The sequence below is a fragment of the Polypterus senegalus genome, chromosome 8 (genome assembly GCF_016835505.1).
Source record: "Polypterus senegalus isolate Bchr_013 chromosome 8, ASM1683550v1, whole genome shotgun sequence".
Lineage (NCBI taxonomy): Eukaryota > Metazoa > Chordata > Cladistia > Polypteriformes > Polypteridae > Polypterus > Polypterus senegalus.
The window spans coordinates 179,326,072-179,455,899 of record NC_053161.1 but is presented as its reverse complement, the minus strand read 5'-3'; the positions used below and the strand labels follow the sequence as shown (position 1 = coordinate 179,455,899).

General features: G+C 40.7%; 2 protein-coding genes across 5 annotated transcripts; one reads left to right on the top strand and one right to left on the bottom strand.

The window, feature by feature from the left end:
• The first annotated feature begins 19,468 nt into the window (after positions 1 to 19,468).
• Positions 19,469 to 71,922, top strand: LOC120534735 (zinc finger protein 287-like). Its single transcript, XM_039762319.1, has 4 exons — positions 19,469 to 19,612; positions 29,748 to 30,209; positions 62,843 to 63,244; positions 71,762 to 71,922. Exons 2-4 carry the CDS (start codon positions 29,783 to 29,785, stop codon positions 71,920 to 71,922), a joined length of 990 nt encoding a protein of 329 aa, XP_039618253.1. The 5' UTR covers positions 19,469 to 19,612; positions 29,748 to 29,782.
• A 15,371-nt stretch (positions 71,923 to 87,293) lies between these two features.
• LOC120533518 (zinc finger protein OZF-like) lies at positions 87,294 to 128,302 on the bottom strand. Of its 4 annotated transcripts, none has more exons than XM_039760439.1 (3): positions 128,238 to 128,302; positions 113,390 to 113,830; positions 87,294 to 89,309 (listed from the first exon to the last, which is right to left on the bottom strand). In XM_039760439.1, exons 2-3 carry the CDS (start codon positions 113,790 to 113,792, stop codon positions 88,372 to 88,374), a joined length of 1,341 nt encoding a protein of 446 aa, XP_039616373.1. In that variant the 5' UTR covers positions 113,793 to 113,830; positions 128,238 to 128,302; the 3' UTR covers positions 87,294 to 88,371. The 4 variants fall into 4 exon arrangements, with proteins under 4 accessions (XP_039616373.1, XP_039616376.1, XP_039616374.1 ...); XM_039760442.1 differs by lacking the exon at positions 128,238 to 128,302 and adding an exon at positions 121,880 to 122,519; XM_039760440.1 differs by lacking the exon at positions 128,238 to 128,302 and adding an exon at positions 120,157 to 120,305.
• Positions 128,303 to 129,828: the final 1,526 nt, after the last annotated feature.

Genomic DNA, 129,828 nt, shown 5'->3' with positions numbered 1-129,828 from the left:
ACTGAACCTTACTGCAGGATTTAAAATACTCCTGTCCAAAAACTCTTCGTGGAAAGACAAATCAAAGTAGCCCAACTGCTTTATTGGAAACTGAGCCAAAAGTATGACATCCCAGTTCCAGAAAGAATTACTGAAAATGAAGACTTTATACCAGTTGTAACTTTCAGAAAATTCACAGTCAGAAAACCTGATGCTGTAGTTGAGAAGAAACATTCAGACCGGGGTGGGCAAAGTAATTCCTGGAGGGCCGCAGTGGCTGCAGGTTTTTGTTCCAACCCAATTGCTTAATAAGAAGCACTTATTGCTCTAGAAACACTTGTGCTTCATTTTAGTTCTCTCCCTCATTAAGACTTTGAACCCTTATTGCTTATTTAAGTCTTAAACAGCTGCATTCTCGGTTTTTAATTGCTTCTTATTAACAATAAGACGCAAATGACAAAAGAAACCAGCAGTTATCCATTTTGCTTGTTACCCTTTACACCTGTGTGTATTTATCCTGCACTGTTTTGTGTAATTAAATACTTGGAAGTAAAGAGAAGAGAAAAAAGTGAAGAATTGAGAATTATCCGTTCGTTTTGTACTTCAAAGAATTTGGACAAAGAATGGAAAAAAAAAATTAGGATATGAGAATGACTTGACATAGCAGAGTTAAAGCACTAACAAGCCATGAAATGTAATTGTTGGCAAGGATTGTTTTTTAAATAAGCAACTGGGTTGGAACAAAAACCCACGGCCACTGCGGCCCTCCAGGAATGACTTTGCCCACCCCTGATTTAGACAATACCTGGATAATCGCTTTATCGGTCCCACATGACATCACTGTGCCTCAAACAGAGAGAGAGAAAAGATAACAAAATATCAGGAGATACAATGGAGATGTGGACCTCGATGTGAAAACAGCTGAAATGATCCCAGTGTTCATTAGATCCACAGGTCTTGTTAAAAAGAGCATTTAAGCAGATTTACTCATCCTACTCTTCAAAGTTACACCCTATCAGCTCCAAAAGGTGGTGCTGTTAGGGACAATGCAGGTTTGGCAGAGAGCCCTAGCAGTGAACCTAAAAGAATAAATAAAGACAGGACACAGAGGATACCATGACGTAAGAGTGAGGTTCATGATAATAATGGAGAAATCAACCCGAGAGAAAAGTCATATTGTGAATGTGGGAAACAATTCTATCACGAGTCGTCTTCAAGGCCACAAACACATTCACACAGGAGAGAATAAATGCAATGTCTCACATGTCTCAGTGTAATCACATGACGAGGACAAGTTCTCTCAAATGTACCCACACGTACGTCACACACTGCTGTGCACCTTCTAAACTACGCACTTCAAACCAAAACTGAAGATTTAATATCCAACTTCAAACACTGGTTATCTGTTCAAACCTCGTCTGACAGTAATGATAACATTATTGAAACAGTTAGGTCAGAAATACAAGCTTTAGAAAACCTCATCTATTGGATGTTTAAATAAAAACGTATCTCTTAAGAACTTCATCAGCTTACAGAACATTTTCGTTCAGATTTCTTACTGCTGTTAGACAGAAAACGAGGCCCCCACTGTCACAAAAGTCAAACCTCCGTGTCACGTAATGATAAGTTGTGCATTGATGGAGAGTTCAGTCAGACTGCTCTGGTGCTGAATTACTGACGTCTGCCATGACGATGATGATGATGAGTGTGATGTTTGCGTCATTCCTATAAACTTCTCCTTTTGCACACCCTGAGCAGGTTCTGCAGATTCCAACCCTGTGTAGTCCACTGGCGTTGTGATCACAGATCAGGTTATCAGATGGACTGACGTGGCTGGCCGTGAAGGAACAGTGAACGTCTGCTCATCACTTGCTCTTCTTGTCGTGAGACTTTGAACATCTCCGTGGGAGACACAAGGCTGATTGATATCCTCTCACTTCACGGTTATGCTGATGCCATCCGTGTGTCTCACACTCAGTTGCGTGTCATCAGTGAAATTACCTCTGTGAGTTACGGAGGACTTTTATTCCCCACAAGCCACTTTTTCTATCTGGAAGTAACAAATAATTTCACTGAGGGGCAATTGAGCGTTCTGGGATGAGTACCAGTGGATGTGGACGTTGGTCATGGTGGAGCACACAGTCTATGGATATACTGGGCCTTATGAAAGAACTCATCCCACTCGGTGTTTGTCCTGTCCTGTCGCATTATAATATGGAATTAAAATGGATTTTCATTTGGAGTTTTTGCAATAGACTTAACAATATAGTCCACATTGTTTAGGTGGAATGAAAATACAATATCTTGTATAAGGATGTAAAAAACTGAAACACTGTGAGTGCATATGTATTATTCCCGTTTGCTTTGAAACTCCTACATAAGATCTGTTAACTTCAGAAGTCACCTAATTAGTGGTTAGGCGTTTAATTTTGACACCCGGCCAGGCACAGTCCGAAGGTGGAGGAGGCCTGATTGTCTGGTGCTTTGTGGCCTGGGTGTCTGTCCACTGCAACATACCCTGACAGCAAGCTGTTGACCACCTTCTTAAAGAAATCAGCAGCAGTCCTTTATCTGCCATTGTTTGTCAGTTTGAACAGTATGAAGACGATGATATCGCGACCTCACACCGGTGATGATACACAATGAGGATCCATTCTGTGGACTTGTGGCTGTAGACGTTCGACCCCACATCTGATCCAGTCGATTGTCTCCTGACATTTTACAATTGTAACTGGCTTGTCCAGCTTCCTGCCTTCTGGCTTTCCCCTGTCATGACTAACTCTCTCACAGGTGTTATTTGTGTGCACTGTCGTCAGACAAGTATCACGCTTTATGTCAGGCCATGTCAATGCCAACAGGTCTCCTGCCGCCATTAAAACTCGATTATCGACTCGTTTGATTTTCAGCCTGTCTGTCTTCACATATAAGGCGGGGTGGTGGCTCTGAGGCTGAAGATCGAAAGGTGGCCGGAGGTGAATGTACTCTGCTGGACCCCTGAGCAAGGCTATTAACCTGCAATTGCTGCGTCCTGGGTATGGCGTTAATCTGCACCCAGCCATGCAAGCAGGTCCTCCAACTTGCAGGGAAACACTGGGGGTTGGTGGCAGCATTGGCACTCGAGCCACCGTAAAAAAACTCACAGTGTCCAGTGTAGTGCTGAGGTGTCACACGTTACACGACTGCACTTGGATGTCAATCCGGGAAGTCAGCTGTGTGGTGGGTGAGGTGACACGGTGCAATCAGCATATGTCGCCAATCTCTGGTTTCAGTTGTGAAGGCACATGTCTCCTGTTTACCCAGACTGTGCCACACACTGCAATCCCCTTGTTCTGTAACTCAATAAATAATTCTGGAGATGAGTTAAAGTTATCAACATACACGATGTCACCCATGAGCTCAAACCCATCTAGCAGATCCAGAACAACTTGACTTGTCAAGAGACATTCGAGGAAAGGAATATTTTACTGTGTGGGTCAGAATTTTCAGGCAGAATCCAAAGTTTGCTTCTGCCAACACAAAATCCTTCATGCAATACTTTGTCTGTTTGTTCTTGGTTTCCAATGTACTTTTGTGAGAGAGATGTGAAAATGATCGCTCTTCTTTAAAAGGCCTTTAGAGTTTTCCAGATTATTCCAGCAGAGATCTCAGATGATTCATTTGACACTAAGAAAGAATCAAGTTAAGATGCCAGCTACAAAATGAGTGTGTAAGGCAGAGTGATTTAAACTCCATGATCAGAGGGCACAGTCACAGATAACAATAGCTTCATACTTGTGAGATTTGATAGTGGGCAATAAATTATTACTTATGAATAAACCAATTGTTGAGTAACTGATGTACTGATGAGAAGAAGGAATAAGCTCTAATGTTTGGAGCTGGAAATCTCCATGGGTCTCATAAATTATGATCCATTGCAAACTGGAAAAATTAAATGTACCATAAAAAATAAGTTATGAACCACACAGGAGAACAAGTGAGCACTAGTGATGGACATTCCAATTCACTGTACTGATTAATGTTATCGATTGTTTGATTCATTAACTGCATTAAGGCCGACACCAATGGGGATTGAAGATGGGGGTCCTCATTTGGATGAATTACAAAAATCAAATGAATTAATTCACACACCTGCCTTGGCGAATGTTACATTATTAGTTCAGTTGTTGTGGTGACCCATTTAAAGTGATAAGAACTCCTGTTGGCTTTGACGGCACTCTACACACATCTGTAACACTTTTTAAGAGCAGAAATTTTACAATAAGAGAAGACTTATTAAATATCATTTGTGTCGCATCTAAGACATCGACATGAAACATACTGCAGATAATAACACAGAGGACCTCATTATGATTCACACTTTGTATCTGAGGGGAAAACTATCCTGAGATATTTTCAGAGAAACAATTCCTGTGAGATATGTCCACCGGTGAGTGTGAATTCAGGAGATCACACTTTGACCATCCTGCCTCTCTAGTAGCTATCAGTTATACTTGGAAGGCTGCATGACAAGCTTCAGATGTCACCCAGCTAAAATGTATTTTATTATTCATATTGGCACATCTGTGTGATAATTCCTCCATATTCTGATCTGCAGTACTTACAAAGAATCAAGTCATTCAGCCTGAAGTTACTCTCCACTCAAAGATGCCAGCTGTAAACTATGCTCTGTAAACACACAGAATTGTCACCAGGAAGAGAGCCGTAGAAATGTGCAGACATCAAGTGGACAATCATGGAGTAGAAATGAGAAGCAGCAGCGCGGAGTGTGCGGACATTAAAAAAGTTAAAACGTGGAGACGTGAAGAGCAGAGTGGGCACTCCGATGAGGGTCTCTGATGACTGGCTGACCAGCCATCTCTTATTCTTCTCGTATATGGTGCAAGAACGTACCTGTGCTGTGTGGCTCAATCCATGTCTCCCACTCGACTGACCAGCATGTCCATGTGGCCCCGTTGGTGGTCTCTGTGCATGAGATCGCCAATGGTCATAAATCAATCAATGTTGGTTTGTTGGGCATCTGGAGCCAATTCCATCAGTAATCAAGAACAGTGCAGGAACAACACCTGGACACACACACACACACAAGCCACTTAAACAATGCCAGTTCACCAGTTCTGAATATCTTTATAGAGTTTATAAAAATCTGATCCATCCATCCATATGTGATCCATAACATGTTCAGAGAGACAGAAAGAGAGATAGTGTGACCACAAGGGGCGCCGCTAAGCCCCAAATCCCGAGCACAATCAGACCTGACAAGTTCCAAGTTCAGATATCAATTCATTTATTAATAACACACTACCTTTTCTGCACAGCCAGAAAACACAAATACACGTAATGCTCAGTTCTGTTTCCTCTCCTTCTGCTCCTCCATGTGAGTGTCGTCTGACTCGGACTCCCTGACTGAGGTGAGGAGGCTTCTTTTATGTTGGGCTCAGGAGTACTTCCAGTGTCACAGCATTATAAAGTGGAAGCACTTCTGGGTCAGGGGGCAGCTCTCCAAAAAAGGGAGGTCATCAGCCAGCAATACCCTCCGGTGGTTTCTCCCGGGACCTCAACAGGACTGATTTTCAGGACTACAGCTCTCATGCAACCCTGCTGGAGTTCAATCTGGGACCTTGACTGAGAAGCACTGCCACCTATTGTTCTGGTAGATAAATTGTCTTTGGAAGATGAACTCCCCCAGTGCATCCCTTAGTCTTGGCCCCAGACTGGGATTAAAATTCCGCTGTCCCTCTGTTATGGTCTCCTAGTCAGGTAAGATTTCGTTCTTCATTCCAGTCGAGATGCCTGTTCCTCCATTTTCGTTTCTACAAAATATAGATAGATAGATAGATAGATAGATGCATTATTGATAGATAGATAGATAGATAGATAGATAGATAGATAGATAGATAGATAGATAGATGCATTATTGAAAAATATTCCTGCTTGACAGACACCTTATAGCCTTGGTATAAAATGTGCCATCATTAGTGCCAGCTCCTGTGCAATCTGTGCCATCTCCACAGTAGCCACAGTCCCAGCCACAGTTTATGCCACCACCACAGACTTCATTGCCCAGTATAATTCCACATCATCATTACCAAAGGCAGCCTCCTCCACCCATCTCTATCCTCATTTATTTTTGTGGGTCTGGATTAATGGAAATGGCCATGGCATCTTCATATGGAATATGATAACCAAAGAAAGCTTAAGAAGGTTTGGACAATGACTGAGGACTATGTCAAGTGTCAAGTCCTGCTGGATCATCTAGAGTTGCCCGGTGATTACCAAGTAGCTAAGGGTACCTGAATACCCCAATCCCATACACCAGTGCTAGGCAGCCTTTGGAGCAGATGTATGGCCAACCAAGACAGTTAGTTTAAAGTCATTTGAATTTAATTTTGAATATGCCAGCTATACAGCCAGATGATGCTCTAGGATTTGAGAACTTTGCTGCTTCTGTTAACATATGGCGGGCCTTCTTAACGCTATGGATGGTCCCTCTAGATCTGAACTGCACTGTGAGTCTCATGTAGATACATTGCTGGATAAACTGCCAGTTACCAATGGAGACACATTTGGAGAACATGGCCTCAGCAAGCTCATTATTAGGAGTGGCAGTGCCAGAACTTCCACACTACCAGATCTAGAAGAGTGGCTTGACCAGTAAACACAATACAGATATCCAGGTGTGCACCAGAGGCCATCAACCATGAGAACAGACGCCTTCCAAGTTTACAAAGACTAAGACATGTACAGGTCTCACAGGACATGAGCAGCACATGCCTTCTACTTCAATATCTGGTGCTTCATCCACAGACACCAAAGCTTCAATTACAGCTAAGAAGCAGGACTTCTCTAAGTCATACTGTCCACATTGCAATAATCATGAACACCACCTCAGTGCCACCTCAGACACACATGTTAGATGATGGAGCTGAAAGGACACAAATATTGTCAATAGCTGCTAATTATCTTGGGCTGGAAGGAGCTGAGGAGATCCTGTCACTGAGAACAGTAAGACATGATATTGTCCATCTGTCTCATCTATATATATAATTCACTAAGGCAAGACAACCATGGAAAGCACGCCGGAAGGGGCATGGATTGACTAAGCCGCCGAAAAGTGAGACACCTATGGCACACGCAGGAAGGAGCCACGCCCACCAACTCCAAGATCATTGGATACGACGACAACTCGCAGGGCCACGCCCACCAACTCGGACGCGACCACACAGAAAAAATGGCATCATTTATATTCGTCTGTCATAGAGGCCACATGCAGTGCAGGTCAGGTTAATGTCATGTGCATGTCATGCACCTCCGAGCTACGTTGACTGTTCATAGAGGCATGTTTCTCGCGGAGGTGAATCGCCATATGCAGCGTGTGAAACGGTTTGCGAGGGGTATCTCATGGGATCCTTTAAACAATCCTTTAAAACTGAGGTTAAAGCACAATGAAGTAAGCAGTCTTTAAAAAATGACTTTTCGGTTACGACGCACGACCGCGTGCACCATAGCAAACTGTTTAACACACTACATACAGCAATTCGCATCCGCGACAAGCATGCGTCTTCTTAGATGCTCCTGCAGGAACACGGAAGATGTTTTTCTGTCCACCAACACTCCTTTTTTACCGGCCGGTGTCTACCCTCGCTCTCTAGGCATTCACACTGCCTGCCCATTTGCCCGGATGCAAAAACTCACCGACCACCCAGTTAGTCCCTTTCGTCTGTGCTAAGAGTCCACATGCACGTCTGAGCCACGGGGCGTTTGTTATGCCGCGGCTTCACTATTATGTTGTATTTTACTCTCTCCAGAGTTCCATCTTTTCATTCACTTACTGTTGCATTCTCACACCAACCCATTTTAGACATCCGTGTCTTTCCAGAAGTGTTTAGCATTCAATAAATAATTATGCATGAGATTGACCGTGTGTCTACCCAGCGCAGAGAGGCGTGGGTAAGCTGTTGAACCCCATTCGGGCTGCAAGCCGTGGAATTCCCACTAAGTGTGACTCATACGCTCCCACTCATTACGTCCCTACCCTTTGGCAACACGCCTCTCCTACCGTGGTCGGGTGTCTTGGTGAATTATATATAGAAAAGCAGCCAAAACCGAAGGGTATCCCATGGGGTCCTTAAAACATTCCTTTACAACTGAGGTTAAAACACAATGAAGTGAGCAGTCTTTAAAAACTGAGTTTTCGGTTATGACGCATGACCGTGTGTACCATAGCAAACTGTTTTACACGCTACATACAGCAATTCGCATCCGCGACAAACATGCATCTTCTTAGATGCTCCTGCACTTTGTTCACACCCCCCTCCCACCTCGCTACTACCGTGGTCAGGTGTCTTGGTGGATTATATATAGAAAGGCAGCCAAAATCGCACAGAGCAATGAAACGTCTAGAGTTCCATCTTTTCATTCACTTTCTGTTGTATCCTCAAACCCTCCCTTTTTAGACAACTGTGTCTTTCCAGAAGTGTTCAACCATCAATAAATAATTATGCGGCGTTTGTTATGCCGCAGATTCACTATTGTGTTGTATTTTGCTCTCTGCAGAGTTCCATCTTTTCATTCGCTTTGTTTGTTGTATTCTCACACCAACCCATTTTAGACAACCGTGTCTTTCCAGAAGTGTTTAGCATTCAAGAAATAATTATGCATGACATTGAGCGTGTGTCTACCCGGCGTGGGTAAGCCGTTCAACCCCATTCGGGCTGCAAACCGTGGAATTCCCACTAAGTGCGACTCATACGCTCCCACTGGTTGCGTCCCAACCCTTTGTACACACCCCCCTCCCACCTCGCTACCACCGTGGTCGGGTGTCTTGGTGGATTATATATAGAAAAGCAACCAAAACCGCACAGAGCAATGAAAAGTCTACGTGAGTCACAGGTGCATCTGGACTGTGCAAAGACGACAACTCAAGTGAAGAGTTGGAGGTGGGCACATGAGCGGGCAGTGCATACTGAACGAGAAATCAGCAGACTAGCATGACGGACGGAGCTGAATGGACGTCCTTCTCCTCTCCTCCCGTTCCACACTCTGCGCCGTGCACCCCCATCCCTCCGTCTGGCAGGAGAAGGCGCGAGGACGGTCCGCCAGTTTTCAGTCACGGACGATTGTGTGTTGGTTCGTTCCATGCATTGTTACAATGTTGCTTTTCTTTTTGATTTATTACATTACCAATTTTTCAAATGTTAATTTTCTCACTGTGCTTAAAAATCATTAAAAAACCGGCCTGATTATGTGGCATATGGTACGCCGCGGGTTGGCTAGTTCACTATAATAGCAGTTAGAGCAACTACATTCATATTTAGTATGGTGTTTCCTTAATCTAAAAATATGTTATGCCCTCTTTCTTTTAACTATATCGAATGCTGACTCATAAATATTAAAACTGTTTTTTTGTTTCTAAAAGTAAATACGAGAGTAATACCATTAAGAGAAGCTCGGATTCTTGCCTCATGATTGGAGGAAGCCATATTAATATCATACTTTAGGGTTACATGGTAAATCAACTTTACTAGTTTTTCAACAAAAGCAATGTGACAGAGGACTGATGCAAATGCTGGGGGTGTGACGTGGAAGGCAGGAGGTGTAGAAGGCTGCGTGCATGGAAGGCCGAGTCTGCGACCTGCAGCAGGATACAATTGAGAAGGGTCTAGCTGTAGCCCACAATACCTATGATGTTAGACACGGAACACCCTTCATATCACGGGACACCCTTTGATGTCAGTTTCGATACGCCAATCATTGTTTTTGTCGGCATTTGAAGGAATGGTGGACTTTGAATAAATCTTTATGAAAGCTTATTGAGGATAAAAGAATAAGATTGGGTTTGAAATCAAGATGACATTGAGTTTGTTGCAAATTTTATTAATATTAGATAATATCATACTTTACTGGTAGGGTACGAATTATACCAGAGTGTATTAAAGATGTTGTTTGAATCGACTTTCAGGTGCCGTGCAATACTAAGCGCTCTTAGAAAGTATTAAATGACAAGCAGGTCCGTTTGTGTAGCGTATTGCAACAGGGCTCTTCAGAATACTCAATTTGGAAAAGTAAATCCACAGATTCAGCTCTCGATTATTATTATTTATAAGTATTATTATATGTAATTGTCCATTGTTGAGTATAATTGACCATAGCTAAGTGTAATGGATCGTAATCAAATATACTGTATCTGTGACTGCGATTAAGTACTTATAATTGCTCTGCCCTATAATCGTCATGTATATCATGTATGCTAGTTAATCAGAAGCAAAATTTATCAGTAACCTGGTATTTCAGAAAGAGCACAAGTTTCTAAGACAAACACAGATAATAGTGGATATACTATTTTTTCCTCGTATAATAATGTTACTAGTCAAAAGTTTGAATACATTTTGGTAATTTAGATCTTTTTTCATAGTTCTATATATATTTACAGTACATAATGGAAAATTTTAACAAGTAGCTACAAACAAAGGTCAAGTGCTACAGCAATATTCAATTACCTCCTGTTCAAGAAAATTAGAATCTAGACAATGGGGAAAAGAACAGCCAGTTATTTTTTATTATTATTATTATTACTATTATTATTATTATTATTATTATTATTATTATTATTATTATTATTATTATTTTGTAAAATTCTTTCAATGATAGTATAGTTTGTTTAAACTCTTAAAACAATATTCAACATCTCATATTTACCTCTCCTGCATTCTTTCAAAATACTGCTTTAGAAGGGTTTTTTTTTATTTAAATAAAGTGAATGTTTGTTCTTGTGCATCTTTGTCAGTTTTAAGAACTTTATATCTATTTTTATTTTATATTCACCAGAGACACATAAGTACAGTGCATCCGGAAAGTATTCACAGCGTATCACTTTTTCCACATTTTGTTATGTTACAGCCTTATTCCAAAATGGATTCAATTTATTTTTCTTCCTCAGAATTCTACACACAACACCCCATAAAGACAACGTGAAAAAAGTTTACTTGAGGTTTTTGCAAATTTATTAAAAATAAAAAAACTGAGAAATCCCATGTACATAAGTATTCACAGCCTTTGCTCAATACTTTGTCGATGCACCTTTGGCAGCAATTCCAACCCTTAAGTCTTTTTGAATATGATGCCACAAGCTTGGCACACCTATCCTTGGTCAGTTTCGCCCATTCCTCTTTGCAGCACCTCTCAAGCTCCATCAGGTTGGATGAGAAGCGTCGGTGCACAGCCATTTTAAGATCTCTCCAGAGATGTTCAATCGGATTCAAGTCTGGGCTCTGGCTGGGCCACTCAAGGACATTCACAGAGTTGTCCTGAAGCCACTCCTTTGATATCTTGGCTGTGTGCTTAGGGTCGTTGTCCTGCTGAAAGATGAACCGTCATCCCAGTCTGAGGTCAAGAGCGCTCTGGAGCAGGTTTTCATCCAGGATGTCTCTGTACATTGCTACAGTCATCTTTCCCTTTATCCTGACTAGTCTCCCAGTTCCTGCTGCTGAAAAACATCCCCACTGGAGACTACTGAATTGGAATAGAGTAGAAAGTCAAGTGTTTTCACCTATAATTGCCCAAACTTTTATATAAAATGCATGTATTTTTGAAAATGTTGACTGAATTATTTATGCCAGTACATTGAATAGTATCAAATTTAGTGTACCATTCTTCAAATTTATTCAATGAATGGCTTCATAGTCTTGCTTTTGTGGAGTGTATTTTTTGGACTGTTTTCCTTGTTCTTCAAAGATCAGTTTCATCTGTGGCATTAGGTAGCATTAACTGAATTTGCAGGTCAGCATATTTATGGTTATGTGTAGTTGTTAGAAAATTGGAATGTATTAAAATTATAGAAATACTACATGATTGATTTGCAGAAATGCATAATATTTAATAATCTGTATTGCTGTGTCTTGTAGCATGGAAAATGTGGTTGGCACAAAGGCACAACCCTGCCAGGTACTGTGTGTAGTGAAATGATTCTTAGCGGCTCAAACACAGCAAATCTTTTAAAGGTAAGGATTCTGTTTTTCCTTTTCAGTATCATTCAGTCATCAATCAGTCTAGAGAGGAGTGATTGTTTCATTAAGGTAAACACTTTAAATTATGTATAACCTTTTACATGTAGCATTACTATTGCAATATGTTTAGGTGAATGTTTTAGTAGCTTTTAAAGCATGCTTACTAAATTGGGAACAATTAAATTACCTATTATTTGAAATGATGAATTTGGCCTTCACAAGTGACTGTATTGTGGTAATTGGACTATCTTTGTCTTTCAGGTACTCACTTAAGTACAATTTCCTGTAGACGTACAGATTGAATTGAAATGGGTCTTACAGCAAATATATTAGTAAATAAAAATGTTTGCTTTTTTCACTTAAGAGCACTTAGTCATTTTGAATTATTCATGCACTTTCTGAATGGTTTTTAACTAGACACGACGTTCCCTTGAAGACGAACTGCTGTGGTTGCACACTGGAATTTATTTTTTCTTTTTTACTCCACCTCATGAATACACGGAGTACAGTAAAGGAAAAAAGCCAGAGAAATTAATGGAGCTAAGCATTCCTATGACAAGCTTTGGTCATATTGGTGGGTTTATTTCATAAGCCAATGTGACTGTAGTTTGAGTGAAAGTGGAGTTAATGTGTTGATATTCCAAATAAAATACTTCACACTCTGTATTGTTTTATTTTTCACAAAAAAAAGTCTTCATTGATCAAAAACATCCTGACTACTTGTGACCGACTTGTTGGGACAGAACACAGGCCAAGAATTCTTGATATGGATGAGGATGAAGGAACACACACAAGTGGAAAATTAGACCAAAGGGGAGTCATGCCTTCCTAGTTATTTACTTTTGACTGCATGAAGGATATGCTCTCATATCTTGATGAGATACGGCATAAAAAAAAAAAAGTTCCCATCACTTGCTGCTGTTAGGTTGTTATGTTTTGTTTTAATTTTGTTAACCTTCAAAATTTCCACTGTAAAGAAAGGAGGGGATGGACTGGCTCTCTGACCTGGTTCAGTAATTCCTTGTCTTCTCAAAAGACCTATACAGTATAGTGGATGGAGGACACAGGTGGATGTCCTGACTGGGATTGTGTGCTTTATTAATTTAAAATATATTCATATTTAACCTGAAACTTCTATGTGTGGTTGTGTCTAGGGTTTGGGTGCTAAAATGCCCCCCACAGGTTACACTCCCCTATGTGGTAGTTATAACAATGAGCTTTGTGTTTTGATACATCACTTTAACTTTCAAGACCGAGACTGTTGGCTTGCAAGTTCAAGATGGGAGTCGAATTAAAAGCAAACATTAGCTGGGACAAAAATGCAGCTCCTGGGAGTGAATATGAGAACCACTGTATGAAACAATACCATGTTATAAATGAGGATAATTAATATATACTATGTGTGTGTGTGTATTGTTTTATCTTGGTAGAGTAATATATATATTGCTTTACTTTCCCCTATTGTATTATTAATATGTAGCCTTAGAATGCCTAATCTCACAAATTTACCACTGTATATAACTTATCCCCACCTTCCCTTCTATATCTATAACCTCAGGCAATTAGATGTAGTAAAAAGACAAGCAGGAGTTAAGTTACACATAAAATAATGTATTACTGATAATATTCATAAATAATAACAAAATGCAAAGTACATTTGAATATTGGCAACCATACAACCTGATCAAATGGTGATGTGTAATTCAGGTGGCACGCAGACTTGTAGTTACTTAATGTCTCTAGTTAAGGCATCATTGGTGCTCAGCTTTCAGCCACATGTCTGTTCAATATGGCTGCTGAGCTGTGCTCTTCATTGTGTTGTCTTCATCATCACAGGTTAGCAAGAGAGATGCTTCTTCATCATATGTTGGTTAGAGAGAGAGAATGTGGTTGAGCAAGCAAATTTATAGGTTTTCTGTCCAACCCCTCCACCCAATCCAGACAGCCATATCTCAGACCAATGGGTGGACTAGATCATCTGATCTCCTGCCCCAAAACCATATGTTAAACATCCTGGGTTCCTTGCAGGGCGTTGAAAGACTTTAGCAGAGAAATATTCATCAAACTGGTTTAAGACACATCCCCCCAAATCCTGTCATAAAATTACAAAGAGACAGTCGTAAAAAGGGGGCAAACACAACTACCTCTCACCAACGTAACACTAAATTACATTGGTTTGTCTAAATTATAAATAAAGACATACAAAACATTTATCAAGTTATATGCAAAATCTCACGTCACAACGTGTGTGTGTGTGTGTGTGTGTGTATATATATATATATATACTGTATACAGTATGAGAGAGAGGGAATATATGTTTGTTTCATGATTTACATCTCTTATAATGTTGAAAATGTGCTTATCTGTTTGTTCCTCTTTTTCACGTCCATAACAGTCTGTGCTGATGACACACAACTGCACTTATCAATAGCACCTGATGACACCGACTCTCTTGATTCAATAACACAATGTCTTACTGGTGTTTCTGAATGGATGAATAGTAATTTTCTCAAACTAAATAAAGAGAAAACTGAAATTTTAGTAATTGGCAATAATGGATTCAGCGAGGTTATCAGAAATAAACTTGATGCACTAGAGTTAAAAGTTAAGACGGAAGTAAAAAATTTAGGGGTAACCGTTGACTGTAATCTGAATTTTAAATCGCATATTCATCAGACCACTAGGATTACTGTAACGCACTCCTCTCAGGACTACCCAAAAAAGACATTAATCATTTGCAACGAGTGCAGAATGCAGCTGCTAGAATCCTAACTGGGAAAAGAAAATCCGAGCACATTTCTCCAGTTTTGATGTCACTACGCTGGTTACCTGTGTCATTCAGAATTGACTTTAAAATACTGCTTATGGTTTATAAAGCCTTAAATAATCTCGCTCCATCTTATATATCGGAATGCCTGACGCGTTATATTCCAAATCGTAACCTTAGATCTTCAAAGGAGTGTCTCCTTATAATTCCAAAAGCTAAACTTAAAAGAAGTGGTGAGGCGGCCTTCTGCTGTTATGCACCCAAAATCTGGAATAGCCTGCCAATAGGAATTCACCAGGCTGATACAGTAGAGCACTTTAAAACACTGCTGAAAACACATGACTTTAACATGGCCTTTTTATAACTTCACTTTAACTTAATCCTGATGATCTGTATGTTCAATTCTTCATAATAACTGTTCACAGTTGCTCCAAAATCCATACTGACCCCTACTCTCTCTTCTGTTTCTTTTTCCGGTTTCTTTGTGGTGGCGGCCTGCGCCACCATCACCTACTCAAAGCATCATGATGCACCAACATTGATGGACTGAAAGCCAGAAGTCTACGTGACCATCATCATCAGGTCCTTCCATGAGAACCCTAAATACAAAGAGGACTGTTTGACTTATGTTAGGTAGATTGCCCAGAGGGGACTGGACGGTCTCTTGGTCTGGAACCCCTACAGATTTTATTTTTTTCTCCAGCTTTTGGAGTTTTTTTTTTGTTTTTTCTGTCCACCCTGGCCATTGGACCTTACTTATTCTATGTTAATTAATGTTGACTTATGTTTATCTTTTATTGTGTCTTATATTTCTCTATTCATTTTGTAAAGCACTTTGAGCTACATTTTTTTGTATGAATATGTGCTATATAAATAAATGTTGATTGATTGATTGATTGTGCTGCATGTGATAACTCATTTTAGAACTAACTACACTCACTCAGACTTTTTACTAACTTTGAACTTAGTACAAACATTGCTCCACTTCACCATGTCCATGATGCATACTGGTATAGCAGTTAAGTCTTATACTCCATATCATCTTGGCACATCTGAATAATGTAAAAGCTGCTCTTACAGAGGTATGTTTATAGACAATAGCTTAGAATTCAACACTGTTGTGCCAAAAGAACTGGATTTTGGACTTTATAGTGAGCAGACCTCGGCCTTGCAGATTGTCAGCATAGTATCCTCTATGCTCACCTCAAACCAGGCAAACTATGGGGTAGTGTGCTAATCCCCCGGTGTGACTGTGTGTTCGGACACCACACCAGCTCCATCATTAAAAATGCTACCGACATCACCATCATAGGCCTGATCACCTGATCTGTCTGCTTGACTCAGCGGTCCAAGGACAATCTAACCTTTCATGCCCAAAAATTAAGGAGCAGGTCATAGACTTCAGAGGACGGATCATGCTGTGGTTTGTTTTTATGGGGTGCTGTGGAAATGGTGAGCTTGTTTAAATTTTGTGCAGTAACAATCATTGATTAATTGAGGAGGGAACAGCATGGTTTGCCTATTGCCAAGTTCACCAATGCCTTCCTGAGATGTCTCACAGGTGCTGTCTGGAGTCCATCTTCACTGGCGACATCACATCCTGGTAGGGCACACATGCTTGGGTCACTGCAGAGGGTGATGAAAGCCACAAAATATTACTGGCACCCAGCTGCCTTCTGTCCAGGCAGGTTATCTAAAAGACAATCTGCTACGACTATTACACACTCAGCCATTCTGTACAGCTGTTTTTCTTGCTCCTGCCTTCTGGCAAATAGTAAAGAACCAGTGGCGCTCAGTATGGCTTCAGAGAAAGTGTTTTAGTTGTGGAATTACTGAACAGCCAATGGTAATTACAAACATTGTAAGAAAAAAACTATGTATAAATATGTGAAATACAACACAATATATAGCTATACTGTACATTGTATTCTATTTATATTGTTTGTGTTTTATTATATTATCACTGTTCTGGAGAGACATGTAAGTAACAATACAATTATACTGTATGCACAAGACAATAAATACTATATATTTAATGATGAGATCACCTCGGGATGATTCCCTGCTGAATGGACACTGGAACTAACCAACTATTTATTATTATTATTAGTAGTAGTGGTAATAGTATTTGATATTTATCTATATATACAAAATTCTTTTCGCGTTTGAAACGGAAATTACGTATGACCACAGAACATATTATAATACAGGAACTAATCACTTTGTTTGTGGACACCTTTTTTATATCATCTTTATGAATCGTTATTATTTGTGTGAGAGTTACTTTACTGATATTGAAAAGAAGTAAACACAAACATGGCGATCTATCCCATAGAAGTCCGCCCCACGTCGCCCTCTCCCAGCCCTCCTCTCTGGACTCCAGTGCTGAGACGTTCACCGCCAGGCGCGTTCTGACAGAGAAGTTTTATTTATTCATCCACGTGACTGTCGCGGAAACTGCCACATTATAACTTTTTTTTAATTGGCAGTACTTGATAGTAGAAGAAATGAGGAAAACAGCTTTGCGTCTTTCTACTTTTTAACTGTGCCGAGCTGTAAACAATGTGAAGATGACACCGCCTTCAGCGGCAAAGGGTCGTGAGAAGAAAGTGGACGCTGGGACACACGGAATGTCGGGCTGCTCTACCGGGTCGAGAGCTTGTCACTACCCGATCTGCGGTGCCTACCTGATTTGTGCGTGCATACGCACACATGCGCAAGCATGTGCAGAACTTTACTATTATGACCCTACCTGATCTGCGTTTTTTTACTTTGCGACACGAGTCCCCATCCGATTTGTCTTGCGCACGCGCTCTCTGCTTAATTAAAATTCATTTCACGACACTGCCCAATTTGTTCTGCACATGTCTAATGTTTTACAATACACGTCACTCATCAGGTCTGACTTGTACTTGCGAGTCATTTTTGTGTTGTCGTTTCTCCGTCTGTAAGTGGACTTGTTAATGGAAAAGATGGCAACTTTTGAATTTTATAACGTCTTGGAAGATGTGTCGCAAGAAAAATTTAACTCCAATCGAATGAAGAGGGAGCGAAATTAAATGTGATGTGTGTCTGTGAAGTTTATGATGGACACGTACAGCTTTTTGTAAGTACATCACTTTTAGTTAAACCACTTCGTAATCTCGTGGTTTAATCGTAAAAATCGGAATTTTCCGTGTTTGGGTTAATGGATTAATAGATGTATGTCATTTATTTCGTAACACCCTATTAGCATTTGATGGTGTGTTTCTTTTAACATTTGTCCACATTTTTTATCTTAAAGAGCGAACGGCGTGCTAATTGTTAAGCAAAACTATGTAATCGAGGTGTCGCATTAGGAATAGAATTAGGAGTGCTGGACTGACACTCGACCGGTGTAAAGTGTGCCCTCCAAAGCCATCGGTATTTTTTTTTATTATGTTGATATCAGATTACATCAATCCAATAGTTTTTCCATAATAAAGTTAACAAATTATAATGATGAAGGCTATATTACATACAAGAGTAGCAATAACTAAGTTATTACAAGAAAGCAGGATGCAGATAATAGAATTACAAATTGTTAATGGATTTCTTTAACCTTATTTAGTAGAAAAAAAGGTTGAAAACAGGCAATTTTAAAATTTATATCCAAAGCCATCAGAGAAATGTGGTGTGCGTCTGATGTGGCACAGTGACAGGCTGGGCACCTGCTGTTGTCATGTGTTATAAGCTTATAGAAGTACACATAAATACATTTAAATGAATATAATGGAGAAGGCTTACTCCTTAGAAATAACTAATTTCTTATTGCTGCAGTTAGAGAAACAATGCCCCTTTATTGAATTTTTTTTCTTAAGCCCTACAGGATGCCCGGTGGTAACCAGCCTTCCATGTGGCAGAACAGATGCCAGTGTACCCGTATTCTGAGACACAACTGGTTGTTCTTTTCTTCTGTTTTTAAGATTTCCTGTTCAAGATGATGTGCAGTTCATGTTAAATTTGCTATTTCTACAGGTAAGACTACTGAGGCTTTCAGTTTCAAAAATAATTTTGAAACAAAGACTGCTTCGTTTATTTTGCAGGATGAATATTTTCATTATGGTCAACTAATGTGGAACTAAAATGAATACTGTATACCGTAATGTTAAGTTGTACTGCATGCACGGTTCCGATCGGGCCGTGCCATAAAGTGGATTTTTTTGTTTTTAATTTTTTTTCATTAAGCGCCGGCGGTGTGCATCACTACCTGGTTCCCGTTGCCAGCCCGATCTGCGTGCGCATGCGTATTGAAAGGCTACGTCATCACACAACAGCAACATTTATTTATATAGCACATTTTCATACAAACAGTAGCTCAAAGTGTTTTACATAATAAAGAATAGAAAAATAAAAGACACAATAAGAAAACAAAATAAGTCAACATTAATGAACATAGAATAAGAGTAAGGTCCAATGGCCAGGGGGGACAGAAAAAAACAAAAATAAACCTCCAGACGACACACTTTACGGTGCTGCCCAATCTATTTAACTCATGCGTGAACCCTTTACGACATGTTAGGCTTTCAATACGCCTGCGCAAGCAAATCGAGTGGCACGCAGATCGGGAAGCGACAGTCCACAGCAATGCCACTCGCAATATGGCGGCGAGTTGACGTTCTATGCTGCTGGTCATGCGGCATCTAGTAATTCTATGTCTGGAGGAACTCGCTTTACTGTCACGTGAGCCTATGTCGGCTTCGGACTGACGTCATCTAACGCGACAGCTATTGTAGCCACGCTGCGTCTGTCTCGCTTTGTGAAGCACTAAGGACGGAATACTGTTACTGAGTGAGACAGAAGTGTGAACAAGTTCAGAAAGAATCCCATCGCCAAGAGGCAGACAGTAAGTGCTCTGAGTTTTGGGGATGCATTTTATGGATTTGTGAGTTTTCATTCGCTCCATTACAATCGCCGCGCGCGACTTGAGTGAGTGGCGAGTTCGTGTTCGTTAGACCTCTGTCGAACTTTGCTGGAGTGAATCCTCATGCGGTCACTCGCGCGATGTTTCTGTTGATTTGTATCTGCGGTTCACTTCACGTGGCTGAGTCTCAAATTTTTTAATCGTACCGCCCAGTCACATCGCTGGCGCCTATTCATTCCTCTCCATGTGTTCCTTTTGTCGATTTCTTCTCGAATCGCAGACATCGAGGAGACGGCCATTCCACACGTACGGCGCTTTGATTTCTGCCTTTTGTTTCTCTTTTATTTCTCCGTGGTGTCCAGTTCAAACAAAGTCGTGGAGGTGGTGACCGGCCGGCCATTAAAAGAACAGTAAGGAGTCAAAATCGTAAAAGTGAAAAACGAACTGGAGTCCATGACCGTGGAGAAGAGTCTTAGAGAATACGTGCAGATAACAAATACTAAGATATAGTGAGCGAAAACGGCAGTGCTGCCATGAAGTAACTCGCCTTTAAGAGTATAAATTATATGCTCTTAACTGGTAAAGGTTAGCAATCAGTATCTGTATTTACACGCCTGGCATCAAACCTGCCTAATCCAACGCAGACATTTACATGCATTGCTTGAATGGACACTTAAATGTGTGTCTTTTTCCCATTTAAACTATATCAAATATGATAAACTTCCATTGTTCTGTAATGCCTGTTAGTGAGCATTGGAGAAATTAATAGAGATTTATGGTTTGTGTTACTACCTTACAGTTCTGTCAGAATGAATTTGAATCTCAGCCTGTTTTTTTAGTCTCTATGCAGTTTCCATGTCTGCTCTTTTATTCGTATTTTCTCCACTTCTCTAAAGATGCTCCGCTTTAGCGGCCTGGCAAATCTAACTTGTCTTGGTGTGGTTGTGGACTTGAATGTGAGTGTACCCTATGTTGGTCTATAGCTGGCTCCTGCCCTGTACTGGTACTCTGGTTTTCTTCAATACCCCAATAACTTCTATTAGTGTTTGTTTTGCACTGGACCACAGTGGTGAGGTGGAAGTTAAGGTCCATTTGTATACTTATACATGTGACTTTCATACAGACCCAACCAGGCTGTGTGGGTCACCCCATGTGCCACTCTTATATGAACACCACTGTCAGGACTGGCATCCCTCTTCTGGCTAAGGCCCACTTTCATTTAATTAGAATATTCATGAAGGTCAATAATGAGCCGCATTTACTCTTTGCCAACACCCCCGCCCCTACCCCCAAGTTTAGGGTTACCCATAGCAAACTGGTCCGTCAGAAGCACACATGGAGCGTTAAGAAAGACTGATGCAGTCAAGGCCTCCACCATGCCAGTCTTACAATTCTGGGAGGTGCTGCTGTTTAATAGGAGTTTATTAATGTGTTAAGTACTAAAATGTTTGTGATGTGTGCAGGGTGTACTTAAACAAGATGAAGCTGATAAACTTGAAACTTGATTCAAAGTTGTTGATAACAAAGTTGTTTTGAAGAAAGTTTTTGTCCTGGAGCATGTCAGATATTCCCAATACTATCCAATTGCAGAGCCACAGCACCATACGTCACCGCAGTTATATGTCTATGGTTACAGACCCGGAAGTGACGTGTCTGTCGTTTCAGGACTGACTTCGTAAAATTACTTTTGGATGGTTTCGGCAGGTCTCGGCAAAGACCGGAAAGTAACATCGGGTGAGGGACCCGTTCAGAAATGAAGCAATAAAAATGAGAAGGAAAAAAAATTACATCAAACCAAATAATACGCATCATTGTGAAGTTCAGAGGGTTTCTGCCATCACGTTGTGTCATACATCAAACTAAACAATACGGGTTGTTTCTGTGAAGTATTAATATTAACATTTACGTTTTGTTCGGGTCTGTGGGAACCATTTAACATGTCGACAAAATTAAAATCATCATTCATGAAACGAAGTATACAATATAATTTTAATGTTTGCACAACGTTAGAGTATAGTAAAACGTTAATAATAAAAGTGATTGTTTTTAAAAATGTACTGTGCATGTGTGCAATATTGTTCTAAACCAATTTAAAATTGACATTTAAGCAAATCTAATATTTTTGAATATGTGAAGAAAATGGCAATACATTTTCTAAACTGAATTATGCAATATTATAATTGCATTATATAGAACTACTGTAGTTTTTGTGACTTATTATAAACGATGGGCCATCAAAAGAAAAAAAATAAAAATACTAATAAGAACACAATTTATTTCTATAGCACCCTGCCCAAAATTCAGAAAGAACAACAGGACCGATATAACATTGGCTACAAATAATATCTTCAGTAAATAAAGATAAATACAGGATACACAAAACATTCAAATAGAATAAAAGACAATAATGCAAACTAAAATACAACATCTAATACTACAAAAAAAATCTTGAACAAATAACATAAATTGTGATTAAAAATTCAAACCCCGAGTACCTGGACAGACAGAGGGGGTAAACTGAAAGAAGGGGCCGAATGTCAGGTCAGTTTAATGTCCTCCTAAACAAATGAATGGAGTCAGGTGATGTCATTAACTTTGGGAGGTCAGTCCACAGTCAAGACGCTATATACAGCTGAAAGCCCTGCTGTCACCCACAGAGTGCAGGTTAGTGGGGGGCACAGAATGAGAGGACCTTAGTGGGCAGGTCAAGAATAGAATTTGGTTTTCAATCCTGTGAGACTCAGGGAGCAGTGAAGGTGCAGCAGGATGGCTGGGATGTGCTCGCTGTTGGTGGTCCGTGTCAGGACTGTTGCAGTTGAGTTTTGGATCAGCTGGAGCTGTGATATAAAAATAGAAGGGGCACCTGCTAGTAGTGATTTACTATAAATAATGTGGGATGTGATAAAAGCGGGGACAAAATTCTCAGCATTTGAAAAGGAGAGGAATGAGCAAACATAAGGAATGTGAAATAAGAAAAGCGGGAATCAAAGTAACACCGAGATTCTGAGTTATGTTGCAATTTAATTTTAAAGTTTTGCTCTGTTCAGGTTTTAATTTAATTTCACTGAGGCAAGTTGTGAGCTGAGAAAGCTGCGATGAAGTGTTACTTTTAACACTGAAATACAGTAATCCCTCCTCGATCGCGGGGGTTGCATCCCAGAACCCCCCGCGATAGGTGAAAATCCGCAAAGTAGAAACCATTTGTTTGTATGTATGGTTATTTTTATATATTTTAAGCCCTTAGAAACTCTCTCACACTGTTTATAAATATTCTCCGCACAGTTATAGAGTAAACCCTCCTTTATCGCGATTAATCCACTCCAGACAGATAAATGAATTTCCAAGAAGTAGGATTCTTTATTTATAAGTCTAATATTTTCGCATTTAGAGCATTGAAAACCTGTTTACGATCTTCTAAATACGTTTTTTTAACATTATTAGAGCCCTCTAGACATGAAATAACACCCTTTAGTCAAAAGTTTAAACTGTGCTCCATGACAAGACAGAGATGACAGTTCTTTCTCACAGTTAAAAGAATGCAAACATATCTTCCTCTTCAAGGTGCGCGTCAGGAGCAGAGAATGTCAGAGAGAGAGAGTAATGTAAACAATCAAAAATCAATAGGGCTTGTGCGCTTTTAAGTATGCAAGCACCTCGCGATAAAGCGAGGGATCACTGTAGATCTAAGCATCATCTGCATAAAAAAGAGAAGCCAGTCTAAAGCTAGGAATAACATGCTCAAGGGGAAACATAGAGATATGGAAGAGCAGAGGATGTCATTTCATTAACAAAGGGAAGTCAGATGGTGGAACTCCTGTGAGAAATTAAGGCGTGAGGCTCGCCCTGGACATGACATAAGCTGCATGGCCACAACGCCATATGCAATAACTTTTACACAAACTGGGACAGCAGCTCCTCAAGAGAAGGTAACAATGCTTAGCACGATAAGGAAAAATAAGCCAGAGCTCTCATCTCAAATGCTGGCCACACAGAAGACGCCAGTGAAGACCTTCACGTTTGTCTAAACAAATGACACATCCTTGGTGCACAATGTGATCTGCAAAGGGATAGGAGATTCCATGGCCAGAAATGATAATGGACTATAATGCTACAAAAAGAAGAGTGGAGACTTTAGATAAAACATTACGCTGGATGCTGGCCACAGGCAATGTTTTCAACATACTGAACATCTCAGAAAAAAAATACGTTTGTCATCTCGACAACCTTGAACCGAGACTGGAACAGGGAGAAGGAGAGGAGCAGGGTAAATCATTGGCAACATCTCGCATGCTACTGGGACGACGTGCCAAAGATCCCAGCATATACAGCCATTGTGAAGATTCAACAGTCCAATCCACAGGAAAACCAATGACGTCACCTGTAGTGTGCATGCATAGTGAGTGTGTTTGTGTGTCTCACTGTGTTATTTTGGCCCGCTAAACTCTACAGTTATTACAGTATTGTGTAGATAATGAAAATATTCAGTTCTGCTTGATAAACAAATAGAATGTGATCTGAGGGTAAAGAGTAAACAGGTTATTTATATTGCTTGTTAAAATAAAGTAACCATCTGATTTAAAAAAAAAAACAAAAAAAAAGTCCCTCAATAGTACATACGTATCAAAAATGTAGTCCTAAGTTGAGATTCAACACAATTATTTTTCATGCCTATCAAAGAGAAATTAAAATATGATGTTTGTAAAGAACTGCATTTGTTAAGGACTGAAGTGTGGGGCTATCTAAAACTATCATTGAGTGTATTTCAGTAATTTATGTAGTGACTTATAAAACCACAATATTACATTAAAATATACAGCTCAAAAGAATTAAAGGAACCCTTTTTAATGAGAGTATAGCATAAAGTCAATGAAACTTCTGGGCTATCGATCTGGTCAGTGAAGTAGCAGAGGGGCTTGTTCAGCAGTTTCAGCTGCTTTGGTGCACTAGAGGGGCAGCAATGAGATGACCCCCAAAACAGGAATGAATGGTTTAACAGGTGGAGGGAGGCCACTGACATTTTTCTGTCTTCATCTGTTTTGTCACTTGTTTTGCATTTGGCTACGGTCAGTGTCACTACTGGTAGCATGAGGCCATACCTGGACCCTACAGAGCTGGCACAGGTAGTCCAACTTCTCCATGATGGCAGGCACATCAATATGTGCCATGCCAGAAGGTTTTCTGTGTCTCCCAGCACAGTCTCAAGGGCATTGAAGAGATTCTAGGAGACCTGGACAGGGCCAGAGAAGATCCTTAACCCATCAGAAGGACTGGAGGAACAGAATGAGCACTGGCAGAACATACAAAATTATCTCCATCAGGCGGGCCACTGGTGTGAATGTCTCTGAGCAAACAAGCAAACAATCAGAAACAAACTTCATGAGGGTGGCATGAGGGCCTGACATCCTCTAGTGGGCACTGTGGAGATCAATTGGCATTTGCCATAGAATACCAGAATTGGCAGTCCACCACTGGCACGCTGTGCTTTTCACAGATGAAAGCAGGTTCATCCTGAGCACATGTGACAGATGTGAAAGGGTCTGGAGAAGCTGTGGAGAACGTTATTCTGCCTGTAACATTGATCAGCATGATTGGTTTGGTGTGGGTTCAGGGATGGTCAGTCTGGGGAGGCATATCCACAGGGAGATGCACAGACCGCTACAGGTAAGACAACGGTCCCTTGACTGCCATTAGGTATCGGGATGAAATCCATGGATCCATCGTCAGACACTATGTAGCTTATGTCATGTCCAGGGCAACCCTCATGCCTTTATTTATAATACTGTATAATAATTAAGTTGTCTTAATTTTTATAATAATATAAACTTCTATCTCAGCTCCAGGGGCCTTATGTATAAACGGTGTGTACGCATAGAAATGTTGCGTAAGAATGTTTCCACTCACGTTGTATAAAACCTAAACTTGGCGTAAAGCTACTAACATTTACACGGTAGCTAATACCCTGTCATACGCAAGTTCTGCGCTTGGTTTTGCCGACTGGCAGCACCCAGCGTCAAAGCAGTGCTACTGTTCTTGTGTAGTTTCCCATTTTTTTTTTTCAGATTCACATCCCTGACACAGCTTTATAAATACACTGAAATTAACTGCATATTGTTTATTAGTTTAAGGCATCTGATTGTAATTAACCTGTAACAATATAATGGTCCACGGAATGGTCAAACTATTCCAAATACCATAACTGCCTTAGCGTTGCTACCCTCACTGCACCACCTTTTTCTTTTTTCAGCTGCTGCCATTAGGGGTTGCCACATCGGACCATATTACTCTCACCACACCACTCGGAGTATTTATATCCCTGTATCTGAATGTGAATCACAGCTCTACAGCAGCTGATTGGAAAGAAAATTATCATTATACAGCATCAAGCACACGCTGCCATTCGCTATTTGAACTGGTCTCATCCGACCAACGCTTCAGAGCCCTTCCTGTTCGGACCTCGTGGTTCACAAACAGTTTCATCCCAAGAACTATACACACACTCAGTCAATCCATTAATGCTCCTTGTAGAACTGTTTGTACTTGCAAGTTTCAGTGAGGTAATTGTACTTATGATACAGTTATAATATTGCACAACTTGAGCCACTTTATAAAGCGCATATTTACATATGATGATGATATCATTTTTAAGATGAAATGCAGCAAAATATATTTATTATATTATACAGATAAAACTTTAACTACACAGTGGCGCAGCGCTAGCGAGTAATTTGAGCTTCGTTCACCGTTTTTTCTTGCCTCACTCTGTATTCTTGCTGTGGCTGGCGCGACACTGGAAGAATAGATGAATAGAATAATTAAACATAACGAATATATTTCAGTGTTCCTTAAAAGTTTTGAAGAATCTGTGTTCTAAGCTTACAGATGGCTTAATGTCTATTACAAAGCTGATTGTGTGCCAATTGGGTATTTAGAGGAAGAAAAGTAAGGACAGGAATTGGGGGTTAGTACATTTGAAAAAGACAATATTGCTGTAGTAAAGCATTTCATCGAAGGTCACGCATGGCGCAGCAAGCATCTTGCATAAGACATGAACAATCACTGCGCCACCATGTTCCCATGTTTAATAACATGATTTAACTCCTATCATCATGAAAATATCACGTATACTTGGATTCTGCGTAATGGATTCTGTGTCCTGACGGAGGAAGAGAAAGCCTGTTTAAGAATAGTGATTTACACACACAGAGCACATAGAAGATCAAATACAAAACAAAGCATTTAATGTGCTACTTTAGTTACGATGGGATTTGAGAAACTATTAAATTAAATGATTTTAAGATGAAGTTTATGATGTTCTACTTTAATGAAAAAATAAACTACGAGATTAAAGTTGACATTTCGTGCTTTTTTCACACTGTGTGCCTTTTTTCTCTGTACCCTAATAAGCTTTCATATGACACTCAGACAGTGGGCTACGACTCGCCTTTTCACGGCGACTTTGATTTCTGTCAACTTTTTCTATTTTGTGCACTGTGCGACTTTGTGAACTTAAGCTTTCGAGTTTCTCCGACACGTTATGTCACTCTATCAACTTCCTTTTGTTGTTTATTCCACTGTTTAAACCAACAAATAGTATGTTTTTCTTTGCCTCCTCTTGGTATTCGCTGAAATTCACATCTTCACAGAACACTGAGCTTATGGGCTATTTATATTGATTTGCATATTCAAAGAGCCGTAATTCTGGGAGGAGACGGGGCGGGACAGCAGGCGCGTTACTTTTCACGCTGACCGGGATTTATGGAGCGGAAGAACCTACAAGTTGGCAAAGATTTATGCATCTGGATTTTTTTGTGCATAAGTACATTTCCGCTTTTGTGCTTATGTCCTGTTATAGTGCGAATTCTATGCACGGCGTTATGCATGAGGTCCCAGGTAATTCAAAACTGACATGAATCACCAACAGCGAGCACACCCCAGCCATCCTGCTGCACCTTCACTGCTCCCTGACTCTCACAGGATTGAATATCAAATTCTGTTATTAACCTGCCCACTAAGGTCCTCTCATTCTGTGCCCCACACTAACCTGCACTCTGTGGGTGACAGCAGGGCCTTCAGCTGTATATTGCGCCCTGACTGTTGAATGACCTCCCAAAATTAATGACATCAGCTGACTCCATTTGTTTTTTTAACCCATTTGTTTAGGAGGACATTAAACTGACCTGACATTCTGCCCCTTCTTTCAGTCTACCCCCTCTATCTGTCCAGTACTCAGGGTTTGCATTGTTATTACAATTTGTCATTTATTCAAGGTTTTTTTTGTAGTATTATATGTTGTATTTTAGTCTGCACTATTGTCTTTTATTCTATTTGAATGTTTTGTGTATCCTGTATTTATCTTTATTTACTGAAGATATTATTTGTAGTCATATAGGTCCTGTTGTTCTTTCTGAATTTTGGGCATAGGAAGTGTGCTATATAAATAGATTGTGTTCTTATTTGTATTTTTATTTTTTTTCTTTTGATGGCCCATCGTTCATAATAATAAGTGACAAAAACTAAAGCAGTTCTATATAATGCAATTAATATATTGCATAATTCAGTGTAGAATATGTATTGCCGTTTTCTTCACATTCATGTTTAAAAATATTAGATTGGCTTAAATGTTTATTCTAAATTGGTTTAGAACAGTATTGCGCACATGCATAGTACGTTTTAAAAAACGTAATCACTTTTATTATTAACGTTTTACTAAACTCTTACGTGGTGCAAACATTGTGATTATATTGTATAGTTTGTTTCATGATTATAAACGAAAAACTATTTTCAATTAACACAGATCTTGATAATTTTAGTTTTGCTGACGTTAAATGGTTCCCACAGACCCGAACACAACGTAAATGTTAATAGTGTATTTCACAGAAACGATCCGTATTGTTTAGCTTGATGTATGACACGACATAATAGCAGAAACCCTCTGAACTTCACAATGATTCATACTATTTGGTTTGATGTACTTTTTATCCTTCTCATTTTCATCGCTTAATTTCTGAACAGGTTCTTCACGCAACATTATTTTCCGGGCTTTGCCGAGACCTGCCGAAACCTTCCAAAAGTAATTTTACGAAGTCAGTCCTGAAACGACAGACACGTAACTTCTGGATCTGTAGCTGCGGTTCTACAACTGCGGTGACGTATGGTGCTGTGGCTCTGCAAGTGGATGCTTCTTGATTTGCCAACCACAGTCGCAGATCTCATCATCTGACCGCATTAATTTAAACAATTGTTACATTTAGCGATTGTGTGCTGACTATTCAGCAGAGTCATGCTCACCCCTGTTTCTAACAGCCAATAACATGCTGCTGGTGATGCCTGTGGTGCACACAGGGTTAACAGCTGTGCCCCTTTATTTTTTTTCCCCTTTTGTTTTGTTATCTCAAACATGAGAGGACAGAAAGAGGAGCATCTCTAATTTTTGTTAGATTCAAAACCTGCAGTTTCTTATTCCTCTTCACTTAACTCTATGCCTTCTACTTCAGGAAACATGCACTGGTTGTCTGCTCTCCTGCACACACAGTCTGCCCCTAAGACTAAAAACAAAATCAAACCTGTTTAAATTTATCTTAGTGAGTCGCAGGCTAGTTGAAGTCAGACATTGGGTGTCTCACATTAGGCGGCCATCTTTTCAGGGACACACCGCCAAACTGCCTCCATCTCGATAAGATTATGTAAATGAAGGCTGTGACTTGAATAATGGTTTGGGATTTTGCAAGGTTGGCGCAAGTTGACCATTAAGTTCCTCCTTCATATGCCCCTGTTTTTTAACATAATCCTGAAGCCTAACTTGTATAAAACTTCCTTAACATTAACTATTAACAAAATTCCAGGACCTTAACAGTATTGAATGTTTAATCAAAGCAGTGAATACTGTTGATACACAACTGTGTAAGATGGCCTCCTTTTTCTTCTACCCTGATGGACCCTCCTTTTATTCTTAAACTCATTTTGCACCAAATGTGACATGAAAAGTGATAAGTTACTGTCTAATTGCTATGAACTGTCTGACTTGACATCTGCTTTGACTAACAGGATGTTATAAAAACAAATCTTTAGATCTGAATGATGCAGTTTTAATGGAAACGATTCCTGTTTTTTTCTACAGAGAGAGAAAACTCTGCCATTTACTGTATCGTTTAAATGGATGTGAAAGAGGAGACGTGTGAGGCTGACCTGAATATCATAGAATTAAGGATCATAAATGTTAAGGAGGAAGACTGTGAATGGGAGACTGTACACCCTAAACAGGAGAGTCTGGACATTAAGGAAGAAGACACTGAACTGGGGTCAGTAAATATTAAGGAGGAGGATGAAGAGGAATGTGTCAGCACTGAGATGGACAGCTATAGGTGTATAGAGAGTCTCAAGGAAGATGCCCTTCGTTATGGACATCAAGATGGAGCTGTGACCGGGTTAGTCTCTTCTCTTAGCACACACTCTTCATCTCCGGAGTCTTCTATCAGTGTACAGTATGAATCATTACAGTCTGACACAAAGGGGTTTGAAGACGTTTTATCTTCTAGAACTGAGGAAGGTCAACCACCACCTAAGATGTCATCTAAAACAAGTAAGTGAAAAATAACAATCAGTATACGTGTTAGGGTCAGGGTTATGGGCCTGAAAATGCTGTCTTGTGCTTTTTTTAAAGAAACTTAGACAAACGTTCAAATTGTATTAAACACAGCAATTTCACTACATTTCACAGGGTTTAAGAATCTGCCCTTCTATTATTGCTTGTAACATTATTAAAAAAAAAACTCTTAAGTATGTCTTTGGTAAAAAAAAAGGTTTTGAACCCTTTGGAATTCCTTTTATTTCTGCAATAAGTCCTCCTAACTCTGTTGTCTGATCTTTAATTAAGTCCCTAAAACAGACAAACATGATCGTCTTAAACTAATAATAAACAATTAGACCCTTGTCATTCCTGAATACATTGTTTAAACCTGGAGACAGTCCAGTTTGTGACCCCGTCTTTAGAACCTTTCTGATCCTCCTTTAGCTGCAATGACCTTCACCAAACATTTCCTGCAGATGCTACTCAGGGTTCAATTTCTTGTCTGTTCATCATTTTGAAACTTTTCATTTCCTTGATGTCTTAGTGATTCCTTCTCTGATCAGTTAACTTCAGGTAAAGCCAATGAATCCTACGCCCTTCATTCTGATTGACCGGTCCAGAACACCAGCTTACTTTTATTAAAGCCTTTCTCTTGTAGATTTCTTCTTTTTGTTTCAACTGATTTGTCCTTTATATTACCTAACTTCTCTCAAGCTTTCACTATCATGACATCTCCAATCAGATGTCTTTGTGACAATTTTTAATTCAGTGCTACATTGATGATGTCATCCTGTCCTGGTCCTGCAGAAGCAAAAAAAGCCCTAAACTGTGATTCTACCATGAGGTGATAGCAATGGTGTGCAGTGATCTTTTACCTCTACACCACTGTGAAATGGGGCCACACACGTGATGACTTGAGGATTCAGGCATTCAAAAGACCCACACACCAGACCAGGGGTGACATTTATAAAATTAGCATGGAATTGAGCATGAAAATATGCACACACAAAAAATGGGAAAATGTGTTGGCCCAGAAAGAAATCAGATTTATAAACAGGATGTATGCACATTACTACAAAATTTACTTTTTATAAATCATAGTCACTTTTTGAATATGTATGTGAGCACAACTTTAATTGTCACCCTGTGTAAAAGGCACTATATAGCGCCCGACCCGGCACAGACCACGCAGAGGCAACGTGTACAAAACACACAGGCTTTTATTTTTCTTCAGCTGTGTGACACGTCTTCCCCGTGCCACACAGCCCAAACACAGTCTCCAAAGCACAAAGCACACAAAACTCACTTCTCCACCTTCTCTTCCACCACTCCTCCGCAAGCGTAGTCCTCCTCCTCCCAACCCTGGCTCGTTGAGTGGTGGTGGCTGGGGCCTTTTATAGCCCACCGGGAAGCATTCCAGGCGATTAACCACCTGGTCCTAATTGAACTTCCGGGTGGGGCTGAAAACTCGTCCAGCCAGGCTGTGGGAAGCAGGCAGCTCCCCCTAGCGGCCATGCTGGGCCCCAACCAAGCTGTGGAGGACTCCATCTCCCATGGAGCCCTGCGGGCGGTTGGGGAATCATCGTCGGCCAGGGAGGCTGCCACCAAGCGTCCCGGGAGGTATTGGACTGCCCATGGCGACTCCCCCGGAACAGAAGCAGCAGGGGCGTCCCTGCCGGGCATGGGACCCGGCTGTCCATCACACTTCCCCACCCTCAGATGAGGCTTGTGGGGCTCATCGGCCTGCCCCGCGAGGGCCGGTCCTCTCCAGGACAGGAGTCGGCATCCTTGGCTTCATGGCTGCGCCCTGTAAAAACATAATGAACAGGTCTGGGGTGCTGCCCGGCGTCCCTGCCACTCTGGCGTCCTCCTTGGACAACCCTCCAGACATGACCAGCGTGACCACAGGAATAACACAACCAACCCCTCCAGCTCGACCCTTGCGGGAACGGAAGCAGGCAGGAAACTCCTGCCCCTTTGCCCACTCCGGGAGGGCTTGTGAGGTGTTCGCCCCTCCGCAGTGTAGCCCTCCCGTACTGTCGCACTGTCGGGCTTACGCTGCACCTTGTCAGGAGTCCCCAACCTCTTTGTCCGGTCCTCCTCTTCCTCTGGGGTGCAGTGACGGTCTGGGTCCCCTTATGGGAAGAAGGGAGACCCTGTGCCGCTGCACCCCTTTAGACGACAGCGAGACCGTGCAGGCAGAGGGGACGGGGTTGTTTGGCAGCCAACATCCACCAGCTGCCTCTCCACACGTTCCTCTGCCACCGTGACGGTCCACACGGGGCGTCTTGTGTAGTGGGCGGGCGACCTGGCAAGCAGCACTGATCATATCCGCAGCCGTTGCGCCCGCCCCTTTCCTCTACGGCCCAGGCTTCACCTACCTGAACGCTGTGTCCTGCAAGCAGGAGGCTGGCGCCCCGTCTCTCCAGCCATTTAACAACGGCCGCCATCGGGCCCGATCTTCCAGTCCAAGTCCTCCTTCGTCTCCTGCAGGACCTGAAAAACCTTAACTAAGGACTGCAGAGGAAGGAGAACATGTTTCAACTCCTCTACAGCCAAGAAAAGTTAATGCGTTGGTCGGCGCTGGACTTGAAGTCCCCTTGTTTCCTCCCACCGCCCGCGAGCCAACAAGACCCTGCGGACCCTCCGCAGGTCCGTTTGGGAGTCCGAGAGGCTCGGGAGAAGGTCCGTCACCCCCGCCTGCGAACTGTCCTCGGCGGGGGGCTGACACACTCCCCTTTACCTGTTTCAGAGAGGAGCTCCTGCTCCTCTAGCTGAGTCACCGCATCGGGAAACTCCTCCGGTTTCTCCTCCTCCGGCTGACTGGCCGGCCCGAAGGGAAGACACAGCCCAGCCTCGCTCTCCCCGTCGCTCTCTGCGCCGTCACGCCACGAACAGAGGCCATCTGCCCACCAACAGGTGGTTCGTCCCTCGGGGTCCAGGAGGTAGGCTGACGCAAACGCGGAAAACCCTTCCTGTGGCCCTTCCCTCTTGAGCCCGTCACCTACCTCCGGTTGTGACCCGTGGAGCGGGCCGGCATGCCGGCGTCTGGAGGCTGGCTTCTGTGTCCGCCCGGCTTTCTTTTTCCCCATGGCGCGGTGCCTGTAGGTGGTTTTTTGCGGCCTCAGTTGCGCTGTGCTGTGCTGTGCTGTGCTGCGCTGGCTGGCTTGCTTGCAGCTGCGAGCGCGTTCTCTCAGCGCTGTGCTGCGCGTGTCCGCCCGGCAAGTCGTGCAGGCGCTGCGCCTCGCGCTGGCCTCGGTGGCGCGCTCTCGTCGGGAGCGTGCCCTGCTGCAGTCCAAAGGCCGCTCTCAGCGCTGTACTCACAATAGAACACGCTCGGCACTGCGGTGCGGTGTGCGCTCCTGCGCTGGGCTACACGTGCCCCCAGGTGTTGTGCCGGGCCGTTACACACAATTTTTATGCCGGTCCCGGTCCAAATGGAATCCTGCCGACTACGCCAGATGTAAAAGGCACTATATAGCGCCTGACCCGGCACAGACCACGCAGAGGCAACGTGTACAAAACACACAGGCTTTTATTTTTCTTCAGCTGTGTGACACGTCTTTCCCGTGCCACACAGCCCAAACACAGTCTCCAAAAGCACAAAGCACACAAAACTCACTTCTCCACCTTCTCTTCCACCACTCCTCCGCATAGCGTAGTCCTCCTCCTCCCAACCCTGGCTCGTTGAGTGGTGGTGGCTGGGGCCTTTTATAGCCCACCCGGAAGCATTCCAGGTGATTAACCACCTGGTCCTAATTGAACTTCCGGGTGGGGCTGAAAACTCGTCCAGCCAGGCTGTGGGAAGCAGGCAGCTCCCCCTAGCGGCCATGCTGGGCCCCAACCAAGCTGTGGAGGACTCCATCTCCCATGGAGCCCTGCGGGCGGTTGGGGAATCACCGTCGGCCAGGGAGGCTGCCACCAAGCGTCCCGGGGGAGGTATTGGACTGCCCATGGCGACTCCCCCGGAACAGAAGCAGCAGGGGCGTCCCTGCCGGGCATGGGACCCGGCTGTCCATCACACCTGAAAACATTCACTTATAGAGCATGCTAATCCTTCCTCTACATATGCAATCATAATGCTGCAGAACTTCATTAGCTGATAGAGCCTCCTCCCTCCTGATGCGTTGATATCTCATCACCTGCATTCAAGAATATCTGGCTTTGCTCTTCATTTGAGAGTGAAAGGTCATACATGTAGCTACAGCGCTTCTCCTCTGTGCTCTGCGGTTCAGGAAAGGTGTAGGGCAAAACTGTCTGTGCAGGAAGCCACTGTCACCTGGCACATGTAATGATATGATTGCTGTTGCAATGAATAGGTCAGGTCATAAGAAACTCTGAGAGTTCAGCAGATTACTTCACCAACACATACTTCACCATGTAAAGCAACATCACGTCTGTCAAAGCTACTTTGTCTCAAAATAAATGAATCGCAGTTTGCGTGAGACCATGGAGACATGACATTTGTCAGCCACATCTTGGATGACTTGTGTATTAATGGAATGTCACTGCTTTTTTTGCTTGGTGCTCTTTTTGCAATACGAGTGCAGTAAGGTGTTCCAGTGGTGTTAGGAGAGCTGGACGCCGCTGCAGATTGACTTTTTGTGTTCGGAAAAACATGTCATGTATTGTACAGTGTGAGTGTACACACATAACGAGATGTAGTGCATCAGAAGTCTGTTAATGGCTTCCAGCACAGCAGGCATAATGGAGTGAAGCTTGGCTGAGATACTGTTGAGCTGTCAGCCAGTTCCCTGAGAAGAGACATCAACTAGCAGATATAAAGTGATGACAGAGTAGAATTTGTTCAGTGCAAATACGTATCATTGGCTCTCTTTAAGGGAACTAAAATGCAGTCTGTACTAGTGCTGTGAGGTATACCGGTTCATGCCGAAAACCATAGGCCATAGTGTCCATAGTAGTGTACCATTGTGTCCATAGTACTCTTACCTAGTATTCCTTTTATCATCTGATTATTATGACATCATATTGGTGATTGTGTTATTGTTGGCTTGGGCATTTCTGGAGTATTTGAAATTGCAGAAGTAGTCCTGTGTTTGTTTTCTTTATGATTTCTTCGTTTAAGGATTATTTGCTCTGTTTTTTTTTTTTTGCACTCCTGGATTAGACAAAAGATCAGTTTGACTTTCAGTTCTCCCTTTGGCTCATAGTTATGGTATCTCCTGATCATTTTCTTCTCTGTTAGTACCTTTGCATACTCATTAATATCTAAGTGGTAGAATCTGAGCTGACCACGTTCAAGACCTCCAGGGTAAAGGCCACTGTAAGGAGCTCTGGCCAGGAGCTTGTTGGTGTTTGTCATGATGACAGTCCCAGCAGTCTTTGTAGGATAGCAGTAGTGAGAGAAATTGTCAAGTTGAAGAATGAAGCCTTTCATGTAATTTTAGCAGGAACATCTCCTGAGGTGAATGAAGTTTATCAAAAAGGTGACAGACACCTGCAATTGATTAATAAAAACCCACTGAATGAATAATTAAATAAGACTTTTTGCATTTGCTTACATGAACTTGCACATTAAATTTAATATACAGTAGGGTTTTTGGTCTCGTCCGATGCGAGAGATGGACGTCTGAAGTGGAGCTCCGCTAGCAGTGGTGCTATTTTTCATATTATTTGCTTATTATTCTGAGATATCCTGTATTTATTCAACCCGAGAGGGACCGCTACAGTATATGTAAACACATATAAACATGGCCAACAAGAAGGGGGGTCCGAAAGAATCGAAGACTAAAGCTACATCCAAGCTGCGATCAGCAAGCCCTAGTTCGAGATACGGCCTCTCAGAGACAGACCTGGATCAGATGGGCGAAAGTACAGACTCCTCGGGACCACGGTCCGCTACATCGTCGCCTGCTGAGAGCGAAAAGGGGAGCGAAGGTGCGATGGTGAGTGCAGATGTGGATAGCTCGCCGATTGGAGAGGATTACCTGAAACTGGAAAAGGCCGGGAGGTCCGCGGCTTCAGTTACGCAATCACGCGGGACTGGAGCAGCGGGACACCGGCTTCAGCAGAGTCTGCTGCTTCATCTACGGTACAAGAAGGCACATTTGAGCTATCTGAACTGAAAGTGTTGCTCGCTGAGCTCAGGCAAGATATAAAGAAAAGCGAGAAGGCTAATGAGAAAGCAACGGCAAAGGCACATGAGAGACTGAAACAGGAATGGAAACAGGAGATGAAACAGGCCAATGAATGTCTGCGACAGGAAATCCAACAGGCAAATGAAAGGCTGCGTCAAGAGGTACAGCTTGAACTTCGACAGGTGCTGGGTAAAATTGAAGAGCGCATTGAGAAAAACTCGCTAAACTGAGCACGCTTGCTGATCGATTGGAGCATCTTAGTGAGACATTCACGAATCGGATCGAAATAGCGAACATCTAGCTGCCAGTGCCGAGGAAAGAGCAGTAAATGTCAGTTCGGAATGTAAAAAACTCGGAGAAAAACTTGGAGACAGACTGGCTGCTTTAGAAGATGGGAATAGAAGGTATAATGTCAGAATTGAAGGCTTGCGGAGAATCGAAAGTTTAAACCCGTGAAATTCGCAACTGAACTTTTTCTAAAATAATCGGGGCGACTTTAAAGCAGAATCTGAGATAGCAGCGGCTTACAGCGTCTGCGATCAAACACCGTCAGACCCGACCAAGATCTTTTATAGTCCGTTTTGAACGATTATCATTTAAGTTAGAGGTGATGGAACTCCTCAGGAAAAAAAGGAAGATATTATATATGAAGATTGCCACATTCGCGTCTTCCCTGACTTCTCTCCAGCAACAGCTATCAAACGCCGCCTTCTATAATATTAAACAGCTGCTACGGCAAGCCAATGTCAAATCGGCCTCCTGTATCCGGCAAAACTGAAAGTGGAATGGCAGGGTCATTTCTATGTTTTCGCTAGCAAGGAGGAGGCAGAAAATGAGTTAAGAAAGCTGATCCGGACTATTCTGATACATAATTGTGAGTCATGGCGGTAAATGATAAAGCTAGGATTAATAATCTACTGTCTGATCTATTTGTTTTAAAATACGGGTTTTTATCAGCATATATTCTCATATTCTTATATTATTATTACTTACTTATTACTTATCATTACTTAGTATTACTAGGGCTAAATGTTTATGTTTTATTGTGCTTAATTACGTTTTCCTCCTCTTTTTTCTTTTTTCTTTTCTAATTATTTCATGTGTACCCTAAATGAGACTGTTCAATATCATACCCTTGGTTTGCTGTTATTGCATTAAGACTTGTTATGCTTGTTTTGGACACATCTTTAACACCATCACCTGGGTTTATTATCTGGGGATATCATCTTAATGCACTAAAATTGATGAAGATTATATGTATGTATATATATATATGTATATATATATATATATATATATATATATATATATATATATATATATATATATATAAGTGCAAAATTCTTTTCTTTCTTTTTCCTCTTTTAAAGACTATATTGGTAACAGATATCTCTATCTTTTAACCTTAAAGCCCACTGCATGGGGGCTTGATGTGCTTTGGACGTGCTCTGTCTCTGGGTATGTCAGAGGACTGGGACTGCATGAAGTGGGTTTTAGCCTCACCTGGGGAGGCAAAAAGGGAGGGTGGGGGTTAAGGGGAAGAGAAAGAGAGCAGGCTTGATCTATATCTAATCTATCATCTCAATCTTTATAATTATAACTATCAACGTAATAATAAGCTGCATGGCAACAACTCTTGGGGGAATAGGAAATTAAGACCTAAACTATTTCACTTCCAGTTAAGACTATAATATGACACCAAAAACTCAGAATCAGTGTCTCCATGATGGGACAGTTAACTTCGTAAGCTGGAATGTTAAAGGCCTGAATCACGAATTAAAGAGAAAGAAAGTACTTTCTCACCTAACAGGTCTAAATGCTAAAATAGTATTTTTACAGGAAACCCACTTACTAAGTAAGGATCAGTTCCGGCTGCAAAAGACTGGACTGGCCAAATGTTCCATTCTAGTTTTACAAAGAAAACTAGAGGGGTGGGAATTCTCATACATAGAACAGTACCATTTGTAGCATCAGATGTAGTATTGGATCCTGAAGGGAGATATGTGATGGTCATGGGAGACTTATCTAACTGTAAAATGATTTTGATAAATGTTTATGCACCTAATGTTGATGATAAGGAATTTATACAAAATTTATTTGCATCCATTCCCAATCTGAACACTCATAAACTTATAATGGCTGGGGACTTTAATTGTGTTCTAAATCCACTTTTAGATAAGACTTCCTCCACAGGGGAACGCAACTAACACCGCAAAGATAATTACAAAGTTTATAACTGATCACAACTTATCAGATCCCTGGAGGTTTTAAACCCAAATTCAAGAACATATTCTTTCTACTCACCAGTACATCATTGCTACTCAAGGATTGATTACTTCTTTATAGATAATAACTTCTTGCCTAAGATTAAATCTTGTAAATACGATGCTATTGTTATTTCAGACCATGCTCCGATGATCTTGGAGCTGAAATTACTAAGCCCCATACACTCACCCCAGATGGCGTCTCAATCCGCTTCTATTAGCTGACGAGAATTGTACTGAATTTATATCCAAACAAATTGAATTCTTTCTAGAGACAAATACATCCCCTGAGATCTCTGCAGGAACACTCTGGGAAACTCTTAAGGCCTTCTTAAGAGGACAGATTATCTCATATCTTTCCCACAGAAATAAATCCGAGCGAAGAAAGTAGCAGAGATAAAAGCGAAATTACTAAAATAGATGAAGAACATGCCAGACTACCAAGCGAGACTCTACATAAGAGGAGGCAGGCTCTACATTCAGAATTAAACCTCTTGACAACTAAAGAAACCGAACAACTAATTTACAAATCCAGACATCATTATTATGAACATGGAGAGAAAGCTAATAAGCTTTTAGCGCAACAAATTCACAAGCAAGAAGTGCATAGCGCAATCTCGTAATTACTAACACGAATGGAGATAAAATCATCGAACACAAAAATATAATGTACACTTTTAGAGACTACTATAAATCCCTATATACTACTGAGTTTAAAGAAGACAATATACAATCTAATGCATTTCTGGATAAATTACAGATACCACAAATTGACGCTATTAGTGTGGAGGAGCTCGATAAACCTCTGTCATTATCAGAATTACTGGATGCTATAAAGTCACTCCAAGGTGGAAAAGCAGCAGGCCCTGATGGCTACCCTGCAGAGTTTTACAAGAAATTCTCCGCTCAGCTAGCTCCCTCCTATTAGCAACATTTACAGAAGCCAGAGATAACCAATCTCTTCCACAAACCTTTCGCCAAGCACTAATCACTGTCTTTCCAAAACAAAATAAGGACTTATTACAATGTGCATCATACAGACCAATTTCACTTCTGAATAACGACGTTAAAATACTCTCTAAAATCATAGCTAGAAGGATGGAGAAAGTGCTCCCTCAATAATATCACAAGACCAAACTGGATTTATTAGGGGCCGACACTTATCTTCAAATCTTCGACGCCTGTTTAATGTAATATACTCACCAACTAAATCAAACACCCCAGAAATATTATTATCATTGGATGCAGAAAAAGCATTCGACATGATTGAATGGAAATACCTTTTACTATTTTGGAGAAGTTTGGGTTTGGCCCAACATTTGTGCATGGATTAAATTACTGTATACTAACCCAGAAGCTTCAGTTTGCATCAATAACATTTGCTCAGACTACTTTAAACTAGAGCGTGGCACAAGACAAGGATGCCCTTTGTCACCACTGCTGTTTGCAATTGCCATTGAACCACTGGCAATACATTGTCGAAATACTGATCAGATAAAGGGGATTAGCAGAGAAGGACTGGAACAGAAAATCTCATTATATGCAGATGACATGGTACTGTATATATCGGACCCAGAAAATTCTGTGCCTGCAGTCTTAGCAGCACTCACAGAATTTCAAAAGCTCTCTGGTCTCAGAATTAATCTGAATAAAAGTGTACTCTTTCCGTGAATTCAAGCATATAATATTAGATTAGACACCCTTCCTTTTATCATTGCAGAACAGTTTAAATACCTCGGGTAAACATCACAAGTAAACATAAAGCTCTTTATCAACAAAATTTCGTCTGTATGGAAAAAATTAAACAAGACTTGCATAGATGGTCAACCCTTCATCTCACACTAGCTGGAAGAATTAACACTGTTAAGATGAATATTCTTCCTAAGCTCCTTTTTATTTCAAAACATACCAATATACATTAATAAATCGTTCTTTAAGCAATTAGATTCAACAATAACCTCATTTATTTGGAATTCTAAACATCCACGCATCAAAAGAGCGACCCTACAAAGACAAAAGGCAGAAGGCGGCATGGCTCTACCTAACTTCCAGTTTTATTACTGGGCGCAAATATACAGTCGATAAGAACCTGGACACAAATAGAAGAACATACACAGGCATGGACCGCAATAGAAGTAAAATCCTGCAGTACTTCTTTGTATTCCTTGCTTTGTGCTCCAATAAACACACGTTATCGGCAATACACTAATAACCCAATTGTGCTCCACTCACTTAGAATCTGGAACCAATGTAGAAAGCATTTTAAGACGGAGAAGCTTCTTTCTGTGGCACCCTGCAAAAGAACCACCTCTTTCAACCCTCACAAACATATGCAGTTTTAATATCTGGAAAAATTTGGAATTAACTTGCTTAGAGATCTTTATATAGACAACGTCTTTGCATCCTATGAACAATTACGTTCCAAATTTAACATTCCAGCTACAAATTTCTTTCACTATCTTCAAATCAGGAACTTTGTTAAACAGAACCTTCCAGATTTTCCTCATCTTGCACCCTCATCCACGCTGGAAAAATTATTGCTCAATTTCAAGGAGTTAGACTCCATCTCTACAATATATAAAATCCTTTTACAATCCCTTCCTTTCAAAGATCCAAGAGGACACTGGGAAAATGACCTCTCAATTAATATATCAGAAAAGGAGTGGAAAGTAGCAATGCAGAGAATTCACTCAAGCTCCATATGCAAAGCATACAATTATACAACTCAAAATTATATATCGAGCACATCTGTCTCGACTAAAACTCTCCAAAATGTTTCCAGGGCATGATCCAACCTGCGAACGTTGCAACCAAGCCCCAGCCTCACTAGGTCACATGTTCTGGGCCTGCTCCAAATTAACATTATTCTGGACAAAAATTTTTAATTACCTCTCAGACAGTCTTGGACTCACAATCCCTCCTAACCCATTAACAGCTGTGTTTGGGGTTCTTCCAGAGGGTCTTAAAGTGGAGAAAGACAAACAAACTGTGATTGCATTCACTACACTGTTGGCACGCAGACTTATTCTGATAAACTGGAAGAACCCAAACTCTCCTCTTTTAAGTCAGTGGGAAACTGATGTGTTATATTATTTAAAATTGGAAAAAATCAAATACTCAGTTAGAGGATCTGTGCAGACTTTTTTCAAAACATGGCAGGATCTAATCAGTAATATTTTGAAATGATTTTATAAAGCACAGAGAATTTGTTGATTTAGGTATTTTTAAAAGCCTTAAATTTTACACCGTTTGGCTTGCTCTCTCTCTCAAGGGTGGGGATCGATCTGTTCTTAGCATAATTCTTTTTTTTTTAAAAACTTGATTGCTATGTATTGATTGTAATAAAATTAATAAAAAAAAAAAAAAAAAAAATTTAATATACAGTAAAACACTGCATATTTCAATTCAATTAGCAAAAGTAAATCATGGCAGTGCACGTCCATTAATATTCTAATGAGCAGTATGAATGTGACCGGTGTGTGGTAAAGTTAACCAGTCCTGGTTACACCTGCCGCTCTTCATCCAGAGCCAATACAAATATGAGGAACTTCTCATTTTGTCTCATCTCATTATTTTTCTCCTACATCATTGGTTCCCCTGTGGGCCACTGCATTAATGTGTCACTTTGTTCATTCTTTTGTTTTGCTTTAGTGATTTAAATAAGCTTTTTCTGTGTAGAGGGTCACAGGATGCTCAGTGGAGTAGTGGCTGTGTCGTAAGAGTACTCCATGACCCTACCCTACAATTATTGTTTTTACAAATTGACCTCAAAATGTCTCATCAGAGCCTCAACATGTCCTTTTTTTTTTTTACTTGTCGGTGTGATATGAATTGATCAAGTTGGAAGACTTACCCTGGTTCTTCTGATTCAATGCCAATGAAGAAAGCCCAGAGGAGTTTGATTGAGTCTGACATGGTGGCAGATAACTCTGGAATAGCTTCCATTGTGGATCGACTGAAGGGCTTTATATCAGAGCAAAATGTTGTGAGACCTTGAACACGTCAATACAGAGAAGTTTTTCTGACCTTCAAACTGATATTGTTAAAATCAGAAAGCAATAACAGAATCTCATCAGTTTTTATTGAGTTCCATTCTCAAATGGAGCAGAATGACACAGAGGTATATTCCTTTTATGCTGAGACCCAATGTCTCCTTAAGAAACTGTATGTACCAGAAGATTGAACAAGGAGTGGCAACATCAGAATTATTGGAGTTCTGGGTAATGTTAAGAGTGGAAAAATATTTGGCTTTGTGAAGAAGCAATGGTCTTTTTGGTTTGAGACCATTCCTAATTTCAGCCCTGAAATTATGTTGGCACATAGAATGTATACCAGGGAAAGTGACAGTGCACATCTATGTCCAGTTATCATCAATCTGCTTCACTATTCTGAGTTATTATTCTGCACCCAAAAATTCAAATGTAAATTATGAAGGATGAAAGATCTATGTTTACTCCCAATTACTCAATCCACACCACAGAACCAGACAGGATCACATCTCTGGTGATCACTAAGGCTCCACAAATTGGTTGTTCTGCTTTGCTGATTTATCTGACTAACCTTCCTTCCCAGGAGGTCAGCAGCTGTTTACCAGCCTTCAACAGCCACTCAATGTCCTTGACTCCTTCATGTCACTGGTGCTTGGCCATTTTGACTGATTTATGTATGATATTCCAGTACTGCTTAAACATATTCCAGAATATTGATTCATAATGGCTACATTCTTTCCTTTTCCACTTGTGTATTTTGTATGTGTACATACACACATGATTAGAGAGCTGTTGTGAGGGGTCAGTTTATTTATTTTCAGATGTGTTTTTTCATAGTATCACCACATTGACTCTTGTATTGTTAAAGAAGGGGCTTGGATGGGATTGTTTAACAAAGTGTTTCAGTGTTTGCCCACTCCTAAGCATAACCTGTTGATTTTTTCCTGATGTTTTTATTTGAGAGACCACGGTTTAGATTTTTGGGATTTGGGTGGGATTCTGGAGCTACTGTCTACATTATACATGATTGCTGGTGGGGCTACGGAGTAAACTCGTTTGGTATCTTGTAATGTATTTCATTTACAGTTCCCATTTATTACTCTCCTTTGTTTTGCTCTCTCCTGCCCAATCTGTGTTTTTTTTTGGATTGTAAGGTTACTTTCTTTTGCTTGCAATCATTTGAGCTTTGTTGATTTATCTTTCAACTAGGTTGATATAACCCATTTTCAAGAATGGTTTCTGTTGACTAAAGCTGTTCATTGAGCTGCCTCAAGGTGTTACTGTGTAGCTACATTCTCTTCTACCATTAGTGAGAAGTGTGGAGGTTTGGTCCTGATTCACCATATTCTGCATCTGAAGGTTCTTGGTTCTGGAGGTGTTTCACAAAGCAGGTTTTATTATGTGTTGATGTAGATTGGTTGAAGAAAACTCGCCTGTCTAAATTCTCTAACCACTGGTGTGTTAAGCTTCAGCTTTTTCTCCCTTCATTGGCATTTTCATGCAGATTTTATTAAACAAGCCTCTGCTAAATTTAAGGAAATTATAGCTCTAAACAAAGACTCTGTTCAGGCTCCAACTTATGTAGTGTTCTCCCTAGCGTCTTTTAGCCGGGTGGCTAATTTAGTTGAGCACCAGGCTGTCTTCTCACATGACATTGTGAGATGACAGTCACAGATCTACAGGCACGGGCACGGGCAGATCTAATGATCACAGGCAGATCTAATTATTTGCAGAAATGGCAAGGGACGAGCGGGTGGGTGGGCAAATACTGCTAAAGCTAATAGGAGGGACGAGGCGGAGCAAAGTTCACAAGCAGAGTATGGGGAGGTGGGGTTCCGAGAGGGGGGTGTACATGGTAATAGCGGGGGCAGAGCAGCTTAATACAGTAGCAAGGAGTATGGAGAGGTGGGTGGGCCAAAGGGGGCTGTACATGCTAATAGCGGTAGCGGAGCGGCAGTTCACAAGCAAAGAGGATGTGGAGTTTGGAGGGCAAGAGGAGGACTGATTTAAAAAAAGTCTAGTGGGACCAGCCTGTCATATATCAGAAAAAGGGCGTCAGGAAGTGATGTCTCTGTTCTCGCATCAGTGCAGATGTATAGTGCTGCTAAGCGTACAGCAGCCGTCTTCTTGTACAGTACATAGCAAACATATACATATATATTTTATATATATTTTAGGTTTAGATTTAGGTCAGGAAAGTGTGGTGGCCAGTCAATGGTATCAATTCCTTCATCCTCCAGGAACTGCCTGCATACTCTCACCACATGAGGCCAGGAATTGTCGTGCACCAGGAGCCACTGTACCAGCATAGGGTCTGACAATGGGTCCAAGGATTTCATCCTGATACCTAATGGCAGCCAAGGTGCCTTTGTCAAGCCTGTAGCGGTCTGTGTGACCCTCCATGAATATATCTCCCCAGACAATCATTAACCCACCACCAAACTGCTCATGCTGAATGATGTTACAGGCAGCATAATGTTCTCCATGGCTTCTCCAGACCCTTTCACTTCTGTCACGTGCTCAAGGTGAACCTGCTCTCATTTGTAAAAAGCACAGGGCACCAGTGGTGCACCTGCCAATTCTGGTATTCTATGGCGAATGCCAATCGAGCTGCATGCTGCTGGGCAGTGAGATCAGGGCCCATTAGAGGACATGGGGCCCTTGGGTCACCCTCATGAAGTCTTTCTGGTTGTTTGGTCAGAGACATTCACACCAGTGGCTTGCTGGAAGTCATTTTGTAGGGCTCTGGCAGTGCTCATCCTGTTCCTCCTTGCCCAAAGGAGCAGATACTGGTCCTGCTGATGGGTTATGGACCTTCTATGGCCCTCTCCAGCTCTCCTAGAGTAACTGCTTGTCACCTAGAATCTCCTCCATGCCCTTGAGACTGTGCATGGAGACACAGCAAACCTTCTGGCAATGACACGTATTGATGTGCCATCCTGGAGAAGTTGGACTAACTGTGCAACCTCTGTAGGGTCCAGGTATAGCCTCATGCTACCAGTAGTGACACTGACTGTAGCCAAATGCAAAACTAGTGAAGAAACAGTCAGAAAAGATGAGGAGGGAAAAATGTCAGTGGCCTCCACCTGTTAAACCATTCCTGTTTTGGGGGTCATCTCATTGTTGCCCCTCTAGTGCATCTGTTGTTAATTTCATTAACACCACAGGAAACTGATTAACAACCCCCTCTGCTACTTAACTGACCAGATTAATATCCCATAAGTTTCATTGACTTTATGTTATACTCTGATTTTATAATATATATATATATAGGTTAGCAAAATACCCGTGCTTGGCAGCGGAGAAGTAAAAAGAAAAGGAAACATTTTAATAATAACGTAACATGATTGACAATGTAATTGTTTTGTCATTGTCATTAATGTGTTGCTGGCATATATACACAGACACACACATATATAAACATATATATATATATATATATATATATATATATAGCAAAATACCAAGGCTTAGCGCTGAGAATTAGTGTGTTAAAGAAGCAATGAAATAGAAAAGGAAACATTTTGAAAATAACGTAAAATGATTGTCAATGTAATTGTTTTGTCACTGTTATGAGTGATGAGTGTTGCTGTCACATATATATATATATATATATATATATATATATATATATATACAGTTGATTAAGCTTTAGGTGTGTTCTGTGTGCAAAAATCCTTGTAGCATTCACTGTGGTTCCTGTTTAAAGTGACCCCATCTGCCGTTCTTATATTTGCTCATATTTGGACCTGCGTCCATATTGCAAATATTGTGCAGAAACCCTTGCAGCACACACTATGTAATGAGCAAAACTTTTGCTGAGGGTTTTGTACGAAAGTGTATTAGGTCCACGGTGAAGAAAAAAAAAATATGGACAAAGTGAAGGAAAAAAAAACTATATGTCGAGAATAAAGACTACCTGTATGTGTTTGTGTGTGTGTGTATATATATATATATATATATATATATATATATATATATACTAGCAAAATACCAGCTTTGCAGCGAAATACTGCCTGAATATTTTTATTAAGAAAAAAGTAAACATTTTTAGACTGAGGTAAAATAGATAAAAAATTAATTGTTAAGGATCTCTCTGTATACTACGTTGTCAGTTCGGCCCTCCGGTTGTAATATGACTAAGCTGTGTGCTGAGCTCACTCTTGAGCATGCAACATACAGATGGCCATGTGAAAAGCAATCCTGCCTCAAATCAATGCCAACCTTTTGTAGTGTTTGTCCCTGAAACTTATTAATTGTTATTGCGAAGTAGAGTCTTACTGGAAATTGAACGCGTTTGAATTGAAATGGGAGATTAGATGGTATAACGGGGATGTGAGGGATAAAAACTGTCACCTGAGGCACTGCTAGTAAAAATAGTTGCTTCAATCAGGTTGTTTTGTAGAGATGTGACCTGAAGTCTCGTGCCGTTACAAAGTTTCGGTGGCTGTAAGTTTCTCAGTAACATTATTGGTGCCCCAACCTTCAAGATGAGATTATGCTCAGGAGTGCCTGGAGGATTTAGAGTGTTGAGAAACTCTACCGGATAATGTACTGCGTCTTCTACTTCTACAACTGAATCAACAGATTGATATGTTTTTGATTGTGAAGGTAGTTCTTGAAGTAAAATGTGGTTTATAGTTGTAGTCATGTCATTTTTTTGGTGTCAGGATAGCTCTCTCTCTTAACCATGAGACGTTACTTCGGTGTAGATTTCGTAGATCGGGGTAAACATTTTGAAGAAGGCTTTGTAAGGTATTCACGATGAGACAGAGATTTGAAGGAATATTTATTTTACGGTTTTCTTGTATGAAGGTGCTATCACCTATACTCATCAGAAGAGCAGAGAACTCCTCTGCTTTTTTGTTGCATTTCAAATGAACTCTCATGTTTATTTTTAAAGTAACAACATGGATTTGTGGCCAAAGGTATGAAGATTTCATAGATGCTTTATCTTCATCAGTGCGTGTTTATCTGGGCACAACTGGTAGGGTTTGGCGGAAGTCTCCAGCCAGCAACACTGTCAAGCCTCCCATAAGTTTGTTGGTGTTTCGGATGTCTTGGAGGGTCCTGTCTAAAGCCTCAACACCTGCTCTGTGTGCCATAGTTCATTCATCCCAGACAATAAGTTGACAATGTCGCAGCACTTCAGCCATGTTGCTCTGCTTTGATATGTTGCACATGGGTGATTCAGTATGGTTGAGGTTCAGAGGCAGCTTGAAAGCTGAATGAGCAGTTCTGCCACCCTTTAGAAGAGTTGCAGCAATGCCAGAAGAAGCCACAGCTATGGCAATGTCTGCTATGTTGTCTTTATGTTTTTCCCATAGGTTTAAGGGTTTTTCTATTTGGCAGAATACCAACATGACAGCAAATAGTTCACAGATCTTTTGAGGTGAGCGAGATAGAGTAGCTTCCTGTAGAGTCTCGTCCCAGTTGATATCATCATGTAATAAACTGAGTGCCCTGCAGGCTGACTTATAGGTCAGATGTAGGACACCATCAACTGTTCTGGAGAGATTTGAAAGATGTGGGACCTGTGATTTTGTTGAGCAGGAGTCGAAGATGGTAGCATTCAGAGTTTTTCAAGTGTACAGTGTAGACCCGTCCCAGAAACATGATCCTTTTTTACTCCCGAATATCCTGGTACAGGGTTGCCCTGTTTCCTTCGACAAAACATGTTGTTTGCCCACACATAATATGATGCAATTTCATTATAAATCATCGTGCTTGCAAAGGTCAAAGAACGCTAAAAGGGTCGTTTGTGGTGGATTGTGTACTTTATTGGCAAGATTGCCTTCTGTGAAATAAATTCTTTGTCTGTTCTCAAGATGCACAGCAAGATGAACGACCGGAGGGAAACGTTCATGAATGGGAAAACAGAAAATGCGCCAGGCTGCTTCAGAGCTACTAATGTAATGACCAGCTTCAGACGTAAATACTGGCCATTATGAGTTTGTATTGTAAATACTGCCTGGTCACTTCCTTTGTTAACATACTTGCAGATGTATTTGATCGATTTTACTGAATTGCAAAATTCGACATTGATGTGAGCATTTAAGCAAGCGGGATAGCACAGGACTATAAGGGACCACCCATCTGTTGTCGATATGTACTCCTTTGATGTTAATTGTATGACCTCCATCAGCAGGTGCGCGCTGGCGGTACTGAGGGTAATCATCTTCTCCGGTCTGAGTTTATGAGATGAATGGACGCTGGTGGTACTTAGTGCCTATTCTGTTGCTCATTCAGGACGAGTTGATATTATGAGGTCCACATGGGCCGTGAATCCTGTTGGATTTTACTATTTTGTGTAGGGCAGGGTCAGTCTGTGGATCAGGAATTTCTGCATGGATGAGTTGATCGATGAGAGCTGGTTTAATCCTATCCTTTAGCCACAATAGAATATGTGCATGGGAATAATTTTTGCCACTCTATGGTGTACATGTAGCAATTTGTACAGCCGAAAATGTTACTCTTCGTGAGCAAGTCTATCATTTTGCGGATCTTGAGATAAAATACATGACTGATAAGGTCGTGAAGATTGTGAGGTTTTTGACGTGGAAGGAGAATTTCAGTGATCTCAGGCCATTTAGGATTGCAAGTAAATGCGATGAATAAGTCAGGCGCCATAACGAACATATGTCATTGCGTCTTGTGTATACTCGTGCATATAGCGAGGTCCTCCAGTGAAGGATGATGGTAATATCGCAGCTTGGCCAAGTTCTGTTAAATCAGCGTTGTTTTTGTCAATAGCATCTTTTAAGTGAACGTAATTTTTAGCCCGTAGTTTTTTTGATTAAGTCTGATATAATTTAGTCTTTCGGATTAAATTTTTGCGTACATATCAACTAAAAACTGATTTAATGAAGTTCGGAAGAAAAGGATATTATTAGCATGATGTTGTCTGATCATAAGCCGGTATGAATAGAAATTTGCTGCAAAGACGGTTTTGTTCATAGATGAACTTGAGGTATAGACACAGAATAGCCGTCTTCACTCATAGCAGAACATGAGGATATTGAAGTGCATCATAGGATCTGTGGGTTTCCTTAATGTGTTGCAGTTTATTGTCTCTGGTTTTCAAGACAATATCTCTATTGTTGAACGTTTGCCCAACGATGACAACACCAACTTGATGAACTGTGGATTTATTAAATCTGCCTTTGTGTGCATGTAATGGTTTTTTGTCGGCGTGAATGACAACTTTGAAGTGTTTGTCATCATCTGAAATAGTGTCAATTGTGGAGTGGAAGTCCTGGATGTAAGTGTTACAGTCATGGAGCATTTTTTGTAATTGCTTGACCAGGGGCATGTTAAGTCCAGAAAAATTAGCGCAGGATTTGTGCTTCCTTTTCATCGTCCCCGACGAAATAAATTTACAAAAATTTGTGTTCTTTACTTGGCATAGGTAAAAGACTGCCAATCAAGTGATACACTTGTCCCTGAGCTTTAAATGAAGGCATAAAATTTCCCTCAACGATTTGGTTTGCACCAAATGATGTCATTTGAAATGCGCTTTTTTACTTTCAAATGTTGTTCAAGAAATGCTCACTTTGAGGATGTTCGCCATTTAATAGGCCCACAAGAAGGTCAGGAAGCTTATGTAAAGGAGTGAGAGAGACTTTACCACCGTTACAGCACAAACCAGGAGACTCGCATTTCCACTTCTTTGCTTGACAATACTCACAGTCAACATCCATGGATCCAATGTGTACTGTTTTGTCAGACTCATAATGTTTTTTTGGGTCGTACTCAAATCCACAATTGGCTTTTTTGAGCCAAACCTGTTTTCGTATGAGCCGCTTTTCATTATTGGGATCGTATCTAGAAACAGAACCTCTAATAACTTGTGGAATTGCCTCCGTGTATTTAGCGACAGCATCTCTATGAACTTGTGGATTCGCTTGCGATTATTTAGCGACAATGTTCCTATGAACTTGTGGATGTGCTTGCGAGTATTTAGCGACAGCGTCACTATGAACTTGTGGATGTGCTTGGAGTATTTAGCGACAGCGCCCCTATGAACTTCTGGATGTGCTTAACTGGTATTTAGCGACAGCGTCCCTATGAATTTGTGGATTTTTCTGCGAGTATTTGGCAGCAGCTGCACGAAGTTGATTCCGTCTAGCTGTATGAGAAAATCTACTCATCACGCGTCATATCGCCTCCTTTACTGTGTTCTCATAGCTTGGATTGCCGGTGTAATAATCAGCTGGATTTGTGTTGAAGTGACATTCAGCATGTGTCAATCGATGTAAGCATACAACCTGTTTCCATCAATAACTTCGCATCCAGTTTTTGAGAGTTGAAATATTCATAAACATCAAAGTGTCCACTACTCAAATTGTCAACTGTGAATCAAAGATGTTTAAGAGGCATTGACAGTTCTCCAAAGGTGTAAAATATTTGCCTGTTTCGGAACACTTGAAAGCGACAACCAAACAATTCAGCGGCAGCCATCAACTCACATTTAGAACCGTAGGTGAAGGGCTTAAGCATTTCAGTCTTATAGTGCTCCTGTGTACTATAATTATCTCCTGTACCATCATCAGTCCATACTTTGAACCTCCTCTAATACATAAGACGCAATGTCCTTGCGGATATCAAAAGTGAGCCTGATATGTCTGTGCAATATGTAACACAGAGAATGAAAAAGGCAGGCTCCATCTTCGGGCATGGACACCACTCGGTAAGTGATAGTTCTTTGATTGATGGTGATTATGTCGATAGACATTTTAATAGGGGTACAGTTGGAAGAATAAAGGGAATGGGTACTTGATCAGTAAACAAAGTATAAAATATCCACACAATAACTATAACAATCATAACAAATGAACAATAAAACCGCGCAGAACCCGTGGATTAAATAAAAAGGTTGCCTCGTTGATGAAGCAAGGAAAAAGGACTTTCTTATATGTCGTTCGTTTATAAAACAGGGCAGAAGCTGTGAGAAAGCTGCTTCACAAAACAACAGTGGAGCGCCTAATATGGGCAGGCAGTCCGGCAAAGAATGTGAATGAAATAAGCATAAACGTAATAAACGAACAAAACAACAGCAGAAAAGCCGCGGATTAAATAAAGGAAATGGGTACTTGAACAGTAAACTAAGTGTAAAATACGGTTCACAACAACTATAATAATCGTAACAAATGAACAATAAAACAGCGCAGAACCTGTGGATTAAATAAAAAGGTTGCCTCGTTAGGCTGAAGCAAAGAAAAAGGACTTTCTTATATATGGATTCGTTTATAAAACAGCGCATAGAAGCTGTGAAAAGCTGCTTCCTTGTTGAAGCAAGGAAACGAATGAAGACACCGCAGCGAAGAATGGCCTTATATGAGCAGGCAGTCAATTACGTGGGAGGCGTGCTGATTTCCACAGCAGCCGCACCTATGCATATGCTAAAACAGTGGAGAACCTATGAAAAGGCTGCTTCTTTGTCGAAGCAAGGAAATGAATGAACACACCACAGTGAGGAACGGCCTTATATGGTCAGGCAGTCAATTACATGGAGAGTGCGTGCGAGTTAGCAGCAGCCTTACATATGAATATGCTAAGTGTTGACTAAATAGAAGTTGTAAAGATATGTTTTCGAATGTGATCCCGCAATTCAGATCGAGTTGACATTTTGTCTGTGCACAGTTTCTGCCAAACACCACCCTGACCATCTCATCTTAGTCTGCATAAGCACATAACTCCGCCTCCCACGGCCATCGACCAGAAGTGTATTCTAGTATATGGACGGAAAAATAGGTTCAGTTATGACCATTATGTGTAGAATTTCGAAATGAAACCTGCCCAACTTTTGTAAGTAAGCTGTAAGGAATGAGTCTGCCAAATTTCAGCCTTCTATCCACACGGGAACTTGGAGAATTAGTGATGAGTCAGTGAGTCAGTCAGTCAGTGAGGGCTTTTTATTAGTATAGATATATATAGATACAGATATAGTATTATTTTGGATATATATAGATACAGATATAGATGGATATAGAGATATATAGAGATATAGATATAGAGATATACACTGTGTGCACAATTATTAGGCAAGTGAGTATTTTGACCATATCATCATTTTTAATGCGTATATTCCAACTCCAAGCTGTATTAACTTGAATGCTTATTGGATTTAAGCACGTCAGGTGATGTGTATTTGTGTAATGAGGGAGGGTGTGGCCTAAGGAGATCAACACCCTATATCAAGGTGTGCAGAATTATTAGGCAGCTAGTTTTCCTCAGGCAAAATGGGCCAAAAAAGAGATTTAACTGACTCTGAAAAGTCAAAAATTGTAAAAAAGTCTTTCAGAGGGATGCAGCACTTTTGGAATTGCTAAGATATTGGTGTGTGATCACAGAACCATCAAACATTTTGTTGCAAATAGTCAACAGGGTCGCAAGAAACGTGTTGAGAACAAAAGACATAAATTAGCTGCCAAAGATTTGAGAAGAATCAAACGTGAAGCTACCAGGAACCCATTATCCTCCAGTACTTTCATATTCCAGAGCTGCAACCTACCTGGAGTGCCCAGAGTACAAGGTGTTCAGTGCTCAAAGACATGGCCAAGGTAAGGAGGGCTGAAACCCAACCACCACTGAACAAGAAACATAAGTTGAAGCGTCAAAACTGGGCCAAGAAATATCTGAAGACAGATTTTTTTCAAAGGTTTTATGGACCGATGAGATGAGAGTGACTCTTGATGGACCAGATGGATGGACCTGTGGATCAGTAATGGGCACAGAGCTCCACTCCAACGTGGAGGTGGGAGTACTGGTATGAGCTGGTATTTTTAAAGATGAGCTAGTTGGACCTTTTGCATTGAAGATGAACTCAAAATCAACTCCCAAACCTACTGCCAGTTTTTGAAGACATTTTCTTCAAACAGTGATACAGGAAAAAGACCATGATTTTTATGCAGGCCAATGCTCCATCACTTGCATCGAAGTTCTCCACTGCGTGGCCAGCCAGTAAAGGCCTTAAAGATGAAGGAATAATGACATGGACCCCCTTCCTCATCTGACCTAAACCCTATCGAGAACTTGTGGGCACTTCTTAAACGTTAGATTTACGGGGAAGAAAAACAATCCACCTCTCTGAAGAGTGTCTGGGAGGCTGTAGTCACTGCTCCACAAAAAGCTGATCGTCAGCAGATCAAGAAACTGACAGACTCCATGAATGGAAAGGCTTATGACTGTTATTGGAAAGAAGGGTGGCTATATTGGTCATTGATTGATTGATTTATTTTTTGAAATGTCAGAGATGTTTATTTGTAAATTTTGAGGTGTTTGTTTATTATTCTCACTATAACAGATGAAAATAAACAAGTGAGATGGGAAAATTGTCATTTTTCCTTTAGTTGCATAATAAATCTGCACACTAATAGTTGCCTAATAATTGTGCGCACATATGTATTCCCCTGATGATGATCACACTCACATTTCCGTTGTGAAACATTCAGGTTTCAGGTTTATTAACATTTTGGATTGACTGATAGCACTGTGTTTGTTCCATATTAAAATTAATCCTCAAAAATACAACTTGCCTAATAATTCTGCACTCCCTGTATAGAGATATAGATAGATAGATAGATAGATATAGATTAGGGGCGCTATTGCTCCCTTGAACCCTTGTCCAAGATGCCAGACACGAGGTAAAAGACCAAATGTTGACTTTATTATTGTTAAACAGTGCACAAAGCACTCTACTCCCCACTATAATTATAAATCAATAAACACAATACACTAATCAATACTCGATCCACCACTCCCAGACGCGTTGCCACCCTGCCATCCAGCTCAGCTCGTTGTCTGGGAGTTCCCAGAATCCTTTTATAGTTCCTGACCTGGAAGTGTTTCCCATCCTTCAGTCCATGATTCCCTATTACTTCCGGGTCACTACCCGATTTGCGCGCGCAGGCGTGTTGAAAGCCTAGCATGCGTAAAGTGTTCACGCATGCGTTAAACAGATTGGGCAGCACCGTAAAGTGTGTGATGACGTAAACTTTCACTACGCACGCGCATGCAGATCGGGTTGACAACGGGAACCAGGTAGTGAAACACACCGCATGCGCTTAATGAAAAAAACATTAAAAACAAAAAAAGATCACTTTACGGCACGACCCGATCTGAACTGTGCATACAGCACAATTTGACATTACGGTTTATTTATTTTAGTTCTACATTAGTTGACCATAATGAAAATATTCATCCTGCAAAATAAACGAAGCAGCCTTTGTGGCATAACGTTGATGTCACCTGATGAGCCCCAATTAGGGCGTATACTCTTTGTATTATTTGGCAGGTACTTTTTATATATATATATATATATATATATATATATATATATATACATATATATATATATATATATATATATATATATATATATATATATATATATATATATATATATATATATATACATATATATATATCTATATCTAATAAAAGGCAAAGCCCTCACTCACTCACTACTCACTCACTCACTGACTCATCACTAATTCTCCAACTTCCGTGTGGGTGGAAGGCTGAAATTTGGCAGGTTCATTCCTTACAGCTTCCTTACAAAAGTTGGGCAGGTTTTATATCAAAATTCTACGCGTAATGGTCATAACTGGAAGCAGTTTTTCTCCATTTACTGTAATGGAGATGAGCTTCAACGCCGTGGGGAGTTTCGTGTGACATCATCACGCCTCCCGTAATCACGCAGTACATAGAAAACCAGGAAGACCTCAAAAAGCGCTGAAGAAAACATGCATTATATAATTGAGAAGGCAGCGAAACAATAAGAAGCGGCGGTGACATATACAACCATATTCATGAGTTCTGCTACTTGAAACAAAGCACGATGTAAACCTACACTTTAAATTAAGTTCATAGACAGGCTGCCGCTGGCGTTTGTAAATTTAGTGCCTGCCCATATAAGGCCGTCCGTCAGCGGCAATCAATAGCAAACTCCACTAAATATTCACGGGTTAAGGACTGTGCTTATGCAGAGGAAGATGAGATGGTCAGGGTGGTGTTTGACAAACTCAGCGAAACTGCGAGAGAAAGTTTTAAGTGCCAGGACTAAGGTAACATTAAATACAGCCATGGACATAGCGAGATGGCACCAGCACAGCTGGGAACCTTCGATGCATGTACACGGCGGCTCACGTGAACTGGCGCAGTGCACAGATAAAAGCAACAGTTCCAAAGCGCTGAACAAAACCAATTACACAATTGAAAAGGCAGCAAAAATATGAAGCGTCTGATACATACAAGCATATTCATAAATCCAAAACAAAGCACACGTTGGAAAAAGTCAATGTCCCGCTAAAGGAAGACAGTGTAAAAAACCGTGCATGCAGTGTGTCAGGTCTCAGATAAAGAAGAAGGCGAGCTGTTTATTGATGCAGTAAGAAGCGAATCGATGAATGAAACCTGTCATCTTTACAGCGATTGACAAACACGGAATGTAACTTGAACACAACACATCCTACAAATACGAACCTGATTGAAAGAAATAATGATAATCAAATCCTTGATGACAGCAACACTCAGTAACACTCACAAAACAAATACTGTATATTGACAGTCATGTTACGTTATTTTTAAAATGTTCCCTTTTCTTTTCTAGCTTTTTAACACACTACTTCTCGCTGCATACGCGGGTATATATATATGTATATATATAACCCGATCTACATACTCGAATAATGGATACTTTATTAGCCCTCAATGATTGTTTTGGTAAAGCCATACTCAGTGTATTCATTAGATGAGCGGTAAAAAGTAAGAGCGAGGGAGGATGACTTATTGAGGCATGCAGGCTGTAGTCTTGCGTCAACTCTATCTGAATTGCGATCACATTTGAAAAAATATATCTTTTCAAGTTCTATTTAGTCCATATGTGTCAAACTCAAGGGCATGGGCCACATCCGACCAGTGTAATTATATCCGGCCCGAGATCATTTTATATACTGTATTATTGTTATTAAAGCCCGGGTATATGAAGCGCTGGTAACACAATAAACTACAGATCCCATAATGCAGCGCTTCAGCTGCCTTGCCGAACACTTACCAAGTTAATCAAGTTATTGCGAAGCTAGCTCACACGATGCTGAAGAGAAAAGTTGATTCTGAAAATAGAGCCTTTAAAAACCGATGGGAGGCTGAGTATATGTTTACTGAACCCGTGTGTCTCATTTGTGGAGCTAATGTGGCTGTAATTACAGAATTTAATCTAAGGCGGCACTATGAGACAAAACATCAGGGTAACCTGAATGCAATGCAGAAGATACAGAAAGCAGATAATTAAATAAGAATCTGACACTTCAGCGGACGTTTTACCCGTGCACAATCACAAAGTGATTTCGAGTGAAGCTGCTTTTATGGGAGACACAAATGCACCAGTGCAACTTGCCCCACTTTCCCTGTTGCCAAGTAATGTTAAACCAAGTCGTCACTACGGTGTTCCCAAATCACGCACTTTGCTGATAAACTGGCGCACTGAGTTTGCACGGCGCTTTGGTGACTTTGAAGAACAAAAGTCCGTCTACATGCGGCTCGAACCTTGTGCATGTTTGGTAGCACATATCTGTGTGAGAAGCTCTTCTCAGTGATAAAGACTAACAAAACAGCACACAGGAGTCGCCTCACTGATGAGCACCTGCAATCCATCCTGAGAATCTCCACAACACAGAACCTCACACCAAACAGAAACGAACTTGTGGCCAAAAAAAGATGCCAGGCGTCCAGCTCTAAAATGACATATGAGCAAAGACAACTGAATGATTTGATTTGTTATTGCTGAAAGGAACACATTTTATTTATATTTCCAGGTTTTGTTATGCAGCATGTTCATATTTGAATTTGTATAATTTTGACAGGATATATTTTTATGGAGAGCAAAATCTTTTGGGATATTTAAAATCTAAGTTTATTTTTTATATAAAATTACATAAGAGTAAAGAAATTTGAATGTTTGTTCTTTTAATGTTTACTTTATTTCTAACTTGTATAATTTAGACAGGATATATTTTTATGGAGAGCAAAATATTATAAGTTGTTTAAGGTTTGAGTTGATTTATTCACGAATAATATTCCTGTCTGTTTTTACCATTCCTACCAAACATATTTCTGATGCTGAAGAAATGAAGAGCATAAAGCCACTGGTTCAAATCCTCATTTATTCCAATGGCTATTAATCTTACAGAGAAGTTTAACTTTATACCCACAGACTTAAATTAAGGAAGTGAGCTGTTATCATTTGAAACAATCTATTTGATTGATTTTTTTTTTTTAACAGTAAGTGCTTGTTACTGTAGTTCATATTTGTAATATGTTTGTTCTTAGTGATGGGCAGTGATATTCTTTCTTACAAGTTTAATTAACATAACACACCGCTGTTTGTGTGCAGACTCCTCATCTCATGTCAATGTACTTATTTACCCATGTTGACACAGAGCCTGCTCATTTTTATAACTTAAAAAAAAGGAAATACAATACACTTATCGTACATTTTTATTGAAAGAATAAATGGTACATTTAAAAATAAAAGAGAAAGATCTGTGAACAATGTTTCTCAAAAACAAATTACACACACCATAATATATATATATATATATATATGTGTGTGTGTATATATATATATATATGTGTGTGTGTATATATATATATATATATGTGTGTGTATATATATATATATATATATATATGTGTGTGTGTGTATATATATATATATATATATGTGTGTATATATATATATATATATATATATATGTGTGTGTGTGTATATATATATATATATATATATGTGTGTGTGTATATATATATATATATATATATATATGTGTGTGTGTATATATATATATATATATATATATATATATATGTATTTGTGTGTGTGTGTATATATATATATATATATATATATATATATATAGTAGAAAATTCAGTAATCATAAAGATGTATAAATGGTAAATGCATTTGCCTAGAATACAACTACAATGAAAATGGCCAACTAGGGTGGTGTTAAAACTATTAGGGAAGGAGAACACAAATATATTTACAGATTTTTACCTTAGTATTTAAAAAAAATGATAGCCAAGGTTTTGAACACAATAAAAGTGAATCATTAAATTTGTCAAAAAAGAAAAAATGCTATTTTAGCTTTATGAACAAGATGCTACTCAGAGTCAGAGTTGTTATCCAGCAATATTCCATAAAAATTCTGTTCTATTTAAACTGACATCTTTCCTGATCTGTCCTTTAATATTTGTTCATTAATAACATTTCTATATCACCTTTGCTTACAATTGCAGATCAAATTGCTCCACAAAAATATACAGTTACAAAGAAAATTGAAGGTATTATAAAAGTAAATGAGAAGCAAATGGAGGGGTCCTTGTCCTTTGTAATAAATACACTGCCTGGTCAAATGGCCGGGGACAAAGACAAACTTGCAGCCTTCAAGGACATTGGAGATAATAAACCTCTGGGGGTCCCAAGCCAAGGCCCGCACGGCCCCCTTTGCACGTCCCAGCATACATGATTGTGGCCGTCTCAGTCCAATCACAATTCCATTTCAGGATGTCTTGTGAACTTTTCTTCAATCACAGGCAGTTGGAGTTGATGTAACAGATGGTGGAGACGCAGGGGGGCACCATTGGAATAAACTGGGAAAAAACAACAGAGAAAAACAGCAGAGGTTAATGCCCAGTACAGAGCTTATAAAGTGTACACAGTACCATTTCTAATCTCTTACAACCAATGCAAGTAACTAAGAAATAGCCAAATTAGAAAAGTGGGCTTGTTGAAGTTTTTCGAAATGCTTGACATTTGCAGCCTGGCAGTCCTCTATTGGCAAAGCATTATAGAGTACAGAAAGCTGCCAGTTTTTATGGTCGATCTTAGAATAAAAAGCAAAGCAATGTTTCAGAAAAGAAATGTTGTGCGCAGACACTCCAAAATAAAGACAGGGTCTAAAATGCTCAAAGCCTTCTAATTATTTAATAGAACCTTAAAATCAATTCTGTGTGAGACAGACAGCCAGTGCAGTGAGACCGAGACAAAAAGGCCAATACCGCGTGATCACTTGGCAAAGACACAGCAGATCAGACCAGAGATTGAGATGGAGGATTCTAGAAGTGCCAGGTAGGAGGGCCAGCCGCTGCTTCAACATGGCACACATCTCTCCATCCTTCTTTTTTAACTGCTGCCCCATAACACGACTGGACTCTTCTACTTCATTGACTTCACTGTAACTGTTAAAAACATAAGCACAATAGATATTCACTCACGGAGTTCAAACATTAATAAAGTGTACTCTCACTTCTTATTCTGCCTCCTTTCTTGGTTCACCTGTAGATCAATTATTACCAAAGTAAACCATCACAATAGATGAAAGGTCTGCTTAGAGTAAAGTCTGACTAATAATATATTTTTTAATTACTTTGGTTTTTTGTAGGATGTTGAAAGAACCCCAACTTAACTTTCATTATATGTAACCTCATTTGTTTCCTTTTACATTATACATACAGTAGACATTGTGTTATAATCTCTGTACATCTGAACTTCTAATCTGATGTGCTTAGGTGTCATTACTTACATGAAAACATCTTTGTTTTTCACTCCTGCCTTAGTTTTGTATTAATTTAAAATTAAGTCTCAGTTCTTTCAAAATCCAACAACAAAGCACAGTAACTTAAGAACATAAATTTATTTTGCAAAACAGAACAACATCCCTGTTTAGTGACTGCTGGTACTGATGCACCTCAGTCTCTGTGTTTGTGAGGATTCACACTCTGAGGCTTTCTGTCTAAAATTAAAAAGCAGTGTTAGTTACTGGACAGAGTGAGCAGACATACAGTACAGTATTTAAGGCAGCAAAATATTACAGATCAAGTAATAAATATGGGGTGGCTTTGCAGGAATTGTGCACAAATTACTACTGAAACTGGAAGCCTTAGTAGTCTTACCTGTAGAAATAGCAAATCTAACATGAACTGCACATCATCTCGAATTGGGAATCTTAAAAACAGAAGAAAAGAACATCCAGTTGTGTCTCAGAATTCGGGTACATTGGCATCTGTTCAGCCACTTGGAAGGCTGGTTACCACCGGGCATCCTGTAGGGTCAAGACAAAAAAAACACAAAGTGGCATTGTTTTTCTAACTGCAGCAATAAGAAATAAGTTATCTCTAAGGAGCAAGGCTCCTCCATTATATTCAGTTAATGTATGTATGTGTAATTCTATAAGCTTATAACACATGATAACAGCAGGTGCCCAGCCTGTCACTGTGCCACATCAGACGCACACCACACTTCTCTGATGGCTTTGGATATAAATTTTAAAATTGCCTGTTTTCAACCATGGAATTTTTTTCTACTAAATAAGGTTAAAGTAATCCATTAACAATTTGTAATTCTATTATCCGCATCCTGCTTTCTTGTAATAACTTAGTTGTTGCTACTCTTGTATGTAATAATAGCCTTCATCATTATAATTTGTTAACTTTGTTATGGAAAAACTATTGCATTGATGTAATCCGATAGCAACATCATAAAAAAAATACCGATGGCTTTGGAGGGCACACTTTACACCGGTCGAGTGTCAGTCCAGCACTCCTAATTCTATTCCTAATTCGACACTTCAATTACATTGTTTTGCTTAATTATTAGCATGCTGTTCACTCTTTAAGATAAAAAAATGTGGATAAATGTTAAAAGAAACACACCACCAAATGCTAATAGTGTGTTACGAAATAAATGACATACATCTATTAATCCATTAACCCAAACACGGAAAATGCCGTGATTTTTACGATTAAACCATGAGATTACGAAGTGGTTTAACTAAAAGTGATGTACTTGCAAAAAGCTGTAGATGGCCATTATAAAGTTCACAGACACACGTTGCATTCCATTTCGCTCCCTCTTCATTCGTCTGGAGTTAAATTTTTCAGGCGACACATCTTCCATGACGTTCTAAAATTCAAAAGTTGCCATCTTTTCCAGTAACAAGTCCACTTACAGACGGAGTTAAACGACAACACAAAAATGAATCGCAAGTACAAATCAAACCTGACGAGTGACGTGTGTCGTAAAACATTACATCGCGCAGAACAAATCGGCAGTGTCGGAAATGAATTTTTAATTAAGCAGAGGCGCATGAGCGAGACAAATCGGATGGGGACTGCGTCGCAGTAAAAAGCGCAGATCGGACAGGGTCGTAATAGTAAAGCTCTGATGCGCGCGCAAATTGGGTAGGCACCGCAGATCGGGTAGCGACACACCCCGGAAGTACGTCACTTCTGCTGTCGCTTTGCTTATGACGCACGTCCGGGTTATAGGACACAAACGACATTCTGGGCCTCCCTGCAGCGTCCTCTGATGGTCCCTGTGGTATCCAGCAGGGCTGTAGAGGAAAACTCCATCGTCCATGATTCCCTGCTGGTATTTGGGGCACCTCCATGCTTCAGGGAGAGCTCCACCTGGCGGCCTGGGGGTGTTGGCTGGGATGACAAGCTGGCCACAGACCACAATATATAATAGAGAGAGAGATATGGGAAAAGGATGCTAAGGTTAGAGCTGCCAGGGAAGAGGAAAAGAGGAAGGCTTAATCGAAGGTCTATGGATGTGGTGAGAGAGGACATGCAGGTGATGGGTGTAACAGAACAAGATGAAGAGGACAGAAAGATATGGAAGAAGATGATCGGGGGTAATGACCCCTACTGGGAGCAGCCAAAAGAAGATGAAGAACATAGATAGTATCATTATTTAATACTGGGAAATTAATAAATCTCTTTTCATTTTATTTTCGTTTTTTTCTGAACTTCCTCTCTGCTGAAACCCCATCTTCAGATGTGGTTGATGTGTGTTTCAATTCAATTAATTTACTACAACTCTTGCAAAATGATGTTGACCTTGTGGAGGCCGCTGTTCTAAGTGAAGATTTTTATCTCCATTACTTAAAAATATAAATAAGTTTAAATAATATTTTAATGATATTTGATGGTGTCATTCTGGAATGTAGTTAAAAGACAATGTGACCAATAATGTTGTTGATTGTGCCTATCATATGTGATCTATTTATTTTACTGTTACTGTTATTTTACTGAACAAGTTGAGTGTCTATCCATTTGCTACATAAGGCTTGCAATTGCTTACACTTATCAATGTTTGTTAATAAATTAAACCACAATGTATTTAGTGTTGTAAGATAATGTCAGTATTAAAGCATTAAAAAGATTAAAGATTTAAGATTAAAAACTAAGCTGTTTTTTTTTCCTTTCTTTTTCTTTTAAACGTTATACAGGAATTAAACTTCATGACCACCGAAAACTTCACACAGGGGAGAAGCCGTATTCCTGTTCTGAATGTGGCAAAGAGTTTTCACAGAAAAGGTATCTTCAGGGCCACCAAAGAATTCACACAGGGGAGAAGGCATATTCCTGTTCTGAATGTGGTAAACAATTTTCAGTAAGACATAATCTTCAGCGCCACCGAAGACTTCACACTGGAGAGAAGCCCTATTGCTGTTCTGAATGTGGCAAAAAGTTTTCACAGAGAAGCCAACTTTTGACTCACAAAAGCATTCACACAGGGGAGAAGGCATTTTCCTGTTCTGAGTGTGGTAAACAATTCTCATGCAGTAGAAATCTTCAGACACACATTAAAACACATACAGGGGAGAAGCCATATTCCTGTTTTGAATGTGGCAAAAAGTTTTCACAGAGAAGCTGTCTTCAGAGCCACCAAAGAATTCACACAGGGGAGAAGCCGTATGACTGTTCTGAATGTGGAAAACAATTCTCTCAGAGTGGCAATCTTCAGAAACACATTAAAAGACACAGGAGAGAAGACATATTGCTGTTCTGAATGTAGTATACAGTACTCGGATGGAAACAAACTTCAGACTACAAAAATATTCACTTAGGAGAGAAGCCGTATTGCTGTTCTGATTATGGCAAACAGTTATTACATAGACACAAGTTTAAGCGCCACAAAATAATTACACGAGAGAGTAGTGTTTGGATTAGACAAATGCACAAAGGTAGCATTCATTAATGGGAAATTGAAATCAGCCTTGTTAAAGATTATCCAATAAGAGAAGTTGACCAAGAGGAGACTTAATAAATACTCGGGAATTGACGAGGGTTCAGACATAAACCATAAAGAGCAAATATTAAAGCAGAGAATACACAAAATGGTTAAAATCCATCCATCTATTTTCCAATCAGCTGAATCTGAATGATCCTTAGAAGTTCTTTCACAGTGAAGAACAAAATAGAAGCACTTAATCAGTTAGTAAATCATGTCATTTCATACAGCTTTGGGATCATAGGCAGGCCATAGGAAGACCTCAACAGTCTGGATATAAAAACAAAGTTGCTTCATGCTAACCAACTAATATACAAAAACCAGTTCATGCCAGGACTTTATATTCCTAGGACAGAAAGTGGAATGCACCAAACAGAAGTTGATTACACACGCAGATCTTCAGTCATATGAGTACTGGCATTTCTTCTCAGCTCACACGATATATATAAAATATAAATATTAAATACTAGCAGAAGTACCCGGTGTTGCCCGGGAATCTATAACTGGTGAATTTCCCAAATGAAAGAAACAACATAGAAATAGAACAAACAGTTTTCTGATTCACATTTTATTGTAAGTTCCTCCACTCTGGATTCTGTCTGCTGTGGCGTTTCAGACGCCGTTGAAATAGACTTTCTTCTGGCATCTGAAGTGGACCTTCCAATTCTACGTCTTTTTTTCGGTGGTATGGAAATATTAGCAAAAAGCAGGACAATTATGTTTTACATGGTATTACGTACGGAATAAGCACCACAGTGAGATGAATTTACCTTATTTACAATACGTTGGAAAGCGAACAAAATCACCAGTCATTCAGAACACTGAAATCGTACTGTGAGTCGGAAAGTGAGCAGATAGCACCACAAATACGGAAAGCCAGTGAGAAAGAGTAGCACTGAAACCATACTGGGATAAATGGCGGGGAGGGGTGCTCTGTTTGTAAGGAGCGTCTGTGTTGAACCGTGCTGTTAACGGACGTTGGTGATAGTAACTACAGAGAGAAGTGACATACAACCGCTGCTGCCTGTGGGGAAAATGGTGGGGGAAGGATGATGTCTTTTTAAGGCGAGTCTCTGTTCAAACTTGCTGACATATAATAGACGTTGGCGAATGAAATACAGCACTATCAGTGCATGTGGGAGTGTGACCTGCGGAAACATTGGTGTGTCAGCTGGTCACACGCACTGGGTCGTTCACATTTATCATACGGCAGTTCCCCTACACCCGATCAAAGCAGTCGGCCTTCTCATACTTGGACACTTGCGCCATCTCTTGGCAATTTAAAGAAACATGGGTAACGAGTGATGCACAGGGACCAAATGTGCCGCTAGATGGCGCTGTCTTGAACGTCTGTTGCAACGTGTGGCCATCTTGTCGATGATAAGTACGGGGAGGTGTGCCGAACGTTGTGTCAGTGAAAAGGTGCCCTGCGTTTCAACACAAACATTTTTCCCAACCAAACATACCCCATGACCTCCTCCTGGTCACAAAGGAGCCCCATCCCCAGTTGGTGCCGATCGGACGCCCGGTGCAGATTTGTATGGCGGACAAACAAACATACATACATACATACATCGACTCTGCTTTATATATTAGATTAGAGCCTGAACTGGAAAGCCAAGATCAACCTCCATCACAAAGCTTGGTTAAGCAGACCACAAAACCTTTGTTATTGCCTGACATTCCCCAGGGCTCTGTACAGAGTGAAGTGATACAATTTTGGCAAAAAGAAAATAGCAAGCTAGTCCAAGAGGAGAGATAAAAAAGCAACTTTAGAGACTATAAATGTAGTAGGAAATACACAGATCTCATCGTATAAGCTAATGTGGAGCAAAACATGATACATATGAATGGCTTGGGAGAGGAGAAATGAGATGCAGAGAGAACTGCTTGCAACTGACCACTTAAGATTTTGGATTACAAGGTTGTTTGTAACATTTCCCCTGAGGGCACATGCCTGAGTTTCACACTCTGAATATTCATAATTGGTAAGTATTATTTTAATATTTAGGCTTTGTAACACACAGTAAGTTAAGCTACCAACTCTGAAATTTTTTTTCTGAAGCACACGGTAAAGAATAGCATTTAGTCTCTGAGGTCTCATGTGAAATATTATTCATATAACACATGCTAAGAAAACGACTTGGCCCCTGAGGTTTCCTTATTAAACAAGTTAATAATTCCACAGTCCAATTATTTTCGTTTAGTAAAATTAATGTAAAAACAGTTCATACAGAAGGAAAAAAAACTGATAACCCAAAAAAAAAAGATCCTGTAGAATTTTTTTCTGCTTAGGCCTTACATATTTTGTTTAGATTCTTTTGTGTTTCTCTAATAAGTTCTCTATGTAACATAAAATTGTATGTTTATACTTCAAATGATCAGTAAACTGTGTGCCACTATTACTCTATTTGAAAGCAAATCAAACCGTCCACGCGTCGAGCAGAAGAGACGATATCCCTTACTGACTGAAATTCTATTATGACAGTCCAGATAAAGCTGAACAATGAGGAAGTGCGATTACGAATTAGCTTTTGGGCTTAAACAGAATAATCCATTATCTGATTTTTCTATAAGAACCTTACATTCAATTCACATTAAGCAAACACTGAATTTTAACATTGACTAATAAATGTTTTAAGATTGGCTCTTACAGTCTCATTGTCGTCTTTTTCTTGATTCTCTTTACTTTTATTCTAACTGATCCAACTACTGGGCTGTCGTCAGATCCACTGCCATCTCCTGGTTTTGCCTTACTGTTTCAAAAGCGATTGTCTACTATAATGGAGTCTCTCTGAGGTCTGTTTTTGCCATCTCTTGACTTCCAGGTGTGTTTTGTTTTTGCCGGCGCCATGTGTTTGTGACTGTAAAAGTAGGTTTCCTTGAGAATTCTAAGTCTTTCCCAATTTTGATTTCTCTCACCAAGTCCATATGGCCCAATTACTTTCCCTTTCTCTAAATGTTCTCACCTTTGCTTTAAAATCCCCTGTAATTATTAGGAATTCTTGATGTTGTTTCATCCTTTTATAAGCAAATCAAGTTCTTCATAAAATGCTTCAATTACTTTCTCATCCTCATCTTCTACTGTGGAGTAAATCTGAGTTATTAGCAGGGCTGCTGGTCTTGCTTGTATTGTTGCATACAGAATTCCATCAGATTTTGTTTATCATAAGATCAATGCTTATTGAGTTCTTCAATTTAAAATTACAGCAACTCCTCTTCTTATGCGCTCTTCTCCAAGTATATCACTCTGTATTTTGTTTTTGTCCATGTCAGTTTGTATAGAAACCTCCCTAATGTTCTCCAAATCCCTTTGAGACCCCCATATATTCTTGGCCAGTGTGATGTGGATTAAGTAGCCATTCCTCATGTCATTACATATGACATACAGCTGTGGCCAAAAGTTTTGAGAATGACCCAAGTGTTGGTTTTCTCAAAGTTTGCTGCTTCATTGTTTTTAGATCTTTTTGGCAGATGTTTCTATGGTATTCTGAAGTAGAATTACAAGCATTTCATAAGTTGCAAAGGCTTTTATTGACAATGACAACATGATGTTTATGGGCAGAGTCCATATTTGCAGTATTGGCCCTTCTTTCTTTTTCAAGACCTCTGCAAAATCACCCTGGCAGGCTGTCAATCAATTTCTGGCCCAAATCCAGACTAATGGCAGCCCATTCTGTCATAATCAATGCTTGGAGTTTGTCAGAATTGGTGGGTTTTTGTTTGTACCCCCCACCCCTTGAGGATTGATCACAAGTTCTCAATGTGATTAAGCTCTGGGGAGTTTCCTGGCCATGGACCCCAAATTTCAATGTTTTCTTCCCTAAGCCAGTTAGTTGTCACTTTGGTGCTCCATCATGCTGGATTGTTCATCACCAAACTGTTCTTGGATGGTTGTGAGACGTTGCTCTCGGAGGATGTTTTGGTCCCATTCTTTATTCCTGGCTGCGTTCTTAGGAACAATTGTGAGTGAGCCCACAGCCTTGGCTGAGAAGCAACCCCACATGACGTGAATGGTCTCGGGATTTTTTATTATTCACATGGCACAGGACTGATGGTAGCGCTGCTCACCTTTTCTTCTTTTTTTCCCGGATGCCCCAGACAATCAGAAAGGGGATTCATCAGAGACAATGACTTGACCCCAGCAGTCCTCAACAGTCCAATCCCAGAATATCAGCCTGTCCCTGGAAGTTTTTCTTGGCTTCTTTGCTGCCCTTCTTGACACCCACTAGTCCATCATCCAAAAGTCTTCGCCTCCCTCACACCTGCCTGCTGCCATTCCTGAGCCAGCTCTGCCCTGGTGGTGCCCAACTTTAGGAGACGCTCCTGGTGCTTGCTGGACTTGCATGCTGGAAGTTCCCCCCTCCTTTAAAAGCCTCCAGTCTGCTATTGTAATAAGTCAGTCAGCATGACAGAGTGGTCTCCAGCCTTGTCCTCGTCGACACTCTCACCCGTGTTAACGAGAGGATCACTGAGATGATGTCAGCTGGTCCTTTTGTGGCAGGGCTGACCTGGAGTGGAAATGGTTTTTTGGGATGAACATTATGTTAGTTTTTTTCAGGAAGAGCAATGATGTTCCTGGGTCACTTTGATCCCGGGCATATTTAGTTATCCAAAAGTGTCAGAAACCAAAAAAATCCCAATAAACATTGTTTAAAATCTCATGATTAACTCCATTACTAACCATTTCAATCAATATTTTCCCTACAGATTTTATTTCCCTACAGATTTTATTTTTTCTCCAGCCGTCTGGAGTTTTTTTGTTTTTTCTGTCCCCTGGCCATTGAACCTTACTCTTATTCGATGTTAATTAATGTTGATTTATTTTGTTATCTTATTGTGTCTTTCATTTTTCTATTCTTTAATATGTAAAGCACTTTGAGCTACTGTTTGTATGAAAATGTGCTATAGAAATGAATGTTGTTGTTGTTCAATATTTAGTGCAATGGTGTTCTTGACCTCTCACAGATCAGGGTTCAATGAGGATAATTCACTCATTTGTTCATAAAAAATGCATTTTAAAACTTTTTTTTAATGCACATTGGAAAGACCTACATATAAGATACAACAGTTTCATATGACATTGATTTTTACAAATTTTATTTTACATTTTGAATTGTTTTCTTTTTCTGGAGTGATGTTGATAAATTAACATGAGACACCTCTTCTGTTCAGGGTCAAATTGGCCCACAGATTAAAATTGAGACAAATGAGTCGGGAGGATTTGTATTGAAAGTCAGCTTTATTTAAGCTGTGTTTATGAACCAGAAATGAACAAAATAAGATCAGCAGTATGAATACGGTTCTGTATGTGTGTGTGTGCGTCTGTGAGTCTCCACAGTACACAAGTGACATGTCATCATGTTGTGATAGTAAACACTATGCAATGTTTAGAACCAGAAATACACGAAAAGGTGGAAATGAACAAGAAGTGTGTGTGTGCGCGCGCATCTCCAGAGCACACGAGGAACATGTCATCACAGTGGGCTTCGTGCAGATGAGTTTTACACATTTCACACAGGTCCTGCTCATCTTGACATCATCAGATGGCTTGCAGACTTGGCACCTCTTCCTTTATCCCCAGCAGCAACCTAGAAAGAAGAGGACAATGATTACTTTGTATTTTTATTGATCCCAAGACGCACACAACATACTCACACACACATTTCACTCACTGGTGTACTTGGTGAAGTCCTCTCCTGGATCTCCCTCACTGTAGCTGCAGCAGCAGGGGTCCTTGTCCTGTGCTGTCTCCATTGTACATGCGGTACCACAAGCACATTCTCCAGCTCCTCAAGGGAGATGCCCCTCTTGTACGGCTTTGACACGTTTCACTCAGGAAAGATCTCCGTCCAAATGACAAATATGTTGTAGGCTGATACATCAGTCATGTTGTAAAAGATGACCAGCGCACAGTCATTCACTTGGTGCTGTTGGACCCCGTGAATTTGTCCAAGTTGTCCACCCGCCCCCCTTTGGTGGTATTGTAGACTGGGATCACAGTTGGTTTCTAGTTCTTTCATGTGCGGATTTCATCATTTTTCTGGAAAGTGCTCATGAGCACAACATTTTGCCCCTTTTTGGAGCAGTAAGACACAAGGCTGCGGTGTCTGTGAAGACAAACATGGAAGACTGAGGGTCCCTGTTCTTGTTTATCAGCAGGGAGTTCAGCCCTGTTCTTTCAGACCATTCCGACCATTGTAAGCTTTCTCTTTAGAAGCTCCTGACCTAAGTTATAGTTTGTTAAAAAATTGTCACAGGTTATGTTGTGGCCCCTGAGAATTTGTGCCACATCAAGCACGACCCTCGTACCCTGATTCTTCTCAGGGGTTCCTCCAACCAGCTTTCCAGTGTAAACCTGCATGCTCAATGCATAGCTGGTGTTTGCATCCCATGCTGCCCAGATTTTGTATACCGTATTTAGCTGGTTTGGAAAGCATATATTGCCTAAGTGGGCAGCGACCTCTGAATGCCACTAGCCTTTTATTCACTGTGACATTAGGGCCAGGATTATAAAGTAGTGGAAGTTGCTGTAGCCATTTGTCCCACACTGTCCTAATAGCGGCCAGCATGTGTCTTGATTATCAAATCGGATTACTCGGGAGAAAATATGAAAAGATTCCAGGGACAATGTGGCATGAAATATAGGCCTGCCTGTCTCTGCATCCCACAGACTGGCTGCTGATTCATCCTTGAGGCCAAACTCCCTTGTAATGTTCAGGCTCTATGCCCTTTAATCAGTTCTAGCTCCGCCTGACTTATGTTCTTGAACCATCTACCATCTCAGTGTTCCACCAGTGTTTATTTGGCAAACCAAGATGAAAGCTAAAAAAAATTGCTCACCAGAAATAAAATAAAAGTGAAAATTGTCCAAAGAGTAGAAGTAAACAATACTGAGTATGAAGCTTGTGTTATCATTCTGACGTTCACCGCACTTGTCTTTGTGTGTAGTTTACACGCCACAGTGTGGAGTCGCCAAGTTAATTCATTAAAACCTGGTGGACAGAGTGTTAGTTTAGACAAGAACATCAGTCTGTGTGTGTGTGTGTGTGTGTGTGTGTGTGTGTCTGGGTCCATCACCATCTACTGTTACACTGAACCCCCTCACATTTCCTGTCATCTCATCATCTGGATAATGTGGCAGTGCCAATCTAAACATTAAGCTAATGCTGTGCCCGCCTGCTGCCCATGCTCACCATGAACTGCCTGAATTGAACCTGCAGCTGCTCGCTTTAGAATCGCAGGGCACTTCGGCTGATAAATGAGATGGCAGCAACTCGTCACATTTACTGTGCCACACGTAGTCAAGTGAGGAGCTGTAAAGAACAATTGTGGCTTTCAGGGTAACTTTTGGCTTCTTTAAGTTTTATTTGTAAAAAAAAATGTCTCCCAGTTGTCACCCTCATTCCTGTTATGTTCGATATTCATTTTTAAACTTCCTGAAGTATCTTTTACTGTGAACCTTTCATTTTCTTCACATGGGAGGCTTATCAGGTGACATTTGAGGTGGTGACACAACTAAAGCAATGGTCCTGGGAGAGTTGGCAGTCCATCTGGTCCTGGCACTTAATGGACAGGCTGTGCGGCAGCTTTGTGAGATCTCAACTCAGTTGTGGACTGAGGAAGAAGAGCTGATGAAGTTACTGCGGTGGCAATGTGGTGGAGCTCAGGTTTGAAAGAATGACCTGCCTGCCTGACACATCCTGAAAGTGATGAAAAGGATTGACATTATGTTACAGAACGGTGACTTCATTAAAATGGAGCAGTCCGAGGTAACGGGGGTCCAGTAGTCAATGAAAGGAAAGCAAGAAATGACACTTCACAGGTCACACAGAGCAGAGGACGACATCACGTCCCTAAGGTAAGAAGCTGGGAGACATGCTGAGCTCCTGTGTGACAGCAGCAACCCCAGTCCTCTGATGTCACCACTTTTTGAAGAGGGGCGGTGAACTTCACAAGGATGATTACTTGGAGTGGCTGCCCCTACGGCGTGAAGGACAGTGTCTTACTGCAGAAAGGTGAGTGGGCTGCTGTGCTCCACAGTAATCCAGAGGTTGGCACATCATCAACGTCTTCATGGTCTCCAATAAGACCAGAACCAGATGTGAAACGTATAACGGTGTGTTATGTCCAGACACCCCCCTGCATGAAGCAGAAGACCACAAACAGGCTGTAGTACCAGGGCCAGACATGAATGAGAGTGTCTTGTGCCCAGAGATACCCCAACATGAAGAGGAGGGCAGCAAACCACAGAGTGTGGTACCTGAGGAATGTCAGATTGAGTCACAGGAATAGAAGACATTTACCAAACGAGAATAGATAATTAAATCCATCAAGGTCGCTTCTTTAGCTAATAGCAAAGATAATAAAAAGCTTCTGTCTGTCTGTCTGTCTGTCTGCGAGTGTGAGGTCCCTCTGAGTAAACTGATTGGTCAGTTTGGCTTTGGAGGCTCACTGCTATGGGAGATGGACCTGATACTTTAGGGGTGCAAAGTTTGATTCCTGACTGTGACCCTTTTTTGAACTATTTTTTTTTTTTTTTTAATTTAAAGAAACGTTAAAGCATTTAAAAATTGTGATGTTGGGTCACCAAAAACTAAAGGGTGCAAGCTGAGTTGCCTTCAAAGAGGGGACGCATTTGCAAGAATAGAAATTATGTTTTCACAGCGGGTAGTGGCGGCTGCAGCAGAAAACCTTAATATAACTTTTTTTTTTCTATTATCTTTTTCAGTTATATTTCTTTTTGTCTGACTGCTGTAAGTAGGATGAGTTCATTCAAGCATGCAGCCCCTCAGTGTCACTCCGGACTTGAAGTATCAGGTATCTCTCTGTGTAACTTAATACAGGATGTCCATATATGGCCTTATTTATATTAGAATAAAACGTCATCAGCTGTATGCTAAACATGCGTCTGTATATTCATAGACTCCTGCTGTGAGGGACCGCTAGACGTTACTGGGCTGATCAAACCCCAGCTGTCCAAACTCTTCAGATAGAAAGAGCAACAGCCACACCAGAGAGTAGTGTGAACACCAATACGGACTCTGCAGCAAAAATAATACATAAATGTGTTTGTGTGTGTGTTTATGTGTGCGTGTGGTATCTAAACAGAAACAAAGAAAGAAACTAACATTAAGAACTACATTAAGTACACAATTACCAATGAGCTTCGCATACAAACATAAACGATCAAAATGGCAACACTGATCCGTTATAGATTACCCAGGCAGACGAATTACAGCCACATTTTCAGTTCTTTAAAACCCAAACTGCTGATTGTTTAAATAACCAGTAGATGGCACTGTTACTTCAACAATTTCTAAATGCGGGCACTGCGTGAGGCTCAGGACGGGTTTCGTCTACTAAAAGGGAAATGTATCCATCCATCCATTATCTAACCTGCTATATCCTAACTACTGGGTCACGGGGGTCTGCTGGAGCCAAACCCAGCCAACTCAGGGCGCAAGGCAGAGAACACACAAAGCGAAATGGTGGCTCTAAGGCTAGGGATCTGCAGTGGTAATCGGAAGTTTGCCGGTTCGAATCCCATAAATGCCAAAGGGGACTCTGCTCTGTTGGGCCCTTGAGCAAGGCCTTTAACTTGCAATTGAGAAAAGCGCTATATGAATGCAAAGAATTATTATTATTTACACACACCCACATACCAAGCAGACACTGGGGACAATTTAGGATCGCCAATGTACCTAACCTGCATGTCTTTGGACTGTGGGAGGAAATCGAAGTACCCGGATGAAACCCACGCAGACACGGGGAGAACATGCAAACTCCATGCAGGTAGGACCTGGGAAGAGAACTCGGGTCTCCTAACTGCGAGGCAGTAGCGCAGCGAGAGCAAATAAAGTGCAACGTATTGCCCTTCAGTGATTAATATTAACAACCAGCTCATTCCTAAACTGAAGCGGGGTCGTGATGGCGCATTTACGAGAACAACATGTTTTTAAACGTTAAAGTGTGGGTTATAAACTTAAAGTGCACTAAACATGTTAATGAATAAAGGAGACAGAAAACTTCAGTAACACACAATCATTGGTTGTGCAATCAAATGCTGAACAGAAATCTCAAACAAGTATGGAGTAGCAGAGGAGCAGCAGCGGTAATCAGTTGTCGGTAATCTTGAACTCGACTGAATCCCCCGGTCGGCTTGTCTCTTAAGTGCTTAAACTTCGTCTTCAATGCTTCACCAGGGCAAGATGGCTCAGCTGGGTTCAATCCATTGGCAGTGAAAGCTGTTCAGATAGAATATCTCACTCAAGGGTTTGCTTGTGCAGATATCTCACATGAGACAGATGGACACTATCATGTCTTACTGTTCTCGGTGACAGGATCTCCTCGGCTCCTTCCAGCCCAAGATTCTTGGCAGCTATTGACAATATTTGTGTCCTTTCAGCTCCTTCATCTAACATGTGTGTCTGAGGTGGCACTGAGGTGGTGTTCATGATTATTGCAATGTGGACAGTATGACTTAGAGAGATCCTGCTTTTTAGCTGTAATTGAAGCTTTGGTGTCTATGGATGAAGCACCAGATATTGCAGTAGAAGGTGTGTGCTGCTCATGTCCTGTAAGACCTGTTCATGTCCTCGTCTTTGTAAAGTTGAAAGGCTTCTGCTCTCATGGGTAGCGTCCCCCATTGCTGGCCTCTGATGTACACCTGGATATGTGAGTTTACTGGTCAAGCTGCTCATCTAGATCTGGTAGTGTGGAAGTTCTGGCACTGCCACTCCTAATAATGAGCTTGTTGAGACCGTGATCTCCAAATGTGTCCCCATAGTTAACTGGCAGTTTATCCATCAATGTTTCTACATGAGACCCACAGTGCAGTTCAGATCTAAAGGGACCATCCATAGAGTTAAGCAGGCCCACCAAAATGTTAACAGCAGCAGTAGAGTTTTTAATCCTAGTGCAGCGGTTCTCAAACTGTGGGACACAAATGTTGCCATGTCTGGTGTAATTTTGCTATTCATAGGGAAATTTTAAACGTGTAGTGGAGTATCAGCAGCAAAAAATATAGGAATAAATTTTATTAAGGTTTCAAAAAAACAGTAGGGGGCGCGATTAAAACTTATGAAAACTTGGGTCGCAAATACTTAAAGGTTGAGAAATGCTGTCCTCGAGCATCACCTGGCTGTAGAGCTGGCATATTCAAAATTAAATTCAAGTGACGTTGAACAAACTGTCTTAGTTGGCCATACATCTGCTCCAAGCCTGCCTAGCACTGGTGTATGGGATTGGGGTATTCTGGTACCCTTTAGCTACCTGCTAATCACTGGCAGCTTTAGATGATCCCGCAAGACTTGATACTTATAGTCCTCATTTAAATGAGAGTAAGTGGCGAGGACATAGTCCAAATCCTTCTTAAGGTCACTTTGGTTATCATATTCCATATGACGATGCCATGGCCATTTCCATTAATCCAGACCCATGAGAATCAGTGAGGATAGAGATGTGTGGAGGAGGCTGCCTTTGGTAATGATGATGTGGAATTACACTGGGCAATGAAGACTGTGGTGGTGGAATAAACCGTGGCTGGAACTGTGGCTACAGTGGAGATGGCACAGACTGCACAGGAGCTGGCACTAATGATGGCACATTTGAAACCAAGGCTATCAGGTGTGTGTTGAGCAGGAATATTTTTCAGTTATCTATCTATCTATCTATTACATAGTGCTTATCACATCTATCACTCTATTTATATGTTGTAGAAACCAAAATGGAAGAACAGGCTTCTTGACTGCAACGAAGAACAAAATCTTACCTGGCTAGGAGACCATAACAGAGGGACAGCATGGATGGAGGTATATCCCACTCCGAATGATGTCTAATTCTAATCCCAGTCTGGGGCCAAGACTAAGGGATGCACTGGGGGAATTCATCTACCAAAATCAATTTATCCTCCAGAACAATAGGTGGCAGTGCTTCTCTGTCAAGGTCCCAGATTGGATCCCAGCAGGGTTGCATGAGAGCTGTAGTCCTGAAAAGCAGCCCTATTGAGGTCCCTGGGTACCACCAGAGGGTGCTGCTGGCTGATGACCTCCCTTTTTTGGAGAGCTGCCCCATGACCCAGAAGTGCTTCCACTTTACAATGCTGTGACACTGGAAGTACTCCTGAGTCCACCATAAAAGAAGCCGCCTCACCTCAGTCAGGGAGTCCGAGTCAGACAACGCTCACATGGAGGAGCAGAAGGAGAGGAAACAGAGCTGAGCATTACGTGTATTTATGTTTATCTGGCTGTGCAGAAAAGGTGGTGTGTTATTAATAAATGAATTGATATTTGAACTTGGAACTTGTCAGGTCTGATTGTACCTGGGACTTGGTGCTTAACGGCGCCCCCTTGTGGTCACACTATCTCTCTTTCTGTGTCTCTCTAAACATGTTTTGGATGACATATGGATGGATGGATGGATCAGTTTTCTTGCACACTCTAAAGATATTCAGGATTGGTGAATTGGCGCTGTTAAAGTGGCTTGTGTGTAAATGTGTTTGTGTCCAGGTGTTGTTCCTGCTCTGTGCTCGATTACTGCTGAAACTGGCTCCAGCTGCCCAACATAGATTTACTAAATAGTTAGATATGTATGTATTGATATATGATTGTTCTCCACAATATTTATGGTTCTATTTTTATTTATTTATTTACTGTTAGTACTAGGAGAGAGGTCGAGGGTGAGAATGAAGCCCCCTGAGAGCAGCGCTGATTCGAGCCGTTCAGATCTTTAAATCCGTCAGGCTGATTTGTGACCCCCGTGATCAGAGACAGAGACCATCAACAGGGCCACATGCTGGTCATTCAAATGGAAGACCCGGATTGAGCCACACGGCACAAGTAGGCTACGTACTCGCGCCATTTAGGAGAAGAAGAAGAGAGGGCTGGTCAGGCAGTCGTCAGAGACCCTCATCGATGTTCCCGCTCTGCTTTTTTAATGCCCGCACACTCCGCGCTCCTGCTGCTCGTTTCTACTCCGTGATTGTCCGCCTGATTGCTGCACATCTGCGGCTCGGTGCGATGCCGGCTTTCTTAAAGATGGAAGTTCGCTGCAGCTCGGGGTTTCTTTAATCTGCGCCGCCTTCCTTGGCTTCGGAGCTTCTCTAGTGACAGAATGTGCGTGGCAAGTCCCCCAGACTGACCCCCAAGCTGTGTGCCTCTCTTGCCAGGCCGTTGGTGGTGCTGCGTGCACGCGCCTGCGGACCCCGTCCTGGTGGCTGCGGTTTCCCGTGAAGCCCCGTCAGTTGTAAAGTTTCAGTTGGAATTTGCAGAGAAGCGCGAGGCAGCTGTTGATCTGTTACTTAGTGTACACGAAAACAAATCAAAGTTGAGATGTAACCTTCATGAAAATAAAGAACAACCTTAAACATGACGTGGTTCGCGTCGCTGCAAAAGCAATCTGATTACAAAAATGTAATTTTTGGCAAAGTGGATGGTTCTTTTTTATTTGTTAGTATTAGCTAAGGGTGAAAAGTCAGCGTTACTTCGCAACTCGAAAACTTTTGTTTTCACGCATGCGCCGTTGCTCACGTAGTCACGCCCGTCGGTGATGTGCACGCGCACCCGCTCGTCTCCTTTCTTTTTGTTGGAATTCTCTATATTTTAGTACTTATTGGAGCAAATTCTACCCTGTTTCTTCATTTTGCAAGGGCGCACAGTCCTTGGACAGTATTAGTATGCGCCCAGTAACTGGATCTCGCAAATTCTCAGAGTGATTTACAGTCAAATGCATGGAATTGTAGCCTTCAAGATGAGGAATTCTGTCATAACTTGCCCAACAGTCAGATATTAACGTCCCTGGACGGATACATTTCTTTAATAACATTCAATAACGTACATGCTGTTCTATCAGGCAGTGCGTATATAAAACACTCCCTGGTCTCTGGGAAACCCATTGTTCTGGATACATTCTGCTTATATTAGACTTCGTTAAAATGACACTTTCGTCAATTTCTGCTGCTAAACCATCTCCGCCTAGAAGTTTTGGATTCTGTAGTAAGGAATGCGCACAAACTTCTCAAATAAAAATTTTCCAGTCATTTACTGTCGCACTGCCAATTCCAAACTCTTCGTTACAGAGCTTGAATGTAGTATACTGTACTGCCTACTCCAACTGTGCGGGAAATACACAACAGTCTTCAAATTAATTTTGCTGAACTCCAACCATGTATCCTTTCTTAGATATATGGAAATGCGACAGGATCTTTTATGACATCGCCATTTCTCCTCCTTACATTAAGTGTCAAACTCATTTTGTGCCCTTGATTACAAAAATCTTGAAACGTGTAGAATGCTTTTACTCAGCAGGAACCGAACAGCATGTTGTTTATCGGGAATTTCCCTGAACAATTGAATCAAACCCATGACATGCAAATAGAACGGGTTAAGAGCAAAAGTCAAACAATGAGATACGAAAGTAAACAACAAATGTCCACCAAAACACTGTTGGCATCCGCTTTTTGAGCGTCCGCTTTCTACTGTCAAAGAACCAAGTGGCTTTTTGAACAAGACCCCAGTTGTGTCATCGCCCAGTTGTTTATCTCAGTCAGTTGGCGATTGGATGACAAGGACATGTCACGTGCTTGGATGTCCGGCAGGAGGATGGGGAGATGGGCGACCGCAGGCGTGCTAAACATCGACTGAAGGAACGGACGGGGGCGTCATCGGCTTCATATGGGACGGGCTTTGCATGAATTCGAAAAGTTAAACCCAAACTTGACAGTGAAGAAACAAAAAACTTGTTGGATAAACTTAAACAAATGATGCCAGTCAATTGAATTCACCTTTTAATGCTCTTTCAGCTAACACGAATTCTAACTAAATCTTACAATTGTATCTCAAGTAAATTTAACGTGAATGTTGAAGTGAACATAAAAATGTAATATGAATTTATTTGATGAAAAATCTTTTTGGAATTGTTTACTTTTTTTTATTTGAAGCAACTAATTTTCACAATTTAAATGTTCACAAATTTTTTATATTTCATCAACACAAATGTTTAATTTAAGTAAACGTATGTGATTGTTTGCCTGTAGTAAGCATAACTCAATAGTCTCACCTATTCAAACACAAAATGCACAAGAGTATGACATTTGTTTTTCTTAAATGTATAAAACATTATCACAACATTTCTCTTTATGAATAACAGTAATAACAGTGTACATTTTATTTCACCTTTATTTTCCCTAATTGCTTGTTTTGCTAAGAATGATTTATTTTCCTTTAAATGTTTGCCAGTCACAGTATGTAACTTAGCAAATCTTCTCTAAAGTGGGCCTCTGTATTGGTAGCTAAATGGAAACAAGTTTAAAAAAATACTGTAACTGCAAACAATATAAAAATCAATATGCTGGTATGATAGTTGAATAAATAAATAAAGTGGATAAAAATCTTTATTAGCATTAGCATATTATCGTAATTTTTAAAGAAGGAATATTTGATCAAAGTCTCAATCATCAAAGTCTGAAAACAATTCTTGGAATCCTTCAAAAGTCTACTGGAGCTCTTTGTGGTAATTTAGACTCAATGAAGATACAAAACCTCCACTCACCTCTCTCTCTCTCTCTCTCTGTCCATTTTTGTCCACCGCTTATTATTAGAATGATTATTATTAGAACAATCTAGACGAGAACAGGCCATTCAGCCCAACAAAGCTCGCCAGTCCTATCCACTTGTTTCCTCCAAGAAAACATCAAGTCGAGTTTTGAAAGTCCCTAACGTCTTACTGTCTACCACACTACTTGGTAGCTTATTCCAAGTGTCTATCGTTCTTTGTGTAAAGAAAAACTTCCTAATGTTTGTGCAAAATTTACCCTTAACAAGTTTCCAACTGTGTCCCTGTGTTCTTGATGAGCTCATTTTAAAATACAAGTCTCGATCCACTGTACTAATTCCCTTCATAATTTTAAACACTTCAATCAGGTCACCTCTTAATCTTCTTTTGCTTAAACTGTAAAGGCTCAGCTCTTTTAATCTTTCCTCATAATTCAACCCCTGTAGCCCTGGAATCAGCCTAGTCGCTCTTCTCTGGACCTTTTCTAGTGCTGCTATGTCCTTTTTGTAGCCTGGAGACCAAAACTGCACACAGTACTCAAGATGAGGCCTCACCAGTGCATTATAAAGGTTGAGCATAACCTCCTTGGACTTGTACTCCACAGATCGTGCTATATAACCTAACATTCTGTTAGCCTTCTTAATGGCTTCTGAACACTGTTTGGAAGTTGATAGCTTGGACTATGACTCCTAAATCCTTCTCATAAGGTGTACTCTCGATTTTCCGACCGCCCATTGTGTATTCAAACCTAATATTTTTACTTCCTATGTGTAATACTTTACATTTACTGACATTAAATTTCATCTGCCACAAATCTGCCCAAGCCTGTATGCTATCCAAGTCCTTCTGTAATGATATAACGGATTCCAAATTATCTGCTAATCCACCTATCTTGGTATCATCTGCAAACTTAACCAGCTTGTTACTTACAGTATATTCCTATCTAAATCATTTATATATATTAAAAATAGCAGCGGCCCTAGCACTGACCCCTGTGGTCACCACTCTTAACATCGGCCAGTTCTGATGAGGTTCCTCGCACCATCACCCTCTGCTTCCTGTGTTTGAGCCAATTCTGCACCCATCTAAAAACATCACCCTGAACTCCCACTTCTTTTAACTTGATGCCCAACCTCTCATGTGGCACCTTATCAAATGCTTTCTGAAAGTCCAGATAAATAATATCATAAGCTCCACTTTGATCGTATCCTTTGTTGCCTCCTCATAGAATTCCAACATGTTAGTAAAACACGACCTCCCTCTTCTGAACCCATGCTGACTGTTCAGAATAACTCCTGTCCTTGCCATGTGTTGCTCAATCTTATCCTTAATAATTCCTTCCATTAATTTTCCTGTGATGCATGTTACGCTTACTGGCCTATAGTTGCTTGGATCTGCCCTGTCACCCTTTTTATATAATGGGATGATATTTGCCATTTTCCAGTCCTTTGGAATCTCTCAGTGCACAGTGACTTCCTAAAAATATGTGTCAAGGGTTTATATATGTACTCACTAGCCTCCTTAAGAACACGAGGATAAATATTATCTGGGCCTGGTGATTTGTTTGATTTCATCTTATTTAATCTGAGCAGCACTTCTCCCTCTACAATTTCCAAATCCCTCAGTACCTCCTTAGTAGTTGTGTTTACCTCTGGCAGGTTATCCACTTGCTCACTTGTAAACACCTCAGAAAAATGTAAGTTTAGGGCATCTGCTATTTCATTGTCTGTATCTTTTAATTCCCCTTTACTATTCCTGATGAACTTGACCTCCTCCTTAACTGTTCTTTTACTATTAAAATACTGAAAGAATCTCTTGGGGTCTTCTTTCGCCTTATCTGCTCTATTCCTCTCCAACTGTCTTTTAGCCTCTTTGATATCCTTCTAAATGGTTGCCCTCATTTTCTCATACGCTTCGATTCTCTTTGCAGTCATTAGTCTTATATGCCTTATACAGCAGTTTTTTCCTTTGCAACTTCTTTTTTAAATCTTTATTAATCCATCGTGGAGTTTTTTTAGTTTCGTATTAATTCCAAATTTAGGTATGTATCTGTCCTGCATTACATGTAAAACATTTTTAAACCTGTTCCACTGCTCCTCGACTGTCTCCACATTTAAAAGCTTATCCCAGTCTATCCTACTTAGACTTTGTCGCATCTGCTCAAAATTAGCCCTACCAAAGTTCATCTTAACAATTTTAGTCTCTGCATTTGCACTCTTACAAAATACTGAGAATTGTATTACATTATGGTCACTTGACCCTAGTGGTTCAATCACCTCTACACCCTCAATTCTATCCTGATTATTACAGAATACTAAATCCAGACAGGCTTCACCCCTTGTTGGTGCTTTAACATGCTGTGTTAAAAAAACAGTCGCTGATTACTTCTAAAAACTCCTGCTCTTGTGCACCTCCATCTGTGTAAGGTTATCCCAGTTAATATTTGGATAATTAAAGTCCCCCATGACTATAATATCCCCCTGTAAACTTGCCTTTTTGATATTACTAAAAAGATGTGTGTTGAAATTACTGTCTGAATTGGGTGGTCTATAACACACTCCTAAAATAAGACCTTTTTCCCTAATATTTTCCAGGCGAAGCCACATGTCCTCACTAAGATGGGGCTCATCAGCCAACTGAAGATGACTTACATTTAAACCCTGTTTGGCATAAACAGCAACCCCACCTCCTTTTCTGTTCTGTCTATCCTTCTATTGCTTCATCCAACTCACTCCAGAAATCTTCTTTCTCATCCATCGCACACCCAACTTGCGGGGCATATGCACTAACAACATTCATCATCACACCTCCAATTTCGAGCTTCATCATCATCACTCTGCCTGACACTCTTTTCACCTCCAAAACACTCTTCACATGCTGTTCCTTCAGAATAACTCTGACCCATCTCTCCTCCCATCCACACCATGATAGAACAATTTGAATCCACCTCTGATCCACCTGGCCTTACTCCCTTTCCATTTAGTCTCCTGCACACACAATATATCAACCTTCCTTCTCTCCATCATATCTGCTAACTCTCTCCCCTTACCAGTCATACTGCCAACATTCAATGTACCTACCCACAATTCCACTCTCCTCACCTTCTTCCTCGCCTCTCACCTCTGGACACGTCTCCCTCCTCTTCTTCTCCATCTTTGGCCAACAGCAGCTCAATTTCTGCCGCACCCTGTTGGGTGGCCGTTGTTAATCTGGGCCTTGACCAATCCGGTATGGAAATCTGTATTGTTCTCCATGTGTTAATTTGGCAAAATTGTACACCGGATGTCTTTCCAGACATAACCCTTCGCATTTAACTGGGCTTGGGACTGGCACAAAGAAACACACTGGGTTTTGCATCCCTTCTCAGGGAATTAAAACTGTTAAGTCTCAAGCAGTGGAGACTGGGGAGGGACCTCCTCCAGGTGTTTAAAATCCTCAAATGCATTAATAAAGTAGATTGAGAAGAATTTATTGAACTTAACGGTGAATCACATACTCAAGGAAGCCGGTGAAAATTAAGAGGAAGTGCATTTTGAGTCATTGAGTTTGAGCTGTTGAGTAATGGAGTTGAGATAGAAACCTTAAGAACCTTTATGAAGGATCTGCTTGACATTTTGAGACAAATTAGCTAAACAAACAAAACTTGAGGATCTCCTCTCGTTTGGTAGATGTCTTCTGTTCTTGTTTTCAGTGGTGTAATGGGAGGTGAGCACACTTGTGCCTAACTAAGAACTGGTGTACTCGACATCGTGTAAATACGCCAGAAAGGTACCACTTACCGGGGGGAGACCTGTGCTCCACCGTCCCAAGGTGGACTGTTTAAACCCTTTGTGGAAAGATAAATTAGGAAGGATTATCCTCAGGGATTGGGTTGCTGTGGAAGACATGGTAGGAGTTCAACTGTGTTTTCTGTCTGGGGGGCTTCTCGATCTCTCATGTTACTTTTAACTGGTGTGTATCAGGTCACGGATTGAACTTTTGTCACATCAGAATTTATATTTTATTGATAGTTAATGTTACATTGTGCTCATCTTGCCCTTGTGAATTTTGCACAAGTGTGTTGTGGTCTCAATGCTGTTGCCATGTTTAACCATCTATTATAATTAAGGTGTCCTGTTGTTGTCAGGTTAGTATTTTGCAGGCCCCCATTATTATAAGAAATATTCAGCAGTCAGTAGCTGCAGGCCTGATCCAAATAATTTTGCCGAATATTGGGGGACTGGTATATCCTTTACCCAAAATTACTTCTTCCTCTTCATCACTCCCCATTTCTCTGTGGGGTCAGTGTGTGTCTGATGGACCCTCTCCATACAGGTCAGTCAGTCCTACACTCCTTACCCTGTTAGACCCTTCAGATCTTCCTTTCCCTTATCCACTTCAGCCTCCCCCTCTTCCTCTTTGTCATGCCCATCACTATTTTGCCCACATATTCATTGTCTCTACTCATCACTTATTCATGTAGCTTTCACCCAACACTGCCATTCAAATTCCTTGTTACTTTACTCTTTTTTCATGAGCTGCAATGAGTCCAAAGGGCTAAAAGACAAACAGAAACAGGAGGAACCCTCAAACTGCTGCATCAGCTGTTGTGTCAAATTCAGTTCATGGTAACTGGTAACACATCCAGATGGGCCTGGAATTTTTTATTTTTTGACAAGGCCTGTTGATCCCAGCACTGGTACAGTCTCAGAGGTGTTATTCCGCATTTGGTTAATCTCAGATTGTGTTTCTTCTCTCCTGTTTGTAGTCCTGAAGATGACTCTTGTGATAAAATTGTTTCCCACATTCACAACAATATGACTGTTCTCTTGGGTTGATTTCTCCATTATTATCGTGAGCTTCACTCTTAATGTCATGGTATCCTCTGTGTCCTGTCTTTATTCTTTTAGGTTCACGGTTAGGGTTCTGTACAAAACCTGCATTGTTCCTAACAGTGCCCATTTTTGGAGGTCATAGGGTGTAACTTTGAAGGGTAGGATGAGTAAATCTGTTTAAATGCTCTTTCTAACAAGCCCTGCCGACCCAAAGAACACTGGGATCATTTCAGCTTTTGTTCACACCTGTTGATGTCTTTCTGTGGCCACTCTATGACCCCAAAGCTGTATGAGATGATGTGTTTTACTAGATGATTAACTGGTGGCATTTTGTTTCTCACTCTCAATGAACTTCTACAGATCATTTTTACCCTTCTTGTGTATTCACTGCTGATCTTCAGTTTCTGCTTTTTATGGTTTATGTCTGCACCCTCACCAATTCCCAAGTATTTCTCAAGTCTCCTCTTGGTCAAGTTCTCTTACTGGATAATCTTCAGCAAAGTTGAGATCAATTTTCCATTAATGAAGGCTACTTTGGCGTATTTGCCTAATCCAAACACTACTCTTTTGTGTGAATTCTTTTATGGCACTCAAAATGGTCTCTACGTGACAACTTTTTATCACATTCAGAACAGCAATACAGCTTCTCTCTCCTTTGTGAGTTGTAATGTGTGTCTGAAGAGTACAACGGTGAGAGAATTGTTTTCACATTCAGAGCAGCAGTATGGCTTCACCCCTGTGTGTACTCTTTGGTGGATTTGAAGAGAACGTCTTTACAGGACCTGAGTGACTCCAGAGTCATGAAACAGGCAGGAAAAATTATCACCTGTCTCTCACATCCAGGCCACAACCATTTTGAACTTCTTCCATTGGCCAGACATTATAGATTAATATACACCAAAACAAGCAGATTTAAGATTTTTTTTTTTAATTTCCACAATGGCCATCAAGCTCACAAATGGTTAATTCGGCTTATTAAGGCTGGGAACTCTACCCCCCAGGCCTCCCAAGGTAGCACCGATTTTCACCATCATGAAATGCTTTGAGCGGCTGGTTATGCAGAACATTAAGTCCATTCTTTCCCCCTCCCATGACCCGTTTCAGTTTGCATGTAGGTCAAACAGGTCCATAGAGGATGCCATTTCTGCTGCCCTCCATCCAGCCCTCACCCACCTGGACTTAAAGAACTCCTATGTGCGAATGTTGTTCTTAGATTTTAGTTCAGCATTCAAGACAATCATTCCCCAGCAGCTAATACAAAAACTCAGCCGTTTGGGACTCAAGACCTCTCTCTGCAACTGGGTGTTGGACATTCTTACAGGGAGGCCACAAGATGTGCGAGTCGGCAATAACGCCTCTAAGACCATCACGTTGAGCACAGGGGCCCCACAAGGGTGTGTGCTCAGCCCGTTGCTCTTCACTCTGCTGATCCACGACTGTGTACCAGTCTACAGTTCCAATCACATTGTCAAGTTTGCGGACGATACAACCGTGGTCAGCCTCATCACCAACAATGACAAAACCAACAATTGAAACGAGGTGAGCCAACTGGTCCAGTGGTGTAAAGACTACAATCTCTTCCTGAATGTGGGAAAGACCAAAGAGATTGTGGTGGATTTCAGGAGAGGTCATTCACAGCACCCCAACCCCCACTGACCATCGATGGTGTAGCTGTGGAAAGGGAGAGTAGCACCAAGTTCATGGGGATGTACATCTCAGAGGACCCTCTCCTGGTCAGATAACACCACATCACTGGCCAAGAAAACTCAAACCCACCTCTACTTTCTATGCAAACTGAGGAGAGCACAAGTTCCACCCCCTCCCCCATCATGTGCTCTTTCTACCGGGGCACAATCGAGAGCATCCTCACTAACTGCATCTCTGTGTGGTATGGAAGCTGCACTGCCTCCTGTAGGAAGTCCCTGGAACGCACAGTGGATGCGGCCAGTAAGATCTTTGGTGCCCCACTGCCCTCCCTCAAGGTCATTTTCCACACCCGTCTCACCCGTAGAGCCATCAGCATAGCTGGTGACTCCTCCCACCCCTTTCACTCGCTTTTTAGCCTCCTCCCCTCAGGGAAAAATTACCGGAGCCTCCGGGCCCGCTTCACAAGACTGTCTAACAGCTTCATCCACCAAGCTGTCAGGATGCTGGACTCTGTCCACTACCTTCCCCCCTTGCCCCCTGCCCCCCAAGTACCCTACCTCAGCTGGTTTTATATAATGACTCAATATTACATCTGCTGCTAACTTTCTGTCTTTTTGTACATCTCACAAGCTACTCTATAATGCACCTTCTCACTTCTTACTGCAAGTCGCTTTTGCACTAATGACTATTGCACATTGTACACTGGTCTACTTACAAGTTCTAATGTTATTTATCTTATATGTTATACTTTATACTTTTTATATTTTATTGTACTATGGAATTGAGAGAGAAACAGTATGTCGATTCTCCTGTATGTTCTGCACATATAGTGAATTGACAATAAAAGGATATTTGGTTTGATTGATTTGATTAATACTTGTGTTTCAGTGTTTATTTCAGTATATCTTGCACTAAGGACTTTGTATGCATATATATATATATATATATATATATATATATATATATATATATATATATATATATAAATATTCTCTGTCTTGCTCTTTTTTTTTCTTCTCTCAGGTGTGTGATTTAAATGTTTTGTGCATGTCGATTATGTAACTTACACTTGGAGAATCATCAAAACCGGAGTGAAATTCCTTGTATGTGTGCACACTTGGCCAATAAATGTGATTCTGATTCTGAAAAGTGTTTGCCACATTTACTACAGAGAAACTGCTTCTCCCTGTTTGAATTCTTTTGTGACTCAAAAGGATGCTTCTTTGTGAAAACCGTTTGCCACATTGACAGCAGTAATACGCCTTCTCCTGTGTAAATTCTTTTGTGATCCTGTGTTTTATTTGTATGAATGGGTGAGTAGTAACTTTCTCAATCTAAATAGGGAGAAAACAGAAATTTTAGTTTTTGGCAAAACTGGACATGGTGAGGGCATTAAAAATAAACTCAATCCCATAGACTTAACAATGAAGGAGGTAAAGAATTTAGGGGTAATCACTGACTCTGACCTAAACTTTCAATCACATATTAATCAGATTACCAGGACTGCTTTATCCTCTTAAGGAACACAGCTAACGTTAGGGCTCTTAAACCTTAACAAGATGCTGAAAAATGAGCCACGCATTTATTTTCAGTCAGATAGATTACTGTAATGTACTCCTAAGACAGACATCAATCAGTTACAGTTAGTGCAGAATGCAGCAGCAAGAATCTTAACTAGAAAAAGAAAATCTGTGCACATTTCACCAGTTTTAGCGTCGTTACTTTGGTTACTCATGTCATTTAGAATTGACTTTAAAATACTACGACAGATAGTCCCCTACTTACAAACCTCAAGCCACGACGGCTCAGTGTAGAACCTGCATTGTTCCTAATAAGGCTTCTTTCTGCAGGTTATAAGGAGTTACTGTAATTTGTCAAGATGCGATTGAAAGTTTTTTTAATTAGTCCTGTTGATCCCAGAACGATAGGAACTTTTTTTTTTGGTCCCACATTTTCTTTGGCATATCTCAGATGACATTTCTTGGTATTTGCTAATTTTTTGCCTCTCCATTCTTAGGACTGAGTACTTACTAGGAACTGATACTGGCTTTCTTTGATTATTACGTCTGGATTTCTGGCCTCTATTTTTCAGTCAGTCAGTATTGCTGTGCAACAAATGACCAGAACCTCCTCATTTTCCATTGTGTGGTCCCAGTGTCTTTCTGGTGTTGGTAAGTTATACTTGTTGCAGAGAGTTTCCAGCGAATGAGCCTGGCCACTTTGTGGTGTCATGCAGCATATAATCCATCGGCAATCAGTACTTCACACCTGGCAACGAGACATTTGACTGTTTCTAGTTCTCTTTGACAGGAACAACAATTATTGGTTATTTTTTGCAATACTTTTTCTATTTATGATCTAAGCCACTGTTTTGTGCAGCTATGATCAGGCATGCAGCTTTAGGTCATAGTTCGCTCCTCATAAGCCAATACATGGGTAAATTCTGTGTCCACATAAGGCTGTTGGAGAGGGGCAGCATACTTACCACTTTACTTGTGGTTCTCCCAATTTGTTGTTTTGTTTGAATTCCTTCTTCTTCTGCTTAGCATGTTGTAACTATGTTAATCTGTGGGAAAGCTGCATGGGGGAGTTTGTCATTTTTTTTTTTCTCTCTTGTGTGAATTCTTTGGTGGCTCTCAAGACAGCTTCTCTGTGAAATTTTTTTGCCAGTTTTGAAGTGTCCTTGAAAATAACTATCGAGAGAGAATTGTTTACAACATTCAACACAGGACTATGGCTTCGCCTCTGAGTGAATTCTTTGGTGACTCTGAAGATGGCTTCTCCGTAAAAACTTTTTGTCACATTCAGAGCAGCAGTACGGCTTCTCTCCTATGTGAGTTTTAATGTGTGCCTGAAGATTACTATGACAAGAGAATCGTTTTCCACATTCATGGCAGCAATACGGTTTCTCCCCTGTGTGAAGAATTTGGTGGCTCTGAAGATCGCCTCTCCGTGAAAACTTTTTGCCACATTCGGAACAGCAATATGGCTTCTCTCCCGTGTGAGTTTTAATATGTCTCTTTAGATAACGATGGCAAGAGAATTGTTTTCCACATTCAGGGCAGCAGTATGGCTTCTCCCCTGTGTGAATTCTTTGGTGGCTCTGAAGATTGCTTTTCCGTGAAAACTTGTTGCCACATTCAAAACAGCAATATGGCTTCTGTCCTGTGTGAATTCTTTTATGGCGCCAAAGATGGCTTCTATCTGAATACTGTTTACCACATTCAGCACAGGAATATGGCTTCTCCCCTGTGTGAATACTTTGGTGGCTTTGAAGATGGCTTTTCCGTGAAAACTTTTTGCCACAAGCAGAGCAGCTATACGGCTTCTCTCCCATGTGAGTTTTAACGTGTGCCTGAAGATTACTGCGGGAAGAGAATTGTTTTCCACATTCATGGCAGCAATACGGTTTCTCTCCTTTGTGAATTCTTTTGTGGCACTCAAGATTGTCTCTACATGAAAACATTTTGCCACATTCAGAGCAGCCATATGCCTTCTGTCCTGTGTGCATTTTAATGTGTTTCTGAAGATTACTACTGTAAGAGAATTGTTTTCCACATTCATGGCAGCAATACTGTTTCTCCCCTGTGTGAAGTCTTTGGTGGCTCTGAAGTTTATTTAGGTCAGGAAAGAGTTTCCCACACTCAGAACAGCAGTGAAGTTTGATATCTGTATAAAGTTTAAAAAAAGCTTAGCTTTTAATCCACTACACTAATATTGACATTACGTTACAACATTTAATAAATGTTGGTTGTATTTGTGAACAAACTTTGACAAACATAAGCTATCATAAGCCTTAAGTAACACGTTACTAGACAATCAACTTGTTAATATTCTTCATTTGTGTTACAATTACTCACCACAAGAGCACAATTACAGGAACCAAGAAGTTAAAATAGTAAAATAAAATAAAACAATCAACAAGATTATTGGTCACATTTTTAATAAGATTCCAAAATGGCATCTTCGAATATCATTAAAGTATTAAAAATAGTAATAATAATAATTAATTGAGGTAAAAATTGATAATCTTCAGTTATCATTATATTGGAGAGGTTTGTGTGCCACGCAAAACATGTGAAATGCACTTTTATTAAACACAAAGAGTCTTGATATTTCAAGACTCAATGTGTTTTTTTTAACCTGTGGTCCATGGCCAGCCATTTATCCAGGCCAATATCCCCAGGCCGCCAGAGGGAGCCCTCCATGCAACGTGGAGATGTCCCGGGTTCCAGCAGAGCATCATGGACCTTGGAGTTTTTATAAACAGCTATGCTGGATACCATTGGGACTACCAGGAGTCACTGTAGGGAGGCCTGGGGAGTGCTATGTACCCTATAACCCGGAAGTACGTCCTGGTCACATGAGCAGTAGGAATGACGTGCTTCCGGGGTGAAAAAAAAGGACTTTGAATCTGACCCGGAAGTGATAGGGAATCTCATGGACTGTATGGTGGATTCACTTCCGGGTCAGGAGATATAAAAGGATGATGGGAAACCCAGACGAGTGAGCTGAGCTGGGTGGTAGGAGGGCAACGCGTCTGGGAGTGGAGGATTGATTATTGATTTATTGTGTTTATTAGTGAGTATAGTGTGGAGTTGAGGGTGCTTAGTGCACATAATTATTATAATTAAGAATTATTGCACTTTTACCTGGTGTTTGATGTGGTACCTGAGGGTTCAAGGGAGCGAAAGTGCCCCCTACTGCTACACTAGCGTAGCCGGCAGGATTCTCTGGCCGTCGATTTGGCAGAGGACCTGTTTAATAAAAATTGTGTGGGCAGAAAACCCTAAGAAAGTCACGCTCGAGAGCATGGAGGTAAAAACGCCACACTCTACAGGCAGCGTTGCATTGGTAAGCTATACCTTGGTCCGCAATGGGGAAGAAGTCAGGAAAAAAGACTCCGGTCCTAACTGATGCCGAAAGGCGTGGACATACCTGACGGGCAGTGAGGAAGACAGGGCGCTGATTAAGGCCGAGCAAGCATGAGCGGCGTGATAGCAGGAGCACTGTCGGATATCGGACACGCCGGACTTCCTAAATGGACTGGGAACATGTCATTTAAGTTCAGAGGTATGTGCTGGAAAAGCGCCCGAAGCGCCAGAGATTTTTTGTTCCTATTTTGCAGAGGCCTGCCTGCAGAAAGCAGACAGTGAATCAGACGCCTGCCTCACACCTAGGCAAGATGGCCGCGATACGAAGAAATCGAGCCATTCTAGGAGTCTATTCGTCGACAGTAGTCACATGGACTATCCTGGAGCAGGACGGGTAAGCCACAAGAAAAACACGGCGTCACCTGACCAGGAAGAGACCGTCCTATTCACCAGAACGGGACACGTGATCTTGCCTGAAGGATCTCGGGAAGGAGAAGGTCAGGATCGGTCCATTGGTGAGGTAATTTTTTGGCAGAACCGAGCTCCCTGAAGGAGAAGGGGGAGGCGAGCGAAGCAGCGCCGGAATTAAATAAAGGTAAAGAGGAGCGGGATGTGACTGAACGGTCCGCTGACAAATTAGAAAAGGCAGATCACAGTCGGCCAGTAGCGGCCAACCGATCCTCTAGAAACTCCAATTCCCAAGAGCCTCCACGAAGCCCGTCAGAGCACGTGCTGTCAGCGGACGTGCTCATTGGCTCCCGGCCGGTAGGTAAGGAGAAGGCGGAAGTTAACTTGCCTCCGGCCGAATTAAATAACTTTATGGAAGTGCGGGTACTCGAAAAGCTAATCGAGCCCGTGCACAGTTTCTTGCAGACGCTGATGGCGATTCAAAAGATCATCGAGGAGCTTGGAGCGACGGCCAAAGCGCCGCTGAAAAGGGTACAGGAATACCTACAGCGTTTTGGTCTGGAGTCTCCCATCATGATTGATGCGGTGGTACAGGTGAGTGTGACCGGTACCATACATTATAAAGGGACGCAGTGCGATCCGAGCCTGCGATTAATAAGTAGCGGGTGCCAAGTCACTGCGAACCCAACAAGGGAATGTGGTGTGATGACAAAAGGAGCGGAGGAAGCGCCGATCAAACCGGAGCAGTTGAAAAGTGCTGTCACTTGTAGCGATGCGGTACTCAAGATGCTACCTCCAGTTATAAATAAATCAAAGGGCGTGCAAACAGCGAAAGGGCTCTCTCTCTCCCCCATAGAGAGACTCAAACTGCAGACAAGCCCAAGAGTAAAAAGAAGATCCCAAGTGAGACAAAGGGGTCTCCTGGTAAGATAAAAAGCGGAGCTGAAGTAGCAGAGACGACTGGAGACTCCTACTCAGCAGGAAAAGGGGCGGAGCCAGAAATGCCAAAGTGTTTTTAGTCCCACAGAGGGATAAGAACAAGGGGAGTGCGGCGGTGTTACGAATGCTGCAGGCCGGGACATGTATGGTGAAATTGTCATCAGGGGGACAGGGGAAAGGAGATAATATTCCACCTAGGTTCTCCCTGGAATATGCAAAATGTTGCCGAGGCCCAAACAATACAACGTCTTGGTGAAATCGGTCCCGCGTGGGGCTGGCCGCTTTGAACTCTGGTTCTTCGCTATTGGGGAGAAGTACTGTATTCCATGGTCGGCCATTTAACCCGGCCAATAAATACCCCCAGGCCGCCAGAGGGAGCCCTCCCTGCAACGTGGAGATGCCCCGGGTTCTAGCAGAGCATCATGGACCTTGGAGTTTTTATAAACAGCTATGCTGGATACCATTGGGACTACCAGGAGTCACTGTAGGGAGGCCTGGGGAGTGCTATGTACCCTATAACCCGGAAGTACGTCCTGGTCACATGAGCAGTAGGAATGACGTGCTTCCGGGGTGAAAAAAAAGGACTTTGAATCTGACCCGGAAGTGATAGGGAATCTCATGGACTGTATGGTGGATTCACTTCCGGGTCAGGAGATATAAAAGGATGATGGGAAACCCAGACGAGTGAGCTGAGCTGGGTGGTAGGAGGACAACGCGTCTGGGAGTGGAGGATTGATTATTGATTTATTATTGTGTTTATTAGTGAGTATAGTGTGGAGTGGAGGGTGCTTAGTGCACATAATTATTATAATAAAGAATTATTGCACTTTTACCTGGTGTTTGACATGGTACCCGGGTGTTCAAGGGAGTGATAGTGCCCCCTACTGCTACAAACCCTAATTTAATTTTTTTATTTGAAAAAGAGGAAAAGTATTACAATGCGGAAACATTTTAATATACATAGAAAACAGAGTAAAACTGACACACTGGTCACTGAAAAATCCCAGAGGGCCACATATCACTTGACTGATTATTTGAAACAGCAAACTGGACACTTGTGGCTGAAATGTAAAATATACCTCTGGTTTCGTACCACCTGGACTAGGGACTTTTTATTTTTTTCTTTCTGCAAATAGATTTAACACACATTAACAGACAATTAATCAATTAAATTTCCTGAGCTAGAACAATGGCCTCCACAAGGGCAGCACCATTTTGCGAGAGTTGTGGTAAATTAATTAAACTGAAAAAAAGCACATCAACCAATTCTTAAGATGGGGGTTTAGCAGAGAGGGAGTTCAGAAAAGGTAAAATAAAATAAGCCTTCACTAATTTCTAAGTGGTGTTTAGTGATATTTATATATCTATCATCACTATATATTTGCTTAAGTTGGGACACGGAGGCTATAAGTCACATCTGCTCAATGAAAGTGCTAAGAACTTGCGGAGTTTAGCACTGGAGAGACATAAGATGGTCATTTACCTCAGCTCTGATTAGTGTAATTTTGAGCCTGTATGCAGGATCAGAAATACATGGGTGTGCAATTTCAACTTTAAAAAGAGGATTATAAAAGATTGTCAATATTTCTGCGTGCCATGCAAGAAAATTTAAACTTGAAATATGTTCCTTTATAGCCAGGCAAACATAAGTTGGATCCAGAAGAAAGTCTTTGTTTAGCATTATAAGTTCCTCAAGTTTAGCAGAGGTTTGTTTAATACAATCAGCATGAAAAAGCCAATAAGGTGAGAAAAAGCTGAAGCACAACACACTGGTAGTCAATCGAGTTTAGGTTCATAATAAATTTGGCAAGCTCCTGTGAAGAGGGAGCAATGTGCTGATTAATCAGGCTTAAATAAATAAATAGAATATATAAAAAAGAGGGGAGAGAATCCTGTTCTTCAATATAAATGTTTGAAGATTAGATCCTGCCAAGTTTTGAAAAAGTTTTGCGCAGATCCTCTAAGTGAGTATTTCATTTATTCCATTTTCAAGTAGTATATAACATCAGTTACCCACTGATTTAAAAGAGGAGAGTTTGGATTCTTCCAGTTGATCAAGATAAGTCTGCATGCCAAAAGTGAAGTAAAGGCAATCACAGTTTGTCCTTCTCCACTTGCAGCCCCTCTGTGAGCCCACCAAGCACAACTACTAATGGGTTAGGAGGAATTGTGATACCAAGGCTGTCTGAAAGGCAATAAAAATTTTTTGTACAAAATGATGTTACTTTGGTGCAGGCCCAAAACATGTGGCATAGTGAGGCTGGAACTTGATTGCAATGTTCGCAGATTGGATCTCACCCTGGAAACATTTTGGACAATTTTAAACGAGACAGATGTGTTCGATATATAATTTTGAGTTGAATGATTGTATGCTTTGCACATATGGAGCTCAAGTGAATTCTCTGCATTGCTACCTTCCATTCATTTTCTGAGATGTTGAGTGAGAGAAAAAAACTGCTGCTGGATTATGTGAATTTCCCCTTGGGATTAATAAAGTATCTATCTATCTATCTATCTATCTAACCCACTGTACTCTGGGATGTTTGAAATGGAGGGACTTTAAAATGTTTGTATATATTAGAGAAATGCTGTTTAAGTCCACAAGACTGATCAATATTTTTTCCAGCATAGAAGTAGGACGGAGGTGAGGAAAATTGGGCAGGTTCTGTTTAACCAAAAGTTTCTAATTTGAAGGTAGTGAAAGAAATCTGTTGCTGGAAAGTTAAATTTAGACTGTAATTGTTTGTAGGATGAGAAGACGTTGTCTATGTACAGATCTCTAAGTGATTTAAACCTGAATGTTTTCCAGACATTAAAAACTGCGTACGTTTGAGAAGATGGAAAAAGGTAGTTATCATGCAGAGGTGCCACAGATAATAGCTTCTCTATCTTAAAATACTTTCTACATTTTTTCGATATTCTGAGTGAGTGAAGCACAATTGGGTTATTAGTATATTGGCAATGACTTGTATTTATTGAGGTACAAAGCAGGGAATATAAAGAAGTACTGCAGGATTTTATTTCTATTGTGGACCAAGTCTGTGTGTGTTCATCTATTTGTTTCCAGGTTTTTATAGCTTGTATATTTACTGCCCAGTAATACAATTGAAAGTTAGGTAGAGCCATGCCTTAGGTCTTTGTAGGGTCGCCTTTTAGATACGCGGATGCTTTCAATTCCAAATAAATTAGGTTATGGTTGAATATAATTTTTCTTTAAATGATTTATTGATGTATATTTGGAATGTTTTGAAATAGAAAGAGAAGCTTAGGAAGGATACTCATCTTAATAATGTTAATTCTTCCAACTAAAGTGAGATGAAGGTTTGACCATCTATGCAAGTCTTGCTTCATTTTTTTTCCATACAGATGACAAAATTTTGCTGATAAAGAGCTTTATGTTTACTTGTGATATTTACCCCTAGGTATTTAATCTGGTCTGCGATGATAAAAGGGAAGATGTCCAATCTAATATTGTGTGCTGAGAATTCACTGGAAAGAGTACACTTTTATTCAAATTAATTCTGAGACCAGAGATCTTTTGAAATTCTGCAAGTGCTATTAGGACTGCAGGCACAATATTTTGTGGGTCTGATATATACAGTACCATTTCATCTGCATATAGATATACTTATCTGATAATCCCCTTTATGTGAATTTCCCCTTGGGATTAATAAAGTATCTATCTATCTATCTCATAAGCATTTCAACAGTGAACTGCCAGTGGCTCAATGGCGATTAGAAACAGCAGTGATGACAAGGGGCATCCTTGTCTGGTACCACATTCTAGTTTGAAGTAGTCTGAATTAATGTTGTTAATACAAACTGAAGCTTCTAGATTGGTATACAGTAGTTTGATCCATGCACAAATCTTCAGGCCGAACCCAAATTTCTCCAATGTAGTGAAAAGGTAGTTCCATTCGACCATATCAAATGCTTTTTCTGCACATTTTTACCAGTAGTAGAGGGGGATGCAGCAACACAGTACAGTAATCCCTCCTCGATTGCGGGGGTTGCGTTCCAGAACCCCCCGCGATAGGTGAAAATCTGCGAAGTAGAAACCATATGTTTGTATGGTTATTTTTATATATTTTAAGCCCTTAGAAACTCTCTCTCACTGTTTATAAATATTCTCCGCACAGTTATATAGTAAACCCTCGTTTATCGTGGTTAATCCGCTCCAGACAGATAAATGAATTTCCACGAAGTAGGATTCTTTATTTACAAATCTAATATTTTCACAGTTAGAGCATAGAAAACCTGTTTACGACCTTCTAAATATGTTTTTTAACATTATTAGAGCCCTCTAGACATGAAATAACACCCTTTAGTCAAAAGTTTAACGACAAGACATAGATGACAGTTCTTTCTCACAATTAAAAGAATGCAAATATATCTTCTCTTCAAAGGAGTGTCTGCATCAGGAGCAGAGAATGTCAGAGAGAGAGAGAGAGAGAGAGAAAAGTAAACAATCAAAAATCAATAGGGCTGTTGTGCTTTTAAGTATGCAAGCACCGATAAAGCGGCCGCAAGGAAGGGATCAATGTGAAGGTGGTCTTTTAGCATTTTTTAGAGGAGCGTCCATATCTTCTAAGCAAACAGCCACTGTGCAAACAGCCCCCCTGCTCACACCCCCTCGTCAGGAGCAGATAATGTCAGAGAGAGTGAGGGAGACAGAGAAAAGCAAACAATCAAATATCAATACGTGCTGTTTGAGCTTTTAACTGTGCGAAGCACCGCGCGGGAAGCATATCGTATATCATTGAGGAGTTTTATTTAATACTAGCAAAATACCCGCGCTTAGTGGCCGAATACTGCCTTAAAATTTTTATTAAGAAGAAAATGAAACCTTTTTAAACTGAGGGAAAATATACCAATAATTATTTGTTAAGGATATCTTTGTATACCACATTGTGAGTTCGGCCCTCCGGTTGTAATATGACCAAGCTGTGCGCTGAGCTTACTCTTGAGCATGCAGCGTACAGTTGGCCATGTGAACAGTAATCTTGTTTCAAATCTCACAGCTTGGATTGCTGCTGTCATAATCGGTTTGAGTTTCATGGTTTGTTTCAATTACGACAGTATTTGCAGGACTTGTGTTGAAGTGACATTTGGTATCTGTCAAGCATTGTAAGCATACAACCGGTTTCATCGATAACTTCATATCCAGCTTTTGAGAGTTTAAACATTCATAAACATCAAAGTGTCCACTACTGAAATAGTCACCTGTGAATCTAAGATGTTTAAGAGGCATTGGCAGTTGTCGAAAGGTGTAAAATATTTGGCCATTTCGGTAAACTTGAAAGTGACAACCGAACAATTTAACGGCAGCCATCAACTCACATGCAAAACCATAGGTGAAGGGCTTAAGCATTTCACTCTTCTAGTGCCCCTGTGTAGTATAATTATCTCCTGTACCGTCATCAGTCCACACCTTGAACCTGTCCCAGTAATTCAATAAGACATCAACATAAGACACAAAGTTCCTCAGGATATCAAGAGTGAGCCTGATATGGCCGTACAATATGTAACAAAGAGAATGGAAAAGGCAGGTGCTGTCTCCGGGCATGGAAACCACTCAGTAAGTGACAGTTCTTTGATCGATGGTGACCACCTCGATAGACATGTTAATGGGGGTACGGTTGGAATGATAAAGGAAATGGGTACCTGAACAATGTAAAGTAAGTCTAAAATACCTACACTTGGTCTCGTCCGATGCAAGACTCTGCTTGCATTAAGAACTTTTTTAACACACTCTCTCTCTAACCTCTCTCTCTCTCTCATTTCTCCTAGGGCACGAAGTAGAAAATGGCCGACAGTGGGGTAACTCGCGTTGAAATCGTAATTGAGGAACTCCAAGCACTTGATGAAAAGATTCAGAAACTCCTGTCCCGACGGAAATACCTGAGAAATCTGAAGGCCCGGCTGTTGGATAAACCGTCCTTGCCATCTGGAACCGGCGAAACATCAACCCAGCGTTGTGCCGACCTCACCCCGCGTCTCGTAGGAGCGGCGCGCTGCTGACCTCGGTGGATTTCAGCTATGCAGGCGGGGGTTCAAGGCCAGAGCACCTCCATCGGCACAGGCGAGCATTTTATCTCAGAACCGGTTTGACCCTCTCCGCGTCCCCATTTCGCCTTCAGCACCTGGTGATGTATTAGTGGTAGGTGATTCCATCGTTAGAAACCTTAATGTCGCATGCCCTAATGCAAAATCGTTTGTTTCTTGTTTTCCCGGTGCTCGTGTCCGAGATGTAATGAAACGCGTCGCCAGCAGTCTACGAAACACAAGGAGAGGGCAGTTGGATCAATCGTCTTGCATGCCGGCGTAAACGATATAAGGCACCGACAATCAGAAATCCTGAAGGCTGACTTCGCAGCTCTGATTAGAGACACGAAGGAGAGGACCCCATCGGCAAAGATCTTCGTTTGGTCCACTACCTCTCGTCAGACGATCCAACGAGTACTACAGTCGTCTGCTAGGGTTGAACAACTGGCTACAGGGTTTCTGCAAGAAGAAGGATGTCGGCTTCATCAACAATTGGAATCTCTTTTGGAAAGGCGCGTCTCTTCAAGCGTGATGGCCTGCATCCGAACAGTTTCGGCCCGGGTCCTCTCCGAAAACATATCGAAGGTAATTCGTTTTCTTGACTATCTATCTCTGCTCTTAACCCCTTCGAAATAATACTGCTGTGCCAGGACATGATGAATGTTTAATAGAGTCTTCCGTTAAAGTTCACACCATTAATACTGTAATAAGCAATCTCAATGCACGTAGAAAACCTAGGAAATACGGCATAAACTCCAATAATCTAATTAAAATCACTATTTTAGAGGAACAATGTATTAAAACTATAAAACAGATCACAGATTAAACAAAAATATACACAGAGCGCTAATAATAATAATTTAGTTCCTATTCCAAATAACAATAACGCACATAGTACTCATCTCTGCACCTCGAAACATTAAATATGGCACTATTAAATGTCAGAGCTTTAACTAACAAAACGTTTTTATCAACGATCTTATTAGTGATAAAAATAGATCTTATTGCACTAAATGAAACATGGCTGAATTCAGATGCGCGTCAGTTTTAATCGAATCTGCCTCCGGATTACAGTTTTACTCATTCAAACCGCCAGGGAAAAGGGCGGATTGGCTAACATTTACTCGAGCGATTAAAATGTAAAGATGTCAGTTTTGGTAAGTTCAAGTCCTTTGAGTATCTCGCCGTTGTTATTCATGGAGATTCTCAAGTTCTAATACTATCCGTGTATAGACCTCCTAAATATAACGCGTCGTTTTTTGAGGAATTCTCTGACTTAATGTCAATTTTAATTACTAACTATGACACACTCCTAATAGTTGGCGACTTTAATTTTCATATAGATAATCAGTGTGATCTAAAAGTAAAAGAATTTATGAACCTCCTGGATTCTTTTGATTTGAGACAACTCATAAATCAGCCTACACATAAAGCAGGTCATACATTAGACTTAGTGATTACTAAAGGACTGAAAGTTGATATAAAACAGATCATTGATATTGGTCTATCAGACCATTTTCTTCTACTTTTAATATAGAAATAATGATAAAAAACACTCATGAGAAGCATATTGTTAAAAAACGCTTCTTTGATTCGGCAGCAGCTTTAAAACTTACAAACATTTTAAGCAATCAGTCCGTTTATAGTGCCAGCTATAATAGCGAGGACAATGTAAATAGTAAGGTGGAAAGATTTAATTCTAAAGTGAGAGCTGCTGTTGACATAGTTGCACCTGAAAAGACAGTGAAAAAATCTTCTAGCATTGTATACCATGGAAGACCCAAAGAGTGTCTGATTTAAAGAGAACATGTCGTAGAGCTGAGCGTCAATGGAGGAAGACTAAACTTACTATCCACCACGAAATATTAAAAGTCAAAATAACAGAATACAATAACACTGTCCGTCTTGAGAGCGCTGCTATTTCTCTAATATTATAAATAACAATGCTAGTAATCCTAGAGTCTTATTTTCAACAATTGATCACCTACTAAACCCAGGTAGCTCAAAGGAATGCCTCCTAAGTGCTTCCAGTGAAACCTGTGAGGCTGTCGCTGTATTTTTAATCAAAAATTAATGATATTAGAAATAACATAGTATATCTCCCCAACACTAAGGATCCCCTAAACCCCAACATCCTGTTATAAACAAATTAAACTCTTTCACTAGGATAGATTTACCTGATTTACAAAAATAATATCTCAATTAAAACCCTCCACCTCGTCCTTGACCCGATACCAACAAGGTTTTTCAAAGAAGTATCAGGCGTGCTAATTGATAATGTTCTTGACATAGTAAATTCGTCACTAGATACTGGGGTCTTCCCAGACTGTCTTAAGACTGCTGTAGTTAAACCCCTACTTAAGAAACATAATCTTGACCCTCGCTCTTGAAAATTTTAGACCCATCTCTAACTGCCCTTCTTAAGTAAAGTTCTAGAGAAGGCAGTCATTATGCAGTTAAATGACCACCTAAATAAACATGCTATTCTTGATAAATTTCAGTCAGGTTTTAGAACAAATCACAGCACAGAAACTGCACTCGTTAAAGTAGTAAATGACTTGGGGTAAATGCAGACAGAGGCCATTTATCTGTTCTCATCCTCTTAGATCTGAGTGCTGCATTTGACACCATTGATCACAACATTCTTAGAAATCGCCTTAGTCAATGGGTGGGCCTCTCTGGCAGTGTCTTAAATTGGTTTGAATCCTACCTGACAGGGAGAAAATATTTTGTTAGTTGTGGGAATTACAACTCGAAGACACATGATATCCAATATGGTGTTCCACAAGGCTCTATCCTGGGTCCGCTGTTATTCTCAATCTACATGCTTCCGTTAGGTCAGATTATCTCAGGGCACAACGTGAGCTACCACAGCTATGCTGATGACACACAGCTGTACTTATCAATAGCACCTGATGACCCGATTCTATTGATTCACTAACACAATGTCTGACTAGTATCTCAGAATGGATGAATAGTAATTTTCTCAAGTTAAATAAAGAGAAAACTGAAATTTTAGTGATCAGCAATAATGGATACAATGAGGCTATTAGAAATAAACTGGATACATTAGGATTAAAAGTCAAGACGGAGGTAAAAAGCTTAGGGGTGATTGTTGACTGTAATCTGAATTTTAAATCACATATTAATCAGATCATTAGGACAGCATTTTTCACTTAAGAAACATAAGTAAAGTTAGACCTCTTATATCACTGAAAGATGCTGAGAAATTAGTTCACGCGTTTGTTTTCAGTCGACTAGATTACTGTAACGCACTCCTCTCAGGACTACCCAAAAAAGATATAAATCGTTTGCAACTAGTGCAGAATGCAGCTGCTAGAATCCTAACTAGGAAAAGAAAATCAGAACACATTTCTCCAGTTTTGATGTCACTACACTGGTTACCTGTGTCATTCAGAATTGACTTTAAAATTCTGCTTATGGTTTATAAAGCCTTAAATAATCTCCCCATCTTATATATCGGAATGTCTGACACCTTATATTCCAAATCGTAACCTCAGATCCTCAAATGAGTGTCTCCTTAGAATTCCAAGAACAAAACTTAAAAGAAGTGGTGAGGCGGCCTTCTGCTGTTATGCACCTAAAATCTGGAATAGCCTGCCAATAGGAATTCGCCAGGCTGATACAGTAGAGCACTTTAAAACACTGCTGAAAACACATTACTTTAACATGGCCTTTTATAACTTCATTTTAATCGTAATTTAACTTAATCCTGATACTCTGTATGTTCAATTCATCATAACAACTATTCATGGTGGCTCTAAAATCGGTACTGACCCCTACTCTCTTTTCTGTTTCTTTTTCCGGTTTCTTTGTGGTGGTGGCCTGCCACCTCCACCTACTCAAAGCTTCATGATGCTCCAACAATGATGGACGGATTAAAAGGAAGAAGTCTACGTGACCATCATCATCATCAAGCCCTTCCGTGAGAACCCTAAATCCAAAGAGGACTGTTTCATTTATGTTAGGTAGAATGCCCAGAGGGACTGGGGGTCTCATGGTCTGGAATCCCTACAGATTTTATTTTTCTCCAGCCGTCTGGAGTTTTTGTTTTTCTGTCCCCTGGCCATTGAACCTTACTCTTATTCGATGTTAATGTTGATTTATTTTTTATAATTATGTCTTTCATTTTTCTATTCTTTAATATGTAAAGCACTTTGAGCTACTGTTTGTATGAAAATGTGCTATATAAATAAATGTTGTTGTTGTTGTTGTTGAGAGATGGACGTCTGAAGTGGAGCTCCGCTAGCAGTGGTGCTATTTTTCATATTATTTGCTTATTATTCTGAGATATCCTGTATTTATTCAACCCGAGAGGGACCGCTACAGTATATGTAAACACATATAAACATGGCCAACAAGAAGGGGGTCCAAAGAATCGAAGACTAAAGCTACATCCAAGCTGCGATCAGCAAGCCCTAGCTTCGAGATACGCCTGTCAGAGACAGACCTGGATCAGATGGGCGAAAGTACAGACTCCTCGGGACCACGGTCCGCTACATCGTCACCGGCTGAGATCGAAAAGGGGAGCGAAGGTGCGATCGTGAGTGCAGATGTGGATAGCTCGCCAATTGGAGAGGATTACCTGAAACTGGAAAGGCGGGAGGTCCAGCGGCTTCAGTTACGCCATTACGCGGACTGGAGCAGCGGGACACCGGCTTCAGCAGAGTCTGCTGTTTCATCTACGTACAAGAAGGCACATTTGAGCTATCTGAACTGAAAGTGTTGCTTTCGCTGAGCTCACGCAAGATATAAAGAAAAGCGAGAAGGCTAATGAGAAAGCAACGGCAAAGGCACATGAGAGACTGAAACAGGAGAAGAAACAGGCCAATGAATGTCTGCGACAGGAAATCCAACAGGCAAATGAAAGGCTGCGACAGGAATTCCAACAGGCAAATGAAAGGCTGCGTCAAGAGGTACAACTTGAACTTCGACAGGTGCTGGGTAAAATTGAAGAGCGCATTGAGAAAAACTTGGTTAAACTGAGCACGCTTGCTGATCAATTGGAGCATCTTAGTGAGACATTCACGAATCGGATCGAAATAGCGAACATCTAGCTGCCAGTGCGAGGAAAGAGCAGTAAATGTCAGTTCGAATGTAAAAACTTCGGAGAAAAACTTGAGACAGACTGGCTGCTTTAGAAGATGGGAGTAGAAGGTATAATGTCAGATTTGAAGGTCTGCCGGAGAATCGAGAAAGTTTAAACCCTGTGAAATTCGCTAACTGAACTTTTTTCTAAAATAATGGGGCGACTTTAAAGCAGAATCTGAGATAGCAGCGGCTTACCGCGTACGCGGATCAAACACCGTCAGACCCCGACCAAGACCAATTACCAGAGCCTACGAAAAAACTCGTAATTCCATCCCACCTTAAACTGCTTCTTAAATCCTTCACACCTCTCCGCCAGCGTCCTTTGTTCTCTAAATGTGCTGATAAAGAGAAGCTAGGAGCAGCCGGCTATTCCATCCCCCACCAATTTAGAACGTGCACGAACTTCTCTCAGCTCATGCCTTGATTGAGTATCTGGGAGTGAAGTGGAGTTTTAGAGTGGAAATAATAGATCGTTGTTTGGAACACACGCATTTCATGTCTGTTCCGTTTCTACAGTAATCTGTGTCAACACATTGTTAAAACAGAAACTTTTTTTATATTCTAGTAGTAGATGACAAAATGTAGGCATAAACTATATAATGTATGAAGCCTGAAGTCCAAATAGCAAAGAAACATTTTCACAAGAATAACACAATTGCACTTTTATTCAAACATATAACTGCAGAAACGAAAAGCCTTAACATGCGACATTGACACCAGTTTACTGTAACTGACTCCGTGGTTCGATAGATTCAGCCCCCGCTTGCGAATCAAGGGGTGACGGGTTCGATCCTGCGCCCCTCCATTTTGAGAAGTAAACAGCTGTTAGTCTTACTGTTTTAGAATAAAAGCATACATTTGATTTCAGTCTGTAACAGCCGGTGCAATTTATGATCTTTGTAAAGGTTAGCTTTTTTTTTATTTGTAATTCACTTTTCACTCTCTCAGTCGCGTTCAGAATCAATCCATACAACCCCATCTGACACGGCTGTTTTCACTAAAGACGCGCTATAGCTCTGCAGTGTACCACGATGCATACTAACGCCAAACACCCCCCCCCGGGTTCTGACACACAAACGCTGGCGAAAGCTGCCTTCTTCGTGTCTCACCGTCACTTGCTTTCTTTTTATTCAGTTTTATTGAGTGTTCCTGCCAGTCCCCGCATGTTGCTGTATGCTTTTTCTTTTGTACTCCAGGACAGGCAGAGGAAAGAATGGTAAAGACCAGTAACTTCGGCGCTATATGCAATCATCAGACACTCCCCATCTGCCCGTGTCACTCAAACACAGTGACATATGTTGGTGTAAAAGTATAACAAAAGTGCACTTTTATTCAAGTGCACTTTTTCCATCGCCTTTTCCTGTAAGAAGCAGTGTACACACTTCTCTCTATGCTGTGGTTTCTATTACACACCTGAAAGAAAGAGACAATATATGTGAAAATATAATCGCACTAATGCAATATTATTTGAAAACGAACAGCGTCAGATCAGGTGTGAATTTATGCAGGAACTGGAAATTCTCTGATGCAGGACCTTCCCCCAGGGAAGAAAGTACAGTGTCAGGTGCTCATTCAGTGTAATAGAAACCATAGCACAGAGAGTTGTGTACACGGCAACAAGTACACGTGTCGTGTAAATGTAGGAAGGACGGTCCTTGGGTGTGTGGGAACTGTTAATATTTGAATGTGATGATTTAAATAGCACGGAATGAAAATCTGCACTTCTTAGCATTGCACCATGCAAGGTGTCGTATCAATCGCCTACTGTAACTTGCTTTCTTTTTTCTTCGGTTATACAGGTAGTTTTGAATAAAAGTGCACTTGTTTTGTTTGCGAAATGAAGTGTCTGCGTGCACTTTTCGTGGCATTACACGTGTATTTTTTGAGCATGCCCGTTTGAGCAGTATAAAAGTATTGAAAAGTATAACAAAACAACGGGCAGATGGGGAGTGTCTGATGATTGCATATAGCGCCGAATTTACAGCTCTTTACCATTCTCTCCTCTGCATGCCCTGGAGTACAAAAGAAACAGAATACAGACGCGCTATAGCTCTGCGTTGTACCACGATGCATACTAACGCCCCCACCGGTTCTGACACACAGACGCTGGCGAAGCTGCCTTCTTCGTATCTCACCGTCACTTGATTTTCTTTTTATTCAGTTTTATTGAGTGTTCCTGCCAGTCCCCACATGTTGCTGTATGCTGGATATTTTCACATGTATTGTCTCTTTCTTTCAGGTGTGTAATAGAAACCACAGCATAGAGAGACATTGCTTCTTACAGGAAAAGGCGATGGAAAAAGTGCACTTTTGTTATACTTTTACACCAACATATGTTCCTGTGTTTGAACGACACGGGCAGATGGGGAGTGTCTGATGATTGCATATAGCGCAGAAGTTACTGGTCTTTACCATTCTTTCCTCTGCCTGTCCTGGAGTACAAAAGAAAAAGCATACAGCAACATGCGGGGACTGGCAGGAACACTCAATAAAACTGAATAAAAAGAAAGCAAGTGACGGTGAGACACTAAGAAGGCAGCTGCCAGCGTCTGTGTGTCAGAACCGGGGGTGTTTGGCGTTAGTATGCATCGTGGTACACTGCAGAGCTATAGCGCCGTCTTAGTGAAAAACAGCCGTGTCAGATGGGGTTGTATGGATTGATTCTGAACGCGACTGAGAGAGTGAAAAGTGAATTAAAAATAAAAAAAAAAAAGCTAACCTTTACAAGGATCATAAATTGCACCGGCTGTTACAGACTGAAATCAAATGTATGCTTTTTTTCTAAAACAGTAAGACTAAGAGCAGTTTACTTCTCAAAACGGAGGGGAGCAGGATCGAACCCGTCACCCCTTGATTCGCAAGCGGGGGCTGAGTCTATTGAACCACGGAGTCAGTAACAGTAAACTGGTGTCAATGTCGCATGTTAAGGCGGCTTTTTGTTTCTGCAGTTATATGTTTGAATAAAAGTGCAATTGTGTTATTCTTGTGAAAATGTTTCTTTGCTATTTGGACTTCAGGCTTCATACATTATATAGTTTATGCCTACATTTTGTCATCTACTACTAGAATATAAAAAAAGTTTCTGTTTTAACAATGTGTTGACACAGATTACTGTAGAAACGGAACAGACATGAAATGCGTTTGTTCCAAACAACTAACTATTATTTCACTCTAAAACTCCACTTCACTCCCAGATACTCAATCAAGGCATGAGCTGAGAGAAGTTCATGCACGTTCTAAATTGGTGGGGGGATGGAATAGCCGGCTGCTCTTTATCAGCACATTTAGAAGACAAAGGGCGCCATGGAGAGGTGTGAAGGGATTTAAGAAGCAGTTTAAGGTGGGACGGAATTACAAGTTTTTTCGTAGGCTCTGGTAATTCTAGTGTTAAGTTAGAGGTGATGGAACTCCTCAGGAAAAAAAAAGGAAGATATTATATATGAAAATAGCCACAGTGTCTTCCCTGACTTCTCTCTAGCAACAGCTATTAAACGCGCAGCCTTCTATAATATTAAACAGCGGCTACGGCAAGCCAATGTCAAATACGGCCTCCTCTATCCGGCAAAACTGAAAGTGGAATGGCAGGGTCATTTCTATGTTTTCGCTAGCAAGGAGGAGGCAGAAAATGAGTTAAGAAAGCTGATCCCGGACTATTCTGATACATAATTGTGAGTCATGGCGGTAAATGATAAAGCTAGGATTAATAATCTACTGTCTGATCTATTTGTTTTAAAATACGGGTTTTTTATCAGCATATATTCTCATATTCTTATATTATTATTACTTACTTATTACTTATCATTACTTAGTATTACTAGGGCTAAATGTTTATGTTTTATTGTGCTTAATTACGTTTTCCTCCTCTTTTTTCTTTTCTAATTATTTCATGTGTACCCTAAATGAGACTGTTCAATATCATACCCTTGGTTTGCTGTTATTGCTATTACTGCATTAAGACTTGTTATGCTTGTTTTGGACACATCTTTAACACCATCACCTGGGTTTATTATCTGGGGATATCATCTTAATGCACTAAAATTGATGAAGATTATATATATATATATATATATATATATATATATATATATATATATATATATATATATATATATATATATATATATAATATATATATATTAATTTTTTCTTTTTTCTTTTCCTCTTTTAAAGACTATATTGGTAACAGATATCTCTATCTTTTAACCTTAAAGCGCCACTGCATGGGGGCTTGATGTGCTTTGGACGTGCTCTGTCTCTGGGTATGTCAGAGGACTGGGACTGCATGAAGTGGGTTTTAGCCTCACCTGGGGAGGCAAAAAGGGAGGGTGGGGGTTAAGGGGAAGAGAAAGAGAGCAGGCTTGATCTATATCTAATCTATCATCTCAATCTTTATAATTATAACTATCAACGTAATAATAAGCTGCATGGCAACAACTCTTGGGGAATAGGAAATTAAGACCTAAACTATTTCACTTCCAGTTAAGACTATAATATGACACCAAAAACTCAGAATCAGTGTCTCCATGATGGGACAGTTAACTTCGTAAGCTGGAATGTTAAAGGCCTGAATCACGAATTAAAGAGAAAGAAAGTACTTTCTCACCTAACAGGTCTAAATGCTAAAATAGTATTTTTACAGGAAACCCACTTACTAAGTAAGGATCAGTTCCGCTGCAAAAAGACTGGACTGGCCAAATGTTCCATTCTAGTTTTACAAAGAAAACTAGAGGGGTGGGAATTCTCATACATAGAACAGTACCATTTGTAGCATCAGATGTAGTATTGGATCCTGAAGGGAGATATGTGATGGTCATGGGAGACTTATCTAACTGTAAAATGATTTTGATAAATGTTTATGCACCTAATGTTGATGATAAGGAATTTATACAAAATTTATTTGCATCCATTCCCAATCTGAACACTCATAAACTTATAATGGCTGGGGACTTTAATTGTGTTCTAAATCCACTTTTAGATAAGACTTCCTCCACAGGGGAACGCAACTAACACCGCAAAGATAATTACAAAGTTTATAACTGATCACAACTTATCAGATCCCTGGAGGTTTTTAAACCCAAATTCAAGAACATATTCTTTCTACTCACCAGTACATCATTGCTACTCAAGGATTGATTACTTCTTTATAGATAATAACTTCTTGCCTAAGATTAAATCTTGTAAATACGATGCTATTGTTATTTCAGACCATGCTCCGATGATCTTGGAGCTGAAATTACTAAGCCCCATACACTCACCCCGCAGATGGCGCCTCAATCCGCTTCTATTAGCTGACGAGAATTGTACTGAATTTATATCCAAACAAATTGAATTCTTTCTAGAGACAAATACATCCCCTGAGATCTCTGCAGGAATACTCTGGGAAACTCTTAAGGCCTTCTTAAGAGGACAGATTATCTCATATCTTTCCCACAGAAATAAATCCGAAGCTAAGAAAGTAGCAGAGATAAAAAGCGAAATTACTAAAATAGATGAAGAACATGCCAGACTACCAAGCGAGACTCTACATAAGAGGAGGCAGGCTCTACATTCAGAATTAAACCTCTTGACAACTAAAGAAACCGAACAACTAATTTACAAATCCAGACATCATTATTATGAACATGGAGAGAAAGCTAATAAGCTTTTAGCCAACAAATTCACAAGCAAGATGTGCAACGCAATCTCGTAATTACTAACACTAATGGAGATAAAATCATCGAACACAAAAATATAATGTACACTTTTAGAGACTACTATAAATCCCTATATACTACTGAGTTTAAAGAAGACAATATACAATCTAATGCATTTCTGGATAAATTACAGATACCACAAATTGACGCTTTTAGTGTGGAGGACTCGATAAACCTCTGTCATTATCAGAATTACTGGATGCTATAAAGTCACTCCAAGGTGGAAAAGCAGCAGGCCCTGATGGCTACCCTGCAGAGTTTTACAAGAAATTCTCCGCTCAGCTAGCTCCCTCCTATTAGCAACATTTACAGAAGCCAGAGATAACCAATCTCTTCCACAAACCTTTCGCCAAGCACTAATCACTGTCTTTCCAAAACAAAATAAGGACTTATTACAATGTGCATCATACAGACCAATTTCACTTCTGAATAACGACGTTAAAATACTCTCTAAAATCATAGCTAGAAGGATGGAGAAAGTGCTCCCTCAGTAATATCACAAGACCAAACTGGATTTATTAGGGGCCGACACTTATCTTCAAATCTTCGACGCCTGTTTAATGTAATATACTCACCAACTAAATCAAACACCCCAGAAATATTATTATCATTGGATGCAGAAAAGCATTCGACATGATTGAATGGAAATACCTTTTACTATTTTGGAGAAGTTTGGGTTTGGCCCAACATTTGTGCATGGATTAAATTACTGTATACTAACCCAGAAGCTTCAGTTTGCATCAATAACATTTGCTCAGACTACTTTAAACTAGAACGTGGCACAAGACAAGGATGCCCTTTGTCACCACTGCTGTTTGCAATTGCCATTGAACCACTGGCAATACATTGTCGAAATACTGATCAGATAAAGGGGATTAGCAGAGAAGGACTGGAACAGAAAATCTCATTATATGCAGATGACATGGTACTGTATATATCGGACCCAGAAAATTCTGTGCCTGCAGTCTTAGCAGCACTCACAGAATTTCAAAAGCTCTCTGGTCTCAGAATTAATCTGAATAAAAGTGTACTCTTTCCGTGAATTCTCAAGCATATAATATTAGATTAGACACCCTTCCTTTTATCATTGCAGAACAGTTTAAATACCTCGGGGTAAACATCACAAGTAAACATAAAGCTCTTTATCAACAAAATTTCGTCGTCTGCATGGAAAAAATTAAACAAGACTTGCATAGATGGTCAACCCTTCATCTCACACTAGCTGGAAGAATTAACACTGTTAAGATGAATATTCTTCCTAAGCTCCTTTTTATTTCAAAACATACCAATATACATTAATAAATCGTTCTTTAAGCAATTAGATTCAACAATAACCTCATTTATTTGGAATTCTAAACATCCACGCATCAAAAGAGCGACCCTACAAAGACAAAAGGCAGAAGGTGGCATGGCTCTACCTAACTTCCAGTTTTATTACTGGGGCAAATATACAGTCGATAAGAACCTGGACACAAATAGAAGAACATACACAGGCATGGACCGCAATAGAAGTAAAATCCTGCAGTACTTCTTTGTATTCCTTGCTTTGTGCTCCAATAAACACACGCTATCGGCAATACACTAATAACCCAATTGTGCTCCACTCACTTAGAATCTGGAACCAATGTAGAAAGCATTTTAAGACGGAGAAGCTTCTTTCTGTGGCACCCCTGCAAAAGAACCACCTCTTTCAACCCTCACAAACATATGCAGTTTTAATATCTGGAAAAATTTGGAATTAACTTGCTTAGAGATCTTTATATAGACAACGTCTTTGCATCCTATGAACAATTACATTCCAAATTTAACATTCCAGCTACAAATTTCTTTCACTATCTTCAAATCAGGAACTTTGTTAAACAGAACCTTCCAGATTTTCCTCATCTTGCACCCTCATCCACGCTGGAAAAATTATTGCTCAATTTCAAGGAGTTAGACTCCATCTCTACAATATATAAAATCCTTTTACAATCCCTTCCTTTCAAAGATCCAAGAGGACACTGGGAAAATGACCTCTCAATTAATATATCAGAAAAGGAGTGGAAAGTAGCAATGCAGAGAATTCACTCAAGCTCCATATGCAAAGCATACAATTATACAACTCAAAATTATATATCGAGCACATCTGTCTCGACTAAAACTCTCCAAAATGTTTCCAGGGCATGATCCAACCTGTGAACGCTGCAACCAAGCCCCAGCCTCACTAGGTCACATGTTCTGGGCCTGCACCAAATTAACATTATTCTGGACAAAAATTTTTAATTACCTCTCAGACAGTCTTGGACTCACAATCCCTCCTAACCCATTAACAGCTGTGTTTGGGGTTCTTCCAGAGGGTCTTAAAGTGGAGAAAGACAAACAAATTGTGATTGCATTCACTACACTGTTGGCACGCAGACTTATTCTGATAAACTGGAAGAACCCAAACTCTCCTCTTTAAGTCAGTGGGAAACTGATGTGTTATATTATTTAAAATTGGAAAAAATCAAATACTCAGTTAGAGGATCTGTACAGACTTTTTTCAAAACATGGCAGGATCTAATCAGTAATATTTTGAAATGATTTTATAAAGCACAGAGAATTTGTTGATTTAGGTATTTTTACAAGCCTTAAATTTTACACCGTTTGGCTTGCTCTCTCTCTCAAGGGTGGGGATCGATCTGTTCTTAGCATAATTCTTTTTTTTTAAAAACTTGATTGCTATGTATTGATTGTAATAAAATTAATAAATAAATAAAAAAAAAAAAATAAAATACCTACACAATAACTATAATTGTAATAAACGAACAATAAAACAGCGGAGAAGCCGTGGATTAAATAAAAAGGCTGTAGTTATCAGCAGGGAGACATGAATCCCGTGGCGAAGCAAGGAAGGGAATGTAGAGATCGGAGCGACGGACAACCTTATATAGGCAGGCAGCCAATAACGTGGGAGGCGTTGTGTTCGGGGACCGAGCTGCAGGCTATGGACGTATATATGTACGTAAGTAGAATTCAGCTAGCGTTGGGAACCCACATACCAAATTTCTTAAAGATGGGCCCATAAGTAACAGACCGTTGAAAAGTTCAATATGGCGGCCGACACTGGCATCATACCACCGAAACAAGTATGTACATTGTTTGCGGTTAGCGCAGGGAAGCCGCCTGCCAAATTTCGTGAAAATGGGGACATAAATAAGAAAGTTCAACATGGCGGACGTTGTCGACCGGTATCGACCGCTATGACCGTTACATGTAGAATTTCGAAATGAAACCTGGTTAACTTTTGTAAGTAAGCTGTAAGGAATAAGCCTGCCAAATTTCAGCCTTCTACCTACACAGGAAGTTGGAGAATTAGTGATGAGTCAGTCAGTCAGTCAGTGCTTTGCCTTTTATTAGTATAGATGTAATATTTGCTCAGATTGGGTAGCTTCTCAGCCATCCGCCAATAGCGTCTCTTGTATGAAATCAACTGGGCAAACAAACTGAGGAAGCATGTACCATAAATTAAAAGACCCATTGTCCGCAGAAATCCACGAACCAGCGAAAAATCCGTGATATATATTTAGATATGCTTAAATTTAAAATCCGCGATGGAGTGAAGCCCGCTTGAAAAGTCGGCGATATAGCGAGGGATCACTGTAGTGCCTTGAGGCGGCTCGATGAGTAACTTTAACCAAAAGCAACGATTTTTGAAGAGAGACTATTTCAATGTAGCTTTAAAATAATAAATCAGCAACATTCATAAGCTTGCAAACAGAAGAGAGCAACTTTGCAATCCCAAAAGGACACCGAGATTAGACAGGAGAGAGCAACACAAAAATGAGATTCAAATGAAATACATGATAAAGGTGCCAAAATTAGTTTATCCCGTAGCCCTGCCAGCAATCATGTATAATGTAGACTGTAACTCCAGAATCCCACCCCAAACCATAAACGTGCAAAAAAATAAACTTCTGTCAAATAAAAAAAAGGGAAAAAGCCACAGGTTCTGCTTATGAGTGGGCAAACATGGAGAGAGCTCAGTCAACAATCCCATCCTGACCGATACACTCACAATACAAGGATCAATGTGGTGAAAAATGACAAAATACATCTGAAGATAAAAATGAAATGCAAGCAGATATTAAACAACTGTGTGCCGAGACAAACACTCAGCATATGGAGCATGTAAAGCTCATGTCAAGACCCCTCACCACCTGCAAGAACTGTCTAATCACATGTGCATGTACACATATAAAATACACATATGAAAAAAGTATCCATTTTAGAAAATGTTTAAGCAGTACTCGAATATCATATATAAAACAGTCAAAGTGGCCAGGCACCAGTGACATGAAGGACTCGAGGGCTTTGGGTGCCTGTTGAAGGTCGGTGAACAGCTGCTGCCCTCCCAGGAAGGACGTTTGCGGCTTGGCCAGATAAATCAGGAAAGCAGAAAGACCACTTTGTGGAGCCTTGGTGATCACCAGATGCATTTACCAATGCCAGGTTTAGAGAGTTTACAAAATATTACAAACTATAATGGAAGAACAGCAAATTCCTAAAATCTGTAAAAAAGTAGTGAAATTGAGTTTTACTGTTTGTTTAATATAGTTTGAAATCTTGTCTAAGTTTGCCTTTAAAAAAGAACAAGACAGCACTCTCGGGCCCCTAACCCTGACCCTAAAACGTGCATTGATTTTCATTTTTCACTTACTTGTTTTAGATGACGTCTTAGGTGGTGACTGACATTCCCGAGTTTTAGGAGGTGAAATTTCTTCAGTTGTCTTTGTGTCAGACTGTAATGATTCATATTGTACATTGACAGAAGACTCCGGAGATGAAGAGTGTCTGCTTTGAGAAGAGACTAACCCGGTCACTGCTCCATCTTGATCTCCATAATGAAGGTCATCTTCCTTTACACTCTCAGTGTTGACACACTCCTCTTCGACCTCACTTTTAATATTCACTGACCCCAGTTCTCGGTCCTCTTCCTTAATGTCCAGAGTCTCCCGTTTAGGGTGGTCACTCTCCCATTCACAGTCTTCCTCTTTAACATTTATGGTCCTCTCCTCCATGATATTCAGGTCAGCCTCACACGTCTCCTCTTTCACATCCATGTTATGTTAGAGAAAAATCTGCCATTTACTGTTTCTCTCTGTGAAAAGAAAAGGATTCAATTCAATTAAAACTTCACCATTCAAATCTAAAGACATTTGATTTTTAGAATATCCTGTTAGTTAAATCTGATGTCAAGTCAGACAGATCATAGCAAGATGACACTAACTCATCACTTTCATAATCAAATGAGTTGTAAAATAAGTTTGTGAATAAAAGCAGGGTCCAACAGGCTAGAAGAAGGAGGCCATTTTTTACAGATGTGTGTCAACAATATTCACATTTAGTACTACTGGGGTCCCAGAATTGTGTTATCAGTTAATCTTTGGGAAGGTTTATACAATTTACGCATCGGGATTATGTTAAGAAACGGGGCAAATGAAGGAATTTAATTAATCTGTTTGGATTTTGCAATGTTAGTGTAATGTCACACAGGATGACCTACCCAGCGATTTTAAGTCATAGCCTTCATTTACATCATCTTAGTGAGATGGAGGCAGTTGCCGGTGTGTTTCTGTGAAGCTGGTCATCTAATGTGACATACCCAGTGTCTGACTTCAACTGGCGTGTGACTCACTGAGGTAAATTTAAACAGGTTTGATTTTGTTGTTAGTCTTAGGGGCAGACTGTGTGTGCAGGAGAGCAGACAACCAGTGAATGTTTCCCTGAAGTAGAAGGCATAGAGTTAAGTGAAGAGGAATAAGAAACTGCAGGTTTTGAACCTGACAAAGAGGACACAACAGAAGGAGGAGCATCTGTTATGTTTCAGATAACAACACAAAATGGAAATATACATACATTGATACATACATAAACACACAGACAAACAAACATAGGGCCCAGATGGCGACTGAATAGCAACAGCTGTTAAATATTTGTACAACACAGGCTTCATCAGGCAGCATGTTATTGGCTGTTAGAAACAGGGCTGAGCACAACTCTGCTGAACGGTTGGCACACAATCACTTAATGTGACATGGGCAGCGATTTTGAATTGTTTAAATTAACATGGTCAGGTGACGCGATCAGTGACATATCTGACGTGCCCCAGGACAAAAAGTCATGTAATGTGATAGATAGATAGATAGATAGATAGATAGATAGATAGATAGATAGATAGATACATACATACATACATACATACAGTGGGTATGGAAAGTATTCAGACCCCCTTCAATTTTTCACTCTTTGTTATATTGCAGCCATTTGCTAAAATCATTAAAAAAAAAATTTTCCCTCATTAATGTACACACAGCACCCCATATTGACAGACAAAAAAAAATAATTTTTGAAATTGTTGCAGATTTATTAAAAAAGAAAAACTGAAATATCACCTGGTCCTAAGTATTCAGCCCCTTTGCTGTGGCACTCATATATTTCACTCCGGTGCTTTCCATTTCTTCTGCTCATCCTTGAGATCACCTTTATTTGAGTCCAGCTGTGTTTGATTCTACTGATTGGACTTGATTAGGAAAGCCACCCACCTGTCTGTCTATATAAGACCTTACAGCTCACAATGCATGTCAGAGCAAATGAGAATCATGAGGTCAAAGGAACTGCCTGAAGAGCTCAGAGACAGAATTGTGGCAAGTCACAGATCTGGCCAAGGTCACAAAAAAATTTCTGCTGCACTTAAGGTTCCCAAGAGCACAGTGGCCTCCATAATCCTCAAATGGAAGACATTTGGGACGACCAGAACCCTTCCTAGAGCTGGCCGTCCGGCCAAGCAGAGCTACCGGGGGAGAAGAGCCTTGGTGAGAGAGGTAAAGAAGAACCCAAAGATCACTTTGGCTGAGCTCCAGAGATGCAGTCAGGAGATGGGAGAAAGTTGTAGAAAGTCAACCATCACTGCAGCCCTCCACCAGTCAGGGCTTTATGGCGGGGTGCTTCTACTAAATACTGAGCAAAGGGTCTGAATACTTAGGACCAGGTGATATTTCAGTTTTTCTTTTTTAATAAATCTGCAACAATTTCAAAAATTCTTTTTTTTGTCTGTCAATATGGGGTGCTGTGTGTACATTAATGAGGAAAAAAATTAATTTAAATGATTTTAGCAAATGGCTGCAATATAATAATGAGTGGAAAATTGAAGGGGGTCTGAAGAAGGAAGGAAGGAAGGAAGGTACTTTATTAATCTCCAAGGGGAAATTCACATACTCCAGCAGCAGCATACTGATAAAAACTATATTAATTAATTAGTGATAAAAATGCAGGCACAGACAAAGACCACTGTTTGTTAACTGACTAAAACCAATCAGAAAATTACTGTGTAGTCTCCCTTTTACTTGTAGAGCCAATCAGAAAGTTTAATTGCAATAACAGATTTTATAAAATCTTTTGCTCCCATTTTAAAGTGTTTGATTCTGTTGAACTGTGAACAGCTAATTGACCTGACTTGAGTCATCATGACATCCTTTATTGCACCGCCGTTACAGAGATGGATACTAAGAGTGTGTAAAAGGCCACCACATTTGTTTACTGAGTTAGTGTAATTTAAAACACATGAACTGAATTTCTTTGGCGACTTTGTGAAAACAAAGAACAGCTTTCCTTGGTTATCTCAGTATAAGCTACTCCAAGAAACAACCGTCCATCCGTTTCCTGAGACTGCTTATCCAGGGCAGCTGGCACCTATCCCAGCAATCACTGGGTGAAGGGCAGGAACAACACCCGGAGAGGGCGCTAGTTAGTCACAGGCTGGACACACATGCACGTGTACTGTATACCGCAGGGCCAATTTAGCTAATCTGCAAGTCTTTGAAGAGGAGGAGGAGGCACACGGACACAGGGAGCACACAAATACTGAAAGTGCACAGAAAACATCTGCAAAAGAATTTTCTGAATTTCTCAATAACAAGAAAAAGAATGCATTCTCCGCACATTCAAGTCATGTCCATCAAGGATTTCTGCATAAAGCAAAGCATTTAAAACACGAGTCATTTAACATTTAGACTCATATGGAGGGCTGGGTGGATTGTTATTATTTAAAAAAGGGAAAATTGACTTTTATACAGGAAGCTCAAAAAATACAATAACAAATAAGCTCCCCCTCAAGCATAGATGAAAATTCCACAAAAGAAGGAAAATCTTCTGGCTTTGCTAAAAGATTAAAGAGCAGTCGCAGCATGGCATTATAAAGTTATATTGCCTTTGGTGTAAGGAGCCCCAGTAGTGTTTTTCTAACACGAGTCTGCTGAATAATTTGTTGGCTGAAAGTCTTCAGTTTTAGTGCATCAGGAGAGGATGTGCAGCATTGTTCATAATGGCACTCATTTTGGTTTTAATTTTCTCCTTTGCTACAAACTGCAGCAGGTCCGGGAGTGTCCCATAACTAATCTGGTCCCATAACACACCTTTAAGTCAATACGGTAACCACAGGGCTGCTCACTTACTACTTCATGGGGGTTTGCTGCCCCTGTAATGGAGCCTGATGTCCCCCCTGAGTAATCAGATATGCGATTTAGTGAACTGATGGCAGCCTGCATTTAACTGAGCTGCTCAACATAAATGTTAAGGGTATGGGGGTCCTACTTCACTCGACAGTCCGACTACAGTGAGAGGACTTAATAATAAAAACAACTGAATATTTCTGAAAATTTGAACAGAAATAGAACTTAAACTCTCAGTGAACATGTGTAATAAAAAAACCCAGTAAACCAGCAGCGTTGTGTAATTTAAATTATTGTAATCATCTCCTACCCTCCTAATTTAATTCTTTTCTAACATGAACTGATTCTGTCCACAGCCATAGCATCAGGTTTAACCTCACAGTTTGAAGACACCCTGAGAGTCACATATGACAGAGGCAGTAGGTGTCATCAGTGAGTTTACAAGATAAACAACCTGAACAAAGGGGGCTTGAGGACGGGGGACGGCAGCTAAAATGGTACAAGTCTTAATAAACATTCACAAGCTTCACATTAAAATCTGTAACACATAACTTAATTGCCTTTTTCAACATCTTGAAAATAACAAGTTTCAGGTTTATTAACTTCATCTTGTGGAAGCAAAACTCAGCACACAAACACAAATCATCATAAACAGCTTAATAATTAACTCGTATTAAACAGCAGCACCTCCCAGTATTGTGACCTTGGCATGGTGGAGGCCTTGTGTGCCTCAGTCTTCCTTTGAGCTCCACTGTCTGGAGATTTGTGCTCCTGATAGACCAGTTTGCTATGGGTAACCCAAAGGGGAGGGGCCAGACAAATAACTCATTATTGATCCTCATGAATATTCTAATTAAATTAAAGAGGATCTGGTCCAGAAGACTGATGACAGTCCTGACAGTGACGAGAGTGGCACATAGGGTGACCCACACAGCCTGGTTGGGTCTGCATGATAAAGATACTGTTCATGTAGTTGTAGCCAAATGGAAGTTAACTTCTACCTCACCACGATGCAACAGTACAAAACAAACAGAAATAGAAGTTATTGGGGTATAGGAATACCAGAGAACCTGTACAGGTCAGGACCAGCTATAGGCTATCATAAGGTACAATAGCCTTCAAGTCCACAGCCACACCAATCCAAGTTAGACTTGCCAGGCCACTAAATCCGGGCATTTTTAGATAAGTAGACAAAATAAGGATGTGAATTTCCCCCTGGGATTAATAAAGTATCTATCTATCTATAAGAGCAGACATTGAAACTGCATACTGGCAGAGATTCAAATTCAGTCTTCTAGGACAACAATGCAGTAACACAAACCTCTATTAACTTCTCTATGGCTCCTTGGCTCCAAAATTCATACTAACCCATACTTTCTTTTCTATTCTTTTTACGGTTTTATGTGGTGGCGATCTGCACCCCCACCACCTAATCAAAGCACTGTGATGTCCCTACATTGACGGATTAAAGGCCAGAAGTCCACATGACCGTCATCATCAAGTTCTTCCATGAGAACCCTGAATACCATGAGGACTGATTTATGTCAGGTAGAATGTCTAGAGGGTGCTGGGTAGTCTTGTGGCCTGGAACCCCTGCACATTTTATTTTTTAACCAGCCGTCTGGAGTTTTTTTTTTTTTTTCTGTCCCCCCCGCCCATCGGATCTTACTTTTATTCTATGTTAATTAGTATTCCCTTATTTTAATTCTTATTTATTTTGTCTTTTTTCCCCCCTCTTTCTTCATCACGTAAAACACTTTGAGCTACATCATTTGTATGAAAATGTGTCATAGAAAGAAATGTCATTGTTGTTGTTTTAGTACTAACTAACAGGTATTACTGGTTTTGCTTTAGCACTGAAATGTGGGAGTTTATCATATTTGGTACAGGTTAAAAGAAAAAAAAAACACACATATTGAAGTGTTCATCCAATCAACACATGTACAGTAAATGTCTGCTCTCTTCATTGGATTAAACAGGTCTGAGGCTGTGTATGTAAATAAAGATACTGACGGCCAACCTTTACTAGTTATGAACATTCAATTTATACTTCTAGCGGTGAGTATATCTTAATATTTGTTCTCAGCTCGTATTCCAGCTCAGATTTCTCGCCAGCGTAAAGGAGTGAAGGGATGGTCATAACAGGTAAAGATTTTATAAAGTAATTCATTCAAACGGTTTTAATCAATCATACGGAAGATATGAAATATGAGTTCAACAAGCCTTTGCCGTAAATGTTTATCTTTTTCCTCTTTTATGGCCCCAAAATACTGGCAGCCTAAATTATTGCTTAAAATATACCATGAAAGTGAATTACTCCATTTATTTTAAGGATTTATCTTTTAAATGCCTTTGTTCATTGTTATTTGGTGTCGAGTAATTAAATTAATATTATTGGTGGTATTTTCCATTTTCTTTGTTGATGATCTCCCGTTGAAGAATGTATCGGTTACAGAAACATACAGTGCGCATGCCACAATTACTGAAATTACCAGTGGCGTTTATCAATATCATTTTAACAAAGTTTACTCTCCGCCGTCAATCACAGAACATCCCGGTAAAACGACAATAACGTGTAACACACCTGCAACCTTATACAGCGCAGACTTCATGACATCGTTGTGCGAGCGGAAACAGCGGCAGACGGCTGCTCGTGCACGTTTACTGACAGACGGCCGGCATTTTGCACGGAGCATGCGTCAAATCAAAACCGAAACGGCGCGCAAAGATGCACGAGCACGAAGAGATCCGTGACAATCACACCTTAGTGCGCCTGTGCCAGATCCGATGGGACTGGGACACCGAATTCCAAGGGGTCACAGAAATCTTATAAGAGGTGATTCAGTCAAATAAAGTTCGACGATGAAGTAGTGGACACGAACGCGCCACTCGCCTCTCATTCAAATCACACGCGGTAATTGAGTGGAGCGAATGAACCCTCACACGAGCATTAGGTTCGTTTCCATAATCCACTTACTGTCTATCTCTCGGCAATGGGGCTCTTTCTGAACTCGTTCACACAGCTGCCTCACTCAACACAACAACCTTCCCGCGGTGCAGTGCTTCACAATGCGAGGCGGAGGCAGCGTGTCTTCAGTCGCCCTGAATGACGTCAGTCAGACACCGCCATAGATACACGTGACAGCTGAGCGAGAGCAATTTTAGAGGCTGGGTGGCGCAGTGTCCGGCTGCCTTATTGGAGCCTAGGAAATTAGGGTAGCCAGGGCAGCCATGTGGGGTCGTTACAAGGATGTTGGAGTTCCCTACACTGTTAAAGTGGTCCTTCAGAGCAATGCCATTCACGTGAAAGACTCTTTATTTATTAAGATCTATAACAGGCTCCATGAACTGATGATAATAGATTTGTGAACACCAGTAGGTTTCTGATTTTAAATGGATTCTTTCTGCATAAAATACAACAGATAAGTTCAGGCTTTCTTGATCCGTTCATATCCTGCTAGGTAACCTACCATACATTCAAGATTTCTGTTCTGTCCACATATTAGGAACCTTGCTTAAAGAACCAATTTCATATTGTTCTTCAAAATAAAATGGTCCTTTGCCAAGCAATGGCTCTTATAGATGGCGGACGCAGCAGAGCCACCTGGGCCCAGGCTACTTTTAGTTGATAGATGTGCCAACGTTTTACATCTGTGTATTCCTCTCTTTTATAGCACCTTTCATATCTAACTGTTACAGATTGTGGTGGCATCCTGTATATTTCACTGGAGTACAATCGGAGACTCTATATGGTGTTCACATTTTAAAGAGCAAGAGACTGTGTCTGGAGCAAAGGTTTTCAAAGTGTATCATAGCAAGGACTACATTAACAAAGTTAAGGCAGACCACTTATGGCCAGCAATCAATAATTAGTGTAGATTCTCCATTACACTTCTTTTTATTCTTATGCTTTATAAATGCTTGAATTGATGGATTGGCATCCCGACTGCTATGAAGAGAGATGCCATAATGAATGGACCACATAAGTGGAGGTGCAACTCTGCCAGGATGGCTGTAGGTTCATATCCCAGTCTAGGCGATGATATAATGGATAGACTGGAAGAGACTGCTTATCGAGGACAGTTGATCTCCCAAAGGTGAAAGGTGACAATACTACTCAGATAAGTTCCCAGACTGGACTCCCGCAGGGTTCTGTATGATGTGTAGTTCAAAAAGGCTAACCCTGACCGGATCCATGGGTGTCGGCAGAGGGCACTGCCAGGAGAAGGTCTCCATGCTTTGGGGAGCTTCCAAATGACTGGAAGTGCTTCGACTGTAGTATGTTGTAACATCAGAAATACTCCTGGTGTAACATAAAAGGAGTCATCTTGTCTTATTTAGGTGAGGCAGAGGACAAAGTTCACCTGGTTGGGGTTTAAGGAGAGGAACTCACAGAACTGTGGTTATGTTATTTGGCCATTGGCCACCTGTCAAGGTAATGCTATTGAATAAATATCATTTATTTAAACCTGGGAATGTGTTTCGTAGAGTTCTGTCCACGTTCAGGCTCCTGGGGTGCCCCTGTGTGGTCCCAGCTTGTTTTAGGAGAACACTGGAACAACCAAAGGTGCAAAGATGACTAAACATGCACACAAAATGTCTGGTTAGTTAAGGCTGTTTAGTGGTGGCTATTTAAACTGGTTGTACTGCTCTTGTTGTTGTGGACCCTGAAAAAAAAAAAACATGTAAATCACACTCACCAACAGGACCCCGTCAAACTTGCACTGGTCAACAGTCACTTTCTGTGTTCCACACTTCTTCTCACAGTCCTACTCTAATGCAGTAGACGAAGCCTTGAGCTTCCACATAAGCTTATTTTTGTTTGCCGTTACTCACAGGTCTCCACCCTTCAGCTGGAGCTTTATCATAGGTCTGGGTGGCGTCACTTGGTGCTCAACCCCACCGGAGAACAAGTCTGTGTGACATTATGATACGCTCTTTGAAACCTAACATTGCTGGATTTACATTTTAAACTTTTAGATTTGAGCCAGTGATCCATAATGAACTGTAAGATTTGAAGGGGGTGCTACAGCAGACAGAATTAATACAGCAGATGCCACAGAGAGTTATGGGCTTGCCATTGCCATGGACCACCTCTCCAAGTGGGTGACAAGGCGTATTTAAAGGAATCCTACATTGTAACAGAGTTTGGTTAGACAGGAGAGAGACAGCAAGTTGAAAGAAGCATCCAGGAATTATTATAAGCCATCAGGAGTGGAGTGGAAGTTAAAATCTGCTGAAAAGGTAAGCAACAAGGAGCACTTTGTATGTTTCACATTTGTACCATGTGGACGTATCAGCAAGGAATTTCATCTAAGAAAGATGATGAGGTCAGCACCTGGACCACCTAGCGTATGCTCGTGGACCACACATTGAGGACTGCTGGTCTAGAGTGACAGTGGAGGAGACCATCGCATTTAATGCTCTGTCTTTCTGTCTGGTAAACGACTTGGTACAGTCCTTGGATATCAAGTGAGGTTTTATTACAGCACACTACATGGTCACTTCGTCCATGTACAGTCATGTGAAGAAGTAAGTGCACCCCACAGAATGTTAGTTTTGTTCTCCTTTTCAAATGGACATATTAAGACTTAGTCTTCATTTAAATAACAATGAACAAATATTCAATTTCCCTCTGTGGTAAAAGTAAGCCTACCCTTAGTTGTAATAGCTGGCATTGTCCCCTCAAGTAAGCGTTTCCCAGAAACGTCTAGCAGTCCATGACATTGTGACACCCCCTTCACACAACAGTATGATGTTTGAGGGAAGTTTTATGTGCACAGACCATTTCAAAGCCCCCCGCAGTATCCCAGTATAATTCAGATTCAGCTTTTGTGTTAGAGATTAACATATTAAAGTAATGTATCGTCTACTAGGATAAGCTTGATAAAACCTCTTCAAGTCAGAAAGCAAGCAGGAGAAAAACTTGTCAATTGCGTCTTTAATTCTCTCGCCAGGCAATACCAAAGAGGGAGTATCCATCACAGCAGTCTGTTACCGAATGATCAGAACAGTCCAAATAATAAGGGTGGAGGTCCATTTTATAACCAACTGAATTTACATAACAGTTATGATCAATGCATACGCGTCACCTGACGTTTACTCCGATTGGTTCGTTGACTTACACACCAAGATGAGTTAGTAATTGAAAGTCTGTCTTGCCACACTCTTATTCTCCTGTTAACTTTTAGATTTAGCTATTATCTTTGAAATTTCTGTGTATGCGACAACTGGCCAGTCTTGTCATTTACAGGACATCTACTGATCTCTTAAACATCTCCTGGTGTATTACATCAACCTTCCTCCCAGTACATTTATCTCACCATCTCAGTAAATCTCTTCATGACATTTAAAACAAATGCTTATATATCTCAAGGTGCACTGCAGACCAAAATACTTAACTGCTGTCACCTCCAAGTTATTCTCTCACAGCTATGACTCGGCCATTCCACAATCCTTCTTTCTTTCTTGCAATTTCTTGGTGGATTCAATGCTTATATTGAGGGTCATTCTCATGCTGCAATGTCCACCTTCAATCTTCTGAGAGATAATCTCACATTATCCTCAAGCATCCTCTGGTACAATGAAGAACTCCTCATGGAGTCTATGATGCTGGGCTGATCAGTTCCTGTTTGAAGTTCCAAACCAGAACATTTCCAGCTCCACACTTTAAAGCTGCCATCAGGGTTTTGGTCAAATGCTATCTTTGGTTGTCACCAAACATGTCTTCTGGTATTGTGGCTAAATAACTATTTTCACCTCACCTCTACATAGTATATTGTTCCAGAGGTCCAGAGGCCTCATGTATAACACCCTGCGTGAAATTCGCACTATAACATGGCGTAAGCAAAAAAGCCGAAATGTGCTTACGCACAGAAAAATCCAGATGCAGGAATCTGTGCGTACTCCAACTTCCACGTTCTTCCGCTACATAAATCCCGATCAGCGTGAAAACTAACGCTCGTGCACGCGCATTATGTAACGCCCCAAATCCTCCCAGAATTACGCCTATTTGAATATGCAAATCAATATAAATCGCCCTTAAGCGCAGCCTTCTGTGAAAAGACAATGGGAAAAGCACGGGGAAAATATAAGAATTTCAGCGAATACCAAGTGGAGGCAAAGGAAAAACATACTATTTGTTCAAATAAACCGTGGTATAATCAACAAAATGAAGTTGATCGAGTGACATAGCGTGTTGGAGAAACTTGAAAGCTCACATTCACAAAATCCCACAGTGCTGGAAATAAAAAAGAAGTCACATATCAAAGTTGCCGTGAAAAGAAGAGTCGTAAGCCCACTGTCTGAGTGTCATGTGAAAGCTTATTAGGGTACAGAGAAAAAAGGCACACAGTGGGGAAAAAGCACGAAATGTCAACTTCAATCTCGACATTTCCACTTTAATCACGTAGTTTATTTTGTCATTAAAGTAGAACATCATAAATGTCATCTTAAAATCGTTTAATTAACCAGTTTCTCAAATCACATCGTAATTAAAGTATAACACGTTAAATGCTTTGTTTTGTATTTGATCTTCTATGTGCTCTGTGTGTGTGAATCACTACTTGCTTCTTAAACCGGCTCTCTTCCTCCAACAGGACACAGAGTCCATTACATTCGTGATATTACAGCTCTCTGAATAACTAAAATACTGAGATGTATATGTGGTATCATTTTCATGATGATAGGAGTTAAAGCACGTTATTAAACATGAGTTTCACGGAGCAGTGATAGTGTGCGACCTTCAATGAAATAATTTATTGCAGCAGTACTCAGGGGCGGCTCTAGGCTTGTGGTGGCACTGGGCAGAGAAAGAATCAGTGGCCCCTTCGCCCGCCAATGTCAATATGGTATCTTATGCACGGTGGATGGCCACGTCCATTGCAGACACTGCATAGCCGCCTCGTGCTCATGACACAAGCATTTAACTTTTGTCAAAATTTGCCGCTGTGTTGTTATTTTCTCTTTCTGTTTTATATTCAATATATATTGGCGTAGCCGTCACTGCAGTCCTTGCTTTTCTTTCCCCAAGTAACCGATCACCATACAATCATCTCTGTAATAGACGTTAAGCCATCTGTAAGCTTAGAGCGCCGATTCTTCAAAACGTTTAAGGAACATTGAAATATCCTTGTTGTACACATTTAATTATTCTACCCTTTACGACAGTCCCAGTGAAGAATATAGATTATTTAAATGAAGTTAAAGTTTTATCTGTATAATATAATCAACATATTTTGCTGCAATTCATCTTAAAAATGATATTGTCATCATATGTAAATACACGCTTTATAAAGTGGCTCAGGTTGTGTAATATTATACCTGTAGTGCAAGTTTACAGTGAGGTGATTGTACTTATAAGTACAAACAGTTCTACAAGGTGCAATTGATTGAGTGCATTTAAAGTTCTTGGGATGAAACTGTTTCTGAACCGCGAGGTCTGTACAGGAAAGGCTTTAAAACGTTTTGCCGTGGCTGAGACAGCGTGTCCTTGAAGCTGTATACCGATAATTCTCTTTCCGATCAGCTGCTGCTGTGATTCACACTCAGATACAGTGATATAAATACTCCGAGTGGTGCAGTGAGAGTAATATGGAAAAAGATGATCCGCTGTGGCAACTCCTAACGGGAGGAGCTGAAAGAAGAAGAAGAAGGTGCAGTGAGAGTAACAACGCTAAAGCAGTTATGGCATTTTGAATACTATGGCTATTCCCTGGACCATTATATTGTTACAAGTTAATTACAATCACATGCATTACACTAATAAACAATATGCGTTTAGTTTCAGTGTATTTATAAAGCCGCGTCAGGAAAATAAGGTGTAACCACACATGAACAGTACCATTGCTTTGACGCTGGGTGCCGCCAGTCTGCAAAACCAAGCGGAGAACTTGTGTATGACAAGGTATGAGGTACCGTGGAAAAGTGCGTGGCTTTACGCCAAGTGTAGGTTTTATACATCGCGATTTGAACGTGGAAAAGTTCTTATGCAACATTTCTGTGTGTACGCACCATTTATACATGAGGCCCCTGCTGACTGTCTTGAGCATGCAGATGTTCTTTTTGGTTTTCTCCTGGCACACATCTCCTGTAGGTCCCATTCCTGCAACCTCTTTCTAATGATAGACTAATACACTTTAACATCAACAGTAGCAACAGCTACCTGGGGGTCCTGTGATAAAATTAGAGGTTATTAGAGACTTCTTTCAGCATTTTGCTGACTCTTGGGCAGAACTTGCTGGGGTGGCAGTTGTTTGAAATCTTCTCCAGGCAGTAAAATGACTGAATGGGATTATTTGGAGATCTTTTGAAATCCATTCCCAGACTCCTAGGCATCAATGACCTCCTTTCTGATGGCCACAGAAAGCTCTTTCAAGCTTAGCTTGGTGATGACCCACACACTTCAGCAACAAACTAAATGTCGTAGTTAGTTTAAATATTTCAGAGAAGATGCTCTCTGATGAGGTTCTCCTTTTCCACATCAACTTTGGATTTATTTAAATTACACAATGGACTACAATATGTAAAAGTGTTTGTTATATCACCTTTATCTGAAGATACTGTTTGAATGAAGATCAAATCTCGAAAAGTCCACATATTAAAAAAAGAATAGCATTTCATGGAGTGTATTTACTTTTTCACGACTGTATCTGTGGTTCTCTGTGTAAAGAATTACACTGTAATATTTGTGTGAAATCTTTACCCTTGGGTTCCCATCTGTGTTCCGTGTTCTTGCTAAAGAATTCGTTTTAAATCAACCTAAATCTAGGGTCGAAATTCCTGTGTCTCTCAATACGAAGCAGGAAATGCGCTCATTAAAAAAGATAGCAGGAGACCCCAATGGTCACCCTAAGTCTGTCCGTTCCCTCAGCCGAGGTCGGTCCCACTTCCTGCCTGTCATCGGACTGCGGTGACATTTACTTTATCATCTTAAAAATGTAGCAAAGTGACGGCCGAAAACTGAGCGATGATAAAGCTGAATTTTCTCTTAAAAGTGACACTTATTCTTTTTAAAGACGCGGCAACTCGCCACAACGAAACACCCGAACCGATAAACCGAGAGACCTGACCGGTGCCGTGCGGGAACAAAAAAGACGAGTGGCTGCGCGTGCACATCAAGAGTGTTATGCAAGGAGCATGCGTGGAATGAACAGGTTAAAAACAGCACGCACATGTGCGCGAGCATGAAGATCAGGAACAAGCATGCTCGAGCTCGCCCGCGTTCACGGCCCCGACTCGAAGTAACGAGCTTCCCATTCGGAAATTTCACTTGAGCGCCCTTCAGAGTGGGAGCTCCGAGACGGAAACCAATAGTCACCTGCATTGCCAAGTTATGACATAACGCTGCCTTTTCATTTTAATTAACAATACTGTATAAAGTTTTAATAAGAATATGCCGGTCAGCCAGAAATGACATTTTTGTCGCCGAACTGTGTTTGGTGCAACGCGATCCAGTTTTAATGTGTTTAGGTTGCTCTTTATTTTCATTAAAGTTCAAGCTCATCCATAATTTCCTTTTTTGTGCAGACCAAGAAGCAAATCGACAGCAACCTTGCATGTCACCTAAAAACTCCGATAGAAAACGAACGCGAATTCACCACGGGATACCACTGCCTGTCTTCATGACGGGGTCTGCAAATGTAAGTGTGTGTGTGTGCTGTGACCGGACAATAAGAGTATAAGTGGGGTCAGTCTGGAGGACTTGCACAGGGGGACGAATAATGCAGCAGGTGGGTGACACCCATCTGGTAACTGGATACACCAAGGAAGACACCGCAGATTAACAGAAGAAAGAATCCAAGAGCTGAAGTGAACTTTCCTCCTTAAGGAAGCTGCCACCGCGTCGAGCTGCAGACGTGCAGCCATCAGGCAGACAATCGCGGAATGCGAGTGACCAGGAGCAGAGTTAAGTGCTCGGACTTTTTAAAAGTTAAAAACGGGCATTCGGCGATCACACTGGGCACTTTGATGAAGCTCTCTGACGACAGGCACCTCTGCTGAATGCTCAGTCCTCTCTTTTCTCAAGTTACTCAACTCGTATATGGCGCAAATACATACCTCTACGCTTCCACCCCACAGACCAGCACGACTCCGATTAACGCTCTGCTCCTCGCTTAAGATGTCCGCCGGTCGCTGGCCGATTTGAACTACACATGCGCAACAGTGTCATGCCAGTACGACCTGAGCTGTAATGCGCATGTGCGCACATTTCCTGGCCGGCTGCAAAGACTTTGTATTGTGAGAGAGAAGCACTTCGATCAGATAGCAGCAGAGCACACGAGCCAAAAATATTATTGAGTTATTCATGTATGGCTGGCGGATATTTGGGTACGTCCTTCATAAACTTGGGTGGAATTCTCCATTCCATACATTATTTGAGTGCGTCCTAAAAGTTCTTATTTTTCAAAGCACACTGCTAAGAGAGTGAGAGGTTGGGCGTATGGCTGACAGCGCGTTGCCGCACCTACCACACAACAACCCGCCTGGATTGTGTCCCGAGTGTAGCGGGTGACACCTCAGCACCACACTGGAACAATATTAGTTTTTTTTTTTTTTTTACAGTGGCTGGAATGCCAATCCTGCCATCAACCCCCAAGTTTTTTCTGCAAGTTGCAGGGAATGCTTGCAGAGCTGGGAAGCAATTGCAGGTTAAAGGCATTACTCAAAGGTCCAGCAGAGTAGAGTCACTACTAGCATTTAGGGGATTTGAAGGGTTTATTGTCGTGGCATAGGTCACTGCAGCCGATTTTTCTCAAGATGGCACATGAGTCTTAGGAAGGCAACAGTATCAGGCTTTAAAGCATGATGCATACATAGACTCAAATGAAGTGAAGTGAGTGCCTAAGGATGGACAAACCATACTTTTATTACAATTCTTATCTTCCAACACATTTTACTCTGTCGTGTGACTCCCTATCATTCCATTCCCCGCTATCCTGCCTCCAACTGGTTTCACCAATATTTTCCAGTTCACTGGGCACAGCATCTTTCCCATACATCACATATGCTTGACAGGGCTTAATCCCACCTAGTACTAGTCCAGTTGTCGCCACCAATATGTACAACCTCAAGTTCTCTTATCTGGAGTAGTGGAATTCACTTTCCCCATCCTTCAGTGCACACTTGACCTTCAGTCTATAATACATTGGTGGTTTCTAGCTCATTCAGATACATAAAAAATAAAAGGCCTAAGCCTTTCCAGTTTAATTCTTACGTGCTCATGCTTACAATTCTTATTTATTTTATGTGCTCATGATTAGTTTTGAATACAAATTAATCAGCAGAAAGACAAATGTATCCCTCTATATTTTTAAATAAATGTTTATCCCAATGTAAGATGAACTATCATGTAACGTCATGAAACAAATATATTCTATCACTTATTATGAAATGGGCAAGTTTTCAAAATTAGAAAATTTTTAATGACAACAGGCCATTCCTACTAACAAAGCTTGCAACTCTTACACACTTCATTTCTTCAAAATAACATTAAGTTGAGTTCTGAAGGTCCATAATATCCTACTGTCTGTCACACTATTGGTCATCCATTCCAGGTGTCTGTGGTTCTTTGTGTGAAGAAAAATTTCCTAATGTTTCTGCAACATTTACCCTTAACAAGTTTCCAACTGTGTCCCCGTATTCTTGATGA

What these genes read in the sequence shown, in the direction of transcription:
- LOC120534735 (XM_039762319.1), top strand. Translation starts at nt 29,783, where the DNA reads ATGGATGTGAAAGAGGAGACGTGTGAGGCTGACCTGAATATCATAGAA. An exon ending in TAAGATGTCATCTAAAACAA is followed by an intron (nt 30,210 to 62,842) that starts GTAAGTGAAAAA and finishes AACGTTATACAG; the next exon opens with GAATTAAACTTCATGACCAC. An exon ending in ATATTCCTGTTTTGAATGTG is followed by an intron (nt 63,245 to 71,761) that starts GCAAAAAGTTTT and finishes TGTTATGTCCAG; the next exon opens with ACACCCCCCTGCATGAAGCA.
- LOC120533518 (XM_039760439.1), bottom strand. Translation starts at nt 113,792, where the DNA reads ATGGATGTGAAAGAGGAGACGTGTGAGGCTGACCTGAATATCATGGAG. An exon ending in TAAGACGTCATCTAAAACAA is followed by an intron (nt 89,310 to 113,389) that starts GTAAGTGAAAAA and finishes AACTTTATACAG; the next exon opens with ATATCAAACTTCACTGCTGT.